A 144179-nucleotide genomic window follows, 5' to 3' on the forward strand; every position below is an offset into this window, starting at 1 on the left:
CAATCTTTCAGTTCTATTATTTTGTAAGGATACAGTACCTAGAACACAGATTTTTTTTACAAATTACAGCACTGTAATTTCAAGCCAGCACCATTCAAAATATTCAAAGAAATATGAAGTGGTATAGAGTGTATCTTTCGACACAGAAGTATAGCATGTTCTTATGTTCAAATGAGTTTTTTGCCTATGCTACATATGTTTTTAGAAAACAAACTGAAATTGAAATTTGATCATATTGTCTTTAAGCCCCTGTACAATGAATCATTACACTTGATTTCTATAAACATTAAGTTAAGGAATGGCAGGCACCCAGTATAATGTCCATGTAACATATGTAAAAAAGAATGAATCAATACAACTTGCCTTCTTTAAAAATAATACTAATGTTTTGCAAATACATTATTTACACAACTGCTGCAGTTGCTTATAAATACCTAATATTTAACAAAAACAGGCAATAATCGGCAACAATTTGACCTCAGACCTGGTATAGATATATTGTAAAAAAATTTATTTTAATGTGTATATATATATATATATATATATATATATATATATATATATATATATATATATATATATATATTTTATAGCTTCAGCTGAAGTGCAAAACTTCCTTGACTTTTATTAAAGGAACAGCCAAAGTAATCTACCCTTTTTGAGCATATCTTTGGTGTGTTTCCAGTCACTACAGACACATTACTGATTTACTGGTACAGGAAGCCAATAACACACAAGTGAACCAGCACTTTATAAATGTTGAGGATTTCAAAATGAATTTTTTGCAGGATGCACCATTATGTCCACATTGATTGTACAAATAGTCCTTGTTATGCAGGTGCCCACCTTCATCTCTCCACAGCAGAAGACCTGGTGGGCCACCTCCTGTCCACATGTCTCTCAGTCTTCCTTGTAAACGCCTCAGGTGACAGAGGGACTGATGAACTGCTGTTACTTTCAGGTGGTGGATTATTGACTACCAAGGAATTACTGGTGGGTTTGCTTGAATGAGGCTGGTATTGCATTGCTACCAACCTGTAAGTCTTACTGCCTACTGAGTTAACATTTTCTGAATCTGCAGATTTTGACTTCTCGTCAGCTGCAGAAACAACCTGATCACCTTCTGTGGCTAGTCTACGGCTTTGAGGGCCTTTTCTGCTGGAAACAGAGATTAAAGGATATTGTGTGGAAGTTGATATTGTTACAAGTCCAGGGATCTGAACGGAATCAAAACTGATTTCTTCTTCGGTGTTAGCTGCTTCAGACAGGAATGAAGTGGGGAGGATGCTAGTGTGCTTGCTGCAGGACTCGCAACAAAGCTTACTGTATCCTGGGATAGAGCAATATCTTGCGAGCGCCTCCATCTGACAAAATATGGACTTGTCTCCTGTACATGGTTCATCTGCAAAAAAAACCCCCAAAAAACCAACAGATTATGCTTAGAACATTGAAAAGCTAGTTCACTGAAAAGTTAAAAAAAAATAAAAAAATTCAGAAGCCACACTATTCTTCCAGCTTTTCAGAACCCACGTGCATCCTTAGTTTTAGATTTAATCTACCCCATTTAATCTATATGTCATTACAATCTTTAGGTAATATAACAAAGTCTTTCCTTCTACTTTGTCTAATTAAGCTCAATTGTGAACAATTAGGCTTAGAGTGAAACTTGGAATGAGATTAATTAAAGGGCAGGCAGCTTCATTTAAAAACAAATCACTGCCATTATCAGACTCAGCATGACAAGCATATAACAGAACAACAGAGAAGAAATAATATATTCAAATAAAGACATGGACATTCAACCAAACAAGGACGAGAACTCGGAAACAACGCGGTTCAGAAAAATTATATAACAATGTATTATTATTATTATTATTATTATTATTATTATTATTATATTATTATTATTATTATTATTATTTATTATTATTATTTAAAAAAGCAAGAAAATGAAAATACAGAATTTGGCAGTAGTTCTGGTCTAGTGTTCATAGGAAGCACAACATTGCCACCTAGTGCTTCTGTTTTTAAACCCTGGTAAAACACGAACCTCCTGTGGAACTAGGCTTAAATAAAAACAAAAGTTAGTAATGTAGTAGTATAATTGTTTTAATCAACAGTCCAAAACCCTTTCATACTGGCATGCTCTACTGGGGTAGGACCCAGGGTCACGCTGTCGGCTGCGTGATTTCACACTGGTTTTTGAAGAAGCAGGGTCGACCTGGGTGACAGAAGCAAATACACAATGACCGTACGCAATGCTCCGGAAGCAGCAACGTTTACATGACCACCCTTTCATCTGTTCAAGGCTTTCAAGTTGGCGTGCTTGTTACAGAAGCTTCCCGCCAAACTTCTTTGGATTAAATTGTCGTCCCAAATGTTGATTAGAGCAAATGTTTATTCATCACTGCTGCCATCTGACTCATGCTGTGTCTCAATGAACAGAAGTGTGGCTAAACAGAATACAATTAAGTGGCTCGCAAGTTCCTTGCGGAAGTGAAACCTTTATGCAGGCGTGGCTCTGCTAATGATAATATAGACTTAAAAAAACTTAGTAATTCATTAAGTGCCAAATACAACTATTATGTAATAATGTACAGCGTGTCTGGTTACATATTGCCAAGATGTATGGATGCTTTGTGAAGTCTGTGCATCTCAGCATAATCTGAAACTATCTGGATGAGCCGAGATACCTGGAAAGCATGCAAATCTTTTGATTCAATCAAATTTAAATACAAACATTTACATACCACTGCAAGGAGCAAGCTTGCATATCCTGGCAGATTGTGGTTTCTCTCCATCACAGTGATCCCCTGTGCGACATGTGACAGATCTGCGCTCAGATCCTTCTCCACATGTTACAGAGCACTGTAAGCATAAACAGCAGGAAATAACTACAGTCAATTCTCATTAATATGAATTTCAGCAAACAAAAAAAAAGGTCTTATCAGAAATTCGGATTAACAATGAAAAGTATTATACATTTAAAAGTACTGTGCGTTTAAATACTTTCAAAAAATATACATTGCAAATGAACTGCACTTGAAACCTGCATGTCCCATTCTGATCATAACATTTTCAACCACAAAAGCAAGGTGTCCTCAACGTCAGGGTATTGAGCAAATCAGAAACATTGACGACTTGCATCCACAGTATCTGTTCATAAGCCTGTACTGTGTAGCCTATATTTTTTACAATGATTGACAAAGTGCTCATGGGAATGCTGAAATCCATAACATCTTTCTGTTTCTTGTAGGCAAGGATAGTGCATGCTTTTGTGTGAGAAAGTATGCCAACTTGAAATGCATTACAGGATCTGCAGTCCCCAGACAGTGCTAATCCAGATGCAAATTAACCCATTTCGCAATATCCTTTACACTCAGCTCTTCGAACTAGGGTGTTTAGTTTTATTTATATTTTTCTTCCCTGGGAGGGCTCCAAACTAATTCGTGTTAAATGAATTTGTATTATAAGAAGTAATTTCCGATAAGCAACTGCTAAATTTAGCTGAGACCTTGTAGAATTGTTTTACTATCAGGAAATCCATCTAATCTGAGTTTGTTATAACGATATACAATTAACTGTACCTACAAATTAACATACAGAATACCGCCTACTAGCCTGGTTCTTTAAAAGTATTTCACTTTACTGCAGATACCAGCTTTGTCATCTCAAGACATATAATCATATTTAGATATTCCTATGTCATTACACAAAACTGTTTGATCACCACAGATAAACTCAAAATATTCTTAATATGCAGATCAATTCCAAAGCCCAAGAAAAACACTATTCTGAACACTATTATTCACAAGCATATTAGATAAGTACAATCCTAAATATTTTGATGGGAAATTATTTCTAAAAGAGTCATGTCAGTATTACAATGAGTATTGATTACATTCTAAAGCAACTGGATTCATTCATGTGGGTAATTCTTGTATTGTTTCCTGATAAATGCAGGAGGAGAATAGCTGTCCACCTGGCAGTGTACGAACGAGATAAAACAGCAATGACAAGCTCATTTATCAAGCCATAGTCTACGGTTTCTAAGCTGAATGTTCATGGACCTGTCTGGCCCACATTGCAGCATTCTGTCAATGTCTCTATTACCATGCTGTGATTTATGCATGGTTTGTTTCAAAGCAGATCATATGTAAGGTATTTAAAGTATATTATATTCCTGAAGTAATACAGCAACTATATGTATACCTATACAATTTATCTGCAGTCTAAGCCATGGTTTTTGGCAAAAATGAAAAATCATTTTGAAAATGTTTAACTACATGTATTGATTCCTTATTGAAAACAGAAGTTTTAAAAACATTTGTGGTACATTAGTTCATTTCATAACATTTACAAAGGGAGGTTCATTGTGAAAGACATAGGTACATATATGGGCAAAGCTTTGAGTTGGAGCTACAGTGTGAACACACCCTAAAAAGATGTCTCCTGCTTACAGTGGAGAGACTGCTACACATCCATTTTCTGAGCGACTAGACTGCCCCTTAAAAATTGTTTCTGAAGGTGACTGTTTCTCCCTGATTGCACTGCTGCACTCAACCAATGATTTTGAGCTTAAATGGGACTGCCTTGGGTACCAATTGAATACGGAAGGTAGTACACTGCAGGGAACCTCCCTCCAGGTGGAGGTGAACTCCTGTGGCACAAAGACATTGATGGTCTGCAGCCAATAACATCTTAATACTGCAGGTTGGGAGTCAAGACAGAGAGATGCTGCTCCCACACTTCCTGTCCTGTGATATTTGGTATTTATGTAAAGTCTGGTTACCTGTGCTACAATTGACTATGTCTGCAAAGTTTCCTTGTTATCGGGAATGTGCAAAAAATGCCTCTTATGCAGGTCATGTTTTCTCTATTAGATATGACTACAACATGACCTTAATATGTTTTACCAAATTCCAACATTTTTCTCTATTATGGAACACTGGCAGTACAGATTTTACTAGAGAGATTTTTCTTTTACATGGAAGATTAAGTATTTTATTTTCTGATTAAAGCAAAAGATACATCCCTTAAGCCAGTGGTTTCTGAAAATGTGCCCCGAGGAGAACAAAACTGTGAGCCATTCAATAATGCATTATTTCTGTTGCACAAATTTCAGTATAACCTGTATGCTTTTTCATGTGATACAAATTAAGTGGTGGTACATCCTACCGTGATACATTTTAAATCTGTGCTTAAATCCTAAGAAATAATAAATAAGCTGTACTTCAAAAAACTCAAAGTATTGTCGCTCTATAATCCTTTCTAATTAACACAGCCCTTTTCAGAACCAACAGTGGCACTATGTTTTACCTAGTAAGCTTAAAGGCTAAAAAATAGAAGGAATTCAAAAGATGAACACTACCCATAAAGAGACTTATCCTTAGTAATTATTAATTTTTCATTATTCTTAAAAAAAAGTTTTCTATAGGCTAGAGAAAACCACAGTTGGTAGACCAAGTTCATGGTGGCTCTTGTTTTATTGGTGCCACAGGGAACTGATTAGAACTCATACATATGTAACAGAGATTTGATCTCCCCATGCATGCAGAGGCTGCCCTTACAACCTGGTAGCAGTTTGCATAGTTCACTCATTACACTGTCAACATTTCTTATATGGAGCATAATTGGCTCAACGTTTATAAAATTGAAAAACTGGCATTCTGCCATTCAAAGGCAAGCTCATTAAGGTTTAAGTCCTTACTGCTGATTAGCCCACGCAATATAGATTTTTGGCCTTTGGTTCTTTGCTTATATTTAATACTTTAATGAAGAGGTAAGAAATGTGATTTTGGCGCTGATAAACATACTGTAGTTTCCAGTATAAACTCTTGTGAGCTTATTATACAGCGACTTGGATTTAGCAATCTTCCTTTAACAACAAACAGTCTATACCAACCTCTGACCACGATCCAGTTTTCCACTGTGCAGGGCATGGAGCTCTATTGCATGACCTTCGACTTTCAGGCTTTTCCCCACTACAGTATTTACTGTGAACTGAGCGGTTTGTTCCATCATTAAGGACTTGCATGCAAAGCACTGTACGGATTTGATATCCAGAACTTCCGCAGGTTTTAGTGCAGTGTTCCCACTCGTCCGTGATCCAACTGAGAAGGAAAGAATGACAGTAAAATCCTCAAGCAACAGACAATGAACCAAAACATATCCCTTTAAGCATCAGTTGTGATAATAAGGTGCATATTGTTGGAACCAATCCTTCAGTTGAAACTATTTATTAAATCATACAGCTGTGGTCATATTTTTGAATTACCTAGAATTTTAGGATTGAGACATTAAAAAAAAAAAAAAAAAACTAAAAAAAAAAAAAAAAAAACTATATGCACATAATTGAGATCTTTTTTTTTAAATCATGTAATCATATAAATTACAAAATGATACCAAAAGCCATAATAGTAGTACAGTATTTCTTGTTAGATATCGAAATGTCACATTTTTAAATTTGTGCCAGTTTTTCGTTAAGTATATGGGAAAACTACAAAGTAGTATGTAATTCAATATGTTAACGTAACATTATTCAGCAGATTTCATTCGACTTTATGAAGCAAAACTAGTTAATTCTTTTGGGTGACATTTATTCGTATCTTGCCATGGCATAATGACCACAAATCTGTATTATCCCCAGCCATTTCTCTCTTAAATTAAATTATTCTAGTGTTTGATTTGATGGTTTAACATGTTTTGTTGTTGTTAAAGGTTTTCATGTTTTTTGTGTATATCACTACCAGTGACCCTAAAATCTGTCTTCCCTTGTACAAGGTGCGAGCTCGTTTTTTGAGTGAAAGGTGTATGCGGCAGAGATGCATGGCTCTTTGATAGAAACAGCTTAATTTATTTGAAGTCTTCCCACTGACAATGGGAATGAAAATGTAGAGATGGGAGCCCAGCTAACAAGATTTAAGTTTTTGCAGGTATCAGACTTTTAAAGAGTGTCATCCACACCTGTGGTGGCTTTGACAGACTCACTGAGAGCAGAAACTGACCCAAGACTGTCACAGCTACTGGAAGCAGGCTGAGCTTTGGGATACAAATTGAACATTTGTGAAACCGCAACAAATATTGTAATGACTGCAATGTATTTTAAAAGAATATAAAGTCAGCAGAAATATTAAACAAATTGTTAAAACACACTATTTTTTATAATGTATTAGTCTATGAGAATACTGTAGGATTCCCTACTCCTGTTTATTCTAGTATAACAGTAGAAAAATATTATTAGAGAATGTGTAAGGTCAGGCCGACCTACTGAAAGTTCCAAACCTCCCTTTCAGGCAAAATATATATTTTTTTTTAATAAGACTCAGAGCCTCAAAACTTTTTAATCCAGTGAGAATTGAATGGCAAAATCTAAGGAGCACAGTTAATAAATAGAATAAAAGACTGAGATTTTAAAAATAAGAAACATAATAACTTTAAAAAATACATGAGGATGTTAGTCTGTATCAAAGTAAACCAGTCCTACGTTTTAATATTCAGGGTTGATTTGCTGCTAAGCAGGTGCCTAATTAAAAATTAACCTCTTGCCTCCTGTGTATATCAATGAAGTAAAATAAAATTACAATTTATAAAAGATACTACTATATTGAAGTATCTGAATTAGAAATACATGTTCTAAAATAATTTAAAGTTAAACTGTTTTACAAATAAAATTATTATTGTTGAAAGAACATATTTAAAAATGAGAGAAGTTCAGTACTAACTGACACTGTCAGAATATTGTAATAATTGTACTGTGCTTTAAAGAATACACGACTAGTAGAAATACTATTGTGGAAAATTTTGAGCAGAATAACAATTTGAATTAAGAAAACTGAACAAATGTTAATGTTAATAAAAAAGCTTGCCTGTATGCCTTTGTTATTAGTTGTTATCATTTTATTCTTATAACTTTATATTTCATTTTGACTTATGAAAGATAAAATGAATTTATTTACAGGGAAACTATAGAGCTAAAAAGAGAAAGAATTAAAAGTTTGTCTCAGACACACAGTATAATTCTGGAAGGGCATTATACCTTCAAAATATAAGGCTTAGTCTTTGGCACCTCAAAGCAGGATTCGGTGTAGGCTCATAAAAGCGGATTTGCCAACACTGAATGAAAATCAACGGAAGGTGCTTTAAGAAAACAGGAATATTTACCTAATTATATTATAAGAAAATAATGAGAGCTTAGTTATAAAAAATTAGGATGTAAGCTTTTTTCATGTAACACTTACCCCTACATAAATAGGCCTTGCACCTAACAGTAAGGGCCCTGGATTCTTATCTATTATCCCAGAACCAATGGTCCTTTTGTTTTTGCACACTGTTACCAGACAAACTATCACACTTACTTTTCTTCTTTAGTGATCCACCTGATGGTCACGTGGTTCCCCTATTCTTGGCACACGTCCCCAGGAATTTATATTCAACCATATAACAAATGCAAACTAAGCAAGAGCAATAGACAAGTACAGTACTGAATTTTATATAAAACTAATGTTTTTTTAAAAGATACCGGTTCGAGGCTCTCTTGAATCTGACCCAAAAATGACAATTCAGTGAATTTGGCAAAGCGCTTGCAGTAGAGTTTCATATTAATTAAAAAAAAAAAAAAAAAAAAAAAAAAGGTAAACATGGTGTCTGAACACTGCTTGCGCAGGGGAATTTTTTTTAGAAACAGAGAGAGGTCAGGCTTAGTCCAAGCATGACACAGTTAATATGAGACTATTATATTTAACATGTTCATTTAAGCCTGAACTTAAATGAAAATAACTGGTCTGGCCACTGTACACTTTGTGGTTTTATTCAAAGGCTTGAGAGATAAACCCCTACAGTCTTTGCCCAATACTTTGTTAATGCACATTTGTACATGAAGTTAAACTGGCCCACTGACAACAAACTGAAAAAGTAACATAATATGCTGCTAAGAGGGACATATATTTGTGACCCAGGTTTTCATAATCAAATAGAGCTGGTGTTGCATATTAAAACATCTCTCATATATACACACATACTTGTATTGTACTTGGTAGCAAGGACCCTGTGAACTCCAGCTCACCTAAATTTTAGGCAAAGGAGGGGCAGAAGATAGTGAACCATGAGCTCACATTCAATTCATTTTGAAAAGGGTGTCACCGGTATTTTGTTCACTTAAAGATAGGATCTGTCAAAACAGAGCAAATAATTAGATTTAATTGGGTCTTCTGACGTATTAAACAGACAAAAAACTCTATAAAAGCCGAGGTAAAACCCCAGTAAAGTGTCACTCAACTTGGTCTTACAAGTTGTGTGGTCCATGTGGTCCAAAGTCTGCCTTTCAAGACAGTTCTTGTTTTTATGTTGTATTCTACACTTAAGGTAAGAATAATTTTGAATTTATATCTCATTGCATTTATAGGTGATGCACTACTATGAGATAAAGGATTTACATTTTAGCCTTTGAGCCCCCCCCTCCCCCCTCACCCCCATCCCCCCCCCCCCCCCCACCCACACACACACACAGCATCTTAGAACCGACAAAGATTCCTAGAATCGGCCACCGGTGAAATAGCAAAACGTAACAGATCTGACATCCCGGACTCAACACTATTGTAATCACCCCAACCCCCCCTCCCCCCCCCCCCCCCAAAAAATAAAAAAAAAAAAAAAAAAAAAAAAAAAAAAAAAAAAATCACCCCCCCCCCCCCCCCAAAAAAAAAAAAAATATGCCCATAGTACACAACTTATTCATATTACGATCCCCCATTTGCACATCCCCCGTGACAAAGGTGGGTCAAATAACCGGATAATCCTACCCCGCCCCATCTTGTTTCACCGAACACCCCGCCCCCCTCCGCCCCCCCCCCCCCCGCCCATCCCGGCCCCTAAAGAAATTAGCTAGTAATAATTTACTCCTGAAAAACCCCACCCCCCCCCCCTCCCCCCCACCCCCCCCCCCCCAACACACCCCCCACCCCCCAAAAAAAAAAAAAAAAAAAAAAAAAAAAAAAAAAAAAAAAAAATCCCCCCTCTGAAAAAAAAAATTTGTCAAAAGGTACATTTCAAGTCCCCTATGTAACGTCCTAACAAAAAAAAAAAAATAAAAAAAATCCCCCCCCTAAAAAAAAAAAAAAATCGATATCTTGGATGTTTTAGGATTTAGCGGTGGCCACTTTATCGGTTTGCATGTCTAGCCTGAGGGCTGAGTATGTGATAACCATACCTGTATCATTGTGTTGAAGTACTAATGCTGTTAAACCTGTAAAGGCACTGGAATCACCCAGATTGCCTATTAGCAGGGATCCAAAGTGGCTTGCAAGCACTCGATCCATTATTAAGTATTTAATAAACAGAAGAAGCACTATTACTGCTCTGATTCTTTAAAAATCCAAATTAAATGAGTCTGTGATTTTACTGATTATTAAAAGTTGTCTGGATACATTGCAAGCCCAGTGCACGAACAGTCTATTACAGGACTCCAAAACACCTCTGTCCTCCTTAAATGTCTCCACTGAGTTTAATAGTGTGCTCAGAGCAATAAAAGTTGTATGTGCGAAATCTGACAAAATTCCCTAACTTAACATTTTTGAAAGAACATGTTAATGAACAAAAAAAAAAAAAAAACACAACTCCTATTATTTCCATAAATTCAGATATATCTAGAGAAAAGAAATGAGGTAACACAGGCTTGAGGAAGATGAGACAGAGTGTGAGGATCAGTGAGTCTGTTCTCATTTAATTATAGCTCGTTATCAGCACGCAATATCTACTAAATATTTACTATTTAATCATTCATAATAAAAGAAGGATTTTGTTTATAAATCATAATACACTCTACACTTACATAGGCTGAGTGCACTCCTGAAGGTTACACATTCTGCGAATGGGCTTTGGCTTTTTGCTTGCATCACAATAACTGCGATGAACCATCTTGTTGTCACTCTTTCTCCGGCATCCATATTTAGTGTACTGTGAACCTATGAATGAAAAGAAAAGCCATGTGTGTCTTTGACTATAACATGAAAGGGCTGTCAAACTTATCGACTGGTCAAATCTGCTAAATAAAAGGTAAGCTACTGTATTTTCAGGTCCACTGTGCTTCATTTTTCCAATGTAAGACACCACACAGAACTTACATAGTACTCCCTTCAAACAGAGTTAGACAGCTCTCCCTTCATTAGTTAAAAACTTGTATGAAACTACTGTAAAATCCTTGCAACAAAAGAATGATTCCTTCAATATCTAATTATTTGCCTTATGCTTACGCATTATTTATTAAGAGACACATAATAATCTACACAATCTTATAGTTACCCTTTCCTCCTCATAAGACTATCCACAGACTGTTGCAAGAACGATAAATGCAGTGACTTTGTCTCATCTAATAACACTTTCCCACAACATAGCCAGAATCTTATCTTTTATTCAGTGGAAACAGGTAAATTTATTGTTTAAATGACACTGGTAATTAATGAAATGAAAAGCAAACACACATGCTTATATAAACATAATTTCCATCACACACATACAGCTTTATATTCTGCTATTAGAACTTAATTTGTAAGACTCTGCAATATAATAAACGCAACAGTAAATCACAGAAATGTAGAGAGTGTTACCTCCTGCACAAGGTTTTGTGCACTGTGACCAGCTCTTCAAAGCCCACTCGAATAAGTCTGCATTTTCCTGTAGTACATTGTTGTTACCCGTACTAATTATGGGTACAGAGTCCTCATGAATGATATATTTGTATGTCAAACTTGATCTTGTGTCATTGTCTTGAGGTATAATCTGAAAAAAAGGTAAATGACAAACAGTGGTAGAATTTTCTTGTTAAACATTTAGTTCTATTCCAAACGTTGCAGTTCTTCTGTAAACGAGTAAAATGAGAGCTATGGATGCACTACAATGCCTTACTAAATTAGATTCAGTGGCAAAGCATTATTTCTGTGCTCGGGGCAACAGGAGTAGCTAAAGGCGGCTAAAATGAGCTATTGGTGGAATGGTACCACGGTGTCAATTTTCTGTATTTTGACCTGCCAATTTATTACAATAGTATAAAGCAATACCCAGTGAAAATCTAGTGCATTACCATAATACCATCTCTGTGGCAATGTGTTACTGTATCAAGATCTATTCCAAATCTACAATGTTGCCATATCATTATAATGAAAATGTTGTGATCTATGAGACAGGTATTGACTCAGTCACATTGTTTTAAATGTTGGAGGAGGTTAATAAATCAATAATAAAGAAAAGGCTGATCACATTGTTTTATTTCTTATGATTGAATTCATGAAATTAAAAGTAAAAAATAAATAAAATAAAAAAACTAAAACCCTACAACCAGCTCACAGTGACCTTCATACTAACTGCATTTGTATCTCTGCATGGAACACATTAACTACCGAAATAGGCTATGCATGGCTGATGAAAGTGCCAATCATCATCTACTGACTTCTCTGATATGATTGAGGAATTTACAAAATTGCTATTAATAGGCTTGTTTGAGCATCATTAAATAATTAAGCATTAAGAGACAGGCTGGACTATGTGAAAAGTGTTGAATTTAAATCAAGGGAAGTAATGTTAAAACTGTACAATATATTAGTAAGACCTCATCTAGAATATTCTGTTCAGTTCTGATCACAAAAAGAATATTGCTGCTCTAGAAAGAGTGCAAAGAAGAGCGACCAGAATTATCCCGGGTTTAAAAGGTATGTCATATGCAGACAGGTTAAAAAAAAAATAAAATTGATTCAGTCTTGAACAAAGAAGACCACGCTGCGATCTAATTCAAGCATTCAAAACTCTAAACGGAATTGACAATGTCGACCCAGGGGACTTTTTCAACCTGAAAAAAGAAACAAGGACCAGGGGTCACAAATGGAGATTAGATAAAGGGGCATTCAGAACTGAAAATAGGAGGCCCTTTTTTAAACAGAGAATTGTGGGAGTCTGGAACCAACTCCCCAGTAATGTTGTTGAAGCTGACACCCTGGGATCCTTCAAGAAGCTGCTTGATGAGATTCTGGGATCAATAAGGTACTAACAAACAAATCAGCAAGATGTGCTGAATGGCCTCCTCTCGTTTGTAAACTTTCTAATGCTCTTATGTATGTTCTTATGTCTAGAGTAGAGATACTTAAATAATGAAGACATGGCTTGTCACCGGGGGAGAAACCAATTCATTGGGTTATTTAGGTTAGTCACTACATAGTTGTAAGGCACCAACAATGGCATGCACAGACAGTGAAAACCCCGACCAGGATACGCATATCCGCCTCCATTATCTGAGATATTTAATTCGTCCCTATTGGATATGATGGTGCCTGCAGACCACTGTTCTAGGAATTCATCCAAGCAAGAACTTTTGTATCGCTTTGGTGCAAACTATAACATTTATCATAAGTGGGTAGCTTTTACAAAACTCAGGTCAGTGCTATCAAAGAGTGTAAAATCAATTTCTGCAACACCTAAAAAAAAAAAAAGCTCTTGCAGTCGGTAATACACTGTGGATGTAGCAGAACACACTTTGTCTGGATTCTCAGTCTGGCATTGTTAAACTGTACTATGAAAGTGACCTTCTACTTTCACATTCCCTGCACATTAACACTGTTTTGTATGGTAGCACGGGTAACAGGACATCTGCCCTGTCCTTGACTTCTGAGTGGCATGCCATTTTGAGTTGATGTGACTGAGCAATTGCAGCAAAGAGTTAAACACCCCCCGTTACATTTTTACTTTATGACCGTGGGGTGTTATTCACGGGAACAGCTTGATTATTACCACAGCAAGACGTTATATATTATTTTTCCAGTTTTGCATCTTGGGAGGCACTAAACCTGAAGGAAGTGTTTTGGAAGTCTGTATCTTGTGTGTGTTTGTTTGTGTGTTTGTTGTTTTGTTTTTGTTTTTCCTACTGCTGAAAAGTAAAATGTTTGATTATTTGAAAATGTTGGTGAATTCAAGAGGGAGGGAATGTAGCAGAGTGTTAATTTAAGTTCCCCAAAAGAAAATGAATGAAGTTTAGCAAAATGTTAAGTTCTTACATTATGATCTTGGGATGCTATTCTTGGGAAAAGAGAGACCCCATAGGGGCTTAAACTGGCAACTCATTAATTTGCATCAGTGACTGTAACTTGCTTTACGGTTTCAAAGCTTGCTCCTGCTGTAATAGGTGGGTTTATTTTTCTCCGCTCCGATAATTATATACTTTATTCCAAAAATACTGTTTGTAATATTTCAAAACCAGTTTCTAGAAATAGTTTGTGCAATGTTATTTTCTTATTCGGAAAATAAACCGAAACTACACGCTCACACAATACTGTGCTGGAGCATGGCTAGCACTTGGTAATGTATCTCGATGTGTGAGTTAGAAGCTTGCTACTGCCGTAGGAGAGAGAGAGAATACTGCTGTGTGAAGCTGCCTGTTCCAACCACAGTCTTGTTTATTTGTCAGGAATAAATAAGCTCCCCTCCTCCTGATTCCTTTGAGGATAGCAAGGCAGAGTTTGCCGAACAGCGAACGTGATCGCATTGGTCACACAGGAATTAAAATGTAATAACAGCATACTAAGGGGAGATGACAGTATAGCTAACTGAATCCTCAGAAGCTTCAGAAATATACAGCGTACAAGTGTTTTCAATATTAGACCAAATGCAGAACAGCAACGACTCGTCCTTGTTATGTCTGTTCAGAGTGGAGACACATTTAAATTCTACATGTATAAAAATGTTAATATTCTGTTCAGTTTCTGTATCTGTTATACATTTGTTGGTATAGGCCTGAAAATTGCAAAAGAAACCCGTTTTTTTTTTTTTTTTTTAATTAAAGTTCAAAACCTACCAAGACAACAACTGCATCATGTAACGGTCCATTGGTGTGAAGGGTCTCTATGTCTTCCTCGATGATGTAATCCCATTCCACTCCCAAGTCAATAAAGTTCCGAGATTTTGCTTCCTCTCCTTTGCCATTGAGAATATAATGTCCTGTGGCTTGATTCTTGATGGCTGAAGATAGCCAGGGTACAGGAAAAAATAAAAACCAATCACCATTGCGTTGAAAAACAGACATAAAACAAGATAGAGTAACTCTACTGTACTTAATGATTTAACCCTCACACCGCATTTTACTATTTTACAGCATTACAAATACAATTTACACATGCATTTAAACAATCTTACATAAACAAAGCTGTTTTCAAAAGTGAAAGCTGTTGCTTAATTAAATGAACATCATTATTCATACAATATAGTACAGATGTTGCTTATTGCTAAAAACATGTTCTAAATCAATACTCACATGAACATCAAAATAGTAGTTACACTTAAAAAAAATAACACATGGCTGATATTTAAACCACAGTTTAGGAAAAAGAGAGCCTATCTAAAAGACATATCTACATTGTTAAATATAAGAAGCTACTAGAATGTCAGGAGCTTACAAAAGAAGCAGCACTATGTTATTTACAGACAGAAGGGGTTAACTAGGTTTGTCCTCATGGACAACACCAAAGAGAAGTTTGACACTGTGTGCTTTAGCTGTTGGATTAACCTCTTCTTCTGCTTTAGACTGTCAAAGGGATACGGTGCCCTTTACATCCAGTTTGCTGCAGAAGTTATTTTAGGAATTAGACAACATGTAATCTTGTTTTTTTTTTTTTTTAAACACCTACTGTAAAAGTAATCATAGTATATCTATGTAAACACGCCTAAATGTGATTAAAGCATTTCTGTTTAGGTCATATTCTGCAAATTAGGTTTTATACTGCTATTATTATTATTATTATTATTATTATTATTATTCATTCTATTTGTACTTTTTAAGAACTTATGAATTAGTTGGCATCCTTTATATACAGATGTAGCAGGGAGAGATCTGTGCTGACTCTGCTGGCGTGTTCACAGTACTGCAGGAAAAGGGCGGCAGCCTTCCAACAACTGCCTGTGAGTCATGGCAGTGACATGGGGAGGTGGGAAGGTAGGTATGTGGACTTTCCCCCTCTCTGAATGGCTGAGAGGCGAGTCTTGGCAGATTGCTAGCCCTATAAAAAAATGCTCTGCTGTTTCCTCAGGTCGGCCTTTGTAGACGCGCTGTGTGTGTGCGGAAGCGCTGGTCGAGGACGGAGAGACCAGCTGAGAACAGCGAACAAGTCAGAGAGTGACAGCAGGGAACCCTTGGGCAGACCCCGAACTATTGTGTAGAGCAGGCAGGGAGCCGACAGAGTAGGACGGTGATCCGGGTCGTGCGGGTAGCGGCGACTGGGATAACGCTGCCGAGTGCAGCACCTTTTATTTGTAGTTTTATTTTCCCTTGTTCTTTTCGCCTTCTGTTTTCATTATTATTTCTTTGAGCACCTGCGAGTGCACTTGCTGTTCGCGTACCAGCTGTGGTATTTCCGTGGTGCTGTCTATCATCGTTGATAGGCAGCCCACGGCCAACAGTGCCCTCTGCCGGAAAAAAATATGAACTGTCTAACAATAAAACTGGGCACCTGTGTGGTGTTTTCAATTACACCTGTCTGTCTCCTAGTCAGTGAATTGCCCACACCCCTTCCACAACAGATAATAGCGATTTAGACATACAGTTCTGTAAGGTATGATACATACAGTAGTTGTACATGGTATTACTTACAATTAAAAAAAAAAAAAAAAAAAAAAACTGCCGTAAAAAGTACACAGAATCAGATTAATGACTGTAGATAGCAGGTATACTTCACTACACTTGCAGAGTGTAGTACTCCAGTTAAATAGCTGTTTAAATGAGCTTCAAGTGCAAGTGGCTTTGTAATAATATGTAATTGCAGTTACAGTGCAGTTATAGAGCAGCTACATTGCAATTAATCTACTGTACCTCCACTGTGCAACTATTTGGCATTTTGTATTTTTAATGCAGCCAAGACTCTGCTTTTTATAGTCTTGTATAACTAAATGACATGGGAGAAAAGTATGACACAAAAAATGTCACAGCAATTATAGATTTAGTTATCCAGTCCTCAACAGGGAACAATTTAGACAATAGCTAGGGGATGACTCAGCATTAAAATGTAAATTAAATTATTCTTTCACGCTGATAGAGAGGTGACAAACGTGGAATTGGGAGATTGGGAGTTTCTTGGTCCTAAAGTACAGAAGTACATTGTTACACTTAAAATAAAACAATGACTACATAGAAGATACTTCAGAGCCTGCGTCTATTCCGCCTCGATGTCAAAGACATGGAAAACAGGATGCGTGCTGTAGGAGGGCATCAGTAAGGGACAGAATGCCTCTGGTCCGGAGCATAAGCACCAGCGTGGTATTAGGAGGCACTGTGCTCTACAGGGTGAGTGTGTAGGAGGGCATCAGTAAGGGACAGAATGCCTCTGGTCCGGAGCATAAGCACCAGCGTGGTATTAGGAGGCACTGTGCTCTACAGGGTGAGTGTGTAGGAGGGCATCAGTAAGGGACACAATGCCTCTGGTCCGGAGCATAAGCACCAGCGTGGTGTTAGGAGGCACGGTGCTCTACAGGGTGAGTGTGTAGGAGGGCATCAGTAAGGGACACAATGCCTCTGGTCCAGAGCATAAGCACCAGCGTGGTGTTAGGAGCCACTGTACTCTACAATGTGTTCTCATCATGCCACTCTTAACACTACAGGTTAAAGACTAAGTAGCTTCAAATGACAACCTCTTAGTTTGTTTGTGCTGTTCGTTTACCCTTTGTACAATGCTTGCAAATACTCAGAGAGGTTCTAATTTCAAACAAATACGGAGAGTGTCTGAAGGTGCTGATTTTGAGTTCAGGAACTGCACTTTAGCTTTAGTTGCCTGCCATAGACCTATGTAATGTAGGCTTGATCAGCCAAAGTGTCTTTAGATTAGTAAACATTAGTAACGCGCTTTAAAGGTTTCATAATTCAAGATTATTGGACAGAGCAAGAACATTTTATATTATATTATACCAATATTCAACAGATTAGGAACATTTTAGTAAACTTTAACCACCTTTTAATAAAACACAAAAAAGCTAAATACACAATTTCTACTAATTTAACAATTATATAATTAAAAAAAAAAAAAAAAAAAAAAAAACATTTAATTTTAAGTAGTTGTCCTTCATTTTACCGCCCCCCTCGCATACCGCCAACAATTCTCTCTGAACAAATATCACCAGTATAAAAACAATGATATTTTTACCCGTTATATCACAACCCACCAACTTCCCAAGCCAAGCAAACGTAAAAATAACCATTGTAGTTTCCCTCATTGTTGCGCCAGCGAAATAAACATGGCCAATTAAAACAACAAAGTTATGCAGTTAACCTTTGACTCGCTTTCCTAATTGGTTGTTAACTGAACGTTCATACCAATGTCATCAACACTCCCGCTCCGAAAGCAACACATAAAATACAAAATGGTGAGTCAACCCTACATTTCACACCAGAGCAAAAGAAAAAATCTGCATGTATGCATCTGAAAATAAGAAAGCAAGTCAGCAAGACATTGCAAATGTTTTTTCGCCTAAGTGAGGTATACTGTTAATGGAAGGACAACTGGAGACATTCTAATGGATAAAAACAAATGGCTTACCTTGATGGAACGAGTCGATTTGTTTAACCTGAAAAAGGCTTGACGCACTAACTTACAATAAGTGACTTTTATAAACCACAGTAAATGTTAAAAAAAAAAAAAAAAAAAAAAAGGTATGGTAAAAGGTTTGTTTGTTTACTTGCAAGTTTTACACAAATAAAGGCTGACTTAAACTAAAGCATCAGTTTTGTAAACAGAAATATAATATCTAATATATAGATATAATATATATATTATAATATATATATACCCTTTATATATATATATAAATTAAAAATTTTTTCAAAAATTTTATTTGCTGCCTGTACATATTAAGCTTTTTTAATGCTTAAAAGGAATGCTGCTGAGCTTAAATTGCTTTGTGAAATAAACAGATGGCATCGTTCAACGGGGGATAGTATTCAGCAGTCTTACAGTTGTGCCACAAATAGTGAAGTTCAAATGACTAGTACAGTAAAAAATAATAACAATAATAATAAAAAGTAAGCTTTTTTTGTTTTTATGGAATTGTTAGACACTAAATGAGTGTTTATTTTTTATTTATTTAACTATAAACTGTTCCTCAAAAGTAACTGTAATTGTATAATTAGAAAGTTGTGCGTGTTTTTTTCTTTTTTTTTGACCCTCACTATAACACCACCCTCACTTATTGCCCATTTTTGCCCATGTCCCTTACCTGGCGGTATAAAGAGGGCTGACTGTATTCGTTCATGACAAATGTACTGGCACCCCTGCTTTAATATTTCACTTGTCCTCCTTTTGCATTTATTTCAGTATTCAGACATTTATGATCATTCTTAACCAGTATGTTACATCTTATTGGTGAGATCTGGGCCCATTCTGTTTTGCATATTTTCTTCAGCTCAGACAGATTGGATAAACTTGTCTACAGATTTTTTCAGATCAGTCCAAAGCATTTATACTGGATTGAGATCTGGTAATTGCGAAGGCCATTCCAGAACTTTTATCATAGTTTTCTTAAAGAATTCCAGAGTTGACTTAGCCATATGCTTTCTGTCGTTCATGTTGAAAGATAAACTGTCTGCAAAATCAGCCTATGAGCAGATGGTATTATTGTACATTGTAGAATATTTTGATACATGGCTGCATTATTCGGTCTTCAATCACATGAATGCATCTAGTCCCTGAACTACTAAAACTGTGCCATCAAAAGTTTTATATGTAGAAACTAATATTTTATAACAAGTCCCCACAAATGCTTAATTCTTCTATTACTTGAAGTTAATTTAGAAACTTTAAATTGCTGTAATGTCTAACCTTTACATTACTTGAAGAAAGTGTTAACGGTGGGATAGTACAATAATGTAATTGGTAATTATTGATTATGTGGACTTCAGGCACAGACTATAAAAGCCAGGAGAAACTAAATTGGAAATTGTATTGTACACAGCTGCGTGTCTTTGTAATACCAGTCCCTTTTTTCTGTTGCAAAAATGTGATGGTATGTCCAGGAGGTTGCATCCAGCTAATGTTTCTTTTCGACCAAGCTACTGTATTTTATGCGTATAAGGAGTTTTGATGCTGTCATTCCATATGGTGGGCACAATGCACTAAATTTAGACATAAACTGTAAATGCCTTTTAAATCCGCAGGACTGCAAATTTTAATGTTAGAAGCCACTTACCAAGAATGTGAGGAGAAGCCTCGTCTTCTTGGATGAACACATGTCTGGCACCAGGTGGGATGTCAAACATCTTAAGGTAACCTTTGCATGTGTTTTGATCAGTGATGAAAGAAAATATTAAAAAAGACAAAGCAGTGGTTAGTAGAGCTATGAACACTAACTTTTCTTGCAGAAGCGGACATCCCATTACTATGAAGGCAGTTTACATTAAATGCTACTGGTTGAAGACAAACTACTATACCTTATGCAATGTTATGCATGCCCGCAAAAAAAGATTTCAGCTATGCTCTTCAGGCAAAAGGTTCACTGTCTTATTGCTGATATTTTTTTTAATTTAGAGAGCTCTATTTAGAAGCAAGTGAAAAAACACATTTTCCGAGAGGAATACAATTATTGTATTGTATAGAACTAGCAAGACGCCACCAGAATGATGATGCAACTTGTAATGCTGTTAATATATTTCTAAGTAAAACATCAAACTGTAGTAGTTAACAGTAACATTACAAACCTGGCAATAGTGGATATTAGTTTAAAAATAACACAATTAAATCCCTAGGGCTTCCTATCAGCTTTTATTTTATCTCTGTGCTTTTTGTTGCTGCTATTTCTTTATTATTTGGCTTTGATTTACTTTCTGAATAACTTTTAAATATAGCCATCTGTTGAATATATAAATCTGTAAAAAAAAAAACAACACAGATTATACAAAAAAGCATTTGCCAATTAGCCAGTAAACATGTATGTTTCATTACACAGATCACAAATTGAATTGAAATAAACAGTGAATCTTTTGCCCCGTTTGTAAAGCTGACAAGTAAACTCTACATTGCTGCAAAGTAGCCTTCTCTACTCTAGGGATGCCCTTTCTTCTGCAAATTGCTTTGACTTACCAAGGGTATTTTTAAAATCCTTTGTTTCAATGAGATGCACATTTCGTGCTCCTTTAGGTAATAAGAACGCTCCTCTCGTCTTCCCTTAAATTAAAAATTGGTTCGTTAATTTTGGATAATGAATTCTTTTTCATTGACTATTATCAGCAATTGAAATTATATATATATATATATATATATATATATATATATATATATATATATATATATATATATATATATATATATATATATATATATATATATAAATTAAGGAAATAGCATTTGCATACTGGTATATAAACAAGTAAATGAAATCTCCTGCCATGGCTGTTAATATAAAATGAGAGGAAGTATTTTTAAAGAAAGTTATATCATTATCTATTTCAATGTTTTTCGCCCCCCCGAGGTCTGTGCTGGTTGTCTGACGCATGCATGATTCTGTAGGAAGAGGACAGCAGCCCAGTAGGATCTGCCTGTCAATCATGGCAGTGACACAGGGATGCTGGGACAGGGTGTGTTGTCTCTCCCTCTCTCTGAGCGGTTGGGAGCGGGTCTGGGTGTCGGTTGGCCTATAAAAATAAAGCTCTGTTGTTCCCTCGCCCACCCATCTAGGAAGAATGACAGCGGGAGTGGTGTTAGAAAGCTTGGACATCAGAACATAAGAAGAACATCAGTGTCTAGAAAAAGAGAGAGGGGCCAGGAAGCTTCGCTGCGAAACAGATGATACTTATAATTTTATTACATACCCGAGTGGGATGTGGTCAGTTTAGCTGGGGAATATTGGGCAACCCCGAGTGTTAGTGAGGGATCAACAGAGTATCTCTGAAACCCGAGCTGTACTGGAGAGCGGAAGCTGCAAGGAGCAGAATCTTATTTGTAGTTTTGTTACTGTGTTTTATTTTCCCTTTTTGCTTTCACCTTCTGGTAATCATTGCGTGCCACCCCATTGTCGGTATCTGGGACCACAGCATAAAAGCACCATCTACTGTAACAAATAAATCAGTGACCCCACCCTTCCACACCTGTACCTTTGCGAATTTGCTTTGTATTTGCAATACATTTTTACATATCCTATGAACCGATATATAATCTGAATACACTGAATACAATGAATAGTATGCAAATCTGGACAAAGTACTAATGTGAAGTTTAGTCAATGAAAAAGAATGTCATTTTATCGGGAACAAAAGTTGGTTAGATAATACTGGATACTTGCAGGTTTTGTTTTCCAACAAATTGATTTCTTTTTGGCATCTCTTGCTTAATTGCTTTCCTGTTAAAAAGAGGATTCATTAATATTTACATTTGTTTTTGTTTTTTAGAGAAATAAATCAGCCATAAAAAAAAAGATAATTGCAGACATATTACTAAAGTAAGTGTATTTGAACTGCAAGTAACTTTCTGACTACAATAAATTCTGTAGCTTCTACATTTACAATTGATTTATAATTCTATTCAACACCCAAGGGAGGGGTTAAGATCACCTTCCTTATGCATACATAACAGACACACAAGACACAAACAGAAGTCACCTCGTTTACATAAAATTGGTTTATCTGATTATTATTAAAACTGCAGTCGCCCACATTGATGCAGTAATCTCATCAAGAGCATACCTACAGAAAAAAATGATCTCACTGTTTTGACAGTGTTGCTTGAATCATGTCTTAAAAATACCTGGGCCTATCATTCATGCGTGAAAAAGATTTGTTACGCACATTTCTAAGTAATAGGTATTCATAAATCTCAATATGACTAAAGTTGTTTGTAGTTACATTTAAAACACCCCTACATAGCCATAAATGATAAATGTAGTTGTCTGTCACAGCTCCATTTTCTAGGCGAGGGCTCACACAGCTGTTTTGAAGAATAAATGAATTGTGGGTTCAGCCTGGTCATTTAGTCACGACATTCAGTAGATGGAAACAGGCATCAGATAGAACCTGTACATTCACTGAATGATAATGTCTTCAGTAATTATCAGTATGCAACTGAAACAAGGGAGTCGCAAAACATTACCTACTGCTTAGTAAGTAACAATCATGGTGGGGGTAACAAAACATTTATGTCATGTTAGTATTAATAATAGCATATTTGGTATACAACGGCAATAATTTATAAAATAATTACATGTGACAAACATTTCAGCAATACCTGCATCAATAACAAAAACTGAATGAGAAAGTTATTTTACATATTGCCCTGATAGTGGATATTTATTCGATTTAATAGTAGTTTGATCTTGTGTTCCAGTGCTGTTATTTTCATGTTTTAAACATTGGAATCCTCAGAGAAGGTGATTTTCTTGATGGGTTGTTTGTAGTCCTGCTTAGTTTATACGTCATGTGTGTTTCTCATAGAACATGATTCAAAAGGTTTTACAAATTTTTAGATATTACTATTATTTTTTTTTGCTTTTGAGGATTGTTCACATCTATAATCATACCAAATTTCTATACAAATAATAGTAACCTAATGATGTGAGTAAGTCTCGACTGTGTACAATTGGGTCAGTGAAAATCAGTTTTTCCTGTATGAATATCTTATATGAATAATGACAGCGGTTTCCATACAGAGCAGTGAACAGCAGGTAACATCCTTACCAGGTTTCTTTGGAGTTCTGGTAAAAGTTCCTTTGACAGTTCTGCAGTGCGAGTTATCCCCTCCACAAACTCCACACTTATCTTCAACTTTGTTTGACCCAATCTCTTTGTCACAACCTACTTTCTGTGGAACGAGATCACAAGGATACAACATGGATTTGCAGTCTAGAAGACATAAGCTCACAGTGGTCTGTATGCACATTTGGGAACAACTTCAGGGCTAAGATGTATTCAATCAATACATGTATGAAGGGTCTTTAAAACCTATCAAGCACATTATCTAAAGATACAGTTATTCTAGCAACATGCATGTTAATGTCTTTATTACAAGGTTTACATTTGCCTTCTTAATTCTTAATTACATCCTCTTTAAACAAGTTCATCTTCAATGTGATTGCTTCAATGATCATTTATTTGGTTTGAAAAGGTGAAAATGTAAAAACATTACAAGATTACTTTTAGGCAATATTATACAAAAATGGACTGGCGTTGAGGTGTAGTGGAAAACTCAACAAGAGGGGGGATATATTGGCAAAGGCTGAGGGCTTCTGAAACGCTCAGTAACTTGTGCTAAAGAATGTCCTACCACGTTTCACTACAACTGCATAGACTGTTCTCTAGATGTATGTAAAACTGTAAGACAGATAAAAGGACAAATAGAAAGGTCAACTCCATAGCCCCAGATTGTAGAGTCTTGAATAACTTTGTGCTAGGAATATCGTTTGGCAAACCGAATTGGGAAGCAGTTCAAGAGAGATATATATATATATATATATATATATATATATATATATATATATATATATATATATATATATATATATAATTAGGGCTGTCAGAGTTAATGCTTTAACGTGCGATTAATTTCAAATACTTAACGTCGTTAATTTTGTTGCCGCAATTAAGGCATTTTCTTTATTGAGCCTTAGAACCATACATAACGCTTGTTTTTCAATCAACTGCTTGAATTTAGATATAGCTTTGCTGAAGAAATAAGCTTGAATGATGGAGAAAGCTGCTAAAGGGCTTTTAAGCGGACAGTTTTATTACAAAACCCTTACAGATGGGTCTTTGAATAATAGCAAAGTTATTTGCAGCTACTGTAAGGGTGAATTTGTGTATCACCGAAGTATCATTTACAAGCAAAACACAGAGTTGATGCCGGCAGAAGTTGTGAGAGGGTTAGCAATGCAGGACAGCAGCAGTCCACTCTTTTAGAGTTCATGCGCAGGAGGTAAATGGACAAGTCAACGAGCAGCAAGCTAACAAACGCAATAGCGAAGTGGATAGCTGCAGCTTGCAGGCCAATTAACGTTGTGGAAGATGACGGCCTGAGGGTCGAACGACTCAACATATGAATTACCATCGAGAGCCACCATCGTTATGAGGATACACAAGCTCTAATAAAATGAGATGGCTAAGAAAGTGCAACACAGGCTGTTGCCCTCACTGGAGACCACTGCACATCGATGAGTAACCACAACTTCCTCGGGGTTACAGCGCACTACATCGATGACAATTGGAAACTGCATTCACGCGCTTTGACCGTCATGAAAACAGAAGAGGCACTATGCTGAAACGTGTGCTGAGCATTTCATGGATGTAGCAAAGCAGTGGAACATTGAACAGAAAGTTACCACACTTGTAACAGACAGTGCACGGAACATGACCGCAGCTGTGAGATACCTGTCTTTTGAACAGCTGTCTTGCACCGCGCACAGTCTGCAAAGGTCAGTCACGGTGTCCCTACAGAACAGCGGGTTTGACAATGCCCTAGCCAAATGCTGAAAAGTAGTTGGGCATTTCAAACACAGTCCAGCAAACGCTGCAGAGCTAGAACAACAACAAGTTGCAAATGGGCAAAAGAAGGAGTCACCTGAACAAGACGTCACAACAAGATGGAATTCCACTCTGGAAATGATCAAATGTGTGCAAAGAAACCAACAACCACTGAAGGATGCTCTGGCACAACAAAAAACCAACATTGCCATGCCAATCACAGCTGAACTGGAGAAACTGCTGAAGCTGGAGGCACTACTGGAACCCTGCAGGTAATACCTTTTATCATACAGTTATACTAAATGTGTGTGTGTGTGAGAGAGAGAGAGAGAGAGAGAGTATGAGTGAGAGACGGAGAGAGGGGGGGTGTGTGTAAGTGTGAGAGAGAGGTGTGTGTGTGAGTGAGAGAGCGTGAGAGACGGGTGTGTGGGTGTGTGAGAGAGAGAGAGCGGTGTGAGTGAGAGAGGAGAGAGAGAGAGAGAGAGACAGAGACTTTGACTTTTAAAAGTCCTTTATTCTTTGTAATAATTACAATATTACACATAATTAAACCTTAAAAAAACAAAAGTACAAATTTATATATTTATATTTGTGCTCAGTGTGGGTTCAATAAAAACTAACTCAGCATCTAAAAATAAATAAATAAAATAAAAAACATAATACACTGAACTCTTGTTAAAACAGTTAAAAGTTTTTTAGTTAAAAAAAAAAAATGTTTTACAGCAGCACAGTGAGCTCTCCCTCCTCATCTACAGAGCACAGTATGTCTCCCACACACCACCTCATCTGAAAGCCCCAGAGATCATTAACCAGGCTAAAATAGGTGAAACCCACCTTTAATCTGCTGACCACCAGCACCCTGAACAGCCTGACTACATCAGCTACCCCTGCTCCAGACAGCCTACTTTTCCTACTTTTTAAAATGGCCAGTTTAGCCTGGCCTGTAATAAAATTAATTAAAACACACTTTTCCTTTTCTTTAAAACTATAAGGGGTTCCAAAAATAAAAAGCTGTTTGCTAAAAGGGACTCCCAGCCCCTGCAGCAGCTCCGTGATGTGTGATACCACTGTATGTGTGAACCACTGTCTCCTCCTGCCCACAGAAACTGCAAATAGAGCTGATATTCGGATCTACTCTGTGCAGGAATCTCCCTGTTGCTAAAATTCAGTGGAGAAGCCTCCACTGCAAGTCCCCAGTTCTCTTGTCAAGTGGTGGCTTACACAGAACTCTCCACATCGGGGCTGTTTCCTCTTTCACAGAGAGACTGTCCCTCCACTTGGAGTCCACCATTCCTTTTAGTTCCTTATAAAACATATTTTTAACACTAAAAAAATAAAGCTCTTTGCTTTCTAGGCAGTGGAAGACTCTGTTAATAACTTTGTCAGTTTTTAACAGCTTGCCATACTCCTCCTGTTCTTGCTCTTCTTCCTCACCTACTTGGGGAGACAAAAGCAGAACTGAGAAGTCAGAGTTCTGATCCTCCTCTTGTCCTTTTGCCATCTCCTCCATCAGGACCTCTCTCAGCCCTAGAGAAAGACAGCCCCTAACACTATCCAATAGCTTTTCAACCTGCATCTCACTTCGCCATCCCAGCCTACCACCCAGTTCAGCAGCACTGAGCCAGCGAGAATTCCCAGGTAACATTAAATGGGCCAGTCTCGTCAACCCTTCCCTTGCAAACCTGGCACACAATGCCTCTGACCTGAGACACGGTGCTGGGAACAGAGAGTTGAAGAGGTTCCTGCATCAGTTTCTGCCCTGTCAAATCCTCCTCTTCTCTCTTCACATTTAAAAAATATTAAGATAAAAAACAGGCAGACCAGAACTGTTCAGGATGTCATGGTCAGTTAAAAACAGATGTTTTCCTAACCTTAGGTCTCCCACTTTTTTGATGAAAAAAATGGCCACTTTCCTCCAGTGAGCCTCCTCCCTGGCATACAGGAGCCTCTGAACTGTCATCAGCCTGAAAGCCGCTACCCTGCTGGCAATGCTGACCAGCCCTTGCCCCCCTCATCTCGAGGGAGGTACAACACGGCTGGCTTCAGCCAGTGCCTCCCACCCCAGAAGAACTCTACAAACATCTTTTGAATTTCATCAATCAGGCCTTGGGGAGGGTCCAGGCACATAAGCCTATGCCAAAGCATAGAAGCAGCCAGGTTATTAATTACAATAACCCTCCCGCTAAAGGACAATCGAGCAAGCAGCCCCCGCCAACACTGAAGCCGCCCTCTCACCTTGTTCACAAGACTTTCCCAGTTCATATCCATTTATGTTTTAGTTCCCAGAAAGACACCTAATATATTTAGTCCTGTTCTATCCCACCTCAATGTCTGTGGCAGAACAGGAGGGTCCCCTTCCTTCCAGCTACCTGACAAGAACGTGCCACACTTTGCCCAGTTTATTTTTGCTGATGAAGCCCCTTGGAATGTCTCTAGGCTCAGCTGTAATAGCTGGACATCTTGGTTGCTACAAATAAACACATTAATATCATCGGCATAAGTAGACACCTTTACTGCTACAGCCGGAGCAGTACAAGGCACCGCCCATCCTGACAGCCTGCTCCTCAGCAGAGCCAGCAGGGGCTCAATGGAGAGGGAGTACAGCATGCCAGACAGGAAGCAGCCCTGTCTGATGCCCCTGCACACCGGGAAAGGCAGACTCAGACCCCCATAATTTTTTAAATACTAAAAACATTACTGTACAAAATTTTAACATAGTTAATGAACCTGGGGCCGAACCCAAAAGCCTCCAGTGTTGTAAACAGGTAGTGGTGGTCAACCCGATCGAAAGCTTACTCCTGGTCTAAGGAGACCAGTCCCACATTAAAATCACCCATCTGAGTACAAGTAAAAAAATCTCTAATTAAAAATATGTTGTCAAATATTGACCGTCCTGGCACACAGTAAGTCTGGTCCGGGTGTATTAAACTGTTCAATACTTCTCTCAGTCTTATCACCAGACATTTTGAAAATATTTTTAAATCGGCACATAAAATTGAAACTGGTCTCCAGTTTTTTAGTTGGCACAGGTCTCCTTTCTTAGGCAGCATAGTCAGTACAGCTCTGCGGCAGCTAAGCGACAGCTCTCCATTTCTCAAACTCTCCTGCAGCACCATCAGCAGATCTGGTCCCAGTTCCTTCCAAAAGTATTGGAAAAATTCTGCTTGTAGACCATCAATCCCTGGGGCCTTCCTGCTGGCCATCTGCTTAACTGGCGTGGTCAGTTCCTGGAGAGTGATGTTGCCTTCCAGACTCCCCTTCTCCTCCTCGCTCAGGGTGATCAAGCCCTGCAGCACTGAGTCCCTGTCATTTTGACTGCATGGCTCCCTGGAAAACAGTCCAGTATAAAACTGCACCGCCGCCTCTTTGATTTGCTCCTGTTCCAGCAGCTCTCTCCCACAGGGCAGCTGGACACAGTGCATCTGCTTGCTGCTTGCTTTCTTCTTCTCCAGGCTGAAGAAGAAGCTGGTTGGGGCATCCATGTCTCTTAGCTCGATAAATCTTGATCGCACCTGTGCCCCCCGCACCTTCTCCTCCAGCAGGCTGCCCAAGGCTTGTCTCTGCTCCCGCAAGGTCTCCTGTGCCACTGTGCTCTGTTCAGATTGGCTTTCAATTTTAAGAATCTCTCTCTCACAGCTGCTTTCAGTGACTTGGTTGCACCAGAGGTATACTTTTGACAAAAAACTTTGATTTGTACCTTACCAATATCCCACCACTGCCTCAGATCTCTATACTGATCTTTTTGTGTTCTCCAAATTTTCCAGAACTCTCTAAACTATTGCACAAATGTGAAATCTAATAGTTTAGTATTAAAATGCCAAAACGGTGCGGTATGTGTTTCCTTAGGTAGTGTAACAGTACTCTGCACACAGTGATGGTCCGACAGGCTGGTTGGTATTATACTGGCTTTTGTAAATGTATTAAGTTGATGTTTAAATGTATAGATCCTGTCTAATCGTGCTCTAACTATGTACTGTGAAATGTGATGTGACCAAGTGTACTGGCGAGTGGTGGGATGCAAACACCTCCAAATGTCAACTAAGCCACTGAACTTTAAAATTGCAGCTAATTCCATCGCAGAAGGGGGATGCGGTTCTATACTGTTTCTGTCTATATTAAAATTCACTGTGCAATTAAAATCACCCCCCCCCACTAATAAAAAGTCTTCATCATTAACTGTTAAGATAGTCTGTTTTAAAATGTTTAAAAACACCATCCTATCTCTCCCTATATTAGGAGCATAAACATTTATGAAGTTAAAAGTAGCCTCCCTCACCTTAGCTCTTACTGTTAAAAGCCTTCCTTTAATAATCTCTCTTACTTTTAAAATATCTGCTCCTAACCCTGATCTAAAAAGCACAGCCACCCCAGCGCTGTTATTAGAGGCATGGCTCATCACACACTGCCCTCCCAATTTCACCTCCCATTCAGCAGCATTCCCTTCATCTGTATGTGTTTCTTGTAAAAAAAACGATCCCTGCCCTCTTCTGTTCTAAAAACTCAAAGACTTGTGCTCTTTTAAAACTGCAGCCGTTTACATTAAGAGAGATAAAATTGAACATCTTCATAATAGTAAAATTATTTAAAACTATTACAAGAAACCCGACAACAAAAAGTATAAAATTGCAAAAAAACTGGGCCATTTTAAACCTTCTTAGTTGTTGTATTAATCATTTTCCTGACTACTTGTACATATTTTTTAAGTCTGTACCGCTTTGGCTGGTCAATTTCTCTTAAAGTGGCTTTTCTAAAAGCCACATTAGCAGAGTACAGAAACAGTTTAAGATTGGGAAAGAATTTCTTTATATCAACATTACATTTTCCTTTGCTCGTGTTTAAAAAACTATTTATCTCTTCAACAGAGTATAGTTTTTCCTTTGGGGTTTGACTATCAGGGATCTCAGAAAGCACCGAGGAGTCAGAGACGTCACCTCCGTCTTCCTCATCCATCTCATTCTCTTCCTCACTTTCACATTTATTTTGACGTTTTTTAATTTTTTACACCGCTACACCCAGCTCCTCTGCAGCGTTTTCTTGCGAGTCTGGGGGACAGGGTATCGCAGCAGAGTCGAGCTGAGACTCGGCACTGTGCTCCACCTCCTCCGAGAAGAGGGGGCCCGCGCTCCAGGCTGAGACCCAGAGCCGGAGTCTCTCCCGCCCGAGTCCGAGTTGGGAGCTTCTGCAGCAGGGGATTTCTCCCCCGTTGCACTATAGCCCCCACTCCCAGACCCCGGTTCTCCAGCAGCAATCTCAGCACCGCTTGCTCCTTCAGGGCGGGTGGGCAGGCAGAGAGAACCTATGATCTGGAGAGATCGCCTCAGAGCTCCGCTCCAGCTCTGTCTCTTTTTTCCTTCGTTGTTTCCATTTCTTTCTTTTTTTTCCTTTTCCCCCTATTTACAACAGTGACCCCATTATCTCCACTGTGCTCTTCATTTACCGGGGCTCCAGGTTCATTGTTCTCCTTTTCCTGCTGCGGCTCTTCCTCCTGTGCTCCCTGATCCCTGTCAGCCTCACCCTGCTTCTCCTGCCCTGTCTCACCTTCTCTCATCGGGCAATTTTTCCTTTGATGCCCCTGGACTCCGCACTTGAAGCAGGGCATGGTGTCAGTGCTTGCAAACACCACACAGCTGCTTCCTTCTACTGTGAAAGTCCAGGCAACACTTATTATACATTTGTCTCCTAAAAGACATGATGTGACTTAATTGTGGATTTTTACACCCCAGGGGAATAGAATTTATTGGGGAGCAGATTTTCCCATAGCTACTCAGCTCCCTTACCAGCAATTCGTTCCTTAAAAATGGGGGGACATTTGATAAAATCACTTTTGCAAAGGGTGTTGCAAGGGGCGATACATGCACTAAATATTTTATTTTAAAACACATATTTTTAAGAAAAATAAAAAATTCAACCCCCACACATTAATATTTGGTAGAGCCACCTTTCACTGCAATAACAGCTTTAAGTCTTTTGGGGTAAGTATGTACCAGCTTTGCACATAGTGTCGGAGTGATTTTGGCCCATTCTTCTTGGCGGATTTGCTCCAGGTTGTTCAGGTTGGTTGGATGACGCTTGTGGACCGGAATTTTCAAATAGTGCCACAGATTCTCAATGGATTGAGATCAGGACTTTGACTGGGCCACTGTAGGACATTCACCTTTTTGTTCTTGAGCCACTCCAGTGTTGCTTTGGCCTTGTGTTTGGGATCATTGTCCTGCTGAAAGGTGAATTTCCTCCCAAGCTTCAGTTTTTTAACGGACTGAAGCAGATTCTCTTGCAGTATTTTCCTGTATTTTGCTCCATCCATTTTTCCTTCAATTGTAACAAGATGCCCAGGCCCTGCTGATGAGAAGCATCCCCACAGCCACAGCCACAGCATGATGCTGCCACCACCGTACTTCACTGTAGAGATGGTGTGTCTTGAGGCATGGGCAGTGTTAGGTTTGCGCCACACATAGCGCTTTGAGTTTTGGCCAAAAAGCTCTATCTTGGTCTCATCTGACCACAAATCCATTTACCACATCGCAGCTGGGTCACTCTCATGCTTGCTGGCAAACTCCAGACGTGCTTTCAGATGGTACTTTTTGAGTAACAGCTTCTTTCTTGCCACCCTCCCATACAGGCCAGTGTTATACAGAGCTCTTGATATGGTTGACTGGTGCATCATTACTCCACTCCCAGCCACTGAACTCTGTAGCTCCTTCAAAGTGATTGTTGGCTTCTCTGTGGCTTCTCTCACAAGTCTCCTTCTTGACTGAGTGCTGAGTTTCGAGGGACGGCCTTTTCTTGGTAGTGCCTGGGTGGTGTGATGCAGCTTCCACTTCCTGATTATTGATCCAACTGTGCTCACTGGTATATCCAAACACTTGGAAAAAATAATTTTGTACCCTTTTCCTAATCTATGCATTTGTATTACTTTATCTGTAACTTTTGTAGAATGCTCTTTGGTCTTCATTTTCCTTCAGATTCACAGCCTTACCAATGATACTTCAACAGTGGGGTTTTTATCCAGAAAATGTGACAGCAACTTTAATGGTTCACAGGTGATGGCAAATGGTAAGGTAATTGTGTCCTCGTTAGGGCAATTTCTTTCATCGGTGCAAACTGGGAGCTTCCACAGCACAGGGGTTGAATACTTATGCAAACACGATATTTCAGTTTTTTATTTTTCTTAAAAATATTTCCCAACATAAAACCAATGTCACTTTACATTAATTGATTCTGAGTTTCAGTGTTTAAAAATAAAATATCAAACAGAACGAAATTTCAATGTCCCATTTGTAATTCAGTAATATGAGAGAATTGGTCAGGGGTCTGAATACTTTTGCAAGCCACTGTATATATATTGAGCCGTACAAGGTCTCCCTGTGGCTATAGTAGAGAGATGGAGATAATAATAGACTGGAACTCATCAAGAAGGAATTGGAGAAAGTAAACTGCCATTACCACCAAATGATCTGGGGTTTCAAATAAAGCAAGAAGATAGTGTTTCATTTGAATGCATTTCAAATCGTAATTGGCAGTTTTATAAAATTGTCTTTCGTTCTAAAATTTGTGCTGCTAACCTTCAGGTCTCCATACCGACAACATGACAGGCTGCAGGTTTCCACTGACTCATCATCTACATTTTAATTTTGTCTTTTTATTCTGATGTTATTACTTTTCACAGCAGCGGTTCTGTCTGTTTAATACATTTTACAATTACATCTAGGATGTGTCTTAACATTTAAGTAGAAAACAATGACTTTTTTTTATTTTTATTTTTAAGTACGCATTGATAAGTACTGTCTGTAACAGTGTCAATTTGTACTTGACATCAACGTTTTCAGTATTGTTTAGTTTTTTCAGCTTCTGGAATTGTTAATGTGAGCCTGTTCACTCACCACGCATTCACCACGCACACAGATGCTGTAGAGATCCTTGTAAGAACAACGTGTCCCATCATGGACTAACTGTTTCATATAGGCCACATCTCCTGTTTCCTTTGATTGGCAGTAAAGATGGCACCTTTTAATGGCTGTGAAAGAAAAAATGGGTTGGGTGGAGACAACTAAAACTACTTCAATCATTTTTGTTTTGTTATCAAACACACACCTGAAACCAGCTTAGCAGTGGCTGTTTAACGAGGTATTCTGTAAATACAGATCTTACTCCATATGGTTAACAATAATGTACATGGTTTTTAAGAGCAGTTGAACACATATCTAAAAAATAGTTTTTTTATTAAAGATATAAAACATGTGGGGAAGTGTTAAGATACTGAAATTGGCCCTCAGTAGTAACCCTATGGTGCAGCTCCCTTTAAACCTTATAGCTAAGCTATATTGCTGAAGACAATGTAATTTAAATGCTTTTAAATAGTACTACAAAATATGTTTTGCATCAAATCAAATGCAAGAAAAGCCCCATACACTAAATAACGTAAAAGATAAATATGAGCTCCATCTCTCTACATCGTTTTAGCTAAAACAAGGATCACAGTAATGACTTAATATACAAAGAAAACGGACAGTGTTTGTGAAGTGTTGAACTGAAGTATATAGCACTGTGAGGCACAGTGTGTAATGTTTTGTAAAACACCTACAGTGCATAGTTACATCAATGAGTCACCAATGAAAGCAAAGCTGCACACATTCAAAAAATTTTAAAATTTCTACCCTTGCTCTACATGTAATAATAATTAAAAAGTAACATGTTTTGACTTACAATCTGGATGTTCATGGGGGAGCCAATGATGCTTTGCACTGTGGAACTCAAAGTACGAATTGCGCTGCTGGCACTGCTGTGCTCTGAAATCTTCAAACTGCTTTGGACATTCATCTGTGTTACACAGCTGGTATTCATAGTTTATACCAGGGCAATCCTGACCTCCATTTGAAGGCCTGGCATGTAAAAGAGTTGAGTTTATTATTTTGCAATGGACCAAACATTTGTGTTGTTGCACACTACACATTAAAGCTATATTTCATATAGCCGTATCAAAATGATCCTCAAACACTAGGCTTTTACATTGTGTTCAAGTTCATTGTGTTCTACGATTAACCACTTAAAACAAATTGCAAGTTAGGCAGTCCTTGGAGACAGACAGCATCACTAAGAAAGCGACACTGGATGAAGCATGTAAATGTGTTTGTAAGTGGGTTTCACAGCTGTCTCTGTCAGGCTGACAGACAACTTACGTGGGGTTGTTGCACTGACGAGTTCTAAACCGAACCCCAGTTCCACAGGTTCGTGAACAGGAACCAAACTTTGCCCAGGATCCCCAGCTACCATCCTGCTTCAGCTGGTTGTCATTCTTCCACATGCAGTGACCCTTATAGCACCACTGTGTATTAAAAACATAGCAGTCAACACAGCAGGCATTTGTTTTAATGAGTGGTATATGTATACAGTATTTATAGAGGGAGGCCCTGTGAATACATGTAAAACTTACTTTTCCTGGTGCACACTCTGTTCCATCTAGTGGGGGGCCCTTCTTGGTTTTGCAGAAGTAAGGGTTGTCAGGGTGGCTACACCAAAGTTGTTTGCATGGGTCAAATGTCCGAAACTAAAACATAACATATAACACATATATACATACACACACATGTCCTGTAACACAACATTTTAGTCAAGCTAAATTCTCCTTTAAGTCTAAGGCCAAGAATACATGTCACATTCTGTATTTAAGGCAGCTCATACATGACAAACTGCACCCTCTTTCACCACTTAATCTATTAAAAATGTAAAAGGGCTAAAGTGGGACATTCCCGGTGATACTGATTAATTATTCTTTACAGAAATAATTATTTAAGAAAATTAGTAAGAAATATTCATGAACCAAGAAAAATGTTTTGTGTGGTTAGGTTTGGCTGATTGGAACTTAAGTCAGGTATCAGGAATGAATAAAGAATGCTTACAAATGAGTCTGTGCAGTGTGTCCCCAAGCTTAATATACCATGCCAATTTAAACAGTATTGTGATTACTGTAACAAAGCTCCAGATATAAAATGCAGCTCTGTGCAGCATGTAGAATGAAAAGTATGTAAATTGTGCACTTTTGTAACAAGACGACACTGCCTAGCTTTAATTTTAATTAGTATATTGTTATATTCTGTCAGGTGGTCAAGAAGTTATGCTATATAATGTATGCATTATATTAACTCATATTCTGACTATATTCTTGATAAATAAATACATAAATAAACAAACAAACAAACATACTGCTGTGCACATCTTGTATCCAACTCCAAAGTCAAAACGACATTGTTCATCCATTGAATAATTAATTCCTGGCAGTTCTGGAAGTTTGGGCCAATCATGTTCAAAGGGGTCATCCAAAAGACAGTCATACGAGCTATAGGAGAGATTGAAAAATGTTTCAGATAATATTAGTCGGAAAGTATTTTATTATAAATCTGTGCATGCTATCTATACTAAGTAAAATCAACAAAGCCGACGTGAGCCCTATATAAAATGTGTTATATAAGTATGGGACGCTGTAAAACAGAATAGATCAGTAAAAAATACCTACTTAATATATCGCTTGAGTTCTTGGCCACTACACCTAGACCAGTGGTAGCGGTGAAATGCAGCCTGAACTAAAGGAGCCATAACACTGCCCATTGCTGTCTCATCACCACAACGATTGCCTTGGCCATCATGCTCCATTCCGAGTCTGAAACACCAATAAAGTGAACAGCAATAAACACACTGTTAAGAAGCACATCTTTCCACTTTGTTCTGTGAAGTTTACCTTGTAGCTGTCTTTCTTATTCATCTTTACTAATCACATTTCTTACGGTAAGTGCACAGATTTGCCTTACCTCTAGAACTCTCTTATTTCGGTGCAATTGTCCCCTTTGCCAGTGAGCTATTTCAGCATGCAGAGATTTGACACGAATGCTTTAAGGAACATTGCATATCAACTCAAAAAAGTATTCAGTTATCCCAAATGTGGTTTGCAATGATATGATAATGAAGCTAAGACCCTGTTTCCAGTCCATATGGAATGCCTTAATTAATAAGTGTTGTCTGTTGCGCTGATCCCATACACATATCGTCAAATATTGAAATCTAGTGCACAAGGTACATTAATATACAAAGGTCATCATCCATAAACTGTTCAAACAAACAAAACATTACCAAAAAAACCAAAACAAAACAAAAAAACATTCCATAAATAAGAGAAACAAATAGCATCATGTTACTTCTATTTATACTAAAATGAGGTAACCCATAGTAATCCCACTCCTGACAATACAGTAAACAAACTACCTTTATTTCAAACAGCTCAATACTTAACAATTCACCACAACAGGTATGGTGATAAATATGTATCTCAGATGAATGAAAGCTTTTAATAGGTATCCCGGGGACCAGTGTTTTGAACTTGATAAATACAGGAAACACAATAGGTTGTCCTGAGGCATGTCAAATCAAATGAGTTATGAGTGGAGGGGCTTAAACTGACCCTGGCTTTCCATCACGTATACTACCAGGTTGCAGTGTGATATCTAACACAACATAGCTCACAGTGTCAAGTGTTTACGGACTACTTTTTAGTTTACAGTGCATTGCCATGTACTGTATATCTGATATCCACTACTGGAAATATGAAGAAATATAAGCCACATTCTATGTGTGTCACTGCTGCTGCTGAATTAAAAAAAATAAAAATAAACTCACATGTTATTCTGATAATTGCAGTCACATTTACATGCTTGAGCTGAACATTATGTTATGACATTATGACATTTGTTTAAGACACTTACACATGTCCTGTCTCGTGAGCCACAACAAATGCTGAAGAAAATCCATCTTCATGGTTCAGAGCACAGCTACGTACAGGATGACACATGCCTGTTACAGGCGCGTAGCCTAAAAAATGACAAATTGAATTCAATAATGTATGCATCTGTTTTTCATTTTTTAATTTATTAATTTAATTTCTCGATTGTTACTTTTACCTATTATTTCGGGGCTTTCGCTTATTACATACTGTATAAAATTATTGTTTTCGGTGCCTTTCCAAACTGCTTGTATTTTTTTTTTTTTTGTCACAAAATGTATAGTAACTCGACAATTCTTTCCTTTGCTGTTTTCCTCAACGAAGTCCTTACGGTCAGGGGCATATTCTTCTGATTTTTTTTGTGTATTTTTTAATTTCACCACAATTTGCAATTTTGTTTTAAATCCTCCCTATGTAACTCTAATATAGCGTTAAATCCCGCGAACACTTCTCCGTTCCTAATTGTAATCTTGTTTTAAACCTCGCAAGTAGAGTCTCCAACAGAAATTTGCTGATACTCAGTAGTTGGGATGGGTTTAAAGTATAAAGTATTTAAAGTAATACTTTAGATACAAGTCAGGAAGGAGGGACATTGCCCAACCGGTCCGGGAAAGTTGTTTTTTGTAGTAGATTTTTCTCCTAAATGGGAAAGGAGTGAAGTCGGAGTGAATATTGGGGTTTATTGGTTATACACTGTTTTTTTTTTTGTTTTTTTTTGTATCAGGGGTGCTTTTTCGGTTTTTATCGGTTAAAACTGGAAATCAGATTTAATTATATTAATCATTTAATCATTACAGCCTTTTAGTAGCAGCTACATTATAAATGCTTCACAGTATAATCAAATGAACTAAAACATAAATAAAGATAAAAGTCAAACTTGCTTAATATCACTTCAGTTAATGTCACCCTAAGTTTAACTATCAATATTCAATGAGGCCAAACTTCTGAGAATGTCACTTTTGATCTCTCACTCCAGATACTGTAACATCCACCACATGTATCAGTCATATAACTGAATTACATTACACTAAATATACCTTTATAAAACTTGAGTGCATATTAAGAGCTTTCTAATATTTTTAATAACCTGGGAGTTGCCAGTGTGCACTATTGTCTGTTGCACAACATCACTAAACACCAAATATTTTCAGTTTGTAACTCAATCCTACATGAATTTACTGAGACAAAAGACACAGATGGAAGAGTAGAAAAAAAAAAAAGTGAAACCTGCCATGCTTTTACTATACCTTGCATGCCAGCAGGTCCAAAATCTTGCCTGGTTAGAAAAATAGCGTGGTCATGGTGCTCTGAATGATCTGGATCCAACTTCTGCTGTGAGAATGCCCAGCGGCAGACACTCTCCAAGCTCCTTGATGGGTTTCCTCTTTCAATCAGGCTAATGGACTGATAGAGTGAACATATCAGGCCTGTAGCGTTTTAATACTCAGTGATTACAGATTCCTTTCCTAATAGTTCAATTTCAACTTATGTAGATGTTTAAAAAATTATCATCACATTACTTATCAATGTTCTTGTAAGTTTTGTACATTTATAAATTCTCTTTTTTTTTTTTTAAAGCACACCCTCAAAGATTTGTAATTTACTACAGCTTTAATCCTTAAAATATCAGACAAATGAATGACACACATTACATTGTCAGTATTTTTTGTAGAAAGGTCTTACCTTTGCATACCCAAGCATAATCATTCGTACCAGCACTACGTTTATATGTGTGCCAAGAGAATCGTCATGGTAAATCTCATTGACCTAAAAATAAAAAAGAAAGAAACTTACACACAGAAATTAAAAAAAAAAAAAAAAAAAAAGAATACGAACTTATAATCTTACAGGAGAAATACAGTGTTTAATTATGGCAAATTTCAGGGTCATGTATATTTTATACCATATATGATTAAATACAAAGGTAAACAATATTTGGATAATCTAAACAAGTGCAGATATAAATATAGTCACTCTTTAACTACATATTTATCCAGCTGGGGTTAACACATTTAAAAAATCTGACAATAGACCAAATGTCAGATCATCATCTGAAGACGCTTGCACCATTAGGCGAACTGCATTTTAAATGCTGCAAAGAGATTAAAATGCCTTTTTTAACCAAACATGTTTTGAAAAAAAAAAAAAAAAAACAGTTGATCAAGAAAATATTGTCAGTTGATATTTCTTCTTTGACAAAAGATGTAATCAAGTCTGTCTCACCGTCCATTACTGACACGTAAAGGGGGTACACCATGGGAAATTAACAGTTCAATACAATACTCTCTGAATCTGAAAAAGAGATTAGTGAAGGAACTACAGAGGCACTGAAATTGGATAGCATTCATGGATAATGTCATTGTACAGACCACAGATTTTAAAAGAACAACAATAACTACAGTTACCTTGACAACTATCTGTGGAAAGAACTTGAAGTACACAATTATGCACTGTTAAATATGGGCAACTGCAGGGGTGGAATGAGTCTCCTAACCAATCCAGAGGCACTAGTTTCAAGCAAGTGGAAAATGGTATTATAAAAAAGTAGCAATGTAGTCTGTATAAAAGCTTTCCTTGACATTTAGCTGGCTTTTCAGTTTAGTTGTAGATTTAATCAGTTCTGCAAAAAGAAAAAGGCACAGGAAGAACTTTTAACTGAAAAGAACCCCTATGCACTACCATATACAATTAGCGAATGCAGGACTGTCAGAGAAATAAATCACTAGCAGGATACTTCAGTGAAAAGAGTTGACCATTGAAACAAACTATAATGAATCTAAGGGAGAGTCACAGTTATCTGAACACTGAAACAAACTATAATGAATCTTAGGAAAGAATCACAGTTATTTGATGTGGCAGTGGGGCACCGTAAAAAACAGCAACCACACAAATAAAGTGAAGAAGGTTTGTCAACTTTTATAAACAGGAAAAGGATCATTAGACACATGAAAACTCTAATTTCTTGGCAGTGTTTGCCACCTCAAACTTTTTTTTTGTTTAGAAAAGCAGTTTAATTTGACAGCACCTCTGGTATTTGTTTTGCAGTGTGTCTGAGGTACTTTTAACACATTTTGATTTTCAGAAACCAGAGTAGCATCTAAAAGTTGGTCATTTCAGCCAAACTTTTAATTATTACAGCTACAAAACTATTACAAATTGGATGACACATTTGCCATGAATAAAGTAATTAATTAAAATGTAATTGAATGTGATTACAAATTAAGTCTAAAAAGAGGCAGATGAAAATCAAAACAGGGCTCTCACTAATGTACAGTACATTCATCAGCACTAAATATCCATGATGAAGTAATAAACCAGACACATACAAATCCACACTGTATTTTAAATGGTATCAATGTTTTGATCAACTGACTAGACCCCAAAGTATTTAAACTACAATCTAGAAGTACAGTACTGTGCAAAAGTTTTAGGCAGGTGTGAAAAAATGCTGTAAAGTAAGAATGCTTTCAAAAATAGACATGCTAATAGTTTATATTTATCAATTAACAAAATGCAAAGTGAGTGAACAGAAGAAAAATCTACATCAAATCAATATTTGGTGTGACCAGCCTTTGCCTTCAAAACAGCATCAGTTATTCTGGGTACACTTGCACACAGTTTTTGAAGGAACTCGGCAGGTAGGTTGGCCCAAACATCTTGGAGAACTAACTACAGTTCTTCTGTGGATTTACAGCCTCAGTTGCTTCTCTCTCTTCATGTAATCCCAGACAGACTCGATGATGTTGAGATCTGGGCTCTGTGGGGGCCATACCATCACTTCCAGGACTCCTTGTTCTTCTTTACGCTGAAGATAGTTCTTAGTGACTTTCACTGTATGTTTGGGGTCGTTGTCATGCTGCAGAATAAATTTGGGGCCAATCAGATGTCTCATTGATGGTATTGCATGATGGATAAGTATCTGCCTGTACTTCTCAGCATTGAGGAGACCATTAATTCTGACCAAATCCCCAACTCCATTTGTAGAAATGCAGCCCCCAAACTTGCAAGGAACCTCCACCATGCTTCACTATTGCCTGCAGACACTCAGTCGTGTACCGCTCTCCAGCCCTTCGGCGAACAAATTGCCTTCTACAGCCAAATATTTCAAATTTTGACTCATCAGTCCAGAGCACCTGCTGCCATTTTTCTGCATCCTAGTTCCTGTTTTCTCGTGCACAGTTGAGTCGCTTGGCCTTGTTTCCACATCGGAGGTATGGCTTTTTGGCCGCAAGTCTTCCATGAAGGCCACTTCTGACCAGACTTCTCCGGACAGTAGATGGGTGTACCAGGGTCCCACTGTTTTCTGCCAATTCTGAGCTGATGGCATTGCTGGACATCTTCTGATTGCGAAGGGAAGTAAGTATGATGTGTCTTTCATCTGCTGAAGTAAGATCCTTGGCCGACCACTGCGCCTACGGTCCTCAGTGTTGCCCGTTTCTTTGTGCTTCTTCAAAAGAGCTTGGACAGCACATCTGGAAACCCTTGTCTGCCTTGAAATTTCTGCCTGGGAGAGACCTTGCTGATGCAGTATAACTACCTTGTGTCTTGTTGCTGTGCTCAGTCTTGCCATGGTGTATGACTTTTGACAGTAAACTGTCTTCAGTAAACTGGCTGTTCCTCACCCAGTTTTATTCCTCCTACACAGCTGTTTCTATTTCAGTTAATGATTGTGTTTCAACCTACATATTGAATTGATGATCATTAGCACCTGTTTGGTATAATTGTTTAATCATACACCTGGCTATATGCCTACAAAATCCCTGACTTTGTTCAAGTGTACCTAGAAGAGTTGATGCTGTTTTGTAGGCAAAGGATGGTCACACCAAATATTGATTTCATATAGATTTTTCTTCTGTTCACTCACTTTGCATTTTGTTAATTGTAAATATAAACTATCAACATGTCTATTTTTGAAAGCACTCTTACTTTACAGCATTTTTTCACACCTGCCTAAACCTTTTGCACAGTACTGTATGTCACACAAAGGCCAGGGGAAGAATCAGGCATCTCACAACATTGATACGCCTCTTATTCATTACCTGCTTTGCACTCTACATATCAGACACACTTCGATCAAATAAGTTAAAATCCTGTTTAATGTGAAAGCAACGGGATATGACGCATTGGTCACAATAGGAGTTTATTACAGTGCATATAAACCACATCGAATGGTTTTCATTGATCAGTCTGTATCGTTTAACGTGATTTGTTTTTCAGGTCTGCAAATCAAATAGCAAACAACTTTTTTTTCTTGGTAAATGAAGTTTGACAACCCTGATGTAGAACTACTGCCAAAGCAGGCCATGTCATACAGACTCTGTCATGGGTGAATGGTGACACATAACTATGTATGTATTTTTAAAACACCACGTGAAAACACTAGGATATGAATCTGGTAAAAGTTTCTTTGGAGAACTTAGTAGTTTGTCTTAGGTGATTAGCTGCCTAATTAAACAGAAAATTCTAAGTTGGGAAGGCAGTTGGAGGCCAAAATAAATCATCTACATGATGCAGAAATTGGGAATCACATTTCTTGAGTTCCCCAGTAAATTGTTAAAAGTTATAATATTACTGTAATAAGTACTAGTGAAAGATACAGTTAATAAAGCAGTATTGAACAACAATGAAATTTTCATGTTTGGAAATTCGTTCAAGATTTAAATATTCATTTGGGTATTCGTTCAAGATTTATATATGCATACGGATATTCGTTCAAGGGCTTAGATATCCATTCATATATATTCGTTCAAGATTTAGATATTCATTTGGATATTTGTTCAAGACTTAGATATACATTTGGATATTCACTCAACATTCGGATATTCGTTGTTTAAAGTAGAAATATCCCAGGAGTAAGAATACATCTTCCTTTATTCCCCTAAATTAATTACAAAACAAAAGCTGCCATACAGCAGTTTAAGTTAAAAGTCATTTTGCTTAAGCCCCCACCCCCAAAAAAATGGTACGTAAAGTAGACACCTCATTTAAAAGAATAAATTGTGGTAAAGTGGGGGTTGCTTTGCCACTTTCAGGACCTTTACATTGTCTTCTAGCAAAAGGTACTGTACTTGAAACCAGTTTATATAAATAAACAAAACAAAAGCCTAACTTCAAGTTGGAGCTCTAGCTAAGCTTTGCAAGATCTCTGTCTCACAACTGGATGGCTAAGCCATTTACCGGTGTCGAACACAATAATTCCCATTGTATCCCATCGTATCCCATCGTAAAACTTCCCAGTATGGCTTCCTTTTGACATCAGAACTGAAGGAAAGTTGCGCTTGTGCATTAAAATGAAAAACAAAGACCTCATTTCCCAGCGTCCCTCCCTTTCCCAGTTGCGCTTGCACATTAACGTGAAAAAGAGATACTTCACTTCCCAGCATCCCTCCCTTTCACAGTGGAGTTCAGCTCAATTCATTCATAATTTGTTCTGTAATTACAATGTCCTGTTGAACATACACAATAAAAAACAACACCGGTTCTCAAAAACACTCTTCATTGCACGCACACAATGCACATTACCTTCTTTGTGTAGTTACCAGGTCTTCCCACAGACACACATGTATTTCAGACCTGGTTATATATCTGCATTTTAAACTTGGTTTTATATCTGCCTGCATAGCTACAGGCAGGTGTTCCTCATTATAGTAGTGCCAGGTGTTAATCACCCTGGGCCCTAATTCCAAGGACAGAAGTATTCTGGGGGATGCAGTCCATCATTTTATATATTTGTGAGAATTTGAGTGACATTCCTAACATAGATGTTTTCTGAGTTGTTCAAAACTCCAAAAATTAATAAATGTTTACCTGTACAACAAAATAGGCCACAGATGTGTTCAGTTTTGTTTTGAGTTTGAGTCCTATGTTTTGCAAACACTGTGGTTGATGTATACATATGGAAATAAGTACAGAACAAAGGCACCGTCAAACACGTTTCTTGAGGGCCGGTAAGAAAATCTTACAAAAATTACCAAATACTGGTAAAAGCACAGCTGCATGATGTGACAGGGAGTCATACAGTCAGGGGAGTGCAGGGTCGAGTCCTGGCTGTGCAAAGTTGCCGGTCTTCGCTGGAGATTCCGGAGGGAGCGCTACATTGGCTCTGGCGTTCCTGTGGATCAGGAAGACAGGCTTCTCCTCATCGCGCTACAGTGGCCCTACCGGCCAGGCGCCTCGTGAGCCTAGGAGGACACCAGCAGGGCTGGCCTTTGTCCTCCAGAGTTCAGTAGCTCGCTGACATTCACTCTTGAGTTCTGGATGTAAAAGTGGAAGCTGGCTTGGTCATGGGTTTGGAGTACACCCACTGAACGTTCAGTTCTCCTGAGCTGTATGGGGAATTGCAGCAGTGAGGGGAAAAATAATTAGATATTCTAACTACTGAAACAGATGTTGCTACTGTGTATTGTTTGTTTTTTTTGACATTGTTCCATCTGCTCATGCATCCCAAAATTAGAGCTACCACCACGACAAAAACATTATGACCATCAATAGTATGTACAGAAAAGTAGAGAACGGCAATGGGAATGTTTAAGACCTATATACCCTTAGGTAAGTAAACAATCAATCAGTCTTTATTTTATATAGCACCTTTCATAGTGGACCACCATCACAAAGCACTTTACAATAAAAAAAAAAAAAAAAAAAAAGCATAATACATTAAATACAGTGACATGCAATGCATAATACATTAAATAGAAGGCTAGGATGTCAAAGAATCATAAGAAGATACAGTGAAAGATCACTAGTTGCAGAGATACAACAGTATGCGTATATTATATAGAATCATGAGAAAAAGATAGTGAAAAATCAGAAGTAGGAAAGACACAACAGCCTGAATAAGATAAGGATTAAAGAGCATGGAAAGCAAGAGAGAACAACTGGGTCTTGAGAACTGACTTAAAGCGAGTGATGGTGGGAGTATCACGCACCAAAGATGGGACAGAGTTCCAGAGTGTCGAAGTTAAACATGCTTTCTCCAAGCGTAGTGCACTTTTGCTTGGGGATAACAAGCAGGCCAGAGATGGAGGACCGCAGCTTGCGGGCAGGGACATAGCAGGTCAATAGGTTGAAGAGGTACTCAGGATCTGTGTGATGAAGGGCATCACAGGAGAATTTTTAAAGTAATCCTGAACAGGTAGCCAGTGCAGCTGGGCAAGACGCGGGGTGATGTGTTTTTTTTACATCTGGTAAGGATCCTTGTGGCGGCATTCTGAACTAGCTGCAGACGGTTCATGGCACATGCAGGAACACCACCATAGAGAGAGTTGCTGTAATCGAGTCGAGATGAGACAAATGCATGACAGAGTATCAATGCATCCAGGAGGGAAAGATAAGGACGGACTTTGGAGAAGTTTCGAAGGTGGTAGAAGGAAATTTTACCACAGAGGAGATGTAGGCATCAAAGGAGAGGTTGCTGTCCAAAAGTACACCAAGGCTCCATACAGTGGGGGAAGGCAGCAGTAGACAGTTTCCAAGGTTCAGGGCAGTTATACTGAGAGTCTTAAGTTGAGTTTTAGATCCTTCTAGAAGGAGTTCAGATTTGCTAGTGTAGAGCTGAAAAAAACTGGCAGACATCCAGGCCTCGATGGCCTGAATGAAAACCGAGAGCCAAACAGATGGCAGAGGGACATCCAGGGTTGTGTTTTAAGTAGAGCTGGGGTCATCAGCATAGGGCTGAAATATGAGGCTATGTTGACGGATGAGGTGATCCAAGGGAAGCATACAGGGACACCACAAGGGTTTGCGACACCACTACACCCAGCATAAAAACAGACTGCATGTGTCAAGATAAGTAAGAGGACATCCAGGATAGACAAGTTCCAGAGATCCCAGCACACTTCTGAAGGTGGTGAAGAAGAATGCTAAGATCTATGGTGTCAAAAACAGCTGTTAGGTAAACGAGGACCAACATCAGCACTGTGCATCCAGTACTGTGTACTGTGATGCGGCCAGAAGCCAGACTGCAGAGATTCAAGCAGAAAGTTGTCCATGAGATGTTTAATCATCTGACTGGCTAAAACTCTTTCGAGAGTTTCGAAGAGAAAAGGGAAATTGGAGCTAGGACAAAAATTAGATGAGGCAGCCAGGTCAAGAGAGAATTTTTTGAGTACCGGCGTAACTCAGGCAAGCCTGAGGGCAGCAGGAACCGAGCTTGAATCCAGGGATAGGTTGAAAATGTGCACAATGAAAAAGTAAGATCAGCGAGATGGACAAGATTAGTCAGCCAGGGGTCCCTGGGACATGTGGTAGTAGTTGATTTTAACAGTAGGCTGGAGAGAGGAGAAAAGGAGGAGCAACCGGAGACGAGTCAAGGTGGTCAAGTAGTAAACTAGGTTTGTGGCAGGAGAGCATAGAATAGATGTTGTCAATTTTGTTCCAAAAGAAAGAGGAGAAATCGTGACAGGTAAGAGAGGAGGATGAACAGGAGATGGATCTATCAGTGGCCAGATGCAGGATTTAGTCAATGCTCTTAAAAGAGAACATTGAGTTTACTGTGTCCCATAGTTATGATTTCAGAGAAGCACTTCACCCAGGCAGCAACGAGCGCACGCCTGTAGCTACTGAGATGGTCGGTCCAGATCTTGCTGTGAACCATTAGTCCAGACGACCTAAACTTGTGCTCAAGCTTGCAGCAGGAAAACCTAAGCAATCGAAGTTTGAGGGCGTATGATGGGCAGTTGCGATCTTTCTTGACCGTTCTGGTTGTAAGCGGGGCAATGGTGTTGATAATCTGAGCAAGGGTTGCATTGTAGAGAGTCACCGCATCATCAACCAAAGACGAGAGAGTTCCAGTTAGAGGGGATGAAAAGACACATTCCGAGAGTGTCAGAGGCTTCAGCAGATTCTTGGGACAGAAGGAAATAACAACATCAGTAGCGGAGGAAGGAGCAGGAAGATTAATATTACCAGTGATTGAGAAATGGTCAGAGAGAGAGATATCTGAGACAGAGAGATTGGAGATGTCAAGACCCCTGGTGATGAGCAGATCCAGGGTGTGTCCTCGGGTGTGAGTGGGGACGTTGACAGATTGAGAGAGAAGTCTGTTAGTCGGTCACTAGGGGGGGAAAGAAGGCAAGTCAACATGAATGCTGAAGTCACCTAGGAGTGGTAGACTCCAGCATAGAATAACACTGAATGAATACCATGATATTAACAAGGTGTTATTATCATGGTAAAGTATATCAATATGTCTGTTTTACAGCATGTGAAAGAATTTCTTGTCTTCACAAGATACATCTAAAAATATAAGTGTGACACACAGACAGATAGATATACAGTACATACAGATAGACAGATGCAAAGTACATGCAGAAAGACAGATATACAGTACATAGACAGACACTTCCATATATACCCCCAATCTGATGCTCCCAATAATTTAAGTTAAATAACACTAAATACACCGATGTATGCAATGTATCTAAGTGTGTAAAACATGTAGAAAAAAATAAAAAAAAATGTTATCACTATATAGTACATACAATGACTCTTAACTGATAAATCAATCATTTGCCTTTCTTTATGCCAGTCTTTCCGTCTCACTCACACTGGAAACCATTGCTATCCTCCATAAGAGCTGTTTGAATGCACACGTTCGTTAAACAAGCCCAATTTATTGGTTTTAATTTACTCTTGAGAGATTACTTTCGTGTAAAAAGAAATTCCATCTCATTAAAAAAAGGAATGAATATTTAAAATGTGTCACAATTTTTATATATATATAAAATAATACATACATCTTCCCCAGCACTAGTTACACTTCTTTTATTTTTTTTTTACCCAAGAACACCCACAACTACAGACGGAAATACAATTTTAAAAGCTGTATAACAGTGCAGAATGTTAATGAATTCTACATCAGGGATCTGAAGTATGACACATAAAAGAAGAAAAAAAAAAATCAGACTCCCTGGGGTTCAACAGAAATGTAATCATTTAATTACAATTTTCTTTTAACACAAAGATAACTGAATATCTATCTCATAAAGATGCCCCTCTCTGGTATGGTGTGTAATAATTGGCTCTTGAGTATTAATTCACTATGGGATTGGGTTCAATCATCCCTTGATTTTTATAATAATAATTATTCCTGAAAATCAGTTTTGATTATTAAATACTGAATAATCCTTTACCGCACTTCCCGACTCCTGCACATAATGACTGGATCTACAGATTACTGGTCTTCAAGCCAGTAATCTGTGACACCTGCTTGATGTGGGAAATCCGAGAAAACCCAGCGGAGCTAAACCAAGTGTGCGTAAAGTGCCGCACGATCCAGGATTTGCATAAACTAGTAAGCATGCTAGAAATGGAGCTGGAGGAAGTGAGACAGCAACAGGATCTTGAGGAACTGGCACACCCACAATTCATGGAAGTCTGCATCACCCCTAACAGACTGAAAGCCACCAGGGAGATAGGAGGTCAGAACAGCTGGGTTCAGGTAGGCAGAAGCAGGGAAAAAAAGAAACTTCGTCAAACACCACCAGAAATCAAAACAACCAACAGATTTGAGTCACTTCAGAATGGTGATGAGCAGAACCAACAACAAGAGAATGAAAGGAACAACATCCAGGACCCTATTGACAGTGGTGACAAGACAGTAAAAAGAAGGGAGGTCATGATTGTTGGGGACTCCATATTGAGAAACACAGCAAGTTCAGTTCGCAGTTTGGACCCCCTTACTACAACAGTGTGCTGCCTTCCGGGAGCCTCGGTCAAGCACATCACTGAGAACGTGGACAGGCTCCTAGAACGAACAGGAGACGACCCGGTAGTAGTCGTCCACATCGGTACAAACAACATTGGAAGAGACAGACCAAAATCCCTGCAAAACAAATTCAGAGAGCTAGGAAGGAAATTAAAAGAGAAAACCAAAACTGTGGTATTTTCTGGTATACTACCCGCACCTTGCAAAGGACCATATGGACAGCTGGAAATAATAAATCAAAACGAATGGTTGAAGACGTGGTGCACACGGGAAGGCTTCACCTATCTTGATCATTGGACCACTTTCTACAACGAGGACTATCTGTATAGACGGGATGGACTGCATTTAAATAACAAGGGAACTAGTCTACTTGGAGAAAAGATCCTCGAGCAGGTTCGGAAGCATTTAAACTAGAAAGGAAGGGGGGAGAAATCAACAAAAAAACAGAAGGGAGACCGCATCAAAACAAGAACAACAACTCAGGTAAGACAACCATTAAATGTATTTATCTAAATGCTAGAAGTATCAGAAACAAAATTCTAGAACTTGAAGCTACTGCACTAACAGGTAACTATGATGTGATAGGTGTTACAGAAACGTGGTTATCTGAGAGTGATGGGGACGAATATAATATTTGTGGGTATACACTGTATAGGAAAGACAGGCAGGACAGAAGAGGAGGAGGGGTAGCGCTATACATAAGAAACAGTCTTGAAGCCCAGGTGTTAAACCTGGACAAAGAAAATAAAACCGAATCAATATGGGTCAGAATAACAGACAAAAATTCAAAAGGCATAATAATAGGAGCATGCTATAGACCGCCAGATTCAGACGGTGAGCACAATAATCTGTTATACAATGACATTAGAAATGTGTGTAGCAAAGGAGAAGCCATACTAATGGGGGATTTCAACTTCCCCCAAATAAAATGGGAAAACCCGGTGGGTAGCGCGAAGGATGAAATAGAAATGGTGGAAATGACAAATGACTGCTTCCTAACACAATTTGTCAAGGCACCGACTAGAGGGGAGGCATGCCTTGATTTAGTCTTTTCAAATAACGAAGATAGAATAACTAAAACAGAGGTCAGAGAACCACTGGCAAACTCAGACCACAACATGGTCTCATTTGAAGTGTTTTTTAAATCCTCAAAAGTAAAGACTAAAGCTAAGGTTTACAATTTTAGAAAAGCAAACTATGAAGGTATGAAACAGAGACTAACAGAAGTAGATTGGAGTAAAATAGAGAAAACACCCACAGAAGAAGGATGGTTGTTCTTCAAAAACGTAGTACTAGAGGCGCAAAACAATTATATCCCTAAAGTAGACAAATCTAAATGTAAAACTAAATTGCCAAAATGGTTTAATAGATCAATTAAAAAAAATATTCAGCGAAAAAAGGCACTTTACAGAGCATTAAAAAAGGACCAAAAAGAAAGTACACAGAAAGAGTACACAGAACTGCAAATGCAAGTCAAAAAGGAAGTTAGAAAGGCCAAGAGAGAAATAGAAATGAACATTGCTAAAGAAGCTAAAACCAATTCCAAAATGTTTTTCCAATATTACAACAGCAAGAGAACATTCAAAGAGGAGATTAAATGTTTAAGAGATACAAATGGCAAAATCATAGAGGAAGAAAAAAAAATAGCAAATATGTTAAATGATTACTTTTCACAAGTTTTTACAAAGGAAGATACTGACAACATGCCCCACATGTCATCCAGTTCCTATCCAGTTTTAAATAACTTTAGCATAACTGAGGCAGAAGTGTTAAAGGGACTAGGAGCTCTTAAAATAAACAAATCCCCTGGGCCGGATGAGATCCTCCCAGTAGTACTCAAAGAAATGAAAGAAGTAATTTACAAACCGCTAACCAAGATCATGCAGCAGTCTCTTGACACAGGGGTGGTACCGACAGACTGGAAAATTGCAAACGTAATACCGATCCACAAAAAGGGAAACAAAACTGAACCAGGTAACTACAGACCAGTAAGCCTGACTTCTATTATATGCAAACTTATGGAAACTATAATAAGATCCAAAATGGAAAATTACCTATATGGTAACAGGGTACTGGGAGACAGTCAACATGGTTTTAGGAAAGGGAGATCGTGCCTAACTAACTTGCTTGATTTTTTTGAGGATGCAACATCGATAATGGATAATTGCAAAGCATATGACATGGTTTATTTAGATTTCCAGAAAGCTTTTGACAAAGTCCCGCACAAAAGATTAATTCTCAAACTGAACGCAGTTGGGATTCAAGGAAACACATGTACATGGATTAGGGAGTGGTTAACATGTAGAAAACAGAAAGTACTGATTAGAGGAAAAACCTCAGAATGGAGTGTGGTAACCAGCGGTGTACCACAGGGATCAGTATTAGGTCCTCTGCTATTCCTAATCTACATTAATGATTTAGATTCTGGTATAGTAAGCAAACTTGTTAAATTTGCAGACGACACAAAAGTAGGAGGAGTGGCAAACACTGTTGCAGCAGCAAAGGTCATTCAAAATGATCTAGACAAGATTCAGAACTGGGCAGATACATGGCAAATGACATTTAATAGAGAAAAGTGTAAGGTACTGCACGCAGGAAATAAAAATGTACATTATAAATATCATATGGGAGATATTGAAATTGGAGAAGGAATCTATGAAAAAGACCTAGGAGTTTTTGTTGACTCAGAAATGTCTTCATCTAGGCAATGTGGGGAAGCTATAAAAAAGGCTAACAAGATACTCGGATACATTGTGAAAAGTGTTGAATTTAAATCAAGGGAAGTAATGTTAAAACTGTACAATGCACTTGTAAGACCTCATCTTGAATATTGTGTGCAGTTCTGGTCACCTCGCTATAAAAAAGATATTGCTGCTCTAGAAAGAGTGCAAAGAAGAGCGACCAGAATTATTCCGGGCTTAAAAGGCATGTCATATGCAGACAGGCTAAAAGAATTGAATCTGTTCAGTCTTGAACAAAGAAGAATACGTGGCGACCTAATTCAAGCATTCAAAATTCTAAAAGGTATTGACAGTGTCGACGCAAGGGACTTTTTCAGCCTGAAAAAAGAAACAAGGACCAGGGGTCACAAATGGAGTTTAGAAAAAGGGGCATTCAGAACAGAAAATAGGAGACACTTTTTTACACAGAGAATTGTGAGGGTCTGGAATCAACTCCCCAGTAATGTTGTTGAAGCTGACACCCTGGGATCCTTCAAGAAGCTGCTTGATGAGATTTTGGGATCAATAAGCTACTAAAAACCAAACGAGCAAGATGGGCCGAATGGCCTCCTCTCGTTTGTAAACTTTCTTATGTTCTTATGTTCTTAAAAGAACAGTGAGTTATATATGTTACATAATGCAGTGTTTTTTTTTTTCGTGTAAATGTTGTATGTAGATCAGACCCTAAACAAATTATTATTATTGTTGTTACTGTTGATGTAAACATATTGCACCAATATGGTATTGCTTTCCCCTCTGCTCTTCGGAAAACATAGAAATAACGACGCTGTAATAATAATAGTATTTCAGTAGACATGCAGTAAAGCCATTAACTACATTCCATTGCTGCAGGCCTAAAACTGCATCCTGAAAGTAGCTATCATGCTGTCGCTAGCTGTGGAGCTCCTGTTGTTTTTTTTTTTTTTTTTTTTTTTTGTAATCAGAATGTGGTCACTGGACCCAGATATATTGTTTAGTGGCATAACTAGATGTTTAAGCATTTTTAAACAATTTTATTTAGTGTTATATTTGCTTGAAACAATAATGGATAATTACATCATGATGCTTTTTCTGTTTGGATTTTTATTCATTTTCATTGGATTTTGTATTAAAATTCACTCCCTTGTTATCATTGTAGCTTTAAGAACTGTTTACTGTACTTACTGTACAGTTACAGAGGATAACAGATTCTTCAGAATCCACTGAAGACTGAAGGCCAAGGGATATATTGGGATTCAAGGTCCCAGAGCTCTTTCTTGTTCATTAACAGGAACCATGCAAATTTTTCTTTTTTGAAATTTTACAAGGGTTACAAGTTTTTTTTTTTTTTTTTTTTAACATGTACAAATGCATACTAACATTATAATATTACAGATTTGGAATATAAATCTGTAAGGGAATTATACGAAGCAGTCAACAAAGAAAATCTGAGGGTTGGTATAAATTAAAACACATGTATTATATTTCATGAGGATCAAGCTTATTGTTCTATTTCCACAGTCTAACAGTGACACCTGCTGGTATAGATAGGAATGCATGACTGTGTGTCTCAAAGATCAATTTTCCTTTACTAATTAGAACATCTGGCATCACTTAATAGCAAACAATAACACATAATTAAACCCACAATTAAATAATACATTTGAAACAATCTTCCATTACATTAAGATGAAAGGGGATGTTGAAGCACAAAAAGTTAATGTAACCTTGTTAAAAGAGAGTACTTTATTTGGAGAATAATTCTGTGATTATAGATTCATGTTCCACTAAGTGCTCTATCATCTTAGTACACTATCTTTCAGACTGCCCCCACACACTGCCAAAAACAGTTTAGAAAGATGTTACTTATAATATCAACTGTGGCACTTGTTCAACACAATGATGGGTCTGTCTCATTGCTACAGGCCTCCGAGTGGGCACTGGTTCTGCTCTCTAATACATTGGCAAAGAAACAATCTCAAATTTCCATTTCTGTAACAAAGAGATGCTTATACAATGATGCACACTGCCACAGGCGGGATTTGGGACTAGCATGTGGCTGGGCAAATAATGCAAGCATTTCTTTAGAAATAAACAAACAAAATTAGATTTCTAAGTTCAAATATATATGCATACTGTACTGTAAAGACCAATTCACCGTGTAACAATTTTTTATTTATTTTTTGTTTTGGGTAGTAAGTGTTATTTCCTAATTGCTTATGCCTCAAAAGTATAGAAAACTTATTCCCCACAAACTTTGCTTTTGCGACCAGGACAGTGATATTTCAAAATATCACTATTTCCAATGGGAAAATGGGAAAATGTGTGTCTTTTCGTTCACATAAAGTCAGAAAAAAACAACATATGAATCCAAATTAACATGTATTTATACTAAAGTAATAAAAAATGACTACAAAAGATTTAGAAGTGAGTAGTTTTTCGAGATTTACGATTATACTGTAAATTTACAGTAGTTAATTTACAGTATAATCGTAAATCTCGAAAAACTACTCCTAAATCTTTTGTAGTCATTTTTTATTACTTTAGTATAAATACATGTTAATTTGGATTCATACCCAGGAACAAAAATTGTGCTACATAGTGTATCGGACCACTAAATGTATTAAAGGTGCTTTTTTCAAATTTAAAAAGCCTTTCTTTGGAAATGTTTCCTCTGTCCACCCACACTACCATACATAGAAAAAAAAATAGTTGATCCAAGGCTGGTCTTGGTGCAATAAAACTACTTTTGCAATTATATATGAAAAGTATTAGATTGTTAGCAATGGAGACTGAAGTGATATCTGTTTATTCACTGGGATATTCACTAGTTATCTTTCACCTGTCAGAGTGTCCTTCACTTTCCATTTGGCTACTCAACTCTCCTTCAATTTTCATGCAGAATACTGTGTACGGCCTCTGTTTGCTTATGATTGGACAGCTGCAGAGAAGACCTTGAGGAAAACCTGCTGCCCTCAGCATGAAAGCTGAAACTGGGACGGAAGTTCACTTTTCAGCATGACAACGACCCAAAGCACACAGCCAAACCTACACTGGAGTGGCTAAGGAACAAAAAGGTAAATGTCCTTGAGGGTCCAGTCAGAGTCCCGACCTAAATCCAATCGAAAATTTGTGGCATGACTTGAAGATTGCTGCCCATCAACGCTCCCCAAGGAACTTGACAGCTTGAACAGTTTTGTAAAAAAGAATGGTCAAATATTGCCAAATCTAGCTGTGCAAGACCTATCCCAACAGACACACAGCTGTAATTGCTGCTAAAGGTGCTTCCACCAACTATTAACTCAGAGGGGTGGAGACTTATCCAATTATGAACTTTCAGTTTTGTATTTAATATATAATTTGTTTATCAATAAAAAACTTTTTTTCCCCCTTAACAGTGTGGAGTACGGTGTGTAGATAAGTGGAAAAAATCCTCATTTAAATGCACGAAACTCTGAGGCACTGACACAACAAAATGTGAAAAAAGTTAAGGGGGTGTAGACTTTCAAGGGGGTGTAGACTTTCTATAGCCATCTGTACATGGTTAGACTTATAAAAGACCACACCTGGCTGCATAGTTCCAAGTTAAAACCATGAAGAGAAATTATAACTTGCCATTTAAAAATAGTGACTGTCTGACAAGAAACACATAATATCGTTAAAAATACTGGTTCATACGTGTCAACATTTACTGGAATTACAAAAGGAAAGATAGACAATTCTAACTTGTTTTTACACTATAACATTTTGTATGTGTAGCCTGACAAAGGACAGCCCTGTAAACAATAAGTTATCTCTCAAGTATGTACAAATATATCCTTAATGCATTTCATGCTTGTTTTTAAAGACATGTTTGTTGTTTTTTGTAGGTTTTTTTTTTTTTTTTTTAACAAAATGGTCCAAAAGTCAAGCAAATAGATGCCTACAACCTAAATATACCTTTAACTTAAATTATGTTTCTGAAAACTAAAATTACTTTGTATACATACAATTATGTTTTATAACTACGTGTAGATACTGTGCTATTATGTTTTACAACCTTCTACATGGAAGGATATTATTCCACTATCTCTCACCCTGAACCTTTAACTAAAATACCCCTTTGGTCAAACACATTTCCAGGTGTCAACCACACTGATTTACAGCTGTCAAATTTAGTTTTAGATAGCTATGTTATTTGTTTTCACCTAATTTTTCATCCTATTTAAATGGAAGGAAATATATCATAATAAACATTATTATCACTAACTTGAAGATATAAATACAACCCCTTTTCCTTGAAATGTGCACAGCCACAGTGCAGCACGTGGCTCATGTACATATCATCTCCATGAAAATTTGAACTGCGCCTGTCAGTCGCTGATCTCCCTTGTCAGCAAAGGAAAACACAGGCAGATACGAGATAAGAAAAAATAAGGTCTTGTTGAAAAGAGAAAGAAAGGAGAAATAATTCAGTCTGGGTAATGCCTGCAAGGTCCACAAGTATATCTTTGCATATAATATATGTATATATTTCTTCTAATATGCACTGGATTAAATCTCCTAGGGCCCAATGCTCATCATTAAAGCCAAGGCAAAGACTGTTAGTAGCTTAGTAAAGGGCACTCAGTGGAAGCAATTGGACTTTGCGCTGTGAAGAGATTTTGCTGCCCTGTTTGCCCCGAGTTCTTTTTTTTTTTTTTTTTTCGCCAGCACTAACACCTCATGTCAGCCTAAAATTTGGGGAGTGGCCTTATTATGATGTTCACATGAGTAGTTTTCAATACGGGGCACGTGTTTCTCCAAGGATTGGCCAGCGCTAAACACATCGTGCCATGGTCCAGCGTTTGCTCTGTTCAAAATCACATCATGGGAGATATGGCAGGATGCAACGCAAGCGCTCTTGAGTTGGTATATCTATTTTTATAGCGTTTATTAAAATTGGACCCCTAGTCTCCATGGTTATTGAACAATCATTGCATTTGATGTGTTTGGAAAGTAAAACTTTAAATAAATGACAGGGGAAACACATCTCAAAAGCGTAAATGACTTGCTGTATTTGCCTGTGTTTATCCAACATTCAAAAAAGGCATTTTAAACTATCCAGGCTTGCAAATTGTCAAAAAGGATCATATTACACACCTGTTGTGTAAAGCTCAATACATTCACTGTATTTCTTTTTTGTTTTTAATTTGTTAGCTCTGTGGTGTTATCATTTTGTTTTTATCTCAAACAAAAAATGGTACAAACTGTACACGCTGTGTGAATTTGGTCCAATATGTTTAGTAAGTTAAATTGATACTCACTATATTCATAAGTGTGAGGAGGTAGTTCTGAACATGTTCCTTTCCGTGGAATCGCACAACAGAGTCATCTACCCCCAAGAGGACCTCAATGTTGTAGTCATCATCCCCCGCATGTCTGCGCTTCCTGAGGGTCTCCTTCAGCTCTTCGGAGATGTTATCAAGCGATGAGGTAACATCAAGTTCAGGCTCTGACAAAGAAACAAAACATACAGCCTTCAACAAAATGCCTTGTAAACAGCGATGACGTACACGACTAGACTCTACCCAAAACCCATCGTAGAAATAAAACGCACATGGTAACAGTTTCAGATTGTTAAGTACAGCTGCATCAGTAAATATCACCTTCATTACTAACAACAATGTTAGAACTTCATTACAAGCAGTACATCTACAGTGCCTATAGAAAGTCTATACCCCCTTGAACTTTTTTCACATTTTGTTGGGTCAGTGCCTCAGACAGCATTTAAATGATGATTTTTTTTTCCACTTATCTACACACCATACTCCACATTGTTAAGGGGAAAAAAAGTTTTTATTGAGAAAAAAAAATATTAAAAATACAAAACTGAAAGATCATAACTGGATAAGTCTCCACCCCCTGAGTTGATACTTGGTGGAAGCACCTTTAGCAGCAATTACAGCTGTGAGTCTGTTGGGACAGGTCTCTACCAACTTTGCACACCTAGATTTGGCAATATTTGAGCATTCTTCTTAACAAAACTGTTCAAACTCTGTCAAGTTCCTTGGGGAGCGTTGATGGACAGCAATCTTCAAGTCATGCCACAAATTTTTGATTGGATTTAGGTCAGGGCTCTGACTGGGCCACTCAAGGATATTTACCTTTTTGTTCCTTAGCCACTCCAGTGTACCCTGCTGAAGAGAAACATCCCCATTGATGCTGCCACCGCCCTGCTTCACAGTAGGGATGGTGTTCTTTGGGTGATGTGCTGGGTTGGGTTTGTGCCAAACATAACACTTTGCATTTAGGCCAAAAAGTTCCAGTTTAGTTTTGTCAGACCACAAAACTTTTTGCCACATGGCTACAGAATCTCCTGAGTGTTATTTTGCATACTTCAAACAGGATTCAAGGTGGGCTTTCTTGAGTAACAGCTTCCTTCTTGCCACCCTACCATACATTTGTGCAGTGCTTGGGATATTGTTGTCACATGCAGACTTTGACCAGTCTTGGCCATAAAAGCCTGTAGCTCTTGTAAAGTTGCCATTGGCCTCTTGGTAGCCTCTCTGTTCAGTCTCCTTCTTGCTCAGTCATCCAGTTTGGGAACACGACCTGATTTAGGCAGGGTCTTGGTGGTGCCATACACCTTCCACTTCTTAATAATCGTCTTGACCGTGTTCCAAGGGATAGTCAAGGCCTTTGATATTTTTTATACCCATCCCCTGATCTGTGCCTTTCAATAACTTTGTCCTGGAGTTCTTTTGAAAGCGCCTTGGTGCTCATGGTTGAGTCTTTGCTTTTAAATGCACTACCCAGCAGAGGGAACCCACAGGAATTGCTGAATTTATCTTGAAATCATGTGAATCACTGCAATTTAACACAGGTGGAGGGCACTTAACTTGGTGTGTGATTTTGAAGGCGACTGGTTACACCTGAGCTAATTTAGGATTGCTATTTCAAGTGGGGTGGACACTTATCCAACCAAGCAATTTCAGTTTTTATTTTTAATACATTTTCTACAAATTTCTAGAATATTTTTTTCACTTGGAAGTTGTGTGGTAGGATGAATAAAAAAAAAAATTCCAGGCTATAAGGCAACAAAAGGCGAAAATTTTGAAAGGGGGTGTAGACTTTCTATAGGCACTGTAAATTAATGTACTTGTAGTGGAAAGAGCTGTACTACCATAGACAAAGCATAGACAAGTTTAATAAAGCACAATGTAAGCAGGGTAAAACATGGGTAAGCATAGGCGAATATTGTAAGACCCAGACAGGCATAGTAAACCAATATTAATAAAACAATGCAAACCATGGTATAGCCAGGGGAAAGTGTGGGAAAACAGCTCAATTACCCTGATACACTTTCACAAGGGGTGATATGATGTAAATGAACAAGATCCCGCTTTATGTCCGGTTAACCAATAGATGTTCTGAAACCATAATAAAAATCTTGTCTCTGAATCATCAGCCTGGTATTCTTGTTAACCACAGCATCACATAAATAACATCTTTCAGATCCCACATCAAAAGGAAGGCGTCCTTCTGAAGCTGCTAAAAAAATCTCTAAAATTCACTGTGTACTATCCAGGAGCTAGACTCACCACACCTCAACCACATACACACTTCAGTTTATGAATAGCAAAGTTAACATAGCACACTAGTGGGAAATGCATGGACCAACTTCACTTCTAAAAACTACATACACTGGCAAAGGCAACATGCTTCATCTCCAGTGGAAATCTATCAATGATGTCATCTCTACAAGCCATACCATTTTTTTAAAAATCTGAAAACAATCAAGTAAAATCTTTTTTTTCCACAATACAGTACTTTAATGGATTGCTTCTGGCAGTAGTGTATATTGTCAATCTGATGAAACTGGAAGTTGTGAATTACATGCATCCCCCACATTTAGCTTCCAGTCAAGTGGTGCAGACATGTTTTTTGTCAGGTATCAGGACTCTGGGCAATCCATGACATTTGCTGCATTTCTTTCTTTGTGTTCTAGAGTAGGCAACTAATACATCACACATAATGAGTTCTACATTAGACATCTTGGCTGTACTTCCCCATCATCTACATATTGAACATAGTTATACAATGCATTATCATTTCAACATTGTAATAGCTGCATTCTAATTACTGTTAAATGGGGCACATCCCATAGTCAACAATTGCTGCTACCACTGGCAGCTGCTGACTATACTGTATAAATAATGGAGATGAAAAGGGTTTTTTTGTACACAAAAAGTAATTGCAACAACTCTTGATCTTTTAGGCTGCAATGGTTAGTAATAGGGACATAACGATTAATTGTGCATCGATGAATCATAACACTTTTTTTACGAAATATCTTATCGTAACAGAATTATGTATCGTGATACAAGATCGAAAGTACAACATCGCTCATTACAGATCATCAAATTTTCTCATTAATTGTTTGCCTTTTAACAAAATGGTCCATCATTAAATGACCATTTTGTTATGCATCATACAAGTAGCCAATCAGGATAATCACATGCATCGTGATTTGTATTGTGCATATCGTGATATGTATCATATTGTGAGAGTAGTCATTACATCCCTATTTAGTAAACAAAAAATGTACAAATTATCTGTCTAGCACATTTGAAATATGAATTAAAACACTGACACAGATTATATTAGCACAGCATTACTTATCCGTATCTACATTACTAACTTTAACGGTGAATACTGCTTTCTTGGTTTTGGACCAGAAGTAAACCATAACACTAAATTAAAGGTAGCAGTATAGGAAATATAAGGACTGCCACTTAAAGGTCAGATATCTCGCACACTAGATCTATTTTATTGATTCAAATAGTTATCTTAATTCCACCACTCTGAAACTAGTGCACTGAGTTTCTGCTAAATCACCTCTCTTAAAAAGTGTGTGTGTGTGTGTGTGTGTGTGTGTGTGTGTGTATGTATGTATATATATATATATATATATATATATATATATATATATATATATATATATATATATATATATATATATATATATATATATATTTACAGTGCAGAGAAACCCAATGAATTATGGAAATTCCATAGTTTTACCATGATACCCTTCTTTTCTTAAATATCCAATAGGGTTTATATTAACCAATTCCATATATTTTGAAACAAAATGATGTATGAATTAGACAAACCATGAGTAATTAAGATTCAGGGTATGTAAAAAAGTAAGTGAACCCCTGGTTTTATCAGCTCAATTAAGGGGATAATTGGAATCAGTTGTTTAAATAATTAGGTTGATCTTCAGGGTGAGATTGGGAGGCCCCACCCTATATAAAGATCAGAAAATTTGTGAGTTTGGTCTTCGAAAGAGCACATAGAAGATTCACAAAGAGCACACAGATGATTCATAAGACTTCTGGAACAATGTTCTCTGGACAGACAAGTCAAAGGTAGAACTTTTTGGCCTTGATGAGAAATGTTATGTTTGGCGAAAACCAAACACTGCGTTCGAACAGGAGAACCTCATCCCAACCGTCAAGCACGGTGGTGGGAGTGTGACGGTTTGGGGCTGCTTTGCTGCCTCGGGACCTGGATGGCTTGCCATTATTGACACAACCATGAATTCTGCACTGTAGACTCTAGGGGAGAATGTCAGGCCATCCCTCCATGAGCTAAAGCTGAACTGAAAGTGGGTCATGCAGCAAGACAATGATCCTAAACAAATAAGTTGTGGCAGGACCTGAAGCGAGCTGTCCATGCAAGGAAGCCCTCAAATGTCACCGAGTTGAAGCAGTTCTGTTAGGTGGAATGGGAAAATTCCTCAAAACCGATGTGAGATACTAACCAATGGTTACAGGAAACATTTAGTTGAAGTCATTGCTGCTCAAGGGGGTGCCACCAGTTAATAATGCTGGTTAATCTTGTTTTGGTCTAGGTAGATTTTGCAAGCCTGTGACTCAATTCCCTATTCACAACTGTTAAGACTCAGACGTATTTGCAGCGACGATCAAGATTTCTTCGCCAAAAGCTAGGAAACGTGTGTGTTTTTTGGGAATTGTTGCTTTCCGGACAAGATCATAACTAAAGCTAAGTCCTGCATTTCAAATATAAATAGAAATAATGCTTTATATAATAACAATATACAACACAGATGATAGAATCCCTCTGATCCTCACTTACCACCCTACCAACAGAAAGATACAGACAATTGTGCAAATAAACTTTACAATTTTACAACAAGACCCATCTACAGCACCTATTTTCAAGACTCTCTCCTTGACGTCATATAGAGGAGAGAAGAAAATAAGAGACTATGCGGTACACAGTACTATTCATCCTTCTGGGGAACCTTTGAAAGGCACATATCCATGTAATAGACCACGATGTAACACCTGTAAATACATTCACTCTGAAACATAGATTAGAAGCATTAAAATTAATTCAACATTCATGAATATTTCACATTTACATCTAAAGGAATAGTCTTCTGCATTATCTGCAAGAAATGTAATACATTGTATATTGGGGAAACAAAGGCGTTTAACAGACCGGTTTGAAGAACACTTAAGAAGCACTCACATTAACACCACTGCATTTCCAGTAGCCTGTCACTTCAACAGTGATGATCACACTGCTGAAGACATCACAGTCTGTGTGACCAATCAGTGCTATGGAACAAATGTTATTCGGAAACAAAAGGAACGAGAGTTTAACGTCAAACTGGGAACTTTGGAACCTCTGGGAATGAATATTCTATTCTAATAATCATGACACCTTCCACAGAATTTTTGTATAATTACAATTCTTGAACAACAACAAGAATACTGCACTGTGTTTACTTTTGTTTTTTTTTTTTTTTCAAATAAACCAACACCTTAGTTAATTTTATCATTAGAAAGAGGACATACCACATTAGACAGACAAACAGTAGAAATGCTATGAAGTTGCAACTCATCCACAGAAACCTGTGCTTTAGGAGGTATCTTTATAACATGAATAAACTCACATACCGTACACAGTAGCAACGGTGAAACAAATAATAAGTACCTGTAAAAAATCAGTACATTATTTTAAAGTTCTAACACTTATTTTCTTTGAACAACAAACAGCACAGTGTTCGCTCCACATGCACTGTTCAAAAGTGGGTCACACTGACAGATGTTCTCATTTACAGCCTGCTGGCCTCAGAGGCTTTTATTGCTTGAAATTCTTTGAAAAATTCTGCCGCACACACACTGGGCTTTCCCACAGACTGCTGGGCACGTCCTATAAAATAAAGCAGTGTAGACTAAATCAACTGTTAGAAATGTGTACTTTTAATCCTAGGGGGTTGACCTTTGTTGTTTTCACTTGCGTCCATCACACACCTGTTTCTGCTGCCTCCAATTAAGAATTGCTACAGAAAGGACCACTGGCTGTTCTGGGCTCTTCTGGGATGTTTTGTTGTGTTATTTTATTGCATTACTTAGTTGTGTATTTTAAATGTTTCTAATTCTTTGTTTGCTTTTCTATGTCTGCTACGTCTTTTCATCTACTATTTCTCTCCATATTCATTTTTATTTTATTTTATTTATTTTTATGTGAAAATTAACAAGTCAACAAGTAATATGTTGTTCTTATATTTGGGGGGTGATACGACATTTCATTGTTTTTATTTTTTAGTACTAGATGTACATTAACACGTCTGTCCGTCTTTTCTGTTAAGGAAGGTCCAATAATAAGAGAATTATTGCATATTATTTGTTTTATGTAGTGTTAACAACACGACTACGTCAAAATAATAAAAAAAAAAAAAAAAAAAAACCCTAGCACCAGTAATAAACCAAAGAAGACAGGTTTCCAGCATAAAAGATTACCAGATTCCAAAAATTAGTTATAATATCTGTATTGTTCGGGAATCAGAGCCAGAAATGGGACATCTATTAAAAAAAACCCAATATCTTCTCTTCTGTTGACAAAATATATATTTGTGCCCGGTGAGATTCAGATATCAAGAAAATGTCTTTTTTTTTTTTAATAAATGATTTGCGTAAAAGTGTACTGGTAAATTGAACCCTATAAATAATGTATTTACACTGATGTGTTCTCTGAAATAATATTGAAAAAAAAAACAACTTCCTTTTAAAATCCTCTTATACATATTAACAGGGATGTAAGGGTTAAATACATGTCAGTAGCCATCTGTTTATTAATCTGCTAATACATCATTTGTAGTAATGGGATGACCAAAACAAATGGTTAAAGTAACATAATGAGATGATTGTTTAATGATGCTCATTACGTGGCTTACTGTGGAGTCTATAGCGACACCTTGGGGCTGTAGGACTAAATTCCAAGTCATGAAAAACTTGTAATTTAGCCTTCCCTACCACTGACATGCAGTAAAAGACTTAAGTATTTACGCAATCTTGAAATTCCTTCAGTACATTTCAAGTCTTGTTAAATGGAAACAGCTGTTGCTGTACCAAAGAAACAGCAAAGTGATCATCTTAAACTTCAAACTTTTTTAATAAACCAGGTGTATGTGAGTTGGGGGTTGTTTATAAAAACACTGAAGGCAGCTGTGGTGATGTGTAATACATTGAATTATTTACCTAATAATTGCATACAATTGTGCAGTACATTTCTTTTGAAAATGTATGTTCCTTATTCTGGTTAAATGAAAATGTGTTTTCCTTATTCTGGTTAAATGCATAAAACTGTGAGGCACACGGGAAATGTATTTCACTGGGATCTACTGCATGTGCATCTTCATAGGAAATGTGCTTCTCTTTTTTTTTTTTTAATTAACAGGAATATGCAATTATCATTGGCCTTATCATTTGAATGCATGAACACACTTGTTGACTCAAACTGTAACCTTGGTATATATATATATATATATATATATATATATATATATATATATATATATATATATATATATATATCTATATATATGTATAAGTATACCGTGTAATGACTGACCGAGACTTGTTAATTAATTTAAGGAGCGGCTCTTACAACTAAATTAATTTCCTCTGCAACAAGTATTAGCCCTCACCTGCGGCTCTCACTCAAATTCTATGCAGCAAAGACTCAACGTGTGCCTGGCAGCCCCAATACCTGCTGCACATGAAGTGATCTTACAATGTAGCAGTCAAAGTAAATCCAACATCTGGAGAAATTCTATATAAATCAGCAGTCCAGGTACCAACCTGGATGACGTCAAAGTGCACCTGCCATCTTAGTAAAGGAAGGACTTGAATATTATGAATAAATCTTAGGGAACAGACAGACAGAAAAAAAAAAAGAAAACCTTTAGAAAATCCTCTAAAATTAAAAATGTACCTTTAAAAAAAACCCTGCCCATTTCTTACCGCCAGATTGCCCTGAGCAGAAGCAAAAAACCTCTGATCTGGCGACACTGGGAGTAGCGCATGCCGTTTTTCATGGCAACTTTATTTTGATAGTTTTTGTAGTTTTGAGTTTGTTTTGGTTTTTGTACGCTGGGCTGTATGTCCCACGTGAACTGCCATTACTGGTGGCATTACTTGGGGTTCCTCTACGTGTCTGGAAATAAACCTGCGCACCTGAACGGCGTGTCAATCCCAACCTTCTGTCTCCATCTCCTTCCAATCCAGCAGTGAACACGCATGCCTGTTATCCAGAGAATTCACTCAGTCATTCATTTGCAAGTACTTCTTACATCACGCGTAGCAAGACTCCTGTTACAGCATCACATACTGTATTCCCCCTATGCCTATATGGTTACAGTGATAGATGTTTAATTTGTTTAGTTATATTTAGATCCTCATCTCCTTTCACAAACAAAGGGATTTTATGTGTTTAATGACACTGTCTTCTTCATCACACAGACAAAGGCATTTGAATAAAAGTACCACAATTATGTGTTTAAAGTTACGGAGAAAGAGGAAATAAGTTATATTTATTATTATTTTTTTTTTAGTTCTAAAAATTCTGTCAATTAATGTAATCTCTGATTGTGAGTGTAAATCTAGCATTTGAAACATTTATCTAATTTAATAACTGTCTTGGTTTAGTTCTAGTGAATATCATTTAAAACAATTGAGTGTGAACAGCCAATCAGCTTCCAGATCTAGCGGGCATCTAAAAATAGAAGTGCTTAACTGTGAATTACATTTTTAAATCAATCCATGCATAAATACCGTCGCTTTTTCCCTTAACATTCTAATCTTCAATTAATCTGATAACATAAAAAAAAAAACTACTTAAACATACTTTCTGACGCTGGTCTTGAGACATGGGAAATAATGTCTGTGCCAGGACACAGTAATGAAGGCTCAATTTGCAGCTACTGGACAGCAAATCAACAGGGAAGACACAATTGGTCCACAATGCTGTCATAAACTGGATTCAAACAATGCCCTGCCTCAAAACCAGCCAGTCAAACTCCCAACCTAGACTCAATACTACACGGACTACTCAACAATTCTGAAGATACATTATAATAAGAAAGAGTAAGACCCCAATAAATAAATATGTTAGCAATAATAATAATATTAATAATAATAATAATAATAATAATAATAATAATAATAATAATAATAATAATAATAATAATAATAATAATAACGTTTTCTAACGTGTATGTCGTTTTTCTATTCTAATTATGTTAGGGACTATTTTCCTCAGCAAAATGTTACCTATCAGAATGAATCAGAAGTTCAAGGTAAATATATGTTTTAAAGTTTTTTTTTTTTTTTTTTTTTAAAGAGAAAATAAAGAAATACATAGTTTTCTAATATCGACAGAGCCCTCTCGATGTGGGCTCTACCATGTGGTAGATGACCTTGACTTCAGTTAGTGCCCTCGCCTCTGGCTCAGGACACATTAACTCCAGTCGCGGTCATCTACCACACGGTAGAGCCCGCACCCACCGGCTCTATCGCTTAATTATAACACCTTAAACATAACAGTTATTTTATCCAGATTCACTATCACTCTCTGCTTCAAAAAGTACTTGTAACATGCTGGTGACCCCAGTGGCCTCAAAATAGCTTTAAGAATTACGTCATACAATATAAAATAATACAAAGTGAATCTAAATAACAAGAAGAATACAATACTTAAGAAAAGATAACTGTGATATGACCCAGCCATACCCAGTTGCTCTTTATAACTAGGGCTTCTGATTTTAGGTTTTAACTGATAAAAAACGAAAAAACACTCCCAATACAAAAAACAATGAAATCGGTGGATAGCCAATAAACACCGGAAAAAACTATCGGTTATTTGTGGCCTTTTTGATAGAATTGTCACCTTTACTAATGAGTCACGTTTGACTGTACCCCCTTCAGTTCACGTTGAAAAAAAAAAAAAAAAAAAAAAAAAAAAAAAAACTGCTACAAAAAAAGACCTTTCCCAGTGTAGCTGGGCAATGTCCCTCCTTCCTTGACTTGTATCTATCATTGATCTAAATACTTTAAACCCACTGCTACTGAGCGGCAGCACATTCCTACATTTCTATATGAGACTGTGCTTGCAAGATTTAAAACAAAATTCCAATTAGGAATGGAGGCTTGTTCGCAGGATTTAAAGCTGTATTACAGTTAAAATATGGAGGATTTATAACATATTTGCAAATTGTGGCGAAATGTAAAAAAAATGTCTACACACAAAAACCCCAGAAGACTGTGCCCATGACCACAAAAGTTTAGTTGTGGAAGACAGCAAAAGAAAGATGGTACAAGTTAAGTGTGCATACATATTTTGACAGAAAAAAAAAAAAAAAAAAAACACCCAGGAATTTTGGAAAATAACCGAAAACAATAATTTCATACATTAAAAAAGACTTAGATAAAATAGCTAAAAATAAACACTGAAAAATGAAATTAATAAAAAACAAAATCCCTAATTATAACTAAAGTAAAATGAGTAACCAGCTCCCTAATCAGTTCAGTCACCTGTGCTACTGCAAACATTTATCTTTTTCTTCCATGCAAGTTTATACAAGGTCTGGCAATGATATCAACCTATACTGAAATTCCAAAGAAATGTACTCCAAGTAAAACATTTCCAAGCTCCATGTAGAGAAACGTGTATTGTTGTGGCAAAGCTTTTCCTGTTAATCACTGACATCAGACAAGTGATTCACCCATCAAAAAAATATATATATTTAAATGTTAAACAGAAATGTTCATGGTAACTATGACGTCAGCTTTTCAGGTTTTCCCCGTTTAGACAATGCCAGGAAGTACAATCACAATCACAAACAGCTATAATGAATGGAAACTGTTATTAACCTCGCTACTATATCTACAATTAATGTAAACATGCTTTTCAAATTTAAGATTGTCTATTCTGGGCATATGCTAACTTGTTTACCAGCTAAGGTAAACCAGCCTATTTACAAGCACATTTTACCCTAGTTCCCCCTTCCCATGATGCTGTATTACTTAATGTATGCTGCTGATAAACAGAATTCTCTGTTTTTATTAATTACCAATAAATGTCATTTAACTTTAACATCCAAAAGTATTTCTCCAACCCTTGCAAGACACAGTATGACAAGATTACTGGCAGTGAGAGAAGAACAAGAACAGAGAAACACATGCTGAAATGACTGCCAAGTTTTGATGGAAAAACTTGGTTGTATTTGTGGAAGGAGAATCTGCCCACTAATCAACACGTCATATCCAAGTGCCATAAAAACTCAGCTTCCACTTATGTCGCTTCTTTTTGTTTGGCCTCTCAGTCATGTGCTGCGAGGCCACCAGGCAGGTGACTGTCTTAAGAGCCCAGAGGAAGGGCTACCCTCAGCCATGGATTCCCTAAGGTTTCCTCCTACCAGAGAGTAGGGTTTTTTTTCCTTATCTAAGTGCCGAGCAATTCGTATTTAGTTTCTGCAGGGTGGTGGCAGGCTGGAGAGGCCGGGTTCTTCCTCAGTGCATTTCATGGGGTCTGGGGGGGGGGGGGGGGGGGGGGGGGGGGGGGGGGGGGGCATGTTTCAGCTGCTTACTTTTCATTCATCTTTTTCCTATTTTTGGGAGTAGGTGGCATTGTGCCCCTGCAGTTGTTAACCATTCATCATTTTCTTTTTCCAGTCATGCTTTGGTGGCTTGTCTTTTGGGGGGAGGTGGCCCTGGGAGCCACTTCCTATCCGCGGCACTAGACTACATGATGTCATCGTGTTTTCAATAGCCTGCCAACATTGCGGATAGCTGTCAGCACCCACAGACAAGGTCCCAGCCAAATTCATTATCATCATTAAATCGTCTGTTCAATTGCAATTTAAAGTTAAATCACCCACATTGCGGACTCTCTATATTGAATTACACCAGGCTCACAGCTAATCTGCCCATATCTACTCTCTGAATAGTAATTATTCTGGAAGAAAATGAAATGCTGACAAAACAACTTAAATGACAGGTTGTCAGAATATCTCTATAATTATTATTTTTTTTAATCATCTGTCATCCTCTAATACGGACTACATCTTCTATTACAAATCTTTTTAAATTGATATTATATACACTATATTACAGAAAGCATTAGGACAGTAAGGACATATACAAGATCATAAATTCACAACCGTTTATTAAATTTCTAATCAGCTGTAATATAGCACCATTCCCTTAGAAAAGTTTAGCGTGGTATTTTTTCAGTTTTACCATCCTTATCCCATGGTTATACTATGCATTCACCATAATTTAACCTGGTTTGCCATGTTTATTAACACACTTTAACATACCTTATTGTTCTTTGCAATGCTTACCTATGCTTTACATTGCTTTTACTTTGCTTTACTCAATTAAGACTTGCTTTTACTATGGTTAACATTTGGATTCCTCCATCCCAGCGAGTGCCAGTTTAGTAATAGATTGTGGTCTGTTGACTCTAGCCCTCAGGCAGTGTTCCAAGACGTCCCAGATATTCTGACAACCTGCCATTTTGAAGTTGTTTTGTCAGCAATCCAATTTCTTCCAGGATAATTTACAATCTAGAGAGACCCTTGACATGGGCAGATTAGCAGTGAGTCTGGTGTAATAAAAACTTGGCATTTCATTGTGTTTCTCTGTTTTTGTTCTTCTCTCACTGCCAGTAATCTCGTCAAACTGTATATTGCAAGGGGTAGATAAACAATTCTGGATGTTAAAGTTGAATTACAAGTATTGGTCATTAATAAAAACAAAGATTAGTAACAGTCTCTTTGTCCTTCTTTATTGCTCTCCAACACTGAAGACCTCCCATGAATTATGTGCTATTCAAATTATTATTATTATTATTATTATTATTATTATTATTATTATTATTATTATTATTATTATTATTTCAAACACAGCTACAGGTTCAGAAAACATATACCAATGTGTGTAGTTTTAATCTTGGTTGTTTTGATTTTTACTTCATACAATGCAAGAGACACCTCTCCTAATCCATCTGTACCTTGTTAACTTCTATCTTGACAAACTTTGTGAAGACGGGGAACACTTTCACACCTGTAGTCATGTTTGAAATAATACAAATGCCAACAAAAATTTGAATAGTACAGTACTTACAGTGAATTCATGGGAGGTGTTCAGTGATGGAGAGCAGTTATAAAGGACAAAGAGGCTGTTGCTATTGCACTTGTTTCTAGGGTTACTGTAGCCTTTGACATCTCTCAACTCATTGCATGACATGGGGACATGGGAAATAAGTAGATATATGTCTGCACCATCTTGATCTACAATGTGATAAAACTACTTTTCAGATGGGAATTACAAATCCAAAATACAAGATATTGTGATTTTACATTAAAAATACATCTTTCACCATAGTGTTCTACAAGAGAACTCATATCCTTGACACACGTGAGGAAATATTCAACATTTACAATACATTTAGTACAGAAAACTTTGTGTGATTTACTCTAGTACTGTAAGAATAAGAAGTGTATTTGCTAAAATGACAGATTACAGTGGATTATGTTTGGAGGACCAATCATGCCATCATGGGGTGTCCACTAGCCAGCACATCTGGAGCACAGCAAACATAGCCTTTCAAATCATTGTCGCTTAAAACAGTAGGGATATATTTATATTGTTTAATACTGCATTATTATAAATAATATCAACATTGTGAAAAGTTGATAGGTTTTGAGGAGGGTATTAGTTTCTGAGGATTTCACAATTCAATCGCATGTCTTCTTTTGACCTTGATAACGAGTGAAGCAGAAATGGCAATAGACAAAATATAAGAGAACACATAAAACGGTATTAATCAGATGAAAAATGAAAGCTTTAGAATACTAAATGGTGTAAAGCATCCATTTAAACTCTATACAGGCACTGAACTTTAATGGCTTTGCAAAGGCCATACTTTGCTTTATGTCCCACTGCTGTCTGTTTCTAATGTCTTGAAAGAGGAGATTGCTCCTCTGAGGCACAGATGTTTCAAGGTGTTAAAAATGTCCATCTGTTTTTCTACGGTATAAAGCCCAGAGGAGCCCAGTTATTTTATAACCCTATTATAAAGCATTGGCTCCAACTTTTCTTTCAGAAATATGTCCAATCTGCAGCCTCAACATTTTTACTGCAGTGATTTAAAAAAAAAAGCAAAAATAGACAAAAAAGACAAAAGACTGACAATAACTGTACAGCCTTTACATTTTCTTTTATAAAATGTATAGATTAAATCAATGGAAAGACTGCTGACATAAATGACATTAACTGCCAAGGTACACTGTGATAATCTGTTGTGGGAAAAGGGACAATTCTTGTTCAGTCATCTATTGTAGAAGGTAAAACAAAGCATTTCAGACAGACTGTGGGAAAATATGCATGTCAACCCCTTCACCAAAACAGCAGAGTAACTTCAAATGCCCCTTCACTGATAACATAACTCACAAATTGGCCTTGTGTTAACAATGGCTCATTTCCTTCCAATGTGTCACCATGGTGTTTATCATTAACATGTGAGAATACATCATTGTCCTTAATTGTTCAGTTGTCACTAAGTGGATTTCAACCCTCTTACATTCCAGTGTTTAACAGATGTTTTGGGGCAATGAACTCTGGATGTCCTCCCTCCACCTGCTCTTACACACTGGTTTGCTAGTTCTGTCAATCAATATCAGAAACCAGCTTTGAGATAAAAGTTATTATAGGCAAACAGGTTTATAATGAGGGCTTCTGAATGTCGATGCTTTACCATGACTTTTCTGCTCTCCTTTAAGAATTCAATTGATACCTGTTAAGCCATTCGTGTATCTCAATCACAACTGAGAAACATATTAATTGTAACATTAATTTACTACGCTGGCTTTTAATTTTTGAGTAACAAGCAGAACGTACAACCGAGATTGCAACATGTTAACAAGTGACTAATCTTTATTAAAGCTATAATGAAAAATAAAGTATTTTATGCTGGAAACACTTTATTACAATTGTTCTGCATGACATATTCACATTAATAAAGATGAGTCACTTCTGCTTTGAAATTAAAAAGTAAGACTTATGATTTAAAAGCCAATTTAGTTGTTTAATAGAAAAACCCTGCAAATTAAATCAATTTTACTATTAACAGGTTTCTCCATTGTGATTGATGTACACAAAATGCTTATAGGTATCAAATGAATTTTTAAAGGAAAGTAGAAAAGTAGCCGGAAAACACAGAAAACCAGAAGCCCTAATTACAATATAAACTGTCTAACTAAATCCCAATAACCATGTGTTCTTATCTTGAAATTATATTTGATTAACCAGAATTTTGGTAATCTTTCTGCCAATTACACAAAAATCTAAATTATATCAAAGATATCTATTTATAGTACTGAACAGTTACTGTTAGTTTTTGTTTGATGCACCAGCACATTCCCCCAATCCCTTGCACTGTTAGAACAAAGGAAAACAGCAAACCAGAAATTAAAGGTACAGTGTAAAAGACAAAACTATGAGAAATGTCATTGAAATATTTTGAAATACTGAAAGAAAGCAATTAGACTTTGTAAAAAGTGGTAAGAAACAATGTTGAATATGCCAAATAACATGCAGTTGGCCTAACTGGAGTTGTCAACTCACACCCAGCCTCCACACCTACATATGCTACTGACAATAAGGGGACAAATGTTTCATCTCAGTCTGAAGCAAAACAGCCATTCCAAAACAGTCTGAAGAAGTTAAGACTGCCAAAGACAATCACTCCCTTCTTTAAAACCAACAGCTAAATGTATTAAACAATAAAAAAAAACTACAGCAGAATCTGTCAAATTAGATTCTAGATACAATACCCTCTATTTACCAGTGGACCTCTGGCATTTACACATTCTGCTATCAACTGAATAGTACTGATGGAAACTGATCAATCCACATGAGAATTCAATTTCACTTTGTACATGCTGTCACTTCACGCAACTGCCCAGTTTAACCATGTTAAACAAAAGAAAACTGGACCGTTAAAGTTGGAACAAGATTTTTTTCACCGATCTTCAGTTAATTTGGGTTCGTGTGAACACTTTCTATTGCTGCTTCTGACTTGGGTAACACGCACGGTGCAAAAAAAAAAAAACAAACAAAAAAAAAACCGTTGGATTATTTTGTCATAGACTGAGAAAGCATGGCAAGAACTGTTTTTGGAATGCTGTTTTGTAAGGGCCAAATTCTGTATTACAGTGCTTTGTTTTGCAATAGTTTTCACTGATTTTCTTTGTACAGCAGCACTGTACTTTTATTTTAGACACAACATGTACCTGATATTGTAAATTTTAAATGCCCCGACATTAATACAATGTAAAATAATGACTCTTTCTGAGATACAATATTTTGACATATCCGATGGACCCCTGGAACCAATTAAATGGGATATGACAGTTTATACTGTACTACATAACTACGGTGCATAAAGAGGGTGATGCAAGTGTAGATGCAGTGCAAATAATTGCAGATGCAAAATTCTAATTGCACTGCGCCCTATGTAAGCTTAAGAGCAATGTAAATTTGTCAACATGCACAAATAATGATCCGCAATTATGAGAATGAGGGTCTCAATGAGCACATTAGTCTATTTATTGGCAGCATTTGCATAGTTAGGAGTACAGAGAGCAGTACTCGCTATATGACATTTGTGGAGCACAAAAATACAAACCAAAAAATGTCAGAGAAATGGCAGCAAAATTCTCTTTGCGCACAGAAAAGAAAATAAGTTTTCCAAGGAGGAGCTGCGAGTCCTTAAGCCTCAGTCAACATCAGTTATGCTAGTATCCTTAGGAAATAATATGTATTGGTGTGCCCATTTTAGCATGACATCCAGAAATTTGTGTAGCACTGGAAAAGGTGGACTGGGCTCTCCCTCCAGACATTCCAACTGTTGTCTGAAAGGGTCTTCTTGTCTTGCCCTTCACCTCCGAATGTGCTCCTGCCTGTCCTCAACAAGAGCCAAGTGTCGCTGCATAAGGAAGTGCACCACAGCAGCCATCATGAAGCAAATGACAGGTCTCTGCAGGTGTGTCCTTTTATACAGCTCTTTGTTACTCACTTCTACAATGGCTTGCACCTTGTAAAAAGCGGTCTAAAGTTTTTGGAGGGTCAGCAATTGCCTAAATGCAAGGCAAAATCCTTACATGACATTTAGTGTTCCGCGTTTCCAGTTTATTCCGAATTGTACTGAAAAATTACAGGATTTTTTATTTTACTTTTATTTTTTTATTAACAGGAGGTCGGTTTTTACTGATTTATACCCGATTTCTGTCTAGTAGTCAATATTTTCTTTGTACTGTTTTCTAGGAAATACACAATATTTCGATTAAAACACTGTTTTATTTTGACTGACATTGTAACTAGCAGCCCTACACTGTATCCTAGGAAACAGCAGACGTTTAGATGTCAGAGGATCAAACAACATTCAAACGTGGTTCTCTGTCACTTCACAAACACATTATCACCTCATTATGTTGGCCAATCAAACTGATTATTGTGGCAATTGCTGGGCGTGGTAACTACTAGCTTGATCAAAAACTAAATTGAAATACTTACACAAAAATAATATTTTTAGTGGATGAGGAATGGGGAGAAAATGTAAATCAGTTTATGAATATTTACAAGAAAGCGAATGTTACAAAAAGCAAAAATAACAGAAGTGGGTCAGATGAGGCAAAAGATGCATAACAGGGCAAATACTGCTGCATTGAGGTACATGTTCGCACTGACAATAAAAGAACATACAGAAAAATAAGGGACACATAAAAGAAGAAAGTGAACTGAGAGACAAGCGATCCATTTATGAAGCTTTTACACATACTTTAATACAAGAGAGCACTGAATGACTTTGTTAATGAGTTTGTCAGAGTGCAGTGCTTTGCTGGATAGCCACTATTTATTGCAGACTGCAGATAGGTATGTACTGCTACTGGAGACTTTGGTTTTAGCTGATGGAAAGTCCCGATCTGCCAATCTTAATCATAAAGATTTGACAGAAAATGTTGATGCTTTAGTTGGTAAACTTATGGAACGCATTGATGGAAATATCCAGTGTGATTTTTGATGCGTCTCCCGATGGCTTGCACCGCCCAGTTCTGTCAATTTTCTTTATATTTTTATGACTTCAAGGAGAATAAACCTGGCTTGTTTTGTGCTGATGTCACATTTATACCTTTTGTAGATACTATTTCCGTCAGCACAGCGATTGCCCAACGTTCGCAAAATACCAGCTAACATGGGAAAAGATTCTGCTTCATCATACATGCCAGGGTTATTAAACTTAATCAGAAACCAGAACTGCTATGCTTCATATTCCACGCAAAGTGTGTATGCTGAGCTTACCCCCCCCCCACCCAGATTTTTACAGATGTTTCAATTAAACTATGTATTACTGATTTTATCCCTATTTTAATATGTAAAATAAACTCAGAAAAATTCTTTTTTTTTTTTTTTTTTTTTTAAAGATAAAAACCCAAAAATGCAGAACGCTATCAATCAATCAACTTTATTTTATATAGCGCCTTTCATAGTGGACTACCATCACAAAGCACTTTACAAGATGCAGTAACAAGAAGAAAATCCATAATACTTCAAATACAGAGAAAGGCATAATACACGACACAGTAAAAAAAAAAAAAAAAAAAAAAAAAAAAACACACCAATGCATAATACATTAAATACAGTGGAAAGTGCACAAGTGCATAACACATGATAGTAACAATACGTGAGATAGTAGCAGCAACATAGCAGCTAATAGCAGATATCAGGCTTAAAGAGCATGGGAAGCAAGAAAGAACAGGTGGGTCTTGAGAGTTGATTTAAAGCGAGCGACGGTCGGAGCATCACGCACCAGAGCTGGGAAAGAGTTCCAAAGAGTGAGAGCCATGAAGCTAAATGAGCATTGTCCAAGCGTGGTGCACTTTTGCTTGGGGATAGCAAGCAGGTTGGAGTCAGAGAAGTTGAAGAGGTATTCGGGACCTGTGTGATGAAGGGCATTGTAGGTGAGCAGGAGAGATTTGAAAATAATCCTGAACTTTACAGGTAGCCAGTGCAGCTGGGCAAGATGGGGATGGGGGGCTTGATGTAATCATATTTTCTTACATCTGGTAAGGATCCTCGGAGCAGCATTCTGCCGGAAATGTAGAGATTCAAGCAGACTGTTGTCCGTGAGATGTTTCACCAACTGACTGGCTACAGCCCTTTCGAGAGTTAAGAGAAAAGGGAGACTGGAGATGGGATGGAAATTAGATAAGTCAGCTGGGTCAAGGGAGGGTTTTTTGAGTACTGGCATATCTCAGGCAAACTTAAGGACAGCAGGAACCGAGCCAGAGTCCAGGGACAGGCTGAGGGTGTGCATAATGGAGGGAACAAGATCAAAAGCACAGAGATGGACAAGGTTAGTCGGCCAGGGGACCAGGGCGCATGTGGCAGTAGTTGATTTCGACAGTAAGCCGGAAACATCAGCAATGGAGAGAGGAGAGAAGGAGAGGGCAGGAGGGGCAGCTGGAGGTGGTCGACTGGGTATGTGGTGGGCGAGCGTAGAACAGATGCTGTCTATTTTGTTTCCGAAAGAAAGGAGAAATCATGACAGGTAAGGAGGATGGACAGGAGTTGGATCTGTCTGTGGCTGGATGTAGGATTTGGTCAATGGTCTTAAAGGGAACATTTGGTTTACTATGTCCCATAGTTATGATTTCAGAGAAGTATTTCACCATGGCCGCGGCAAGCGCACGTCTGTAGCTCGCGAGATGGTCAATCCAGATCTCTCTATGAACCGTTAGTCCAGATGACCTCCACTTGCGCTCAAGCTTACGGCATTCAGATTTAATAAGTCAAAGTTTGAGGCTGTGCCATGGGCAGTTCCGATTTTTCTTGACGGTTCTGCTTGTAAGCCGGGCAACAGTGTCAATTATATGAGTAAGGGTGGTGTTGTAGGGGGTCACCGCATCAGGACGGGAGAGTACCAGTTAGAGGGGATGCAGAGAAACATTCCAAGAGTTTCAGAGGATTCAGCAAATTCTTGGGACAGACGGAGACAACAGTATCATTAACAGAGGAAGCAGCAAGGAAATTATTATTAGCAGTGATTAAGAAATGGTCAGAGAGAGAGAGACACATCTGAGATGGAGAAATTGGAGACATCAAGGCCCCTGATGATCACTAATCACATTATAATAATTGTGCCTGCTTAGTATTCAGATATTTCTTCATTTGCAAGCATTTCAATATAATTTTAATGGATTAATGACGGCAAAGTGCAAATTTGATAGCGGGTGCAGAACACCAGGTGAACACCATTCTTTACATACACCTCATTTTTAGCGACCAGTAAAATCCAACTTTACGGTTGCTAAACACGATTTACGGCAGCACTTTGCATGTATCCTTACATCACCCCCAAAGAGTGTTAGTTAACCCGGATTCTATACTTCTCATGTACTTCTGAAGAACATTTTCAAAACTGTATTTCTTCATAAATAAAAATCAGGTGAGACACAAAATTAACGTTACTTTAGTATTTTTTTATTGCTCAATACCTATTATAAAACTAGCCTGAGGAAATCATACAACAACACTGCATATCAATTTTGTCAGTATGTAAATACATACATTATGCACTGAATGTATTATTTAAAAAAAAAAAAGGCCCCACTTTTTTTCTTTAAATATACATCATTTTTAGAAACCACGATAATCTGCACATTACATTGTAAAATATATTTGTATGTACTGTTGTATAATTAAAGAGCTTGCTAATCCAAGATATAAAACATTTTACATTTTTCTGTGTGATATTTCTTTTGACTCTTATGCCAACTTATTATTATTTTTTTTTTTTTTTGTTTTGCTTCCCTGCCAGCTTACCAAATTCCTACCAGTAAGCATGCCAGGTTTGAGCCTCACACAGATGTGGTATGAATATAAATCATACTTTTTCACACAAGCTTTTTATCTTTCTTTTTCAGCACACTGAGCACAGTAATAAATTCTCCCACATAGGACCTCCATCTTTTCCTGGCCTGAAATAAGTATAGACTTATTGCAAAAACAGATCATATGTATGAACTGCTAGAGAAACTCAATACAGCATCTTCACTGTTTACAGCTAACATGTTAAAAATTTAAAATATTATGAACATGCTCAGTGAATCAGAACTGGCTGGTAAAGACACACTGTTCAAAGGTATGTCTGCTCTATTTTAATCCCTTTATTTACAAAATTGTCTGATGGTGGAGTCAATGCAGTTTTACATTTAACCATTTTACCATTCCTTGTACAAAGCTGGGTATCCTACCTGGGGCAAAAATATACAAGTGCTGACACATAAAATCAGATGATTGTTTTTATGTATGTTTGTATAAAAAAAAATGAGGAGAAATGCAGGAATAAAATGGCTAAATTTATGGATGCAAGTCAGCATAGAATGCACATACTGTACCTTTTTCTTTGGTTTAGTTTTTTGTGTGACCAGTTTAGTCTCTGCTAAAAGTGCATACAGATAAATTACATCACACTGAGTTTTTTTTTTTTTTTTACAAATCTGTTCATAACCTCAAAGACAACATTGCTTTACTAATTAAGCATATACCCCTTGTTCCAGATCAAACAGACAACACCCTTGAATGAAAGCTATTTGGTGTGATACCATGCTACAGGTCAGACACTTTAACCCACACATGGTTCAACTAGTTCCCTCTAGTGGAATGCCAGTGAATTGAACTACAGTAATATTGCTAACATTTGATAAAGGTAGATGTTACATGCAGTGTTAATGGCTCGTGAAATGATGATGTGCAAGCAAGTCTGAGTCAAAAACTCGGTGTACAAAGCACAAGCCACAGCTGTACACAGTTTAATTCTAACAAGATGTCACATGACAACCATGGATTCCATGATGCAAGTTTCTTGAGTACTTTTCTCCATGCATGTATACCACCCTTTCTGGCATTATCCTACGAAAACAGTACATTTGCATGACGTCGGGTTAACTGCTGCTCTTCCCTAAACCCCGAGAGGGAGAGGGGCATTTCGTCTTTGGCTCAAGCAAATTGTCTAAAGTAAAAGGTTAGCACACATGTAAACTTCACCATTGAAAACATATGCATGGGGCAACTTTTACTATAGCTGAGATCGCACCTTGCTGTAAATGGTCAAAATGGTCAAAATATGAAGCACAATTAGGCCTTTGTGCAATTAATCCTTTCCAGCTGGAGGACACAGATTTAAAAGAAGGGCTCCATTTGTATTTATATGTTTTGCCAGAGATAGTTGATATATTACTAACAAATTATACATAAGGACACATCACTCCTACGATACTTACAGGTTGTCAAGTTGTTCCCCGCCCCACCCAACTCCTTAATTGTCTCCGTCCCTGTTTAAACAACTCATACATTATATTAAGTTTTCAGTCATCTTAAACATCTATCATGGTGAGAATGCATGCCCATTCTAAATGCTTGTAGATGCATAGATTTTAGATGCAGAGATGCATATTTTGGATACTAACACTATGTAAAGTTGGCAACTGACAGCCAGTGACAGTATCTACTGATAAAAGGGGTCCAACACAGTTATAAATTAACTACTACAACAACAGTGAAGTTTTGACAGTGGAATTTCAGAACAAGCTAATCCTTCAGTTTGCCAAGAAGTTTTAGTGAACTTGTTTCAATGAAATAATGATGAAATATAAAAGACACAACTGTCCATGACATTAATCAGAAAAGAAAGTCTTCTAGTTGTCATCTTCAGAAGAACGGGGTGTTCTATGCAGCCATCTGCTGATGCAATCGGTTTAACAGCACAGTCAAAATAACTCTATTATTTTAAACAAAGACCAAAGAAAAATAGCCGAGCACCCATTTGAAATTCTTTTTACAACTGTGGTAAAAAGTAAAATGAGCACAGGTTCATTTTTACACAGAGCTTCAAAGCTAACATATTCTTGGTAATGCTACAAAGAAGATCATACCTCAGATTACGTAGTCTGATAGCAGGCAACATTTATAGGTTAAACATAATATTTAAACAATCCTGAATTAGAAAGTGATTTACCACTGTCCTGGTGGATCAGTATTGATCACTGACAGATTAAATCTGTAAAAACAGGTTTTATATCATGAAATTCAAGCCAACTATGCAGCTACCAATATCCAAGTCAAAGAGAGAAACTACTTTTACAGTAGTTCCCTACTTATTTGTCTTACATTTCAAGCTAACATTCTAACACCAATAATACTACCCATTATGCATGAGCAGACTATCTGCATAAACCTAAACTCTTTAAGAACATACATTTTAATATAGTGTATACTTTATATTTTTACTTAAATATGAATATTTAAAACTGTAAACACCTAAAGCAGCCAGAGTTGGACATTGACATTACATACCGATAGGCTTCAGTGAAACAAATTCATTATGGGAGGAGGGATGAAGGTCAACGGGCATCTTCTGTTCCCACTTTTCACTTGGTGAACCAAAGCAGCGGATATTGCTGAGCTACTCAACCCCACAGAAGGAAATTAATCTTATCTACTGAATTACTAGCTGACTTTTGCTCTTCAGCCTGTGGGAGCGCTATGGCAGTGCATGGCTCCTTATGGGCCATCAGCCACAACCAGCAGCTCTATGTGACTGGGAATTTACCCTGCAAGCTCCCGATCTCATGACACCCTCTCTTTCACCAGGCAATGCCTTTACAAGATGAGCCAGTGGGGGTAAATGTAATATTATACATTTATTATCTGTCAAGAATATTTTTTAGTTGTTGTTGTTGAATGGTAAAGTATATCAATCCAAAAGGGTCACCTTGCTACAAATCTTTTCAGGGAGTGTGCTGATGTAGCTGGAAAATGGATTCATAAAATAAATTAAAAAAATGAAACTTGACTTAACGGTTTCTGCCTTCATCATTTCAGTGCAAAAGCAATTTAAATAACTCATAAAAAACAGAATTTCCAATTAAAGGGAGGAACTTATTCGGATATTTTGCAAATATGTTATAATTTAGAATCGTTCTGGAGGAAAATCAAAACTTTTTATTCCTTCTAAATGCAAATGAACAGTCAAATTCTTCTAGCCGTGGTCAAAGACATTACCTCTATTTCAGCACCCATTTTCCCACAGGAAAGAGCAGATTCAACAGCAGCGGATTGGTAAGCAAAGAGGTCTCGAAGACTGACCTGAGCTGAATGGAAAGAATTCAAGTAACATGGTGTCGTGAATTGCTCTAAAAACCAAGATACAGCACAACCAGCCTCTCAAAAAGCATCATTCATGGGTCTATTCACAAACCCAGACAGTTACAGGGAATTCAAATTAGGCTCATTGGTTCCGCATGCACAGCATTGGAAGGCATCTTGGGTACTTAACATCTGTTTGGTTGCAAGTGCTGAGTTCATGCTACCGGCTTAACTCAATGTATGCAGTTATGCATTCAGTTTACGCACATCTTTCATAAGACATTGACTGAGTATTAATGTTATTCGAACAGTTCAAAAAGTCTGCAATTGAAATATCATTAGGAAAACAGCTTAAAACTGCTCTTTTTGGGTAAGGAATCAGCATTCTTTTACTTTCTATTATTAGAATCGAATTTCGATCAATTGGCTTAAAATTCCTACAGCATCAAGATTAAACTGTCTTTAATAGAAAAATAAATACAATTGATTATGCATCTCCTATTTAATGCTGTAAGGTGAAAATTCAGCATCCACAACATACCAGTAGTCCCACATTGTAACTGGTGTAATGGGAGGTCAATGGCACAATAAACACCTAACTTTTCTTTGTGCTATTTCTTGTTCATTGTTAACCCAGTCTGAACTTTATGGCAAGGATGGACTGTTTAAACAACCTTTAAACTTTGAAATATACCTAAGTTGGCTGTAATAAACAGAAAAAGGCTAGGGCAAACTAATCTAAAAAAAGGGCAGATACCTCTTGTCTTGCCATAGACCTTTTTAGTAATTAAGAATACCCATGTGTTTAATGAATTAGTAACCAAAAGATTAGTTAAGGTTTCTGTGGGCTAGATTCTCAGATCTCTTTACCACAACCGTCTTTAGCACATTTTCTTGCTTACTGTTTGGTTAATCTTATTTGGTTTGTTTTCCTTTTTTGAAAAGTGTGTTCTAATGGAAATTTGGTATCAGCATGTAGAATCGTTCCCAGTATTTTTAATTACTACTAATATTTAGCAACTTTTTTGGAGAGTTGATTAGGTTTTGGAGCAGTTCAGAGCCATACAAAAGCATGGCTCTGAACCAAAACACTTTTAAGACAGATGGATGCAGAGACTAGCCATCGTTATTTGTGCTGTAGTTCTATGATAACGATTAACAGTCAAAGTCAACTACAGTTGTCCCTCCCCCCTATAAAACGCCACCCTTGCATACCACCAGTTATTCACTCTGAACAAATGTCCCCAATATAAAAACAGTGATATTTTTAACCGTTATATCGGCACCCGCCAACTTCCCAAGCCAAGCAAATGTAAACATAGTCATTGTAGTTCCCATCATTGTAGTGCCAGTAAAATACTCATGGCCAATTAAAACAATGAAGTATTGCAGTTAACCTTTGACTGGCTTTCCTAACTCATTAACTGAACGTTCATACCAATGTCATCAACACTGCCGCTCCCAAAGCAAAACAGAAAGCACAAAATGGCGAGTCGACCCTACATTTAACACCAGAGCAAAAGAAGCAAATCTGCATGTTATGCAGCTCAAAATAAGAAAGCAAGTCAGCAAGACATTGCAAATGTTTTTTCACCTAAGTGAGGCATAATCGAAGGGCAATTTGAGACATTCTAATGGATAAAAACAAATGGCTTACCTTGATGGAACCAATTGATTTGTTTAACCTTAAAAAGTCTTGATGCAGTCTAAATTAAGTGACTTTTATATAAAAAAAAAAAGTAAATATTAAAAATCAATATATAAATAAATACAGTAAGATGTTTGTTTACGTGCAAGTTTTACACAAATGAAGGCTGACAAACTAGTTTCATTTTTGTCAAAACAGCAAAATTTTTTTTTTTTTTTTTTTTTTTTTACTTTTAGCTTAAAAAAAAGTGTTTGCCTGTACATGTTCAACGTTTTTTTTTTTTTTTTTTTTTTTTTAACTGTTTAAAAAAGGAATGCTGTTGAGCTTAAATTGCTTTGTGAAATAAATAGATGGCATCGTTCAACGGGGGATATTATCCAGCAGGCCTACAGGCGTGCCACAAACAGTAAAGTTCAAATTACCAGTCCAGTAAAAAAAAAAAAAAAAATGGAATTTAGACTCTAAAATGAGTGTTTCTTTTTTTTTTTTTTTTTTTAACTATAAACTGTTCCTCAAAATTAACTGTAATTGTATAACTAAAAAATAAAATGTTTGACTTTATTGCAAACATAGGCGGTTGTGTGCGTGTGTTTTTTTTTTTTTTTTTGCCTCTCGCTTATTGCCTTTTTTTGCCCATGGCCCTTACCTGGCGGTATAAAGAGGTCTGACTGTATAATATTTAAGAAATGCTTCTGCCAGCATCTGCACACTGTGTTTATGTGTCTGCTACAATCCCCTGCTCTTTATACACCTGTGGAAGGCAAATACGTAATTAAGCATTAATAATTCAACATGTGGAATGTTATTTAAAAATCAGGTTAATTTAGAAACAAACTGGAAAATCCCAACAGATACATGTATGGTCACAGACAGTGTTAGGATGTCTGGGAAATCTTTGGGGTCTCATAAGGACAGCAGTTATCTCATTATCCTGGCTGCTGTTTCTTGGCCTACATTTCCTAGCAACCAGGAGCAACTCCCAAATCATTCCCCACTCCTGCATGTTTCCCACCTGGGACAAAGACACGCTAACAGATTGTCATGGCAACTACAACAACCACACAAGAACTTCGTTCTTCAGGGAAAGTGAAAGAAAATCTTGAAAGGAAGCTGGAAGATAGAGGCCCCGCTATCCTAAGTTTCCCACTGTTAGAATGTAATTACAAAATTACTTGGACAAAAAGCACTTTCCAAATGAATGTGTTGCACTGAATGGGGAGTTTTGTCATTGAGACTTTGGTGCTGAACTGCAAAGGGGCAAACAAAATCCAGTAAAACCATAATTCACAATGAATGATATATTGGAAATGGCCACCAACACTGTTCAAACATATGGTAATGCATTTCTAAAACATTCACTTGTGGAATTACCCTAACTATTAACCGTAAGCACATTTTTCGTTAACATAAGATTAAGAAAAGCTCCAAATTAAAAAAGTTATCATTCAAAATGTGAATGGCTTTGTTAACCATCATTTTTATTCCTGCAAGAAAACAAATATTACATGAAGAACAGCATATTGTACACAGCATAATCCAATAATATGAATGTTTTCATTTTTTTTTTTTAAACAATTCCTGGATGTTGTGGTTTTATTATTGAGATACTATTATTAAATATGAAACATGAATACATGAAAGTTGTGAGGGTTTACCCAGGTAGGCACCCGCTGGTACATTTCTTCAACAAGTATTGCAATCTTACCAACCATCACATAAATATTTGTCAATGGCTGAATAAAATTCAGTCATATTGATATCACAAAGCAAAAAAAGTGTTTAAAAATGCACAAAAGACATAAGAGAGGATAATGGAAGTCTCCAAGTCACAAATATATGAAAACAAGCAGCTATATTAGTAGTATATATACCCTTCACCAGGGACATTAAAATGCACTGCTGATGCAAAGATGGATCACAAAGAACTTACTGTATTTTAACTCGTACAGTGAATGCCCACAACAACCCATATACAAGATTACCACAGTAAAAACATAGCAAAGCATAAAAAGCATAGTGAAAGCATGGTAAAGCATAGGAAAGCAATGTAAAGAAAGCATATTAATAAACATAGCAAACCAGGGTAAATTATGGTTAGTACATGGAAAAAGCATGGGAAATGTGCGAAAATACAGTGCAAAAATACCATGGTAAACTTGTATAAAGGAAGATTCATCATAATTAGATGAGCAGTTCAAGGTACAGTTAAATTGGAATGTGCCACCACAGTATATGACCTTTGCTAGGGATATTCTTCCATCATTCCTGTTGTTTATATGAAATGTGTCTTTGAATTTAATTAGTATTGTTGTTAAATTGCTTTATAGTTAATACTACATAAGTGGATTATGGATACAATAAAGGAAGGAAGCAAGGAAGGAAGAATTGCAATTTGGAATGTTTCCAGTTACATTTAATATTTAACTATTTCATAGTTTTCCTGCATATTTGGTATGAAACACTGGAACATGCTGTCACATCAAGTCACCGAACACGTCACTTCTCATACTTGTACCTCCTAAGACACTGTACATTTGATTCCTCATTTAGTTTTATCACTTTATAGTCAATTTACATAATTTGGGTTTTATTTACTTTCCCACACACCAATGCAAAACCCTGAATTAATCAGTGATACTGGAGGAGATGTCATTTACTGTCAAGAACTTGTGATCACTGTAATTCAGGGTGAACTGTGTATGGGCAGCTGGTGTGAGGTGTTGTGGTACCTACAGTTTCATATATACAATACCATGAAAAAGTATTTGCCCTCTGTCTGATTTTCTGCTTTTTTGCATATTTTTGACACTGTGTTTTCAGATCTTCAACCAAAATCTAATATTAGATAAATGGGACCCTGAGTGAACAAATAACACAAAATTTTGATACTTATTTAATTTAATTAAAGAAAGTTATGCAACACCCAATGCCCCTGTGTGAAAAAGTAATCGCCCCCTTAGACTCAATAACTGTTTACGCCACCTTTAGCAGCAATAACTGCAACCAAACATGTCCTGTAATTATTGATCAGTCTCTCACAGCGCTGTGGAGGAATTTTGGCCCAAGGCTTCATGCAGAACTGCTTCAACTCAGTGATATTTGTGGGTTTTCGAACATAAACTGCTCGTTTCAGGTCCTCCCACAACATCTCAATGGAGTTTAGGTCTGGACTTTGACTAGGCCACTCCAAAACTTTAAATTTCTTGTTCTTCAACCATGCTGATGTAGACTTGCTTGTGTGTTTCGGATCATTGTCTTACTGTATGACCCAGCTGCGCTTCAGCTTCAGCTCACGGACGGATGGCCTGGCATTCTCCTATAGAATTCTCTGATATAGAGCAGAATTCATGGTTCCTTCAATGATGGCAAGCCGTCCAGGAACTGACGCAGCAAAGCATCCCCAAATCATGACACTAAGTAACATGCTTGACCGTTGGTATGAGGTTCTTACTGTGGAACGCAGTGTTTGGTTTTAGCCAGACATAACGGGGTCCATGTTGGCCAAAAAGTTCAATTCTTGACTCATCTGTCCATAGAATATTGTTCTAGAATTCTTGAGGATCACCCAGGTGCTTTTTGGCAAACTTGAGATGAGCATTCATGTTCTTCTTAGTGAGCAATGGCTTCCACCTTGTTACTCTGCCATGAATCCCATTTTTGCCCAGTGTCTTTCTGATGGTGGTTAGCCGAGGCAAGAGAGGCCTGCAGATCCCTGGATGTGTTCTAGGGTTCTTTGTGACTTCCTGGATGATTTTACGCCTTGCTCTTGGAGAGATTTTGGCAGGATGGCCACTCCTGGGAAGATTCACTACTGTTCCAAACTTTCTCTGTTTGGACAATATGGCTTTGGCTGTGGTTTGGTGGAGCCCCAGAGCCTCAGAAATGGCTTTGTAACCTTTTCCAGATTGATAGGCATCAACAACTTTTTTCTGTTGGTCTTCAGGAATTTCTTTTGATCGTAACATGATGTGCCTCCAGAACCTGTGTGCTCACAACTTCACTCTGATTGTAAGTGTTGGATAACATGGAAAGAAGTTTGAATGCAATATAACACACATGTTTGCAGGCTTGTACACTGTTAGTTTTAAAAGGAGATTATCAGAGGAGGTATAATAACTGGGGGGAAAATGCAAGATTGCAAGATTGCATTGCACTGATGACAACTGTCTGACTGCTGGAATAAACACAATCACACATTGCTGGAGGAACCGATGCCTTCAAGAGCTAACAGCATAAAGGAACAAAGGGCCACACCAAGATAACACCATCTTAGGCAGCGTGAGCCAGAACCGACACGTACATGAGACTCTCCACAGGGGGTTGCCCAGGGTGATTGAACCGACAAAGAGAAGAAAGGAGGGTGGGGCTGAGGTCAGTGGCTACTTAATCAAGGTACACTCAGCTCAGCTCACCTCTCTCTTTCATTAAGACTAGTATTGGAGACTTGTTGATCGAGAAAGTCCTGGAGAATCAAACCTACGTTACTGCATTGTATTATTTTGCTCTGTTATGTTTTGTTTTGAACTTAAGTTTTGTACCGTGCAGTTTGCATATGAAAGTGTGATCTGTACTCTTTTGCTTTGAGAGTTCTTTTTGTTTCTGGAATTAAACCTGTATATATTGAATAAACCAAACTTATAGCTGAAGAAAAGGACTGTGCATTTATTTAATCAAGAAACAACTACTTACTACTTTAAAAAAAGTACATCAGTAAGGGCCAAAGTTAGTCAGATTATATTGGGCAGGGCTGGCCCAAATCAAGCCTGATTGTTAACCAAAATATTCAAACACTGACACTGTAATTTTCTCTCAGACTCCCTCTATATACTACTTCAACCCACAAAAAGACTGTTTTGACCAAATTCAATGTGAAAAATGTGAAAAAATGTAGAAAATCATATATATATATATATAATATATATATATATATATATATATATATATATATATATATATATATATAGAAAAGTCATTAAAATCCTTTAAATTGATGTAAGGCAAGGCAGGGTCAGATAAACAATGCACAATTGAGACGTGAAAAATGCAAAGAGTAGAAACATGCAAAAATGTCTAAGACTTTTGCACAGCAGTGTGTATATATATATATATATATATATATATATATATATATATATATATATATATATATATATATATATATATATATATATAATCACATCACAATACCGTTCTGGCTGTATTCAGCCCTAGGCAATGTTGTTTTTATTCTTGGGAAGTGTACAAATTACCCGTTAATCTACAACATGGATAATGTTTTGTATTATTATGGGGCTCCTAGTGTCTTCCTACAAGTGATTTGGTCCATTGATGGATTCCAGAAAAAATACTAATCACATACTTGAACAGCAAGTGAAACCACCTTGCTCTACAATTCTGTGTTCCAGAGAATGTAACATTTGGATCTGCAGGTGGTATTTTGTACCAATGACAATCATTGTACAACCATCCAAATATCTTCTGGCAACTCTGTACTGCACTTATGTAAGTCTGGATTTTAGTAAACGTTTCCATTAGCAGGGCCCTGGACTTATAGGACATCTAGGGGTATATTCAGTGGCGTATCTAAATACTGCCGGCATTTAAATGATTAAAATAGCATCGTCCCTGACATTTTAAATACTGTAAAACAGGATTGTTTTTGCGGCAACTTAATTTCACTAATGGCCTTCAAGGTCCATTTTTACTGCAATAAATGTTTGCGCTTCATTTTCTTTTAATGTACGGCACACGTATGAATAATATATTTCACGGCACATTTATTTTTTGGATTGTTAATAAACGCGAAATTAGCAAACATTTCTTGATCGTGAAATGTTCTTGTTTTACAGTATTTTTACAGACAATAACACACCAAGAACTGTGATGCATTTAGAACGTTTTTGGTCCCTCACCATTTGATGATTCCTATCATTCAGACTGCTCAGTCCGAGTTACAGTGCTTTGACCTACAGATTTTAGAAGTTGCTCTTCAGTTCTGGCTGCCAGTAAAGCTTTTTTTTATTACTAACAAACCACATGCAGTAAACTGAATGGCATTAATTAACCGCTTCAGTATGTGCTTCTGTCGTAGTGAGCATTCTGAAAACCATGCCTAGTTTGAATACAATGCAATGTTAAGCACATAACAGCTGCTTTTACTTTCATCAGAATGATGCTGATCATCCAACATTCTTGGAATGAACATGTGACTTACACAAGCAAACCAACAATACAAAAAAAACCAAAAAAAAAAAAGTCAAGCACACTGTGGCAGGGCAGGGCCCTGTCTGTAAATATTGTGCTGTGGTGATTTGGTTGTGGTTGGCAGGGATGGGGTTAATTTCCTATCCCTGCCAAAATACATGTGAGAATGTGGCTGGAGCTAATTGAATAATTGATAATTAGGCTCCAGCCACATGCTATAAAAAGGGGGAAATTACTTTGTTTGGTGGAGGTGTTTGGGGGTTCTGGGTTCTGGCTTGGCTTGGCTTGGCTTGGCTTGGCTTGGCTTGGCTTGGCTTGGCTTGGCTTGGCTTGGCTTGGCTTGGCTCGGCTTGGCCCTGCCCAGCCTGAACAGTTTGTTGTTTAATCCTTTTATTTTTGTCTCTTTGAGCCGTGTTTGTTTGACTTTTTGATTTATTTTTTGTTGATTAAACAGCGCAGCAGTGCTTTCACTGCAGTTTATTGTCTCTGAGTCTCTGTCCTCCCGGCTATCCTGCCACACACACAATTGTCATTTAAAAAAAACAGCTAATTGAACTCTTATTACCTAACATCTCCTATTCCAATTATAAAAAAAAAAAAAAAAAACAATCAAATCGTATTGACATTGTACACGCAAACCTCAGAGTACCCAGCTTGTGCACTGTGGGGGCTGTAGTTCCTTGTCAGAGACTTGCACACATGCTGTAGAAATATCAGCACTTGCACGATTTCACTAACATTAGTTGGCATCAGTGCTTTTGCATTACAGGGTAGCAGCTGTTTATAGTTAGACAAGAAATGTACTTAGTCAAAAAAAAAAAAAGAATTAATCTGTAGGAAAAAGTATAGTGTTAAAATCCTGAGAGATTATTTTAACATAAACATACCAGCAATTTGGAAGTCAGTGGACATGTCAGGGGATGCCTGTTGGACAGCTGACCTTCGGTACACTACATGAACTCTCCCTTCATCTTCATTTCTCTGCATCCCCTGTTGCAGTGGTTCAATGAAGTATTCCTCAGAACCTGTTCGAATCATCCCAGCCTAGAAACAGAGGGTAAAACAAAACGTTTTTCAACCACTCATAACAAATAAAACAGAAACATGCTGCTAACAACATCTAAATTGATGAAATGCTATAATGCAGTATCTAGCACAAACATAATAATAATAATAATAATAATAATAAAAATAATAATAATAATAATAATAATAATATTAATAATTATTAGTCAAATAATGCAACATGTTTTCTATTTCTAAATACGATCAAAACTTTCAGATAAACCTAATTATAACTTAAACAACTTGCCTGATACAGGATTCTGAATTATAGCTCTTGAAGCAAGAATTTTTTTGTGCTAGCAAAATGTCTGGTTGGTGGAAAACCAGATTTAACGACAATATTCACAGTACCAACTTAAAGGACAGATTTCCTTTCTGTCCATATTATACTGGTACTAAGTAAACCTCTCCCTGTGGTTATCATCAATTAATTAGCAAGCTAGTACAACTCAGTATCTACAGCATAACAGCTTGCGTCATCCTGACTGGAGTCTACATAAAGCTGGAATATTTCTGAATAGGGGAACATTATTCTTCAAAAGCCTTAAACATTGTGAATTGTAGGTTGGGGTCAAGAGATATGTTCATGCATTAGGGACAGTGATCACAGTACTATATAAATGCAGTTATACCTGGAAGGCATCTTCTCCAACAGAAATGGGAATATCAAATTAGCAGCATTAGTCAGGTTTGAATCCAATCCAAGATCTCAATCCAATTGAAACTCACTGGGATGCAGGATAGTGAACCCGATGTCTACATTTACTTTGCTCAAATATATTTAAAATGAACAGATAAGAAATGAAAATTGAAATATTTGACTACTTTTGAGCTAGATTCTCAAAGCTATTTACTCCAAAATGTCGTCAGCATGATATTTTCACAAAGTAATAACACGCCCAATAAAGTTACCACACCAGAAATAATCAACTCAGATATTCAATGCTGGGGATCGCTTTTGAGGAAATAATCCCAAGCCAGTTTGCACATGTTTTAATCTATTTTAAATCCTACTATATACAAATAGTGATTATGTATTCAAGAAAGTTACCATGTCACTGTGAAATTGTCAATTTTAAGGTGTATAATGTGAACGTTATCAAAACACCATTTACATTTTGTTTTCTATGATGTAATTTAAATCAGACTGTAGTATAATGTTGCAATAATATTCCAGATAGGACCATACGTTGACAAGATGTATTTTTTTTTTATTTTTTTTTTCCCTTTGGAGACAAAGCACATGCAATAGTATCAAACGTTTTTCAACAAGGGATGAGGCTGCTGTTATCAAACTGGTCTAGTAACTGCAACTACAAAAAACAGAGGGCACATTAAAATGAATTGCATTGATATGAAGATAAAGAAAGGGGAAAAACCTGCTAAGAAGCCGTTCTTCTCTTTTTTTGTATTCCAATACTAAGGTTATTAATTTTCTTCAATTAATTGAACAGAATGTATTTAAAAAAATAAATAAAAAATCTCTCTCCAAACGCTGTTTTAGTAATAAAGAAATTGCTAAAAATGCCAGACATGACATCACATTGTTTTTCATCCAACAGTTGTTTTATACTCGTTTAATACTGGAAATAGTTAGGATGTCCCGCTTTTTTTTGTTTTTCATATAATTAGGTCATTAGTTATATTATTGGCTGGAAAACCAAGGCAGAAACTCCACTGTGCCTATTTTAGACAGGGTAGGGAATGCTGTGCTTTCTCCCTTTACCTTTACTAAATGGATACATATCAAATCCTATGAGGTAAACAGTTCAACTCAGCCCCAGTTCAGGCCTCATGTACATAGTCTACTTTCACAGTCAGGTTGGAATGTGGTCAAAATGTAATTTCCCATTCCTCATCATACCTCAAGCTGGCCTCATCAGGGAGATCCTACGGTATTGTTCAAATTTGCAATACACACAATTTCAGAAAAGCCTTAACCCTGATTAACATAAACAGCCTAATTTTGTCAACTCCACTCATTCTTAATTTGCCACACTGGATTATCTATCAAGATAACTGGGTTAGGTTGTTGATGTGTTCAGCAAGTCTACCACAGACAGTCAAAACAATTAATTGCTGTGAACTACTTCATGTAAACTGAAAGCAAAAAAGAAAAAGAAAAAAAAACATAGTTACAACCTGGCTTAAAACAGTAAAACCTTGAAACCCCATACTAGTGCCTCACTAGAACTCAATGTAATAGGAAAAGGACCAGGAATAAACAAAATTAATTAAATAAAGATTTGCAAGGAACTGTTTAAAATATGCTTGCTGTGTTGTTTAAGGGATAATGGCACGAGGAACCCACCACAGCAATGCCATTATCACTTCTATACTGCTGTCTTTTAAAGTAATTAACTACCTCAGTTTGTTAGAAATAATCATTGTAATTCACTGAAAGAGTTGACTTTTGTGAGAGGAGGGCTCGAACTTCCCTGTGAAGCATTTCATCAGTAAGCAGGGGTTTTATAAACAAGTGTCGTTAACTGAGTATTAACAGACCTGATGACCTGCATAGAAAACAATGAGAGAGGAGTGTATGGCTGTTCTATTATACCCCTGTAAAAACAGAGATCCACTTTTAGAATGGGTACATACAGTACCCAGAGTTTCTTGTGCCTTTGCCAACCTCAGCTGTACTCCCTATATTCAGGAGAAGTAGAGCTGTGCTTGTTAAATCAGCATTATGATACAGGCCTGCAGACACTTATTTGCATGCAAATAACTTGGCTCTTTAAAGTCTATTTTGTCATGATCAAGTAAGCACCTTTGGTTGCTAAGTTACAGCAGAAAGTCCTCATCTTGACAAGCTTTATAGCTTCAACAAGGTCATTAGCCTTAAGCTGAAAAATAATCTTTGAATCAAACTGCGGTGTGGGGCCCAAAAAGAGCTATGGTAACGCTGCTATTTGTTAATACGCAGTTCTTTGTTCAAAGTGACTTTAAACTACTCCGTATGATAAGAAAGAAATGAACACTAGTGTACTTTTATTTTCTGTCTCAAAAGCATACAGTCAACTAGTTAGTTGACTTAACCAGTCAACTAACAAAAACAGAGCTCTAGTGCAAATATGTCTCAATATATTTAATACAGTCAACCACTCAAGTTCTAAAAGCTCACAGTTCATTTAAAAATACAATGCACTGAGTAAACCGCCATGGTGTCTTCTATTTCAACTATAACTACAGAGCGCACAGAATGCACAAGGAGATAACAGCGTTCAAACTGCACAAAATCACCACTTTATACAGTGGTCTCCAAGTGCACTCTGTGCATCCCCTAGTTATAGTTATTATAGTAACAAAGTGTTTTGTTCTTTCCATACTTGGATCTTCTTCTCCCTGTCTGACTTGAACCAAATCAGTCATTCACTTGAGCAACAGGTTGCTGTCACAATGGCTGCGTTCCTAAATGTAACGCTGAGAAGCAACAACTCTCAAAATCATTCCTAAACTCACCGTTGATAGCTAGTAATGTGCAGAGTTGGCTCAACTCTGACTCAACAAACTCAACGGCTCTCAGGGCTGGTGAGCTGCTCAACAGAAAGATGGCGTCATGCCAAATATTAAACAAAAATTATGAATGGAATTTAAATGGAGATAAAGATACTGCCATCAAAATGGTAATACACACACACACACACACACACACATATATATATTTGAGAATACGATATAATATATATATATATCATATACGATATATATATATTATATTATATATATAATAAATAAACACAGCATATTTGACAATGTAACTACTATAATACATATATATATATATATATATATATAATATATATATTATATATATATATATATATATATATATATATAGTCATCATTGTAACAGTATATACGCTGTGTTTTATTTTTTATACAATAAACTTTAATATTTATACAATATATATATTACAAAGTAATGGAGCACATTTAATACAAACTTGTATTTAAGATTTTGTATTATTCTTTTTACTAGATTCTGAAGCTGCAGGCCCGATATGCAGAATCGCTCATTAAAAATTTTACCGTTTAGTTTATGAATGCAAAAAGCGTTGCTAAATACCCAGAAGTGTTGTGACAATAGTGACGTTTTTTGTTGAGTCAACGCTCAACAGTACCATTGAATTTAGGTACGCACACTATGTTGTCAATGGAACCTTTTGTTATGTTAGATTGATCCAAGCTGTGGATTGTGTTATTGCAGAATAACAGGATTTGGAATCTCAGTGGAAGTGAAACGCAAACAGGTTTCACTTATTTAATTTATGTACCCGTACACCACTAGTAACACAAATGAAAAACACAATGGCATGTCCTCATGTTTAATTTTATTGGATTGACATGCAAGTTCAAAACAGAAGTTTTTCTCAGGTAAACACTGGTTGGAGAAGAGAAGAATAAAAATTGTTTAAATGAAGAGTTGAGCAATGATTTTTATTTCGAATTCTCGAGTGCTCTACTCAAATACTAACTTAAGCATGATTTGCACAGAACTAAAAAAAAGAGGTCCTCAGAGTTGATCAAAAGCGGAGGATGTCTAGTAACCTCCCAGACATGGATTAGTTTTCATCAAGAAAAGTTGGTAAATTCAACTTTGTACATGATTTGTAAACAGTGAACCGGGTGTAAATAACTAAGTTCATTTTACCTTCTTTTCCAAAGACTAAAATAACCATTTCGTCTTTTGTATTCCCATATCCATAAATTAGGATAGAAAAGAGATCCTCAACTGGGGAGCCATCCAGGTCAGAGGAGAGGCCTTGGTTTCGAAGGCTGCTAGCCCCAAGGATCTGAAAACACATAGGAGATCTCTGGCTCGGCAGAGGCGCCTCTGAGTGAGGAAATCAGTCCTCATGTTGTTAGGACCTGAAAGGAAATGGAAATACAGCAGAGCCTTACGTGATGAGGTAAGATAAGCGCATGAGCTGTGAAAGGGTCCCCTCTGACACGTGGTGAAAACCTCCCTTTAACAAAGGTAGAGGAAGTGTAGCTTGACCTAAGGTCGGGAAGTGAGACTCACTTACCCCCAAAGAATGAACCGCCTGCTACAGAACAGTGAGACTGAGACAAACAGAACACGTGCAAGTGCATAACATAAACACAGAGAAGAAAGGGACATACAAGACAAACAAGGAAAGAGGTTTAGAAAGGGTTAGAGGTGGATAATGTGTTTACCTGCCGTTCAGTGGAGAGGAAAAAAGCCCTTTTATTAGTAGGTGAAAACCTCTGGTGGCCCTGGCGGTCAGTTAGCCTCCACTCCGGGCATGCTAGCTATTTTCTGATGAGCTATAGCAATGTCTGTAGAAGATGAGCGTATCGACAGCTGAGGAAGTCCAACGTCCCAATATTTTTTATTAGGTGGAGATTATGATGTTAGCCTTGGCTGCAAAAATGGCTGCCCCGATTCTAAATGAGTGAGGGGTGTAGGACTGCGGTAGAAGACCTGCTCTGGAGACAAGGGTGGTTAGATGGGATGAGAACCAGTGTTGAGATATGAATGTGCGGGAGGAATCGATGAAGAGCGGACCTGTTGGGAGAATGGCCTTCATGAGGGAAATGTACTTTGTCATGGAAGAGTAGGGGCATACTGGAGAGTCGATTTTTTATAGTTCAATAAAGTGTCCTTGATGAAATGGGTTCGGTTTTGGAGGCGAGGAGCCAAATGTGGAAGTGTGAGTCCGGAAACAGGAAAAGGTTGCAGGAACGCTGCAGAAAGCTGGAAGCTGATGAGAAGGTGAACTCTTAGCATCTGAGAAATCTGAAGAAAGCTGCTAGCACATAACTTTAATGGCCAGGCCATCAAAGGGAGAAAAGCAGCCTCTCAGGAGAGTTGAGAATGTAGAATGTCTGTTGGTATAGGTAGGCGATAGGATGATGTGACAACCATATCCATGGTGCTAATCCTACCACCACCAGGTGTGGTGGTGGTGGGGGGGGGGGGGCTCTGAACTGGATCTCTTGGAGTGTCAAGCAAATTGTTGGAATGGATAGAGTTGTGGAAGGCACAGACATGAGGCGGTAATGGATTGCGGAGATATACGATTCAAAAGTAGCAGGAGCCAGATGAAGAGAATCTCTTGCGTGGAAGACGAAAGCCAAGATCCATTCTTGATTAAACGGGATAGGTTGGATAGGTTTTGAGCACAGAAGGTTGCAAATGCTGTCCAGCTGGTAATGTAGCATGACTTAATAGCAGGAGCTGAAGCCGCTGCCATGTAGCTTCAGGCAGATTGCAGGATGTTAGAGAGTGTCGAATTCAGTTGAACGGCAGATGTCAGAGCTGTGGAGTCTGAAGAGGGGATGGGGACGCAGAATGTTCCAATTGATGAAATCGGGATACCTCTAGACGACAAAAAGCATCGGCAGCATAATTGTGAGTACCAGGCAGGTTACGAGCCTGAAATATAAAATTGTGAGAGACTGAGATCCAGATTAGACATCGAAGCATTTGCATAATAAGGGTGAAGGAAGAGGGCCATCTATTAATGACGTAAACAGTGGATTTATTGTCGCTATAAAAAAGTATTGATTTTTGTCCATTGGTGACCCCAGAGGTGAGCGACTGTAACGATGGGGTATATTTCCAGAAGAGCTGTAGATTTTAGATGAATGGATAGGCTCTGGATTGAGGGGCCATTTCAAAATAAATATTGTTCCAACTCGTGGAGGCAGTGTGGATAGATTGAGCAGAGGAAGTCACAAAAAATAGAAAAAGCAAGAATTCCCCCCCCCCCCATGGTTAAATACTTAAGAAGGCATGAGTCACGAGATTTAAGGGTAACTAAAAGGTCCCCACAATCAACTATACGGTGGTCAAGAAACTCAGAAGTGTAGATAAGTATGGAAATTAAGTATATTTATATATTATATATATATATATTTTTACCTTCCAAGTATTTCTTTTCGAATATTAGGTGTAAGACAATGACACCTAATAGAGGCTGAGTGGGAACAAGATGCAATTGTCGATGCAAGATTGTATTCGGGGATGTCAATAGCGGGGACAGAAGATGAGGTACTAGAAGCAGAAGCTACTGCAGGAATAGAGGTTGAAGAGAAGGTAGTAATGGCCACTGATGTTGACAGTATGACGCGGTTTTCCAAGTTGCCGAGCCAGGTGTCGTTGATGAGTTTGCGATGGACTGGATCGGGTCTTTTAAATCACTGAAGATGCTTTGATGTGGGAGCGGGTGCGGTGTCTGCAGCATCTGCTTAAAGTTGCTTGCAGGCTAGGAGGAAAGGCAGGTTCTGCGGACAAGGCTTCACAGCACATGTTAAAAAGCTACACAATCACTGCCGGCATGAATGTTGATGCCTTTGTTAAACAGAGCTTTTAAAAGTCTGGCGATGGACCAATCTTTACAATGGAGAGCCAGCGGAGATTGAGTATGGGACAGGTGCTTTAAAATGGCACTGTCGCTGGGCTGGAGGCTGGATGGTTGCAAGATAGAGCTGCTGTAGTCAGAGAGAAAGAGACCGAAGGATGAGAGTTATCTTCATAGCAGGTAGGAACAGAGGTTAATTGCTCTGAATCGGACGAGAAGGCAAGGTGACAAAGTTAAGACACGCTAAAGAAAGCAGGTTTAAGCAATTAAGGGCCCCAGCTCCTGGCCCCCGAATTGTTTTCCCCGAAAAAGGCTAACATATTACGGTTTATTGTATCAAACTTAACATAACACTGACATGGTCGACTGGCATGGGAGTAAAAAGACACAGGGCACAGGTCCAGATGTCCTGTAAAAAAATTGGAGCACCACTGAGAAAATTATCTGGGATAAAAATTTGCATGGGACTAAAGTTATTAATTTCCAAAACCACCTATTTATGTTGTGATTTTTAGTCCCATGCGAATGAGGCTTTACATATCACTATTTTATATTTTGCATTTTCCAATGAAACACATGGCACCTTTACTTATTTGGTGTCAACTTTCTGGAATCATATCTTCCATTGGTTTTAATGAGGAATGACTTAAGTGAGTTTCCAGTCCTTTCCATCTGATTTAATAAATTAAAGACAACTTGTTTGTTTTTGAAGTCTGCAATTGTACAATGCACACTGGCACCCACAATGATCTGATATCACAGTTTCCATTACAGAAAAAAAAAAAAAACACTTTATTGGTACTAACAAACTTCCAAAGAGAACAGTTATGAAAAACAATATGTATAAATGTATGCAAATACAAAAGTCACATAGCTGAAGTCAACAAACAAACTCCATATTGTTGTTGTTTACTAAATGTATATTCAACACAATTGTTAATATTATTCTACAAAAAAAAGCATTATAGGAGAATAAAAATGAAAAGTTTCAGCCAAAAATCTGGACAAAAGCTGTGAAGAACTATACAATGCCAAACTTGAATTGCCAGAAGGGATTACTCAAACAGAGCTAAAAGTTTCTGCCTTAAAAATCCAAAACAACTTAAAATGTAAAAATTAAACAACTGAACATAACTTTTAAACAAGTGCTTTTTGCAACCTACATTTTCTGAGACATCTGCAAATACAAAAACACAAGAATCAGTAGCAGGAAAAAATAGATCAGCATACTCTTACTCTATAGTGAAATGTGTGACATACGGACAGACAAACAGCGTTCCTCCCTATCCCTAGACTCACAACAGTGGAAAAGTTTTATCATAGTTGGGGCAGTTCTCAAAAAAGTTAAAATGTAAGCATGAAATATGAACTCAGTTAAAGACAGATGGTGTATCCTCTAGTAAGTTATAGTTAGTGCAAATGACAAATATTTTTGTCTTTCCATGCCCTGGATTTTCTTTTATGTATTTATTTATTTATTTTTTACATTTATTTTTTTATTTTTTTTTGTAAATAGTCAATTATCTTCTGCTTTCTCACTGAGTCCAACTTTGATGAATCAGTCATGTGGATCGATGACAGGCCCCTTTGTGGCTTACAAATACAGATTCTGAAACTCTCAATAACTCCTGAATAATCTGCTCACCAAGATTGGATTGGAGCAGCTAAACGCTGCTCTCCAGAAATATGCAAAACTCAAAAGGGTGTTATACCTACAGTACATATGCCAAACTCCAATATATCCCTGTCATACCAGCAAGGAATAAGAAGTAAATAATTGATTTGGTTACCTGCCCATATAAACAGCATGTTAAACAGGGAGTAAATAATGGCAGTGTAAGTGCAGACCAAACATTTACAATACAGTACTTCAGTTTAGGCATAACAGGATTTTTGAAGAGTAAGTATGAAAACAAAGAATGAAAATATCATCCACATAAAGATGTGAGAATGAGTGGCATGATTTCTTATAGGGTTGACCCTACAGTATCAGCCCTTTGTGCAGCTATGTTGGTCAACAGTTTCCAAAGATGCAGCTTCAAATCCTTGTAGATAAAGAAATAGCCTCAAAACTAACAGCAGAGTGAATGTTTACAATCTGTAATTTGTTTCTTTATTGCCAGTAACAGGTCAGGGAACAACCTGAAACCTTGGTTAACAACAGAAATTAAAGATAGTGGAGATAGACAGTAACCAGGTTTCCTGGATGGAAGTTCATGTTGCAGACTCTTGAGTGGAATTAGAAATCTAGTTGTAAGAATGGCTCACATTTATGAAATTGTAATTAGTTTGAGTAAATATAGATAGCACAACTAAATAATACCCAACTGAAACTTTACAGGTGTCTAATGCCCATGTACCACGAGGCAACTTTCAGGCAACTTTTTCTGGAACTATATTTGTAGGTGACTTTTTTTTTTTTATAATCAAATTAAGATAATATGTAGTAACTTAAATCATTGATGTGGTGAAAATTGTTTAAAAGTGTCATCTGTGACAAGTTGTTTTGTAAATCGCTAAAAAAACCATGTACCTGAAAGTGTTTCGTGGGCTTTAAGTATGGGTCTGTGGCAAAGGTGCCTGTCCCTTTTATTATTTATGTATTACTATTATTTGAGTTATATTTTTATTGTTGTTATTATTATTAGTAGTCGTAGTAGCAGTATTGTTATTATATGTATTTCTTTACTGTTTGAGACCGGCGGAAAAGCTGGTCTTATAATGTGTAGTCAGTGGGGATGGGGTTAAAACCCCTTCCCTAGAACTCTCGTGGGGATGTGGCTGGACCCTTAAGGCAACTATTGCATGAATGGGTAATTAAAGCTCCAGTCACAGAATATAAAAAGACGCACTCCAGGCTCATTCGGTGGAGAGAGACAGAGGTGAGACAAGAGACGCGAGTCTGAATTGAGAGAAAACAATTGCTATATTCCAAAATATACTTGTGTTCCGTTTATTTTGGTTTAGTCAGTGTGTCCTTAATTTTGTATTTTGTTTAAACTATTTTTTTATTTTTGTTTAATAAATAGCTTAGAGCTCTTGCGTTTAGTTTAGCCCCGTACATTTATTGTTATTGTTTCATTTCCTGATCTGACGTCACCACCCACACACACTAGCCACACTATGACAGGGTCTTACTCAAATATCGAGGCAGCTGCTGTTAGACACAAAGGACACGATTTTGATGAAAGTGCTTTACGCTTGAGGAGGCAAAAAAGGGCTTGAAGATCAGGAGCAACTGACATTTCCTTTAAGAAAACAGTAGCCCTCGCAAAATTGTCTTTGCTGTGATCTTGACGAAGAAAATGTTGATGGTTTTGGCGTCTGTTACTGCAGTATTTCATTATATCCATGTTTTATACATGCTTCCAGCCTTTTAAAATATATAACTTATTATTTAGGATGTACAGTATATGTAGTGTTCCACATTTTCGGTTTTTATCTTTAAAAAAAAAAAATTCCAGCAATTTATTGATTGACAAAACTAGATGATGCAATCCATCGGGAGAAGCATCAAAAAATCACACTGGACATTTCCATCAATACGTTCCATAAGTTTACCAACTAAAGCATAATAATTTCTGCCAAATATAGTCGGATTGAGGCAGCATTTTAGCTGATCTGATGGACAGTATTGTCGCATGAAGTCACCACAGCCCTCTGCAATAAACAGCGGCTGTCCAGCAAAGCATAGAGCTGTGACAAACTCATTAACAGTCATACTGCGCTCTCTTTTATTAAAGCAGGTGTAAAAGCCGCAGAGATGGATTGCTTGTCTCTCAGTTCACTGTCTTGTTTAGTTTACTGTGTCGCTTCGTCGTCGTCCCCAATGAAACGACGAATCTTTTCCAGTGTGATTTTTTTTGTTCTGAATTCTTGAGCATCCTGCTCTTACTCAGGCCTACATCCAATTTACCAAAATACTATGTTTGATTTGCAAAGACAGCATTACCATTTTTAAAAAGTGGAGGCACTAGAAGACTAAACACGAAGACAAATACCGTGAATATCCACATTTCACCCAATTTGCTCACACTTATTTATGTGAGTAAACATCACCTCCATGCAGTGCACCGGGGTCACACTAACATCAACTCGCTCTACCAGCCCCTAAAGGAGAGTCCGTTTTTTTAATATGGCCCTCCATTCAAAAAGGTTCAGGACCCCTGCTATAGATCACGCTCGGCAGTGCCTGAAACGTTTAGCAAGCGCATTTTTGTTTGAAATTAAATGTGTGTAAACTAAATGTACAGGTATGTCGGGGCTCGCTTTTGTGTTCAATCGACAAAGTATTTATTTATTTATTTGTCAGCGATTTACTGCAAAACATTTCTTCTTATACATCTATATAAAATTGCCATTAAAAAAAGAATGCTAGTTATTTCACATTTCTACCATTTCAGATCGGTATTGTTATGAAATAGGAAAATGAAACGCTTATTTGCATGGCTTTTTTAACCTTCATAATTAAGACACTAGCAATGCATTTCTGTGATTTTTCACCCTTTGGATTATTTAAAGATCTCACCGCGATTTATGTAGGGGGTTAACTTCAATATTAAACTCACAAATTGCGTTTCGATGGGAAGACTAAAAAATCCCCCCCCCCCCCCCCCCCTCGTCCCCTCCCCTCACCTCACATATGGTAACTGATATGTGGAAGGTGACTTCAAATTTAGTGCTGCTCTGAATAATATAGTTTCATCTGAAACTTTTTTTTTTAAATAATGCCATGTTTTAAAACTACAGATTACAGTAGTTTTTTTTTTTAATCTATTTGTGCCCTAAATAGTTAGGGTATTGTATTTGTTGCATGATGCATATACAGTCAATTGTGTAAAATGTCAGAGTCTGTGAGTGCTGTCTTTTGTTTCCATTGCAAACTAATGAATATGGGATCTATAAATTCTATTAAACAGGTCTGCCCAGTTTCTCAAAAAGTGGTTTACAAGGGTCATGCTGATACTTCTTGGTTTACAAAATAATAGCATCTATAAAACTTTGACAGTGCTTACTAATGAAAACCGTGTTAAATGGCAGTAGTTGGAGTATCTCTTTTAAATTATGGTCTAGAATTAAATATGACAACAAATATAATGATTCATTGGCAAGCTGGAATGGGGCCAATATCAATTATTTCTATGTGTAATGTCAGTAGCCAGCTATTACGTGCAGTCTGCTGGCTAATATTATTATTATTATTATTATTTCTTATTTTTTAGTATTTACTCTAAACTAGTTATCCATTTTTAGTATCTTAAAGTAAATACATTATTTAAACAAACATAATGTACTAAATCCATGATAAGTGATGTATAATTTTACAATAAAGTTCATGTTAATCAATTACATTAAACTGACTGTTGATAATCCAGACAAATGTAAATATAGCATGTTGAAAATGTGTGCTGCGCTGCGAGGTTTGGAGAAGGCGTTTCTCTAAAAGCTGCGTGTGACGTCAGAGACAGCAGCCAAGAGCAGCCGGCATAGCAAGCTCTGGGTAACAGAACGCAGCAATTGAAACGTGTATTCTGTGTCGTTGACAGTTTCCTTCAAAACCATTATCAAAATACAGTATGAGTTCACAAAAAGATCTTCCTCAGACACTTTGCTAAGGCTGCAGGTACCATCGTTGATTTAGAAGAAGCGTGTTTGCAGTTGAATTGCGTTCACCGTTGGATAAACGAATTACGATAATTGTGGTGTGGAATAAAAGGAATGGTATTAATACCGTAATGTACCTAAACCGAAAAACCGGTATACTGACCCATCCCTACTTGGTAGGTAATTTGAGTGTCAGTTCGAGTCAGGGCATGTTTGTTTCATTTTAAAAAGGATCAACTAGGGCCAGCAGACCACCAAACCTTCAAAATGGTTCTTTCAATTGCTTGAAGTGGAAGTCTCTCACTCCCACCTAATGTAATTGCTGTTCAGTACCCATCACTCAATTGTTGTTGTCTGAGGTTTTCTCAACATTTCCTCTGTTAAGATGTGAATAAGTTAATTCAAGGCTAGCACATTGGTGCACTGAAATTATGTATAGGTCAATTATGTCCTGTTAAACAAAGTTAACATCTTTAATTGTATCACAAGATGCCATAATTCATAGCTGTATAAACCTTCACCCTCAAATATGTTGTGCAACTTCCACTCACTGCTGCAACTGTTGCAAGGTACTGTTAAAAATGTATCTGCATTACAGACCCCAAGTTGATTAAATGTAGAAATAACCACACTTGCAGCAGAGAAGGAAAACGTTCACTATGAAATATTCTAATGCACTTTGTGCGGCCACTACAGACCTAGACATTTTCCATTACAAATGACATCCAAGCCGATACGGTATGTTGCTGTCATTGTTGGTATGAGCTTCCTTTGCAGTACTAGTATGCTGCCTGTCTCCAAGTACTTTTATACCAAAGACAATTGCAGGTGGCTGACACAGCACTAGCCTGCTGTTACCTAAATAGAAGCCCTCTGAAAGGGATGAAGAGCTCTGTGTTCCATCAATTTAATATCCCAACATCAGCGCCAGCCAAGCAGACACTGCCTCTCTGCCAAGACAAACATATGGGATTCAGCTGAAGGGGTCCAGTTTTCTGAGTCTGCCCTCCAGTCTAAACTTCTTAAGGAGTCGGTATGAACGTGCTTTATTTAAAAGGTGCTGCTGCTTTTAACAACACTGATTCAGCTGAAACACTGGTACCTTTCACCTTCAGTTTTGTTTAAAAAGGGGTGTTCAGCTTAGAAATGCGTGCGAACCATCGTCATCATTACCTGCTGTGCGTTTATTCTGGTGAAAGGGAACTTTAAAAGAGCAGCACACTGCTTGATTTATATTACTTTGTATTTAAAATAAAAATCCTAAAGTGGAAGTTATCTTCCTTGGTAGAAAACATTGTTATTTACCTCTTTTAGGTAATACATTGTCCTAGGATAGACAACGTTTTGACCATGCTTACTAATGAAAAAAAATGTTAAATGGCAGGCATTTGGGTATTAGTACTAGCGGATCTGTTTTTGTCTAGTGCCCTGATGTACCACCACCTTTTCATACAACTCTGAAAGGTATGGCACTTTCAATATTTAGTTTGTTTTTAAACTGAGACCATGACATTAGTCTGTAGGAACTATAATTTGTAATAACAACTTTTAGTGGGATGTTACCCAGCAAATTATTTGGGCGAAAATAAACCACAAATATCTGGTATTTAACTGCAGCCATGGACAAATACTAGATCGTGGTAAGGAAACGAAAGGAAAGCTAGCCACAAATTGTGCAAATGGGAGAACTATGTGGCTATACAGTATGCAGTGCATAGTATTAAAGTTGGAAAGCCATTCGCCAACAGAACAATGAAAGCTGTCAGATAGAATCACTAGACAGTCACTAGTCTAGATTGTTGGTCAAGCAGGATAGTTCACTCTAAGCTCCATGTTTATACAGTTTCTATGAAAAAGCACAGAGCAAACTATTTGAATATCTTTCTTTGTTTTTATGTGATATGGTTCATGGTGATATAGTGGGTTTTTAGTCATATGATAGTATTTAGAAAAGAAAGGGGATACTTTTCTCTGGAGCAAATCCCAATATTTATTCTTAGCAGAATTTAAAGAAATACTTTTTCTCTGCTATTCATCACACAGAACCCTTCATGCACCTCAAACCATATACCAAAACATCCCTGGGGTCAATCTCTAGAAACAGGCAAGTACTGAACTGAATAAACATCAAAAGCTTATAGTGAATACAAGTGTTGTATCTGAGAAAGAGCTCAGTACTAACTTTGCTAGCAAGAGAGACTTAAATAGCATGTGCAGACTTTTGAGTTTGTTACTATTTTGTTTAACACAATAGACAATCTGCAATTTCAAATTAGATAATTAATATACCTTATTTTTACAAAGATACTAATGTTTAAAGTTGCTACACAATTGTTGTTTTTTTTTTTGTTTTTGTTTTTTTTATTATTTAGTAGTAGCTAATTGATTTTTACCCCATTTTTCTCCCAATTTGAAATAGCCAGTTGTATTATATTAGGCTCAGCTCACCACTACCACCCCTGTGCTGACTTGGGAGCTGCAAAGATGAACACACGCTGGCCTCTGAAACACGTGCCGTCAGCAGACCTTTTTTTTCCACTCAGCCCGCCATGCAGCCACCTCAGAGCTACAGTGTTGGAGGACAACGCAGCTCTGGGCAGCTTACAGGCAAGCCAGCAATCGCCTGTCCTGTCTACAGGGGTCACTGGTGTGTGGTGAGACAAGGACACCCTGGCCGACCTAAGCCCTCCCCACCCGGGCGACGCTTGTCAAATTGTGCGGCACCCCTTGGGAGCTCTAGTCCATGGTCAGCAGCAAAACAGCCTGGACTCAAACCAGAGACCTCCAGGCTATAAGGATGTGCTGCTCGGGTGGCCCCACTACACAATTCTTAAGCCTGGGACAGACATGCGTGCCGCGGCACCACTGGGCATTTTCACGGTGCGATAGGGCTAGTCTGCACCCAGACACACAGGCGTGGTATGCACTACCTGACTGACTTTTTTTACAATACAGAAACATTGAATGGTACAGTACAGTAGTTGTCAGTACCACACTGTAGGCTATGTACTTGAATATAATTTACATTGTGGCCATAAGAGTTGCAGAATATTAGGATGCAGACATTTAAAAAAAATAAAAACTATATGAACACATGTGGCAAAGTGGTAATTAGTGCGCAGGTGTAGAGTAGGTGCAGTGCAGATGCAGTAATCCAACAATGAAAGACAGACAACAAGTACAGGTGAAATGGTTTCTGTTTTATTTTGTAATTCCAAACGGTCCGAAGACCAAACAGTAAACAAAAGGAGGGCTAGCAATACACAGCAGTGTATTGCGCAGTGAATAGTTATGGGTTTCAGTCCAGTAAATAAACAATAATCCTACATACACAAAAATCACAAACACTGTCACCAGTCCAAAGAGAGTGCTGTAGGTATGCTGTATCGGTAATACAACATGCAGTATTGTCTGGGTTTAGTGCTGGCCTTAAGCAACAGCTCTGGATCGTGTTAGCCGTCTAATCTAATAACAAACAAACAAACCCTTATATTATTAGACGAGACGGACAAAACAAAAAAAACACTCTGTACTTTTCACTATACAGGTCCTTTCGGTTTACCGTAATCACCACAAGGAATAGGTCACCTTGCTACGTCCCTTATATACCGTCAACCCCTTGTTTCATAAATATGTTTTGCTATATTGTTTCATTCAAATTTGTGTAGATTTATTTATTTATTTATTTATTTTCTGCAGGAAACTCAATTGTCAAAGACACAATTAGTCCATAAAATGCTTTTGCTGTCACTAGTTGCCCCTGGGGTGATTTACCCATGACTGTACAGCAGGTGGCAAAAAAGTTGAGCAACCCATTTTCTTAGTTGTTCTTTTCTAAACCCATGCTTTAACTATTTATATAAAATTACACCTTCAATTTTAACCATTTTAGGTCAGAATGTGTCTAGAAATTACCAATGAAGACACTTAAATAGAACAGTGGTTTAGGTACTGCTTCTCATACATTCATTTTATTTACAAGAAAGGAAACACTTCCTTTTAAGCAAGGACATTGGTTGTTGTTAAGGCAACTGTAACAGGGGGAAATCTGTGCTGACTCTGCTGGCATGTTCATAGTGCTGCTGGTAGAGGGCAGCAGTCGTCCAATACCCGCCTGTGGCAAAGGGGGTGTGTGGACTTTCTCTCTCTCCGAGTGGCTGAGAGGCAGGTCTTGGGGGGGGGATTGTTAGCCCTATAAAATAACGCTCTACTGTTTCTTCAGCTCTGCCTTTCTAAGACGTACCAGGTGTACGGAAGCTTGGGTCAGGAACCGAGAACAATGGGAACAGAGACAAAACGGGGAATAAAATTGGAAAGAACCAAAAGAATAATAAAGAAACCTAGTGTTAGTGGGAACACCGTGGGCAGACCCCTGTGTAGTTTTAAAAAGCCGGAGGAAGGGTCAGAACAGGATGGAGACCCGGGCCGTGCGGGTAGACAACATTGCCCTCTGTGGGCAAAAAGAAATCATTGCATTGAATAAAACTGGGCACCTGTGTGGTGTTTCAAGTACACCTGTTCTGTCTCCTGTGTGTCAGTGAGTTACCCACTACCCTTCCACAGCAACATAATAAGAACATTAGAAAAGCTATGAACAAGAGGCAGATCATTGACCCCAGAAGCACATACAGGCGACTTGAAGGAACCCAGTTAACTTGCAGGAACAACTTGGCTTGGCAAACCATTCCACACACCACCACTCTCTTGTGTTGACTTGTTTAAAAGGGCCAGAACTCAAGACCTTGAAACAAAAACTGGACAAAACATATTCTGACATCATGTTATACAAAGTTTTGTTTTTAAAAAAAAAAACATGTTTTAAAAGATCATGCTACCATTTAATATAATTTATATTCGGTTTTAAGTAGCCTATATTTACAAATCTATAGTATGCAGTGTTCATTCATTCTTTATTTCTTTGACTACTTCTAAAGAAGACATCCACAAAAACAAGGATGCAAACTGACAGACAAGTCCTTTTTTCACTTTCACATTAATATTTTGCTTTATTATTTCAAATGCTACTTTTTTTGTACACAACAGTATAATTTAAAACCGCAAGTGCAGATATATATTTTTTTTATTATAGGTGGCACTAAACCTGTATATTTCCATAAATGTACTGTAGATTGATACAAGGCCTACAAATGTCACATATCCTATAATAATACATTACAGATAATCTAGTATATTGTTCATTTCAACACTATAGTCTTTGTTCAACATCACTGGAATGTGAGGCATGAAACAAGGGTAAAAAAAGTTTCTCAAAGGCCTTTCAGGGTCAGTGCAGATCAAAAAAATGCAAAAACAGAACATGAAATGGTATTTGGCAGTAAAAAACAAAGTAAAATAACTCATTATATCATTAACCTCATTAATCTAAAGACAAAGGTCAACAGGACTAACTACTGAAATTGTGCCAAGTGTTTCTATGAAGCAATGGCAACGATCCTATTATACACAACCAACATCAATAAAATACTGCCTGGTCCAATCCATGTCATAAGGAATTTATGAATAATGCACTAATGTATTTTCATTTCTTTAAGATAATTAAAGTGCTCACATACACATGTGGTCATCACTAAAGTCCCAATTTGTAGACAGTACATTTCACTGTAGTCCTGAGGATGAAACTGTTAGGTAGGTGGCGACTTTTTTTTTTTAAATTAGCAGTGGGAGAAAAATGCTTCAGCAAGCAAAGTAAAATCTGCCAGAACTGCCAGATGCTGAATCTACTAGGTTGGCTACTAATGAGAGCATAATAAATACAAAAGAAAGCTGGGAGACTTCATATAAATGGATTTGAATATGTGAAGAAGGATCGCCTTCCAGTTTGTCAGATACCCCTGTGAATGTTTTATTTTTTTTTTTTTTTTTTTTTAATTTAGTCGTTGCCAATTGATTTATTTATTTTATTTTCTCCCAATTTGAAATGCCAAGTATTATTTATTTATGCTCGGTTCACTGCTACCTCCCCTGTGCTGACTCGGGAGCGGCGAAGACGAACACACGCTGTGCTCCGAAGCATGTGCCGTCAGCCGACCACTTCTTTACACGCTGCGGATTCACCATGCAGCCACCCAGGAGCTACGGCATAGGAGAACAACGCAGCTCCCGGGCAACTAACAGGCAAGCCCACAGGCGCCCGGCCAGACTACAGGAATGTTTTACTTTTTAAACACTGCAATAACAGTTCTGATTGCAAAGCACCTACTCTATAATTTGGTAGAACAAGTGATTTACTTGCTCCATGCGGGACCTTATTTTTCCCCTGTTGGTGCTTGAGCCCTGGAGCACTCACAGAATTGCAGCCGATGCACCTATTATCAGTGATTAAAGCCTGGTTTTCAAACTAATTGTTGCTTGCCAGTACTGTATTGGTAAAAGGGTGCTTTAAAAAAGTCATTTCAGCTTCCAATCACTTAAAATATGCTGATGATAATGTAAACAACACCAAGCTACAGACAGCAAGTTGCAAACTTTAAAACTAGTTACCATTGTTTATAGGCAAGAACTCAACTTGATTATGAATATATTAGTGCTGAGACAAATATGAGTATTCTAAAAATATTTGACATCTATTTGGATACAAAATTCAGATGTTCAGATATTGTATTCGCTATAAAATGACAAAAAATACCTTGCATTTATTTACAGTCTCTATGGAAAACCATCTGGGACAAAAACACACTTTGTGCTGCTTTAGACTGAATCTCATGGAACAGAAAAAAATGCAAGCACGCCATTCTGAAATGCCTCGCTTAAACAGTACCCAACTTCCTGAAAATGTGTAGTGATTATTATATAGATTGTATATATTATATTTTTGTTGCAACTTTGTTATGTGGAATCTAATAAACAAGAACCAAATTGGGGAGTTTTTTTCCCCCTTTCACATTACAACACCATTTCCACGTTTGTTTTATTTTTTAGTGTTTAAAGTTCAATTTCAGTTTTCATTTGCTTGTTCAGCTACAAAACACACAAGTAAACCTCATGCCATTATTTTATGAAAACGTGTCTATGGCCATTGTATACTGTGAAGAAAGGGCAGTGGCAAGGAATGAAATGGAAAGGTATCCTTCGTTTTGTAGTTAATTCACTGGGGTACAGTAAGGCCAAGGCCACGCCCCCCTGTGACTATGTGCTGTCTTTGTCTGCATTCAGAGCAACATAATGGCTTTTATTACTTTTTGAAAAACAAACAAATATTCAAACAAATATTTCAATTACAAGCGAATATCCAAATATGAAAATCCTGTGTTCATCCTGGCACTAGAAAATATTGTGTTATTATGTTTTAAGCAGCATATTACGATAATGTAGCAATTGACTACTGAGGACCAGACATCAACTAGTCCTCATCAGATTTAATTTGGGCGAGCGGGAGTTTCTAACCCTGTCTCTGTTTGCATATCATATGGGAAACCACAAGGTCATTCTAATAAATTATATTAAATACTCATTTACACAAATAAACTAAGTTTGCTACCCTAATTAGTGATTCTTACAGATACCTGCAGTGTGTCCCAGTGCATAAGGAATTGTCTGTTTATAATATTGCGCATTGTCCCTTTAAAGAAGTGATCAGCAACATTTTATAATCCATAGGAATATTATAAGTAGGGTCCCTGTGGTTAATAGCTTTGTTTCATTGCTTGATTCTTTATATTTTAATACACGTGTGCAGATGTGCAGATATAGGCACTGCAGGTGCAAAAGGTTTACAGTACCTGACAAACAGCTCTGTCGAAATCAGTCGGGGGTTAAGGTCGTTCATGGATGTTTTTCTTTATCTTATTAAAAACCCACGGATGGGACAAGGTACTATATATGTAGGAATACAATTAAAGCTAAATACATGGCAAGGGGAAATTCATCCAGATTGAACCACTACAACATTCAAAGGCAACAGGTGGAAAGAAGGAAAAGCACCAGCCAGCACTTTTAAACTTTGTTCCCATCAGTTTGTCAACCATAGCCATCAAGATCCCACAGTCAGGTTATTTTTGTCAACCAGTATATAAACACTTATGTTCAACTTGCATTGCTTTCTAGTGCAAATAAGCTTCCAGACAGCTTTTGAAACAACTTGTAGCTACAAGTATTGCTTTAGAATCAATGTTCCTCATCAGACTGCAATACAACTATAAACCAAACAAAACCAAAAAAATATTTTTAAAAATGGTTGAAACAAAACCCTCAATCATTAAAGATACTTGAAGACCAGGGTTAAAAAAACCCCTCTGGTACAGAATGGCAAGCCAAAATGGTCAGGTGAGGATTTACAATGAGTTGAAATATTCAAATCAGTTCCGGTGCCACCAAAATAAGAGCCGAGTACCACCAAGTCAACAGCTCCTGTCAAAATGTGTTCTGAAAAATCTGACCTATGATTGTAAACAGAAGTAAACATCGTATGGCTTTCCTCAAGGTGATGGCATGGCCTAACCTTTCAATTTAATCAAGAGATCATGTAGAGTAAAAGTCAACTGGCTTTATCAAAATCAGACACTAAGATGCCAAGACAGCATAAACCCTACAGGTAATTGCCTCCTCAGCTATCCTCCCACCGATGTAAGTAGTTAATCTGTTCTGTACATCTCACTAAGATTTATCTGAAGCAAAGAGACATCTGGTTTACAAGTAGTAATTCTGATTTTAAGATTGCAAGACTAAACATTTCTATAAACAGCAACCATCAGTAAAATAGAAATAAAACAGAAATTGACAAGCATGACAAAACATGCACAGATAAACAATACAGAGCCCAATACAAAACACACCTGTTTTTCAAGGAACAGTATGGTGTACTGTTTGATACATGCTTGCATGTAACGGGCCTGTAAATGCAACAAGTGGAATTGTGCACTGCAGGAAACTGTGGGAGGGGAGGTAGGGGAGGTTTCTGGATGTGCTATGAAAGACCTGGACTGGAAGCGCCAACTTTCCCTGGTTTATAGAACCCCCATTCATTCATGTTCATATCTGGAGACCAAGGACTGGCAAACTATTCAACATATTCTGCCGTTTACCATTGTAAAAGCATTCTAAAGTACAGTATAGTAAATCGCAGTAAAAAAAAAAAAAAAAAAAAAAAAAAAAAAAATAGTGAAACACATAAAAGCATAAACATGCCTGGTAAATCTAAAGGACACTCTTTAAAAGCCAAGAAAATCTAATTCATCCAATTCATCTAATTCATTCCAATTCCAGTCAAATTGAAAGGGAACGACAGCAATATCCACTAGGTAGAATGAGGTATAGAGCTTTGGTTGGAACAGATCTGAGGACACGGTGGGGCACTGTGGGCTACACAGCATCAAGGATATTATCAGCACTGGCTGCAGAAGTGAGAGAGGTACTGTAAATTAAAATTTGAACTGGCACCTCCAACTGACATATGAGTCAGTGTTTTATAAGCTAACAAACTGGCTGTAAAGAACTGCAGACCTGTCTTGCTATTTTTACACTTGACTGAAAAATGAAACGTAGGCCTATAAATTTCAGATGTGTTCCAAGCATTCTCACCGATTGGATCAGGGCCGGATTAACCTATACACAAATTATGCTATAGCATAAGGCCCCCAGCAGAATTGGGGCCCAGGCGAGGTTGACGTTTTTGGGACATTTTACAAAAACTACATGTGGGCGGCCGGGCCCACACACAAAGGAAGAGAGACGCACAGAAACTGGCAGCTAAGCATTCCTTTTTGATTACAGCATACCTGCTCTGAGTCTCTCACGCAAGCAGCTTCCTGCTATTGTACAATACCAAATGCTCCATACCCCCTACCTCCTGTGCGAGATCCATCCCTTGCACTACAGAGGCATCAGTCTGTGCAGGATAAAATGTATGAATCAGGCTCAATTTACGCATTCATTTATTTCAGGTTTAGGTCCAATTTAAAAACCTACCCTCTCAAATGTGCACAGTATGCCTCTACATTTTAGAAACTTTAATTAGGGGGTTAAAGTCCATAGCGTTTGTTTCTCTCCCTTACTGTGCGGAAACCGTGAAATTAGCCTAATACCAATATTCTTAAGAAATAAAAATAACTTCATAATTATTTGTATTTCATACAAAAAAAAAAAACACACATTAACTAAACTGTACAGCTCTGCTGTGTGCCTGCGTGTAATACTGCTGTGCAGTGATTGTCATGCGACTACAATATATGCAATCTAGGCAAGAAATTAAAATACTATACACTGTAAACAAGAAAATGGATGCCTCCAAAAACATGTCTGCAGCAGATCACATAAAGCAGTATCTGGCAGGAGTTTTACACAGTGATGGAGGTAAGCTCTTCTGTACACCCTGCAACGTTACTGTAGATCATTACTGAAAATTGTCAACAAGCATTTCGATTCAAGTATTCGCCAAGAGAAAGGCGGAAGTCCAAAGCAGTACCGCGACTACTTTACTTGCAAAGAAACACAAAACAGTGACTTCCATGTTCCAAAAGTCCGCTGAAACATGTGAAGCACATTACTGTTTGACCTGACAGAGGTGTTTATTTGAGTAAATATCCCTTTTCAAAAATTGGACAACCAAAAGTTACTTAAATTCTTCAGACTGAGTGTAGCAAATGGTGGAGTGATTCCTTCATCAGCCCAGCTGAGACAGGGATACTTACCTAACGTTGCCGAGTATCACAAGCAGGAGATTATGGAATTGGTAAAACTGTCTGGTTGCTTGTCAGTGGTCACTTACGGTGAACATGCATCTGACGTAGACCTGAAAGCTGGCCTTGCAGATACATTTTACCTACAGGCTGTTAATTACAACACCGTTTCACAAGCTACTGTGTATAGGGCCCCCGCATCCTTTAATCCGGCCCTAGACTGGATGCTACCGCCTACATCACAGAAACCATGCTGTCTGCAACTGATTGCAGCCCTTTAAATAGGTAACAAAATTATTTGTTTTAGCTATCTGACATTGAGAATCTACAGTTTTTTCTATATAATAGAATCAATGCAGGTTTTCCTTTAATTATAAACAGAAATGAAGCAGAGGAAATGCTTGTAAGATACAGCTGATTAGATTCTAAATGGCCGGGGGGGGGGGGGGGGGGGGGGGGGGGGGGGGGTTTCCCTCAGAGGCTTGGCCCAACAGTGGAAGTCTCTGTGGGGTGGTGGTGAGGAAAAAATATAAGATTTGACATAAGGGACACCAAAGTAATTTTGCTGGACAAGCAATAAAAAGAAGCAGCTGTGTCTGCTGTATATGAAACATTTAAACACAGCATTGTTATTGTTCCTGTATTCTCACTGGTCCTTCTATCATTCTTAAGCTCTGCAGACAGTCAAGTGGTGCCCTTAGATAAATCACAGCAGCAGAAATACAAATGAAAAACACTTCAAAATATGCTTAGAATTTCTTACTTTAAATGCTACAAAATATTACTTCTAATGAAGCAAACACACATGTACCAACAACCAGGATTTGGAAGCATTTTAGACTCCTGCACAGTACTGCAGTGACTGAAGGTAATAAATTACTTTTTTTTCTGTGACTTCTAGCATTTCAAATCCTTTACAGCAAAGTGTCGGAAGTTACTCATTTAGGGTTTAAATGAAGCTCCTCAGAGTGTTTTAATGCAGATATAATTTGATACTACAACCCCAGTACTTCTGAGTAGTCTTAAATCAAGCCCTAATGTGAATCAGTGTAATCCAATTTTAAATTGTCTAACACATGCACTCTTTAAAACGGTAAATAACTGTGACAAATTTAATTAACTACTTATTTGAAATACAGGTTTCCTATGTGTAACAAAACTATTCTTAAGCATACAGTATAACAAAGTACTTGCATGACACTTCACATTTTTTGTGTTTTCTTAAACTACCATTTATTTCGTATAGACCAATGTTAGGATCCAGCCAGAGCCATATTGCTACTCCACACATTGAAACACACACATTTTTCATATATATATATATATATATATATATATATATATATATATATATATATATAGTAAGCGATCCTTCGCACTCACGCTGTTCGTTGCCCCTTTTAAAGCAGACCCAGGACTCAAAATGGAGTTTACTAGCACTTGCGCGCACTTTAATAAACACCAAATCAAAAACAAAATCAAACAAACAGAAATAAACACCTAACTCCCTTTTGGAGCGCTAACTAAACACAGACTGGTCCCTTACTGACCACAGGACGGCTAAGCCGTTTACCTGTCATAAACACCAACACACAAAACTCACACGGGCTTCACACAATTCCTTTTCCTGAAATACGACTGGACACAGTCGGGCTCTTCACTCAGCAGTCTTGAGTGAACTGGCTGCCTCTCTTAAATACCCTGCACGTGGCTCCAATTTACAATTAGCACCAGGTACAGGGGATTATCTAAACAATAAAACAATTAAAACAATTAACACTCTTAGCCCATTCACCCAACAGTGCATTTTCATATGTTTTTAGCAGGGAGGATTTTAACCCCCCCCCCCCCCCCCCCCCTATCTTACAATTGTGTATATATATATATATATATATATATATATATATATATATATATATATATATATATATATACATACATACATACACACACACACATACCTTAACGAGCCACATAATTAGTTGAATGGCCTTTGTCTATGTGCAATATTAGCGGTTCTCATGAAAAACACCTGTCTCTGTGAGGTTCCTTGGTCAGGTAGTGAATTTCAGGTAAAGACTCAACCATGAAGACCAAGGAACTTTCAAAGCAAGTCAGGGATAAAGTCATTGAAAAGCACAGATCAGGAGAAGGGTACAAAAAAATACCAAAGTCTCTGAACATCCCTGTGAGCACAGTCTACTCAATCATGAAGAAATGGAAGGTGCACTGTACTACCCAGACACTGCCTAGATCAGGCTGTCCCTCCAAACTGAGCAGCCGGTCAAGGAGGAAACTGGTGAGGGATGTCACTGTGAGGCCAACAACAACTTTGAAAGAGCTACAGAGTTCAATGGCTGAGATGGGAGAAAATGTGCATCAGTCAGCAATATCCAGAACACTTCACAAAAGTAGCCTGTATGTCAAGGTGGCAAGAAGGAAGCCATTAATAAAAATAAGCCATCTCAAACCCGCATGGAGTTTGCAACAAAGCACCCGAGTGATCCTCCAAAACTATGGCAAAAGGTGTTGTGAGAAGACGACACCAAATTGGAACTTTTTGGTCTAAATGCCAAGCGTTACATTTGGCGCAGACCAAACACAGCACATCTCCCAGTCAACACCATCCCTACAGTCAAGCATGGTGGTGGCAGCATCATACTATGGGGATGCTTCTCCTCAGCAGGGAATGGAAAGCTTGTTAGAATTGAAGGAAAAACTGATGGAGCAAAGTACAGGCAAATACTAGAGGAAAACCTGTTTCAGTCTAATAAAAACTTAAAACTGGGGCGAAAATTCACCTTTCAGCAGGACAATGATCCAAAGCACGAGGCCAAAGCTACACTGGAGTGGCTTAAGAATAAGAAAGTGAATGTCCTTGAGTGGCCCAGTCAAAGTCATGACTTGAATCCTATTGAGAATCTGTGTAAATACTTAAACTGCTGTCCATAAGCAATGCCCAAGCAACTTGAGAGATCTTGAGCAAATCTGCCAAGAAGAATGGGCACAAACTGCACCCAGCCGGTGTGCAAAGTTGGTAGAGACTTACCCAAAAATACTTGTGGCTGTAATTGCTGCCAAAGGTGCTTCCACCAAATATTGAGTTTACAAGTCTGAATACTTATGTAATCAACATATTTCAGTTTTTTCTCTTCAGTTTTTGCTGACATTTACTGTAACTTACCCTTAGAAGTCTTCAGTTTGAGTGTTAAGTTTATAAGTTAATATTAAGTTTTAAAAAACTGCGTATGCATGATTTTGTAATTTCACAAAATGGGACACCACAGGAAGGGTCTGAATACTTTTGCACACACACACTTTAAATGAATTGTAGTTAAGAAAAAACACCTACCAGTCCGTCACAGTTGCTAATAGCAACTGTCGCACCAGGGATGTCTGTTATGTCTCCAATGTAAGCACAGTCTGTTCTGAGCAACTCTTTCTTCACTATCCTTTCTGTGCTGTAGGGAGTGTGATTTCCATTCTCCACACCGGTTCCATTCTCAAATTCCCCACCCTCTTCATGCCACTCTACGACAGCTCCTGGAGCAACCAGCCTGCTGTTGAAGTGAAGGCGCAGATGAAACTCCCTCCCAAAAGCAGTGACATTAAAAAATAGCTTATTTTCATGATAAGCATCTTTAGATACATCCCTTTTGATTCTTTGCTTGTGGCTAGCTGAAAGAAGATTTGATAAGTAGCGTCCTTCTGAGTCAGTACTTATTGGAGTTACCAGCCCATACTCTCTCAGGTTCTTTTTTAGGAAATCTAAAAAAAAAATTAAAAAATAAATAAATAAATAAACAACATTTAATCAGCCAAAAACATCACTATACTTTTAAATATGTATTTTTTAATATGGTTCAAAAGTACTTGTAATATACTTAAAACATGTGTTTTATATAATTAACATGTTAATATAGAGATTCTAAAATATCTGAAAAAAGAATAATAATAAGTGAATACACTGTGACTAATTATCCTGTGTTTAAAATGCTCAAATGTATAGTGATCCCCATTCAACTTCAAATCTGTGGTCAATTGAGCAGTGAAAGGAACTTTATAACCCTGAAACAGCCTTTTCATTTCAAAGTAATTTTCCTACTTGGTTAGACTTATGAAAGATGGCTTGCTAACTGGTATGTATCAAACACACATAATGTATAAACCTTTGAACAAGTAGCATAGCCTGTTTCCATCAGATTCTTAGCAATGCTGTTCACTGACACAAACTAACAAAACTTAGGAAAAACAAACCAAACACTGTTAGTAGAGATGCGGTGTGATAATCCTGCTTGATTCATACACATACTGTACACATGGGAGTGCTGCTTGCCAACAGCCCAATAGTACCATGCCCTTTAATCTTACCTGTTTTATCACCTATTTTGCCAGCCTGAAAATAAACAAAAAAATACAAAGTAAAAAAGATGCGAGTTAAAGCTGAAATAAAACTCACTCAATGAGAATTACTTTTCAATGTAGACTCTTGTAGGTAGGAAAGGGCTTCTGACAGACCTGGCATAAACTCAAAATATGAACTTTCGCTTTCACGTGTTCCACAGTGACACGAGATAGTGGCAACATGTAAAATCGAAATGTGATTACTATAAAGGCTTCTAGAATACCAGACAATTAGGATAAAAATCTGGGAGACAATAACGCCAGTCCCTATCTGAACGTAATACTAGCTACACTGTGTACGGTACCTAGCAAGTTGTAACTACGGTGCTAAAAGCAAATTGGCTACAATTAGTTACATAATTTGGGAGGAAAGTGAGCAAAACACAGTATTAACTGTATTAAACATACAACAAAAAAGATACATTTCGTCTAATATTACAAATACTACATTTGGTAGAAAAAGTGACTATTACCCATGTTTCACCTTGAGAATATGAATCAGAAGTACACTGCATTATTGTAAAGTCAAATAATAACGTTACTTACAGTATTTTTTGAGGAAAACGCATATACATATCGATCTTCCAAATGTTTAATCAATACAATGTAGACAATAAACAAACAAACAAAACATCTGTACAAAAATAAAAATTAGTTTATTTTACCTTATCAGCTGAAGTCAAATTCACTACTATATTTCCAGCTACAACAAACCATAGTGACAGGAGAACCATCACGAGTCGACTTCACTTAAAAGAAACAAAATCCTACAAAATCCCCAAAATGTGTTTTATCTCTTCAGCAATAATGCTTTAAATCCTTTTCTTAATCAATGTTTTACAGTTCAGTGTATCTGCAACGAGCCTTTTCCGCTGTTGCAGCAGTTGGGTCAGGATATTCTATTTCTTAAGGTCTGGAAGTTGTTAGTAAAAGATCCCTAGAAGAGTGTTAGTTTTAGCCCTGCATTCAGAGCTGCGTCTGCACTTAACTGAAGTCAGCTCGCTCTCCGGCTAATAAACCACAGACCAGCCCCCGCTGTGACGTCACACTCCCTTCCAGGCATTTACGGCCGCATTTTTAATCCAGCTGGGTTGAATGACTTAAACTTTGAAAGCAGTCACCTCACACGTGAACAATAAAGTTTACACAATTTGATGTTCCGTGTTAGAGGATCATTTTTTCTGAACACTGCAGTATAACAGAGATACCCACAGGGGGGTAGGAAGGAGCCGCCAAAAGAGAGGCCTTTTGATGTAGCCTTGCAATAAATTATACATCTGGAATCACAGTAAGTATTGGTATGGTTTTGTAGGGATTTCCTACTAGGAATCTCCATTATTATTATTGACAAGCACTATTGTTAGGATTTACCCGAAGAAGACAGACAGACACCAGAGTTAGCGCTTAGATTTTATTAAAAACAGGTGAACTACCAGCTAGCTGAGAAGTAAAATACAACTCCACACTTTCACCCACAGCCCCGGCACGTCACTCCCCCCACAGATTTGCACTGTACAGACTCTCAGTGGCACACAAATGAACAACAGAACCGAGCTAAAAGTGGGCTCTATTCATCAAAGTGTCGATGTTTAGAACTTTTTAAGAAATATTTTCCGACAATACCTTGTTTACACCTTTTCCTGAAATCATAAGCGATTCATCAAACTTGCATTTCGAAAATCCGACAGAAAAAGCTTTACGACTGTCGGATTTTCGAACTGCAAGTTTGATGAATCGCTCGTGCATAAATTAAAATAGGGGTAACCTACGGACCACCTACGAGACGGGACAATCTGAAATAAAAGGGAGCAAAATCGATTCAGGAATTGTGGATTAAGGCGAAAAAGACGCACTAAACCAATAGTGAAGCATGAAGCCATTGCAAGAGAAAATCAATACTGATAAAGTTTGCTGCAACAATCTGCAAGGTTAAATTATGATGCTGATGGTCACTGAATCGCAAATATTACAGATTCACAGTTTTACTATTTCCAGCCTGTGTCTTTGTTTAAATGTTTAATTTGAGTCAGGGTAGATATTATTATTGCCCCTGTTGCCTTTTAAATTGTTGCGATTTTGCAGGAGAAAAGAAAAACATCAGAATAGCTCACATTTGTTTTCCCTTATGAAACTCTTGTATATGTGTCTATACAGTAGTTGTCTTAAGTATTCCTATACTATTTTCCAAAAGTCATTTACCATTGTATGAAGTGTAAGTTGTTCTCTGATAAACTATACTTACACGACAATAACATGTCTTTTAAATGTGTTGAACACTAATTGTTCTACCATTGTTGCAAATAGATAGTGTGTATACATCCAACTACAACTCTGCTTATCTAAGGAAATAATTTTACCTGTCCAGTAAAACACCATCAGGAGGTCTGTCTCCCTCAAAAAGTCTATAGATGCTGGACTGGCTGGATATAAGAATCGTGACACGATCTTGGAAAATTGGCACAAACATTTATTTTACTGCTAGTGACAAACACAAACTACCTGCATGTTAATTGATGAGACACCCTTGCAATTGATATAAACTGCGGCACCCTCAGTCAGTTTACATAATGGCATATATGTGCAGTCTTTTGCCCCCAATACTGAAGGGAATGATCCAATGGTAAAAAGAAGTTTCCTTGTTCCCTTTCAATTCGAAGATGGCCACCAAACATCGTTTTGGGATACACTCCTGCCTATTGGTAGGTGTCACTGAGCTCCTATATCAAAGCTGCCGATAGGCCCCCTTCCCCCAGTCACCTCCTCGGTCCCACCTCCTGAGGGTACATAAACGTCACACAGGGGAAGGAACACCCTCTTTCGCTTCTCACTTTGGTAAGGTAAGACCTCTGTGTTGCATTGAGCCCTGTCTTCTTATAAAAAGTGCTGCATAAGCTACTGCTAGTTCCCCTGCACTTTGTGCTAAAAGCTGGCATCACTGCTTTCCCTGAATCAGTGGTTTAAAAATTTGTAGCCTTTTTATTCTATTTCTGACTATCAGCACCTGCGGGTGCACAGCTGCCCCAGTGTTTTTTAATACCGCAGTGCGTAAGACTGCCCGTGCTACTTCAATACCACTGTGCGCGCGGTGCTTATTGACTATGAACCCGCCGCGGCTTCAGCCCTGTCCCCCTGTTGTACGCTACACGCTGCTCAGGCGTGTGACCACGTGGTCAGGGTAGGCACCGTGCACAGCTGCCCCAGTGTTTTTTAATACTGCAGTGCGTAAGAGTCTGCCCTTGCTACTTCAGTACCGTGGTGCCCATTGTCTCGCTGTACCAATACAGGCTAGTGTGCCGGTGCTGCACGGTACTCCGTGCATGCGGCGCTTGGTGCGCGCAGTGCCTGGCACTGCATGGTAATCGGTGCTTCTGTGCACGCAGTACTCAGTGCACGCTGTGCTCGGTGCACATTATACCTGGTGCTCGGTGCGCACGGTTGTAATGACTTTGGTTTACAATTTATTTATATATAAATTAGTCTCTAGGCGCACTGTTTAAGAACATCCAAATGTTAATAACTGAGACATACCAAGGCTTGCAACATTATCTTTGTTGTTGGCAGTTTTCCTACTGGGAATAGTTCCGTTGATCAGACGTACTTCAGTTCAGCTAATGCGTTGCAATTGAAAAGTTATAATTTGTAAAAGTGTTCTTGTGGCAATTCTTCTGTATGACTGTACGTGGAAACAAAGACCCACTTTCGGATTAATGTAGTATCCCGTTTACTGATCCAGTCTCTCGTAGGACTGACAGCAGTGCCCTTCCTCAGAAGATGATTCTAGCCATTATTCAGAACATTAGTTCTTCCTTGCCTTCTGTGAATTCGAGCACATATGATCCCATGACACTGCAACTTTGTTCACAGCAGCACACTGCAGAAACTCGCTCACACAGCAGAAGCTCACTCCACAGATTCTCTCTTCAACCCTGTGATTGGCTAGTCTGGTTATTCTGGGCAGTGCCTGAGTCCACCTGAAGTGTCTTTCATTGGTTGTGCTCATACCGACGTGGCCTTGTTCTCCACTGGTCCGCTATTTCACCCCCTGTTGGCTGGATTTGTGACAAGGTCTGTTTCTCGTCTTAGTGTCAAGGTACTCAGAATTGTCTGGAAGTTGCCCTCAGCAAAATACTACTGGCGCCGAAGTGACTCATTCAGTTATAGGTAGAGGTAAAACTCTTGTCCAGCAGTTAGTTTATGACTCTTTCTAAAAACATTCTTTGTCAGTGGGGAAGTTGGATACCAGAAACCAAGAAGACACAGAGAAGGGTTTAAGACTCCCCCCTGTGTATTCCAATTATGTTATTTTCATGCACAGAATGATATAATGACCACCCTCTGACGCTACACGGTGCTTTGTGCACGAGGTACTGTGGTGGGAAAATAACATCCTATGCAATTTATGTACTAACCTCTGAGCTGTGTGTTCATGTGTTTGTTAAACCTGTGTGACTTAGAAAAGGATTATACCAATGCAATAAGAAGTTTGAAAGCTTATTTCTATTAAGTTTAGTTATATGGTCTTTAGCAGTCTAGATGTTTCTCTCTCCTTTTACCCTTTACCTGCATCCTGTTATTGCTAAGTGAAGAGGGTCCAAGGTAGACCAGAAATGTCCATATATAGTCATGCTTTGACTGCAAGAAACCTACGTGACAAGACAGAGATTGTCATGGTGCCAGGAGGAACAAATTAATTATAAGTAGTTACGATATTAGTTATATGATGTGTTGTTATTGTATAATTTGATAGGCCACCTTGATGTTACTACTGCTATGACTGTTTAGGGTTTCCATGCTCAGGTTTATAAGAATTAGGTATCATATAATAATAATGTGTTATTATCGATAGTTGTTTGTGAACATACTTCCTCTTTCTTGTTGAAGGACCGGTGGCCCTTATATGGGATGGAAAGGTACTGATCACTAGCTAGAAAGAGGAAGTTCTATTTCTCCAGCAACCACAAGCTGCTTCCGTGGCACTTCACAAGAAATGTCACTGACTTACTTTTCATTTCAGGGAGGTTTGCAATTTAAATAAGTTGTTATGATTGGTCTCATCTTAATCTTCCAAGTTGTTGCTATCCGCGAATATTAAATTGAGCTTCTGTGATTGGCTCTTAATAACTGTAGGTTACAAGGTATATATTATGCTTACTGGCTGTATGTAGTCAGAACATTGCTCGGTTTTCGTAACACCTGCGTGTGTTGAGAGTGTTCTCAGGTTTGCAAACTTTAACTATTAAACTTATTTTCTCAATCTTGTTCTACTGAGTCTCTGTCTTTCAGAAGTTAAAAGTATAAACTTCCACCACAGTGCACACGGCATCTGGTGGTAGTGTGGGAATGCACGGTACATGTTGCACACAGTGCACGGTACTCTGCGCAAGGTGCTCGGGTCGCACTGTGCCCGCAGTGCACATAGTGCTTAGCCACTGCTTCAGACCTGCTGCAACAGTGCCTCGTTGCCTCTACCTATAGACGGTGCTGTAGGCTACGCGCTTCCACGGTCGTGTGACTGCACATAGTCCAAGCTAAACACCACTGTCCAGCCTGTATGCTGTGTTACTCTTTTTCTGTGTTACAGTCTGCATTGCTTTGCGATTGCAGCCTACTTAAACCTCACAGTGCTCGTTGTTTGATGTTTCCTCTGCCACTGCAGTTTAAAAGAAAGAGACAATCCTCCATCGGACCCCGGCTCTGCTGGACTGCCTCAGCCGCCTACTCGGAGCGCTGTTTTTAATTGGGTTTGTATGTATGTGTCTTCTTTACTGCCTTGCAGTTTAAAGAGAAAATGTCATATGGTTTCTACTGGGATCCAGATTTGCTGCGCCCGTTGTTGTGTTGTGTACGCCGGCTTGGTCAGCCCGCAGTATGTATGTGTATTTGTTTCTTACTGCCGTTAGAAATAGGTAGAAATAAATAATAATAATAAGTGGGATTCCTCCACGGGAACCCAGCTCTGCTGTGTCCCGCTGTTGAGTTGAATCCACCAGCTTGTGTCAGCCCGTCGTGGTGACTGTGATTTTACACTCACAATTGCTGTTGTGTGTATGTGTTTTTCCTTACTGCCTTGCAGTTTAAAGAGAAGAAATAGCCGCGTGACTCCTCTACCGGGACCCAGCTCTGCTGTGTTCTCGCTGTCAAGTTGAATCCGCCAGCTTTTTCAGCCCGCCTACTTGGCGTGCTGTTTATAAAAGAAAATAGAACAGTCTCACACGCTGCCGTGATGACCTGTTATTTTACATTCACATTTGCTGTTGTGTATACGTGACTCCTCTACCGGGTCCCCGCTCTGCTGTGTTCCCGTTGTTGAGTTGAATCTGCCAGGTTGTTCAAGCCCTCCCACTCGGTGCGCTATCGTGGTGACTGTTATTTTACCCTCACAATTGCTATTGTGTGTGTATATATGTTTTTCTTTACTGCCTTGCTGTTTGAAAAGAAAAAGTAGTAGCAGCATTATTCCTCTACAGAGACCCATCTCTGCAGGATCCCGCTGCTGAGTTGAATCAGCAGGCTTATTTTAGCCTGCCTATTGACATGCTTGGTCACCCTCGTGGCATGGGGACTGTGTCACTTGTTCCTGCATAACACGCCACAGCTCCTTGAGCCTGTGCTCCACTCTCGCATATGCTCTGCGCTGCCACGTGGTGTGATTGCACGTGGTCCAGGACCAGGTTATCGCAGCACCGTGCGCTCCCGTGTACTGCTCTCCTGATTGCATACTGCAGTCACTCGAGCCATGTATCCACCCCGGTGTCTGCTATGCACTACCCCGAGTTGTGTTGACCTCAGTGCCCTGCGCCACAGCATGTTGATAACACTCTGTGTCCCTGATGCTCGGTGCAGCAGTAGTGTATTCTGCTTCACTCAGTGCTCACGATGTGTTTGTACCCTTGGGGCCTAAGTGTTTCACTACACGGCTGAGACGTATGGTGGCTCGCCAGGCTGTTGGCTCCTTACCCCCGCACGTTTCAAATGCATGGATGCCACTCTTGCTCCCTTGCGGCAGCAAGTGATTAGGGTGATGGATTGCCTGTATGACTGGTTGATCTGTCCAGTTGCAGGAAGGAGCGGTGACCCACACAGCTATTTGTGATGAAGCATCTGGTTGAGACTGGGTCTCCCCTTAACGATGCTAGAGCCGATTAATAGTGAGCTCACCTGTCGAACGACAGAGTAGCAGCTCTCCAGCACCAACTCTCCCTGTTTCGACATGGATCAAGGGTGCCCCTTGTCTTGTGCCATAGCAATATCAGCATCGGGATAGGTTTACTGCGCATGTGCCCGCTGCAAGCATGGCTCTATGCGTTCCGTCTGCATCCTAAGTGCGACAGATACCGTCGGCTGACAGTGTGTCTTGCTTGCTTGGCGGCCCTGCGCTGGTGGAGGGTTACCTCTCCCCTGCGCCAAGGAGTCTGTAGGGTAGTGATGACGGATGCCTCCAACTCGGGTTGGGGCATGGTTTGCGAAGGCAGAGGAGTCAGCTGACCCCAGGCCACCGGACGTCCCTGCATATCAACGTGTTGGAGCTGCAAGCGCTGTTCCATGCCCTCCAGTACTTCCTACCTGTGGTGCGGAACAGGCATGTGCTGATCCACACAGACAATACATCAGTGGTGGCATATATCAACCACCAGGGTGGCCTTCAGTTCCCAGGGTTAGCCTTCAGGCTGATGATTTGGGCCCAACAGAACTTGCTGTCCTTTCAAAGAATGCATATTCCACACGTGGAGAATCGGGTGGCGGACCTCTTCTTCAGGGAGGGCCTGCACCCATCGGAGTGGTGGCTCCACATTGGTGGAGCGCATTTGGGAAAGTTTTGAGAAGGCGCCAATAGCTGTGCCAGCTATTGAACACCCCGTCCTGGGAAATTCCACTTCGCAAGAATCTTTTCAGTCAGACGAGAAGAACACTTTGGCATCCGTAGCCGGGCAGGCTCCAGCTAGGGGCTGTCAGACGCGGTCGTGGGTACGCTGCAGAATGCTAGGGTGCATTTCACTAGGTCATTGTATGCTTATAAGTGGAAACATTTTCAAGATTGGTGCCATTCTATGGGCAGTAATAATGTTAATGAATCTAATAAAAGTAAGAGCACTGATTTTAAAGTACTGATTATCACTTCTTTAATTACTGCTTTGACAGTGAGAAGTGAAACATGTAGGACTCGATTTACAAAGACCCCTGGTTATGCCAGTGGGTAGAGTCACCTGGGTGCATTTTGGAGTTTGCATCCCACTTTTTTCATATGCTCAGCTTCACTGAATTAATACCGCAGTACACCTGGCACAGGACTGCCACCCTAGCACTCATTTTATTAATGTTGACTGTTTGTTAGCAGGGGTTTGTTACAGGAATATAAGAGTTGATGTCAAATCCAAGCTCTGCATCTTTTACTTCAGGGAACAAAGGTGTGTTACGCTTTGTAAATTGAGCCTTTAGTGTATTTCAGTAGGTTTAATGGTCTTAAAGATTAGATTTTTAAAAACGCAGGGTTGTTATATGTTTAACCAAATAATTTTGGCAGGTTTAATGACAACATTCATTAGAGCTTTAATTAACTTCAAAAATGAGCTATCTATGATTATAGTTTTTCTCCATTAGTTTTTTCATAAATAACAATATTTAAATTTTTACATTGGCAAAGACTTTTTTCCCACAAAATAGACAAACATCTGGTTTGTATTAAACAGCTATGTCTTTGTTCTGGTCAAAGGTGCACTTTGAGATCATCTGGTAATAATTCCTTTTACAGATGTACAGACAGGAACAGCACAGACCAACCGGTAACACTCAAAGCTATACGGTACCATACATTTTTTTTTTTTTCAAAATAACATTTTTATTGCTGTTGTAATGGCTTGGGATCTCAGCCCGTTGAATTAAAGGTCTGGATGTGAATCGCTAACCCCCCACAAACCCAAAGAGAAAACTGTAGTCGAGAGGTACATACGTGTCTTCTGCTAATGTCATTATTACTAACTCATCAGTCACTAGGAGGATCTGAGCTCACCCACTAACCCAAAATTAGGGTGTTTCAACATGGGCTCGTCACCACGATGAAAGGCAAGGTCAGTTATCTACAGGTAATGACTGATGTGGCGAACATTGATGCTATTGTAAACTAAACATTAGTTTTTTGTGTGAGTAGTTTATATTGTGGTCTGGATCACGTAGGTTGCTTGAAGTGTATGCTGTTTAAAACAGGTTTATGATTGTAAAGTCCTGTAAGCATTAGAGGGCATACTGTAGGGTAATGATCGTTCTGCTAGGAATCTCATCGGCTGAGACAATCCTTGAAGTTTAAAATCAATGAAAGAACAACTGTTATCAATTTGTGATAGATGCACCTCCAGAGCTTTCAGACTTTAAGGAGAATTCCCACGTAAATCTAATAATATTATTATTATGATTATTATTATTATAAGTCCTACAATTATATATTTGGAAGGTGTAGTCTAGTCGGGTACAGCATTTAAGTGTCCTAGTTCTATTCAGATGTCTGGTACAGTTAGCAGACTTCACAAGTTTAGTGTTGATAATGAGGATGGTGCTAAAGACAGGCCACGTGCAACACACATTTAGAAGAAATTTCACAATGACTTCATTGGCTTTTAGTGGTATGTGGTTTTAGCACCAAATATAATAAACTCTTGGTTCTGGCAGCAATTCTCTTTGTTGCTATGCATAGGCTTTGAAGGTTTCTAAGGTTTCTAATTGGATACAAGATATGTGTGTGTGTGTGTGTGTGTGTGTGTGTGTGTGTGTGTGTGTGACCTATAGGACCATATGGCTATATATATATATATATATATATATATTATATATATATATATATATATATATATATATTATAGGGGTTTCTATATATATAACGATATATATCAGTTTCTCAGTTGCCGCAATACCCCTCAAAATTGCTGTTTTTTTTACTGCCATTGAGTAGGAAGTGTTTGTATTCAAACAATAACATAATTTCGTGGTAAGAAAAAACAAACAAAAAAAACAAAACAAGCACACGACTGTTTGCATAGTTGTTACCATCTCTTGTGCCTACAACGTATCATTAAACCAGTTTTTCCTCAGGTTTTTTTGGCTGTTTTCTGTAAACATCTAAACAACGATTGACATTTTGTTTATTTGTTTTCAGGTGAGTAGCTTAGAATGGGTACTAATCTTACAAGTGATTTTCTTTCAGGTCTAAAGATTTACTTAACTAACTTCAATATGTTTAAATTGCCGTTATGCCCTGATTTTAATGTCCTTAGTTTACCACAACGTAACCAAAACGGGTCTACGTTGTATTACAGTTGTTATTATCATGATTTGTCAATTTTCTGATAAAGATAAGTTTTAGTGTTTTGAATTCATCCATAAATAAAGCTACCAACCGTCCCAATTTTCCTTTCTTTTTTAGGTAGCACGTCTCTGGCAAGCCATCGCAGACACAAAAGTATTGACACATAGCGTAAGAAAGTGACCAGTGAGAACTGGTATTGAACAAAAGGACAGGTGTAATATGTACAAAAGATTTAGACCTAGTTAGGACTCGAGCAGCCGAGTTCTGAACACATTGTAGCCTATTAATAACACGTTTAGAGGCTCCAGCAAACAATGCATTACAGTAGTCAGTCGGGAGAAGACAAAGGTATGCACGAGTCTCTCTGCATCAGGTAGAGAGAGAACAGGTCTTAAGCGGGTTATGTTACACAGATGGAAAAAAGACACCTTTGTAACATTTCGTGCATGAGCTTGGAAAGTTAGGCGAGGATCAAAAATAACACAGATTTCTCATTTCTGAACTCGTTCTAATTTCAAGCTCATCAATAACCAAGCTCCCCACATTACTCAACTGACGCAAAGAACCCAGCAACATAACCTCTGTCTTATTGCAGTTTAACTGCAGAAAATTGTGTTACATCCATAATTTGATTTCCACCAAACAGTGTGAGAGTACAGAAACAGCGATTGAGGTATTCGGTTTAGTTTGAAGATAAATTTGAGTGTTATCTGCATAAAAATTAAAACTAACTCCATGGTGCCGGATTATCTGGCCAAGTGGCAGCATAGATATTAAATAACAGAGGCCCTGAAATAGAGTTGGACACCTATGGAAACTGGACTGGAATAGGACAAGTACAGCCCCATCGAGACAGATTGCTTCCTGTCTGACAGATAAGACTTAAGCCAGCACAGTGCAGTACCGGAGATACCAATAGAGGTCTCTAGGTGCCTAATAAGAATATCATGGTTGACTGTGTCAAATGCGGCTCTAAGGTCCAGGAGCACCAAGATAGATAAGGCTCCAGAATCTGCAGCAGTGAACAGATCATTTACCACCTTTATAAGAGCTGTGCCAGTGCTTAGAGACACATGGACGATCTTAGCCACAACGGAACTAACGGCTGGAAAATTAGCAACAATAATAGATGTTGTAATAGGATCCAGAGAGCTGGTTGTAGGATTCATTTTAGCCATGATTTAGCATAATGGCGTAACCTCAGCGAAGTCTGAGAAAACAGGCCCTATAAATTCTGTTACAGGTGACAACACACCAGGCATGGAAGAAGATACAAGTTCTTGTCTAATGTTATCTATTTTAGTTTGGAAAAATTCCAGGAACTTATTACATGGCTCTATGGAGCCAGAGGGAGTGGACTGACACTTTGGCTGCAGCATTCGATTTATTGTTAAAAAAAGACACCTAGGATTATCATAGCCATACTTGATAAGGCTGGGAAAAAAGGATGATCGTGCCGAATTTAAAGCAGCCTTATAACTGTTTATGCTGCCTCCAAGCCTACAAGTAGACAGTTAAGCCAGTATCCCTCCATCTGCGTTCAAGCTTGTGTCCTGCTGTTTTCATGGAACATAACTGATCATTATACCAAGGGGAGCAGCGAGTATATGGGACCATGCATGTTTTTTCTGGTGCTAAACTGTCAAGAATGTTATGCATAGTAGTATTGTAAGAGTTTACAATGTCTTCCAATACGTCAGGTTGTTCAGTAAACAGGGGTGTAGTTAACAGCTTCAGTAAAGGCAGCTTGAATGATTGACTTAATGATACGATACTTGACCGTACGGTGAGGTTTAATCAAAGGTATTGGTAGCTCAAGTTAAAGTAGTGTAGCCATATGGTCAGAAATTGCAGATTATCAACTAGCAGGCCAGAGGTAATGACCAGATCCAAGATTTGACCCCGATTATGGGTTGGGACATTTACATGATGAGTTAACCCAAAAAAATCCAAGAGAGGCAATAACTCACTGAACGAAGAACAGCTCTGGAAATCACCTAATATCAAAAGCCAGTTGTACTTTGAACACAGAAATGATAGTAAATCAGACAGCTCATTCATAAATAATGAATTATGTTTTGGAGGATGATAGATGACCACCACCACCAACAGTAATGTAACAGTTAACTTAAATGCTAAACACTCAAATGAATTAAAAGCTGGGAAAAGATATGGAATTAACAGTAATATCCAATTGCCGGACAATGGCCAGTCCACCACCACAACCCGACAAACGAGCCTTGTCTAAAAAGCCGTAGCCAGAAGGGATTACCTGGTTTAACCAGAACCAATCATTCTGCTGCTGCCAAGTTTCCGGTAAGCATAAAAAGTCAAGATTCTAATCTATGATAAGTTCACTCAATAGCGAGTGTTAAATAATGCTACTTTGGCAGGTCCGGTTACACTTAATGGCTGGTGTTACGACAAATTCAGTGCCCCTGAGGATTCATGTTTCCCCGATGAATGTGCGCATGCCCTTGCAACAAACCTTGCTGTCTGCCAGCGGGAGCTTGTGATTACCCTTTCATGGCACAAAGGGCATAATTTGTCATTGCAAACCACTAGAGCAGCGCCTGCTGCAACGTGAATGTGTGCTCTGCTGCAAACGGTAACAAGCTTATTGCTTCTGGATGGCAGATGTTTGTGGAAGCTTGTGATTTTGGCGAGTCTACATCCAGAATGGATTGTTTAAATACAGTAACAACAACGGTATATTTTTTCTTGAAATCTGTATAAATTAGTTAGTTAAACTTACTCTATTTGGACAGAAGTATTGTATGTACTCTTACTATATTGTGATTATTGAACTGTACATGTATATATTTTAGTTAAAGTTTCCCTTATCAGGACTGTAGTTATTGTACATTTTATCTGCTCTTACTGTATTGTGAAATATGTATATTTTGTGACAACTGTAAGTTGCCCTGAGTGAGAGCGTCTCCTAAGAAAAAAATAATAATAACAATAAAAAAAAACAATGAAATGCAACGGATTCAAGTAGATAATTTAATTAAGTCTTGTGATGAATTTTAAGTGTATTTTTCACAGACCACAATAAACAAATTGAGACACTCATTTATTTGTATTTATTATTAATTACTACACAAGTAATCTACCACGTGTAAATTAATCCAATTATTTTATAATTCAGTTAAATGCAGTACAATCTTCTAAATGTTTGTTTACTTATTTATTTGTAAGTAATTCCTGACAGCTTTTCACAACTGTCGCACACACAGATAAACCAATAACAGAAACGTTGAACTTGAAAGGAGATTATAATTATTATTTATTTGCCATCTGAAAAAGAATCGTAGTAGTGAGTGTTGCCCTGTGGTGCCCTTACAGTTCTCAGCCATGCATTTGCAGATGAAAATCAAGGGGGCACGCACTCAGTCTCCCAGGAAAATGTGGTGTCCCTCCTCTAAATCAAGCAGAACCTTTCCAAAAACTTCCAAACTTATACTGTTAGTGTGTATCTCTCTCTCACCTGCATATTAAATATGTTTGTGTCATTCTGTGTGCATTTGCACTCAATAAACAATGGGGTACCATTTATTCCAGGGGCACCGTTTATTACAGTCGCCCTGGAAAATTTGGGGTCTCTTCTGTAAATCAAGCATCGCTCGCTTGCGTCCAGTGTGTATTGGCCTGACGTGAAATTTATCAAAGCGACTTTGCTCGTTTTGCTCGCTAGCGGTCTGTATACTCCCTTTGCGTTGCATTAATTTCAAAATTTTACCCTGACATTGCTCGCGTCGAGTGTGGATCGGCCTTTATAAACATTTTTTTTTTTTTATTTTACAAAATACTGACCTGCTGACAGTGTTGTGAGGAGTGTGCAGTAGCAGAAAAGAGTCTGGAAACTTGTACATAAATACTTTAGTTTATTTCCCATTGAAGAACATATTGTTTCTTTTAAAATATTTCTTGGTACTGTATTTGTATCTGTTAATATTTAAGTGAGAAGTTTATTTTTATTTGTTTTATTCGCTCTTTAGCAATCTATAAAAATAATATAGCTCAGTTCCCAAATAGAATAATAAAAATGTGTGTTTTGTCGATGTTACATTTGGAGCATCACAAAAGTATTCATTGTCTGCATGTAAGAGCATTTTCATAGACTTAATATTAATATACTACTACTAAAATTGTACAGTATGACAATGTGTGGTACTGCAGTGTAGGTATGGAAGGGCAGGGTTGGTATGGCTGGGGAGAGTTTAAATGCTAGAAAATAATAACAAAAAAGAACTTTTAGATCTTATTGCAGGGTGTGTTTGGGGTGGTAGTTATGGCATGTTAGGGTAGAAATGGTGGGTTTGTGTGTTGGTTATGGTATGTATAAAGTTCATAATTTTGAAATTGAACATTGAAATGATAGTAGGCACTTCCTACAGTAGGACATTTTGATAATATCACAAGCTATAAAAGCAATAGCAAACCTTGGTATTGTGTGTCCAGGAACTTTGTTTACCCAAAAAGAGTGACTTTTTGTGTGACTTGTGACAGAGATTGAATGATACTTGGTGTTAGATCTCCTTCCCGACCTGTGAGGGCATTAGAAAGAAGTGTCGCAAGTAATGCTGAATCAGCTAGGCTGGTCAGTAAAATATTGAATCCTTTTGTATGGAGAATCTCAGTAGCTAAGGCTCATGGTTCATCAACTGATTCAGATTCAGTTGTATTGTGTCTGCCAACTGATGATGTGAGGCAGAACAGTAATTGGATACCAGAAAATATGAATAACAGTAAGTTTTGGCCCCCTACTGTATTCTGGATGAATGGCATCCCTTCTAAAGTGTCTCTATGTGAGCAGTAAGAAATGTATAGTAACAGTGTGTACAGATCCAGGACTATTGTACATGGTGCAGAAGTAACCCTGACACATAAATTAAAACATAATCCTCTTGTTAATTGTGCATGTAATATGTGCCAAAGCAAGTCATCAGTGACTGGGCTCAGACTTTGTCGGGCATGCAGTCATTTGGCTAAACACTGTAGAATCTTGTTTGAATGCAATGATTCTGTAGGTGTTTCTTTCTCTCATTTAAATGTAAACCCAAAAAGATATTAAGAGGATTGAATGCATGAGTTGTGAAAGGGTCACTTAGTAAAATGGGCGCATCTGAGAAAATTAGAATGTGAGGAAGGTGTCCCTACTAAGCGTGTACAAGTGTCTTGTAGGTACGAAGTCAAGGCCATGGCGACTCACACCTGTGATGCGAGACGATGGATTCGAGAGCCTATTGTCGTGTTCGCTGAGCTAATCCGAGCGGAACCTGAGACCGAAGTGGAGTCTTGTTGGGAACGAGCTGAAACCCCGGACATGGATTGGAGAATTTAAAATGAAATGTATTAATACAATAATATGTGTTAGAATCTTTTGTAGTGTTTGTATAATCTTTTAGTTTGGAAAATTATGTAAATGTGTAATCAAATGTAATGTTTAATGCTGCTCTAATCAATAATTGTGAAAATCATGTGTTCTTTGGGTATAAAATGATGCAGTAAGAAACTGGTATAATTTGATACATAGCCAGCTTTTGGGCAGTGGCCAGTTTTTAGGCGGTTTCTTATCAAGATGGGCTTGATTCCCAGAATTGAATGCTAAGTTTCTGCAGCACCCTTTTTAGCCTAAGAAAATGTTGTTAAATGTTGAAATAAAGTTTAATATGCTTGCTTTTACTATAAACTATTTGTGCATGTAAGACCATATGCTTAACACTGTCTGTTATAATAATATACATGAAATTGTTTCTCGTCAAGATAGGTTCGCATTTAAAATAGCTAATAATCGTGTTCTATAGGAAGTAAACTGTTTGGTTTGACTCTGAGTTAAAAGATGATGCAGCATAAAGAGATGTTGTTTGAAATATAAAATAAGAAGCTTAAACAAATAATAAAAAGTAATTTTAAAAGTAGAGGATAGGTTTTGAAGAAGGTAAAACTTTATAACTTGCTGTGAGCCTGTCTTAAAGTTGTGCCAGAAAGTGGAGGGATAGTGGGCATGAAGAGCGGAGTTCTCTTATCAAACAGCATCAAGGTTAGAGTGTCTTCCCACCATAGAAAAATTGGAAAAAACCTTGATTATTGCTGGAAATTGGAAAGCTAAGTGCACAGCTAGCGAACCGGTTTTGGCTGGTTTGTGTGCTGCTGAAAAAAAATAGGAGGTTGTCCGCAGTTCAGCTGAGTTCGTGCTGTTAGGAAACTCATAGGACAGAGACATTACAATCTTAACTCTATATTAGAAAAACATAAGATGGAAGTTCCCTATAATATCTGTTAAGCACACGCCTGTAAAGAGAGAAGGAAAACTAATTTGAAGAATAGAGGCATGAGGGAATATATACTTAGACATTAATACATATAATCAGTATAATCATAACTAATAGTGTTGTATATATTTCAAACAACACTGATATATTCAACAATAACATTAGTGTTGTATATACTTCAAACAACACTCATATATTCAAAATAATATTATTTTCTTTGTTTCACCTAGCTTTTTAGATAGAGGAGTGGTCGAGAGATGAGCGGGTGAGATCATGATCGGATGTGTAGACCAGGTGTCATATCTTGAAAAATTGCTGACACAAGGATCTAAATTTTTAGGCTGTTGTGTGCCAAAGAGATAAGAATTGGACTTGATCAAGTCTCTCCATGTATTTCAATGGAGACAAAAACCTATAAAACTCACACTTTTCGCAAAAGGGCACCACAATCCAGACATTTGCTTGAAAGGGTGAAGTGTTCCATCACTTGCAGATCTCCACCAGACTGATTCCTTTGTTCATGCTACTTTTCCTTATAATAGGAGGTAAGCATATTACTAACATTGTTATATCTTACATGTATTGGTTGTATTGCTATAAGGTTTTGAAACTATGTTTTGGTTTTGAGAGTGTTATATTGAATGAAACTGAAATATAGAAGTGGGTGCTTGTAGACCGTGTGTATTGGAATTTGGTGGTCTGATCAACCTACCTTTCCAATATTAAAAGCATTTTAATAAAGCGAAAGAGCATTGCTCTGATTCGTAAAACTTCAAATGAACGAGTCTTGAGTGCCTTTCTTTCCGATTAAAGGTTATATGGACATACAGCTCATCCAGTGCTCGAACATAAACCACTAGGAGTTTATAACATCTCTGTCCTCCTAACGTCTCCCCTGAGTTAAGAGTGTGTGCAGAGTAAATAGAAAATAAATAAGACCGAATAAAAAGAGTACGTGAAAATCTGTGAAACGCAGCAGACGTGACAGAAGGAACAGAGTACCCTAATCAAATGGAATGACAATTCCGTAGGGTAGGTGGAAGTGGTCATTTAGGAAGGAGGAGGAGCTACGGCACCCAAGCTCACTGACCGGGATGGTAGATGCCGTGGCATCTGAGGATTGGAGGAGCGGATGCGCTCGTTAACCTAGGGGTCATGAGTGAGGGTATAAATAGGGGGCGTAGCTTAAGTGATCTGTTCCTTTGTATATGGTTAGTAACGACTTAGAAGGAGCCCGTAATTTTTGAATAAAAACAGTGAGTGTTTTGAGTGTTAGTCTGTCTTGTAACAATGTTTGTTTGTGTTGTTTGTCTTCAAGAGTACTCGCAAGATCCTGAGCTGCAGCCGCAGGCCAGCATCAAACCCGGATATCACCACTCATTTTTCGCTGAGGAACTGTCTTTGCACCATGAGCACGTAATTCACGCATTGTAGGAACTGTGTCTGTGTTTTGTGTTTTGTGTCGGTGAGAAAAGACTCGACTTCTGGTTTCAGGTCAAACTTGTTGGATTTACAAACAGAAGTGATACATGCCACTGTACAACTTCCATCATTATTATTTACAGGTTTTGCCATAAGGCTGTGGACACTATAATCATTAATAAACACCATTGTACCTGTAAATCATTGTCTGTGTGATTAATCCGCTCTGCACTGCACTCACCTGCATGTATTCACCACTTTGCACAGACTTTTTTGTTTGTTTTTGCCAAAATGAAAAAAAAAGATAGAATTAAAGACATAATTATCCAGAAGACCTTTCCTATTTCTTACATGCAGACTAATAAATTAGCAAATACTAATCTTGTCCTCTGGGCCTTCATCAGAACAAACGGGTGCCACGTTTCAAGATGGAGTTGTGAAACTGTCTCCCACCCAATACAGTCAGACGGCACATCGTGTGGTGTTTTTGTTTGTAAGGTTTTGTGACAGAGATCGAACGATTCTTGGTGTTAGATCTCCTTCCCGACCTGTGAGGGCACTATGTAAAAGGAACTGAGTGCTCTTAACTAAATGGCACGGCAATTTATTCCTTAGGGTAGGTGGAAATCGGTCATTTAGGAAGGTGGCTGAGCTTCGGCACCCAAGCTCAATGACTCTGACAGGAGACGGCGTGGCATCCGAGGATTGGAGGAGCGGATGCACTCGTTAACCTAGGGATCATGAGCGAGGGTATAAATAGGGGGTGTAGTGAAAGTGATCTTTTCATTTTTGTATATGGTTAGCAACAACCTAGAAGGAGTCCCCGTTTTTTGTGAAAGAAACCGTGAGTGTTTATTAGTTTTGTCTTGTAATGCTGTTTGTTTGTATTGTCTGTTTCAAGGTTACTAACATGATCCGGAGCTGCAGCCGCAGACCAGCATCAAACCCGGATATCAACACTCACTTTTCACTGAGGAACTGTCTTTGCACCACAAGCACGTAATTCACACACTGTCTGTTTTTTGTGTGGGTGAGAAAAGACTGGACTTTTGGTTTCTTGTCAAACCCGTTGGATTTACAAACAAAAGTGATACACACTGCTGTACCACTTCCACCATTTTTATTGTTTACAGGTTTTGCCATAAGGCTCTGGACATTATAATTATTAATAAACACCCTTGCACCTGTGAATCATTGTCTGTGTGATTAATCCGCTCTGCACTGCACTAACCTGCATGTATTCACCACTTTGCCACAGGTCTGCATACAGTACAGCTACTATATCAGTTTTTCAATGATTATTTAAATACAGCCACACTGGGTGACATTGTAAAGGGTTTCTTGAAGTAATGTAAAATAAACTATCCACATAACTTGTACCCCCCCCCCCCCCCCCCCCCCCCCCCCCCCCCCCCCCCCCCCCCCCCCCCCCCCCCCCCCCCTCGAAGGGAGTCCATTGCTATTATCCAAAAGGAAATGGCGATCACCCTTCTAATCAGGAATCAGGTATACAGGGTAACAGTACAGTATGAGAAAGTTAATACAGATGGCATTGATGATGCATTTGTAATAATCTAAACTCTTTACTGCACAGATTAATTTGGGGCCCGGCTCATGAAGCTGCCTTTAATAAGTTAGGTTCAGCTCAAATTCTCACAATTGACAAGACAGTAATAGTTCAGTGAGTCTGTTAAATCAAGCCAGGTTTATTGCATTAAAATTGATCACTTAATTGTACTGTGGGTGAGTGGCAGCATTGCCATGTTAATCTTGTATTGTCCATGGTACAGTATAGAGATGTTTCATGATAAAAAGAAAATAATGTGCAGCTAAACATTTAAAATGACTGGTAAATACATACATGAACAATAAACTACTTAATCTACAGTAGTAAAACCGTCTGGTGGTGGAGTTTCTAACTATTTCTAACTCACATGTGAGACTGCAATGTCTGGTGGCCACTAAGAAGTTGCTGTTGTCAGGAATGAATGTTTACCGAAGAATGAATAGTTGATACAGTGCCTGTTTTGTGGAGCGCAGGACATTCTGGGGGATGCAGTGTCACAAGATGAATGGGTAATTTAGTAGTGAACACTTTAAACTTTTAAACTTTTTCAACTGCAACCCCAAACATCTTCTAATCAAAATTAAAAATTAATAAATAAACCAAAGTAGATTGTTTTCCAAAAGTTTATGGAAATTAAGTGTATATGGTTTCCATACTTCATAATGATTTCCTAATTAAACTCTCTACACTACATTAGTTTTTCTACAACCTCTACTTTGTATTTTTCAGATTGTGTGCGATGGCTGCAACAGGTGGTTCGACCGCACGTCTGTTGGACAGCTAAGGTCAGCTTTTTTTGTACAGCATGCACAATGTGAGGACACACAAATGCCTCAATTCCACTGCCGGCGCAACTGGGCCAGCTGTGTTAGAGCCATGGCCTTGCCAATAAAATTGCTGCAGTAGGAGTTCTGTTACGGGAGTGTGATGGTTCCAAGCTGTAGTTTGTCCTCCCGACCACCGGTGGTGCTGTGTAGAGCAGACCGAGGTCAGGGGAAAAGATCATAGGGCGATTCGACTGGAACTTCCAGTGGGATCGGCTGTCTCGCCCTGACTCAGAGGTGTGCGGTCGCCAAGCCCACTTTCTGCAATCAGCTCTGCTGCATCCGCCGATTGGCTGTGGCGGGGGCGGGGGCTGATTGCAGGGGTGGGGCTAGGCGGTATTTAGGCTGCGCTGTTTCTACATTCGGTCTCTCTGTCCTGGAGTAGTGCCAGTGTGGTGACTTGCTGGTGTGAGTGAGTGCACTTTAACTGTTTGTTATTGTTCCAGAACCTTGAGGCGGCTGCCTTACCCTTTTCCCTTGTTTGTGGATTACTGGAGAAAATGAACCAAAACAACCAACTGCCCAGGGCACTGAGCAGGCCAGCCAACTGTGAGAAGGGAAACCGAGCAGGGCTGTGCGGTTTGGAGGAGCATTTTCCTTTGTGTACTTTTCCCTTTATTTACCTTTTAGTATTCTGAACTTTGTTTGTTTACCTGTTTTTGCCAGGTGACTTTACCCTTGATGGTATTGTAGGCGGTTTCTTTTCTTTGCGGCTATTGCAGCCATTGTATAAATAAAAAAGAAGCCCCAGCTGTTGGGCGGCGACTCCATTTACGGCTTTGGTGTCAATTTCCGGTCCTCCAGCGGATTCTTCCCACTACCCTCCCACAAGGTCACATGGGGATTTTGGGATAGTATTGTGTTTCCTTTTTAAAAGCACAGACAAAAAAAAAACAAATAACATAGAGCGATGGAGACTGAAGTGGAAATTACTTGTGGCTATGATTTTATTAATATAGTTAAGGTTTTATATGCTAACCCCTCTGCGATGGTACTTCCAGGCAATAAGTGCTCCTCTCAACTTGCCCTTTCCAGAGGTACCCATCAAGGTTGTCCACTCTCCCCGCTTTTGTTTGCTTTGTCATTTGAGCCACTTGCTCAGGAAATTTGTCAATCTGTCTTCTACTCCTATCAGTGTCAACACCCAACATCATATCTCGCTATATGTTAAAGATGTGCTGCTATGTTGATAATGCCCTTTAATCGATCCCCCATTTAATGTTAGCCTTAAGGTGTAGTTCGGGAGGCGGTTGCTAGGGCTCCTATTTTCCTACATGTCAATCTCCTATCATTTCCTACTTAAACTTAGGACACACCCATCTCTGCGTCTTGCATTTGTCGTTTTTCTTCCTCCTCCCCTACCTCCACTGTGCTGCGCACCTTTGCATCGTCTCCTCTGGGGGGCAGTAAAGCTCACTCCCTAACCTTGTAGGTCGGAGGCACCACCTCGTCCTCCGAGGGGAAGGTTCTCTCTGCGAATCAGAGGGGACCCCTGGCCAAACCTTTCCTTTGCTATTTCATTTCTAACTTCTTCCGTTAACATCTCCCCTCACTAGGATGACATATTTTTGATGATTTTAGTTTGATATCAGGCTATAGGATTAACTGATCTACGTCTGCACTAATGCCCTTAAATAATGTGATGAGGGATGTTGTCTGGTTAAACAGTTTAAATATCTCGGAGTAGACATTTAGCCTTCCTTGCACTCTGTTACTTTGAATAATTTTAATAAATTATTTAAACAAATAGAGACAGATTTAAATAAATGTCCCTAAGTGCAAGAACCATCTCCCTAAGTGCAAGAACCATTATAAAAGTGAATGCACTCCCACGTATTAATAGTATTAGTTCAATGATTCTTCTTTCAACTCCTACTAAATAGTGGGACAAAATACATGCTTAGGTTTCTAGAGTTTTATGGAAAGGGGGGGTGAAAATAAAAGAGGGGAGAGTTTTTGTTGCAATCCATTTTGTTGTGTTGTACGGTTTGCTCCTCCAATAAAAACATTTGATCACAAAAAAATATTGAGTATGCAGGTGAGAGAGACACACTAGCATTATAAGTTTGGAAGTTTTTGGAAAGGTCCTGCTTGAGTTACAGAGGGGACACCACGTTTTCCAGTGACTGTAAAAAACGGTGCCCCTGGAAAAAATGGTGAACCCTCGTTTATTGAGTGCAAATGCACACCAGAGTGACAAAAGTTGTTGAGTATGCAGGTGAACAAGACACACACTAACTACCAGTTTTTGGAAAGCTCCTGGTGATTTAGAGGAGGGACACCACATTTTCCTGGGAGACTAAACACGAAAATTCAGTGTTTGCTTGGTTTTCATCTGCAAATGCATAGCTGAGAACTGTAAATGCACCACAGGGCAAAACCCACTACTACGATTTTTTTTCAGATTGCAAATAAATAATAATTATAATCTCCTTTCAAGTTATGTTTCTGTTATTGGTTTATCTGTGTGTGTGACAGTTGTGAAAAGCTGTCAGGAATGAAATAACTTACAAATAAATAAGTAAATAAACATTTAGATGATTGTACTGCATTTAACTGCATTATACAATAACTGAATTAATTTACACATGGTAGATTACTTGTGTAGTAATAATAATAAATAAATATAAATGAGATTGTCTCAATTTGCTTATTGTGGTCTGAAAAATACACATACAATTCGTCACAAGACTTCATTTAATTACCTACTTGAATCCGTTGCGTTTCGTTGTTGTAGTTTTTTTTAGTTATTGTTAATAATTATTTTTCTTAGCAGACACCTTTACTCAGGGCAACTTACAGTTGTCACAAAATATACATATTTCGTAATACAGTAAGAGCAGATAAAATATACAATAACTTCAGTCCCAATAAGAGTAAGTTTAACTAACTAATTTATACAGATTTCAAGAAACAATATATCGTTGTTGTTACTGTATTTAAACAATGGATGGAGAATTGCCGAAATCACAAGATTCCACAAACATCTGCAGTCCCGAAGCAATAAACTCATTACCGTTTGCAGCAGAGCACACATTCACATTGCAGCAGGCGCTGCTCTAGTGGTTTGCAATGTAATCTCACGCTCCTGCTGGCAGATAGCAAGGTTTGTTGCAAGCGCATGCCCACATCCATTGTGAATCCTTGGGGGCACGGTATACAAAAAGGCCTTTTTCAGGGAATAAGTAATGGGTTAAAAAATTACAGCTGTTCTGCAACAATGGGAGTAAATTAAGCCTTGAAAGTTGATGCTAACAATTCCTACAGGTGTCGCAACTTTTGTTGATTACTTACAAACCCTCTGTCTGTATAAAAGCTGTGTTGGAACAAACTGTGTTATTACATCCTCTTAAGCATTATTTGGACAGCATTGTACTGCAGGAATTGTATATTGCTACCATAATGGGGAGAAAAAGGCAATTAACAAAGGAAGACAGACAGACCATTATAACCCTTAAAAGTGTAGGTCTTTCCTTTAGAGAAATTGCAAAGAAAGCCAAGGTGTCAGTGAGTATAGTTTCCTACACCATCAAAAGGCACTTGGAAACTGGAGGAAACTCTGACAGGAAGAGGTCTGGCAGACCCAAAGCCACAACAAAATCAGAAGACAAGTTTCTGAGAGTCAACAGCTTGCATGATAGGTGGCTCACATGACAACAGCTTCAAGCACAGCTTAACACTGGTCAAAGTAAGCAAGTCTCAGTTTCAACTATGAAGAGAAGACTTCGAGCTGCAGGTTTGACAGGTCGAGTGGCAGTAAGAAAGCCATTGCTAAGATGGCAAAATAAGAAAAAGAGGCTTGCCCGGGCCATGAAGCACCGCCAGTGGACTACTGAAGACTGGAAGAAAGTCTTATGGTGCACCATTACTCCACTCCCAGCCACTGAACTGTGTAGCTCCTTCAAAAGGATTGTTGGCCTCTCTGTGGCTTCTCTCACAAGTCTCCTTCTTCTCTGAGTGCTGAGTTTTGAGGGACGGCCTTTTCTTGGCAGTGCTTGGGTGGTGTGAAACAGCTTCCAGTTTCTGATTATTGATCCAACTGTGCTCACTGGGATATCCAAACACTTGGATATTATTTTGTACCCTTTCCCTAATCTATGCATTTGTATTACTTTATCTCTAACTTCTGTAGAATGCTCTTTGGTCTTCATTTTCCTTCAGATTCACAGCCTTACCAATGATCCTTCAACAGTGGGGTTTTTATCCAGAAAATGTGACAGCAAGTTTAATGGTTCACAGGTGGAGGCCAATGGTAAGGTAATTGTGTCATCGTTAGGCAATTTCTTTCATCGGTGCAAACTGGGAGCTTCCACAGCACAGGGGTTGAATACTTATGCAAGATATTTCAGTTTTTTATTTTTCTTAAAAATATTTCCCAACATAAAACCAATGTCACCTTACAGTCATTGACTCTGAGTATCAGTGTTTAAAAATAAAATATCAAACAGAACGAAATTTCAATGTACCATTTGTAATTCGGTAATATGAGCGAATTGGTCAGGGGTCTGAATACTTTTGCAAGCCATTGTGTGTGTGTGTGTGTGTGTGTGTGTGTGTGTGTGATATATATATATATATATATATATATATATATATATATATATATATATATATATATATATATATATATATATATATATATATATATATATATATATATATATATTATATATATCTAAATAATATATAAAATCGTCTATTAATATATAATGATTAGCAGTTGTTTGTCAACTGTAATAACCCAGACTGTATGCAGTTTCACTGTTAGCCACCAGGTGTGTTTATTATTTACAGGTAAGTGTTAGTCAAATTTCATCACACACACCCAATCCCTCCACTAGGTGTTTTTCTGTTTCAATCTCACTGGTTGCTAAAGTTCTGTTTATCATGCCCTCAAGAGGTGAGGGGTGGAACAGTGGCGTCATCCTCCAAAGTCCAGGTGAAGCTTTTTCAGAGTCACAAGGTATCATTGAAGACTCCCAGTAACAACCAAAGGTAAGTATTTTTGACTCGCTGCCACTTGTGATTTTGCCTAGTAATTGTCTTCTTGTTTCTTTCCACAGATACCACCGCTCAGTTCCAGTTAGAATAAAACAGACAGTGACTTGTCCTTGTGTTTTGTGTTTCTTTGCTCAAATCTTCAACACATGCAACATCTTCCTATGATATCTTATTTTACGCTCTGTCCTTAACACACTTTAAATCACGGCTGAATTACCAACAATAACAATCTTAATAGTGAGGTTCAGAGTGGTAGTTATCTCAGTGGACTCACTAATTGCAAACATAAAATATAAACAACTAGACAAACTCGTTGTTAAACTAATATGACACTCATGAAACACATTAAAATTCGTACAAAAAAAAAACAGTTTATAAACTACTCGGCCTTACAGCAGCATTTATTACATTTTTTCTATTAGACAAGGCCTCTAGTGCCACATGGTTCACAGCTGACAGACAATGTGCATTGGCCAAATCAATTTATGAACTGCGAAGCTAATCAGATTCTCAAACTCTGCTGTTAGTAGTTATGGAGTGATGAATCATGATAAATACTTTTTTTTTAATTGGATGGATGTGTCTGGCATCAAACTGGCTGCAGATTTGGGCCTGCTTCTGTTGGCATGGAGTGAATTATAGGGTAATTGGCCATGTGTATCTGAAAATGCTGATTTATTATAAAACTATGTTTATTGTCCTTAAACCAAACAAACCACGCA

General features: G+C 38.0%; 1 protein-coding gene across 4 annotated transcripts; it reads right to left on the minus strand.

The window, feature by feature from the left end:
- Nucleotides 1-550: 550 nt before the first annotated feature.
- LOC121300201 (A disintegrin and metalloproteinase with thrombospondin motifs 3-like) lies at nucleotides 551-119048 on the minus strand. 4 transcript variants are annotated; one of them, XM_041228706.1, is made up of 23 exons: nucleotides 118737-119048; nucleotides 118039-118063; nucleotides 117020-117435; nucleotides 89921-90077; nucleotides 56915-57102; nucleotides 38907-38990; nucleotides 38471-38627; nucleotides 37207-37312; nucleotides 35967-36110; nucleotides 35657-35789; nucleotides 34887-35000; nucleotides 34633-34778; nucleotides 34160-34335; nucleotides 33337-33470; nucleotides 23678-23801; nucleotides 22291-22347; nucleotides 21093-21176; nucleotides 14834-14997; nucleotides 11604-11775; nucleotides 10829-10961; nucleotides 5906-6113; nucleotides 2751-2868; nucleotides 551-1402 (listed from the first exon to the last, which is right to left on the minus strand). In XM_041228706.1, exons 1-23 carry the CDS (start codon nucleotides 118803-118805, stop codon nucleotides 849-851), a joined length of 3663 nt encoding a protein of 1220 aa, XP_041084640.1. In that variant the 5' UTR covers nucleotides 118806-119048; the 3' UTR covers nucleotides 551-848. The 4 variants fall into 4 exon arrangements, with proteins under 4 accessions (XP_041084640.1, XP_041084634.1, XP_041084654.1 ...); XM_041228700.1 differs by having other exon boundaries at nucleotides 33337-33509; XM_041228720.1 differs by lacking the exons at nucleotides 21093-21176; nucleotides 22291-22347 and adding an exon at nucleotides 20203-20283.
- Nucleotides 119049-144179: the final 25131 nt, after the last annotated feature.

The sequence above is a fragment of the Polyodon spathula genome, chromosome 2 (genome assembly GCF_017654505.1).
Source record: "Polyodon spathula isolate WHYD16114869_AA chromosome 2, ASM1765450v1, whole genome shotgun sequence".
Taxonomy (NCBI): Eukaryota; Metazoa; Chordata; class Actinopteri; order Acipenseriformes; family Polyodontidae; genus Polyodon; species Polyodon spathula.

Bases quoted from the DNA above. Each gene is read 5' to 3' on its own strand.
- LOC121300201 (XM_041228700.1), bottom strand. From the start codon at position 118,805: ATGGTTCTCCTGTCACTATGGTTTGTTGTAGCTGGAAATATAGTAGTG. The intron at 38,628-38,906 runs GTAAGACCTTTC...TCACTCTATCAG, and splicing joins TTATGCTTGGGTATGCAAAG to TCCATTAGCCTGATTGAAAG. The intron at 6,114-10,828 runs GTAAGTGTAGAG...TTTCCTTCTCAG, and splicing joins CAGGAGTGCACTCAGCCTAT to TTGGATCACGGACGAGTGGG.